Raw genomic sequence first — 105781 nt, 5'->3', positions numbered from 1 at the left:
ATATGAAACAAAATATCTCGGTGTTTTTCATTACTGGCGAACAGGAAAACCGTATGGTCAGATAATAAAGTCTGTAACGGGTGCTGTGGACCTAAATAAACCCCAGAGGCAATAATGTTGCCCAACACGTTTACATAGGATCAAAGAGTTACAATTGCGAACACGTTCAAATAGCCGCACTAAAGGTGTCCTGATAGGGAATAAACGTCAGGAGCTTTTAAAGGCAAAGAGAGGTTTGTATCACAAAGAATTTTAATTGCAGCTGTACTCATAAGCTAGAGTATGGTAGCCTAACAGGGTAGAACGGGGTTGAGTGCCAAGGCCGTCACTAGAGGAAGATGTAAGCCCTTTATTGTGGCAAGTTTCAGGCATTCTTTCTGAGTCCTTGGAATATTTACCCTTTGGACCAGGTCAAAGTTCATAGTTTTACCTGGTAGGGAGGTGCAAAGGGTGCACTAATTAACATGTTCCGTTCAGTTCAGTCACTCAGTCGTGTCCAACTCTTTGCAACCCCATGGACTGCAGCACACCAGGCTTCCCTGTTCATCACTAACTCCCAGAGCTTGCTCAAACCCATGTCCATCGAGTTGGTGATGCCATCCAACCATCTCATCCTTTGTTGACCCCTTCTCCTATCACCTTCAATCTTTCCCAGCATCAGGGTCTTTTCAAATGAATCAGCTCTTTGCATCAGGTGGCCAAAGTATTGGAGTCTCAACTTCAACATCAGTCCTTCCAATTAATATTCAGGACTGATCTCCCTTAGGATGGAATGGTTGGATCTCCTTGCAGTCCAAGGGACTCTCAAGAGTCTTCTCCAATACCACAGCTCAAAAGCACCAATTCTTCAAAGAAAGCGCTCAGCTTTCTTTATGGTCCAACTCTCTCATCCATACATGACTACTGGAAAAACCAGAGCTTTGACTAGATGGACCATTGTTGACAAAGTAATGTCTTTGCTTTTTAATATGCTGTTTAGGTTCGTCATAACTTTTCTTCCAAGGAGCAAGCATCTTCTAATTCCATGCTGCAGTCACCATCTGCCGTGATTTTGGAGCCCCCCAAAATAAAGTCTGTCACTATTTCCCCATCTATTTGCCATGGAGTGATGGGACCAGATGCCATGATCTTAGTTTTCTGAACATTGAGTTTTAAGCCAAATTTTTCACTCTCCTCTTTCACTTTCATCAAGAGGCTCTTTAATTCTTCACTTTCTGCCATAAGGGTGGTGTCATCTGCATATCTGAGGTTATTGATATTTCTCCCAGTAATCTTGATTCCAGCCTGTGCTTCATCCATTCCAGCATTTCTCATGGTGTACTCTGCATATAAGTTAAATAAGCAGGATGACAATATACAGCCTTGACATACTCCTTTCCGAATTTGGAACCACTCGGTTGTTCCATGTCCAGTTCTAACTCTTCTTGACCTGCATACAGGTTTTGCAGGAGGCATGTCAGATGGTCTAGTATTCCCATCTCTTTAAGAATTTTCCACAGTGTGTTGTGATCTACACAGTCAAAGGCTTTGGCATAGTCAAGAAACCAGACGTCAAGAATAAAGCAGTGGCCACAGGACTGGAAAAGGTCAGTTTTCATTCCAATCCCAAAGAAAAGCAATGCCAATGAATGCTCAAACTACTGCACAATTGCACTCACCTCACACGCTAGCAAAGTAATGCTCAAAGTTATCCAAGCCAGGCTTCAACTGTACATGAACCCTAAACTTCCAGATGTTCAAGCTGGATTTAGAAAAGGCAGAGGAACCAGAGATCAAATTGCCAACATCCGTTGGATCATTGAAAAAGCAAGAGAGTTTCAGAAAACCATCTACTTCTGCTTTATTGACTATGCCAAAGCCTTTGATTGTGTGGATCACAACAAACTGTGAAATTAATGTTAGTTAATTAGTTAACTAACCAGCTCCATGTTAGTGTTAGTCACTCGGTCGTGTGTGACTCTTTGCAACCCCATGGACTGTAGCCTGCCAGGCTCCTCTGTCCATGGGATTCTCCAGGCAAGAATACTGGAGTGGGTTGCCATGCGCTACTCCAGGGAGCTCCATGTTAATCTCTACCCAACCCCCCGTTTTTTTTGTTTGTTTGTTTTTGTTTTTGTTTTTTTGCTTAATTGCCCTGTATGCAGGATCCTAGCTCCCCAACCAAGGATCAAACCCTTGCCCTCTGTACTGGGAGCATGGAGTCTTAACCACTGGACAACCAAGGAAATCCTAGATAAAAGATATTCTTGATTGCTGTATTTGGTTGCATTGTTTCACATATTATACTTTAAATTCACTTACAAATGGTTGTCAAGTCAGAGACCTCTATCAACTAAATTTCATTAGGTTGAGAGGCCACAGAGCCCTACCCCTGGAAAGCAGCATAGACTTCATCCCTCAGGAAGCCTCAGTGATTCAAGATTGGGACTCTCTCCACCTTTCCCAGTGAGCAATAGATTTCAGTATCAGTATCAGTTCAGTCCCTCAGTCGTGTCTGACTCTTTGCGACCCCATGAGTAGCAGCACGCCAGGCCTCCCTGTCCATCACCAGCTCCCAGAGTCCACCCAAACCCATGTCCATCGAGTCAGTGATGCCATCCAACCATCTCATCCTCTGTCGTCCCCTTCTCCTCCTGCCCTCAATCTTTCCCAGCATCAGGGTCTTTTCAAATGAGTCAGCTCTTTGCATTAGGTAGCCAAAGTATTGGAGTTTCAGCTTCAGCATCAGTCCTTCCAATGAACACCCAGGACTTATCTCTTTTAGGGTGGACTGGTTGGATCTCCTTGCAGTCCAAGGGACTCTCAAGAGTCTTCTCCAACACCACAGTTCAAAAGCATCAATTCTTCGGCGCTCAGCTTTCCTCACAGTCCAACTCTCACATCCATACATGACCACTGGAAAAACCATAGCCTTGACTAGACGGACCTTTTTTGACAAAGTAATGTCTCTGCTTTTTAACATACTGTCTAGGTTGGTCATAACTCTCCTCCCAAGGAGTAAGCATCTTTTAATTTGATGGCTGCAGTCACCATCTGCAATGATTTTGGAGCCCAGAAAAATAAAGTCAGCCACTGTTTCCACTGTTTCCCTATATATTTGCCACGAAGTGATGGGACCAGATGCCATGATCTTAGTTTTCTGAACGTTGAGCTTTAAGCCAACTTTTTTTCACTTTCATCAAGAGGCTTTTTAGTTCCTCTTCACTTTCTGCCATAAGGGTGGTGTCATCTGCATATCTGAGGTTATTGATGTTTGTCCCGGCAATCTTGACTCCAGCTTGTGCTTCATCCAGCCCAGCGTTTCTCATGATGTATTCTGCATATAAGTTAAATAAGCAGGGTGACAATATACAGCCTTGATGTACTCCTTTTCCTATTTGTAACCAGTCTATTTTTCCATGTCTATTTCTAACTGTTGCTTTCAATCTCATATAAAACCTCAAGATCAACTGGCTGCCTCTGGCTCTCAAGCCATTGATGACCTTAAAGAACATGACTGGGTTGTGATGGAAGATTCTAAACCCCTAGTCTTATTTGGTAAGAACCTCTATGCCATGTGGACAACCCAAAGCTCTCTCCTTGGCTGCACCTTTTTCCTCATTCCTCGCTGATGTCAACTACAAACTGGCACTTGCCAAGAGCATTTGCCAGAGACGAGGAACAACAACAACAAAGGCATTTACCATCTGCCTTCCCTGGTGATTCAGATGGTAAAGAATCTGCCTGAAATGCAAGAGACCCAGGTTTAATCTCTGGGTGGGGAAGATCCCCCTGGAGAAGGAAATGGCAACCCACTCCAGTATTCTTGCCTGGAGAATTCCATGGACAGAGGAGCCTGATGGGCTACAGTTTCAGTTCAGTTCAGTTCAGTCACTCAGTTGTGTCCAACTCTTTGTAAACGAATGGACTGCAGCATGCCAGTCTTCCCTGTCCAGCATCAACTCCCAGTTCAGTTCAGTTCAGTTCATTTGCCCAGTCGGGTCCGACTCTTTGCGACCCCATGAATCACAGCATGCCAGGCCTCCCTGTCCATCACCAACTCCAGGAGTTCACCCAGACTCACGTCCATCGAGTTAGTGATGCCATCCAGCCATCTCATCCTCTGGCGTCCCATTCTTCTCCTGCCCCCAATCCCTCCCAGCATCAGAGTCTTTTCCAATCAGTCGACTCTTCGCATGAGGTGGCCAAAGTACTGGAGTTTCAGTTTCAGCATCATTCCCTTCAAAGAAATCCCAGGGCTGATCTCCTTCAGAATGGACTGGTTGGATCTCCTTGTAGTCCAAGGGACTCTCAAGAGTCTTCTCCAACACCACAGTTCAAAAGCATCAATTCTTCGGCACTCAGCCTTCTTCACAGTCCAACTCTCACATCCATACATGACCACTGGAAAAACCATAGCCTTGACTAGATGGACATTTGTTGGCAAAGTAATCAACTCCCAGAGCTTGCTCAAACTCATGTCTATCGAGTCGGTGATGCTATCCAACTGTAACAGGAGGGAAAGGGGCAGGCAGGGCACAAATTTTAAAAGAATGACATAGCCCAAGGACACAACATAAATATATCTGACTCTTTGCGACCCCATGGACTGTAGCCTATCAGGCTCCTCCTTCCATGAGATTTTCCAGGCAAGAGTGTTGGAGTAGATTGCCATTTCCTTCTCCAGGGGATCTTCCCCACCCAGGGATCAAACCCTGGTCTCCCACATTGCAGGCAGATGCTTTACCGGTCTGAGCCACCAGGGAGCCCTCAACATAAACCGATTAGAATCAAATGGGACCAAGATTTCAGACAAGATTAGACCTTGATCCTCAATCAGCAAGTGAAATGACACACCCAGAGGTGCCACGAGTGTTCCAAGGCACTGTCAAAAGACCAAGGAGTGAGTGGTGGCCCAAATCCTGGAAATCGCCACCCCTTCCGAAAAATAGTTGGAATAATCTTCCTACTCATTAACATGTGAAATTATCAAGCCTATAAAAACTAACCATGCCACATTTCAGGACCACACTTACCCTCTGCGATGGCCCACACTCTGTCTGTGGAGTGTGCTTCTCTCTGAATCTGAATAAATCCACTTCTTACCTATCACTTTGTCATCACTGAATTCTTTCTGTTATGAGACATCAAGAACCTGAGCTTCATTAGATCCTGAAACCAGCTACAGTGGGTTTTGGCTGGGTTTGAGTCCCAGCCACATGGGTTTGAATCTCAAGCAAGGTTTTGGCTGGGTTTGAGTCCTAGCCACATGGGTTCAAGTACCAAACTGGGTTTTGGCTGGGTTCAAGTCCCAATCTGAGGTAAACGAACTCACAATCATCTCATCCTCTGTTGGCCCCTTCTCCTGCCTTCAGTCTTTCCCAGTACTGGGGTCTTTTCCAGTGAGTCAGTTCTTCACATCAGTGGCCAAAGTATTGGTGTTTCAGCTTCAGCATCAGTGCTTCCAATGAATATTCAGAACTGAATTTCCTTTAGGATGGGCTGATTGAATCTCCTTGCTGTCCAAGGGACTCTCAAGAGTCTTCCCCACCACTACAGCTCAAAAGCATCAATTCTCCAGCACTTAGCCTTCTTTATGGTCCAACTCTTACATCCATACATGACTACTGGAAAAACCATGGCTTTGGCTATAACGGAGCTTTGTTGGCAAAGTAATGTCTCTGCTTTATAATATGCTGTCTAGTTTGAGCATAGCTTTTCTTCCAAGGAGCAAGCATCTTTTAATTTCATGGCTGCAGTCACTATCTGCAGTAATTTTGGAGACCAAGAAAATAAAGCCTCTCACTGTTTCCACTGTTTCCCCATCTATTTGCCATGAAGTGACAGGACCGGATTCCATGGTCTTAGCTTTTTGAATGTTGAGTTTTAAGCCAGCTTTTTCACCCTCCACTTAGTGAAAGCACAGGTGGAGCACAGGTTCTAGGCGCTTCCTTCAGTAACTGCAGCTTGAGGGCTCTAGAGCACAGGCTCAGTAGTTGTGGTACACTGGCTTGGTTGCCTTGCTCATGTGGAATTTTCTCAGATTAGGGATCGCACCCATGTCCCCTGCATTGACAAGTGGATTCTTAAATACTGGATCACCAGGGAAGTGGGGATAAGTTGCCCCCTTTGCACACATGCTCAGACTGTGATCATGCAGTCAATGTCCTAGTAGGAAACAGCATTTAGTAAGTTGCTCTTCTCTTCAGATGTCTCGTTGTTTTTTTTTTTTTTTAAATTGTATCTGTCCCAATCCATTTGAAACTAGTTTAGGTCGCCTGCCCATGCCCTCGGTGGCACTTTTGGCAGGGCTCATGCATAGTGCTCTGCTTTTGCTGCAGACACCTCAGAAGAGATACCTGGGTGTTTGGTTTTTTGGCATCTTACTGTTTATAACTTGTCCTAACTTCACATGTACACAGTTATTTTTAGTCCCCTATAGCTTCTTTGTGGGCTTCTCTGATGGCTCAGTGGGTAAGGAATCTGCTTGCAATTCAGGAGACAGCAGAAGACTCAGGTTGGAACCCTGGGTGGGGAAGATCTTCTGGAGAAATAAATGGTAACCCACTCCAGTATTCTATCTGGAGAATTCCATAGACAGAGGAGCCTGATGGGCCACAGTCCATGGGGTCACAAGAGTCAGACATGGCTGAAGCAACTGAGCTCTCACACACATGATATCCTGGGAGCCCGCTCAACTTAGTAGAAGGAAAGCCCAGAGACAAAGAGGGCCCCTAGACAACCACCGTTATTGTTGGATCCTGAGGGCTACAGGCAAATGCCATGAAGGGACTTCACTGGTGCACTGGAATGTCACTAGTCACAAGCGAGAACAAGAAGGGAAGCTAGTTCCGGGAGCCACGGCTTCATCACTCTGGTGTACCCTGAATGAGGGTGTACCCTGAGTGGCGTGCCTGAGCTCAGTCATCACTTGAGCGGGGTGCTCACAGACTGTGGGGATGGTGAAGCAGCAGAACACAAAGTTTTAAAAATTTACAGTAAGTACGTCCACTTGCTTAGAAACATGCAATGCCTCGTCTCCTTGGTTGGAGTCTCTGTAGGCCCTTTGCCCGCTTCAGTCTCCAGGCCTTTGGGCCATTGGCTCCCAGAAGGAGTGGATTCCTCTTCCCGGCAGAGAAGGCAATGGCACCCCACTCCAGTGCTCTTGCCTGGAAAATCCCATGGACAGAGCTGCAGTCCATGGGGTCGCTCAAAGTCGGACACGACTGAGCGACTTCCCTTTCACTTTTCACTTTCATGCTCTGGAGAAGGAAATGGCAACCCACTCCAGTGCTCTTGCCTGGAAAATCCCATGGACAGAGGAGCCTGGTGGGCTGCCGTCTATGGGGTCGCACAGAGTCGGACAGGACTGAAGCGATTTAGCAGCAGCCCCTTCACGGACGGAAGCAGGACTACATTACCCAGAAGGCTATGCTCTACGGGGGCTGGGAGGGACGCGAGGATAATATCACAGAAGGGGGCGTTGCCGGTCCGCCTTTTCTGGGGCAGGACTTCCTGCGTCGCCAGGGAGGCTGTCGGTTGTTGATGGGGAGGTTTTGTCTGTCTTTGGTGACTGTTTCCCGGGCTTTGGGGACGGAGCGGCGAGGACAGCAAGGCAGGCCCACGTACGCCTCTGTGCGACCTGGCGGAGGGTCAGCTAAGCCGTCTGGCCCCGCCGCTCGCCGGCGCGGTCGCGGGATCCTGCACTCCCCGCGGTGCCATGGCGGCGCTCTTGACCCCGGCGCCGGTGAGTGGACGACGCGCACCCGTTCGGACCTACCCACGTGGCCCGGGCGCACTGCGGTGCTGGACGGCGGTGTCCTGTGTCTCGTCGCCTTGTCCTCTGCAGGACACTGTCTCGGAGCCTCGGGAGAGGGTCGCTTGTGCTCCGTGTGGGAGCCCAGGGTAGGGCCTCCGTACGGTGGATCCTATTTCTGTCAGTCACTGGGACGCCGAGTAAAAGGGAGAGAGGTGCCTTCTAGAATTCCTCCCTCCAAGCCCACTCCAGTGGCGTGGAAGGACCCGCAGGGCGGAGCGCAGGCCGCACAGTCCCGAGACTTTTCTGCGTGATGAGGCCGCGCCCCTTCCCGAGTCTAGGACCTTGAGTAACTTTCGTTGCTGCCCTTGACTTTTTTTTTTTTTTTGGCTGAGTCGTGAGGCATGTGAGATCCTAGTTCCTCGAGCAGGGATCGAACTGGTGTCCCCTGAATAGGGGATTATTAACCACTGGCTCTCCAGGATAGTTCCTGTGCTTGGCTTTTACATTAAAGTTCCTCCACCTGGGATTAGGGAACTGGAAAAGGCACGTGGATGACATGTATTCCCAAGTGCCCAGCGTGGTCCAGGGAGCATCACTCTGGCTCTCTTTTCATGGAGGTGCCTCCTGAGCCCGTGTTGATGGCAGAGGCTCATCCCTGGGGGAATCTGATCCTTGGCTTCCCTGTCCTGTATCCTCTATAAAGATAAGGGCTTGGCTGGGGAAGAGGCAGCAGTAGCCTGCGGCAGTTTGGGGATTGCTGCTCTGCTAGGACAGAAAAGGTGTCAGGACCAGCTGGGAGCCCAAAAGGCCAAGGAATTTACCTTTAAGCTTCCCAGGTGGCTCTAGAACCTGCTTGCTAGTGCAGGAGATGTAAGGGATGTAGGTTCAATCCTCAGGTTGGGAAGATCCCTTAGAAGAGGGCATGGCAACCCACTCTAGTATTCTGGCCTAGAGAATCCCATGGACAGAAGAGCCTGGCAGGCTACAGTCCACAGGGTCTCACAGAGTCGCTCTAAGCCTGACACAGGACACACACACTTCAGAAGTGGCAGTTGGGTTTTGGTTGGTTTACAGCCAGAGTGAGTCCTTTCAAATGGTCAGGTATGATGGTGTACAGGAATGTGGGGTTCCTTTGGACATAAAAGCACACGAGGTCCTGGGTAACTGCATAGCCATTGCCCTGAGTGCCCTCTTCACAGTCCTGATCACTGTCAGGACTCGTCCTATTTGTTAATTTCCCATCCACTTGGTTCCCTTCTTTACTTTATTTCAGACTCACTCCCGTCGGCTGTCCTGAGAGAGGCTCTCCCTGGTGCCCAATCACAAGCAGGCGGTCACCTTCTCAACCTTCCGGCTCGGTTTCCTTGAGTTTGGAGCCCTTTGGTCCCTCTGACATTGTTGTTCATTTACTTAGTTGTTCATTTAACATCTTTTTCCAGCCCTAGAACTCGAGCGCCTGTAGTGCTCTCTGCCAAGACCTGGAATGGCCCAGGCGTATAAACGCTGCTCAGGAAATGGTGGAATGAACGAGCCTCCCACTCAGGTGCTCTCAGCACACCTACGATAAATACAGTCTCCTGCCCTGGCCCACACGGCTGTACTGGATCTGCCCTGTGGGCTCCTCCATGCTTCTCCCCCTTCCGTTCTTCCCTTGCTCACTGCACTCATTTCTGCCTGGTGTGCAGCTTTTGCCCTTGCGTTTCCCTTTGTCTGGGGCCCTGATCCCGGATCTCTCCCCTCTCCCTGTGCCTCGTGTCTCCTCTTAGGATAGTCCTTTCCTAGCCATTTTCCTTCTGGCTGAGGTACCCCTGGCTCCCACCTGCCCATCTTCTGATAACTCTCTGCTTTCTTTTGCTGGATGGATGTTCAGTTCCCAGTTCTGTTCCTTTTTTTTTTAACCATGCAACATGGCTTGTGGGATCTTAGTTCCGCAACCAACAATCGAACCCTGGGCTTTGGCAGTGAAAGCATGGAGTCCTAACCACTGGGCCACCAGAGCATTTCCCTACTTCTGTAACTTAAATCTGAGGTTATGGGTGACTTTCTAGGGCTCCCTGGACCTAGAGATCTGGCTGAGACAGGGAGGTGATGATAACCTTTCCCTCGAGGGCTGTGGGGGGATTAGTAAAGTCACAAAGGACGTGGAGCACTTCACTGTGCGGGTCCTCCCGCATCTGTTATTATCTCTTTAGTTCTCAGAATCACGGCACAGTGGGAATGAGCATAGTGTTGATGGTGACACTGATGCTTGGAGAAATGAAAAGATGTTGTGCCTACGGTCACACTGCCAGCGTCAGACTTCAGACTCTTCATTTGAACCCTGGATCTCTGGCCCAGAGCAAGGGATCTGCAGTCACTTGAATGTCAGCGTGTGAAGCCCTCCGCCTGGGCAGGCGCTCAGACAGGGTGAGGGCAGCTCCGGTGCTGTCGCTGCTGTGGCCATTGTTGGAGTTACGTCTCGAGCATTTTTCCCAGAGCACTTCCCTCTGCCCCCAGACCTCGTGGAACACCACTGTCTGTGTCCTCTCCCGTGGCCTCCTGCACCTGAGGCTTTCCTCTCAGCCACAACTGCTTTATGTCCCAAGGCTGCATCTGCTTCCCCCTGAACCCAGCACAGAACTTGGCCATCAGAGGCCTCATGATTCAGGCCTGGGTCTCTGCACCTTCACCAGCACCACGGTGACAGGCCTGATCCCACCCAAGTGCACATCACCAGTGCTGCTGTGTTTGACCCTCCAGGTGGTGGTGACCTTCAAGGATGTGGCCGTGACCTTTACCCGGGAGGAGTGGGGACAACTTGACCTGGGCCAGAGGACCCTGTTCCGGGAGGTGATGCTGGAGACCTGCGGGCTCCTGGTCTCCCTGGGTACGTGCTCAGCTCTTAGACCTGTAGGGACCCCAGGCTCCTCCTGGTTTCTGGCTGATCAGAAGGTCACAGGAGTCACCTTTCCTGCTCCCCACGGGCCCTGCAGTTTGCTGGCCCCTCCTCCTCCTGCCTGATCTGTGTATGTAGCAGGGATCAGAGGGATAGAAGCAGTGTCCCTCTGAACACCAGCCCTCATCCCAGTGCTCAGCACCCTCAGGCTCAGTCTGAGGTCCCTGTTCTTGACTCCTCTGCTGGGAAACTGATTGCCCCAACCTGGTGGGGTCACACGTCCCCACAGTTAGCAGGGCTGTTCTCTGAAGAGAAGGTGAGTCAGGCAGGCCCTCCGTAGCATTTGACATCACTGCCACCCGGGACTTGAGAACTATTGATGCCTCGATGTGACCCTGAGCAATTTTGTTTCTTTTGGTTTAAGGTTGGGCTTAGGCATCCTTGGGTGGTTCTGAAGCACAGGGTGACTTAGAGGAATCATCAAAGACGTTCCGGAAGGAGCTTCCCCTTCCCAGGGTTCTGTCCTGTGCCCCTGCGTGGGGCCGGCTTCCAGTGATGACGTTCAAGGGCACAGGTGTTGTGCAGACAGACAACCCCGCCCTCTACGGCAGTGGCAGCCCTGGAGTGGTGTGTGCGCCCTTGGTTCCAGGTCACAGATCAGCACTTTATTTACTTTGGGAGCAGCTACATTCGTGGTCTTCCTTTTCCTGTCACAGAGTCCCAGACAGGGTGGAGGTTTTCATTCTTCTCATCAAACACCTGTATCCTGTTTCTTGCTCCATCCACAGGGCATCCAATTCCCAAACCAGAGCTGATCCACCTGCTGGAGCATGGGCAGAAGCTGTGGACAGGAACCAGAGGCCTCCCGCATAGCACCAGCCCAGGTAGGAGCTGGTAGCTGCTGGCCAGTTTGGCTCATGGCAGCCTTCAGAACGTGCGGGGACCGGTGCCTCTGAGCTGCCACGTGAAGCCCTTCATGGGGTCTGGAGGTTTCTCTCACATTGAGGTTTAGTGTGCGTCAGCTGGCCAGCTCGGGACCACACCATTGTTTAGAGATCCAGACACCGCCTCCTCCTTATTTTTTTCTTCTTTAATTTTCTCTATTAAATTGAGTACAGTTGATTTCCAGTGTTGTGCTAGTTATGCTGTACAGCAAAGTGACTCAGTTACACACATCTGTATATTCTTTCTTTATATTCTTTTCCACTATGGTTTATCCCAGAACATCCGATATAGTTCGCGGTGTTACAGTAGGGCTTGTTGCTTATCCATCCTATATGTAATAGTTTGCATCTGCTGATCCCAAACTCCCAGTCTTCCCCCTCATCACTGCCCCACTTGGCCACAACAAGTCTGTTCTCCACGTCTGTGAATCTGTTTCTGTTTCATAGACAAGTTCTTTTGTGTCGTATAGTTAGATTTCACATATAAGTGATACCATACGGCATTTGTTTTTCTCTGTCTGACTTATTTCACTAAAGCATAGTATCAACACGGTTCCATCTGTGTTCCTGCAAATGGCATAATTTCATCCTTTTTACGGCTGAGTAATATTCCGCTGTATTTAAGCAGCACATCTTCATCCATTCAGCAGCCGATGGACATTTAGGTTGCTTCCGTGTCTTGGCTGTTGTGAATACTGCTGCTGTGAACACGGGGGTGTGTGTCTGACAGCCTGCGGCGAGCGATGTCACATTCACGACCTCCAAAGATTTAGCTTCAGGACCAGGGACCAGGCTTGATCACTCAAAAGCTTTTGTGTAGCAGAGTTTTATTAAAATGAAAAACTGATGGAGAAAGCTTCTGGCGTAGAGATATCAGAAGCGGGACAGTGAGTGCCCCTCTTGCCAGCCTTAGCAAGAGAGCTATATACTTTTTAATTGGTTATTACAGTGAATCAAAAGAATGTCTCATCTCATTCAAAATTGGTGGAGAAGTCAAAAGCTTTTCAGACAAGCAAAAGTTAGAATTCAGTGCCACCAAACCAGCTTTACAACAAATACTAAAGGGACTTATATAGTAAGAAATACAAGAGAAGAAAAAGATCTGCAAAAGAATGTCTCAAGGTTGTAAAGATCTTACTAGACCCGCTCCCACAATTTGCATTTTAAGATGACAGGATTCAGATCAGATCAGATCAGTCGCTCGGTTGTGTCCAACTCTTTGCGACCCCATGAATCGCAGCACGCCAGGCCTCCCTGTCCATCACCAAATCCCAGAGTTCACGGAGACTCACGTCCATTGAGTCAGTGATGCCATCCAGCCATCTCATCCTCTGTCGTCCCCTTCTCCTGCCCCCAATCCCTCCCAGCATCAGAGTCTTTTCCAATGAGTCAACTCTTCACATGAGGTGGCCAAACTACTGGAGTTTCAGCTTCAGCATAATTCCTTCCAAAGAAATCCCAGGGCTGATCTCCTTCAGAATGGACTGGTTGGATCTCCTTGCAGTCCAAGGGACTCTCAAGAGTCTTCTCCAACACCACACTTCAAAAGCATCAATTCTTTGGTGCTCAGCTTTCTTCACAGTCCAACTCTCACATCCATACATGACCACAGGAAAAACCATAGCCTTGACTAGACGAACCTTTGTTGGCAAAGTAATGTCTCTGCTTTTGAATATGCTATCTAGGTTGGTCATAACTTTCCTTCCAAGGACTAAGTGTCTTTTAATTTCATGGCTGCAGTCACCATCTGTAGTGATTTTGGAGCCCCAAAAAATAAAGTCTGACACTGTTTCCACTGTTTCCCCATCTATTTCCCATGAAGTGATGGGACCGGATACCATGATCTTCCTTTTCTGAACGTTGAGCTGTAAGCCAACTTTTTTACTCCCCACTTTCCCATTCATCAAGAGTCTTTTTAGTTCCTCTTCACTTTCTGCCATAAGAGTGGTGTCATCTGCATATCTGAGGTTATTGATATTTCTCCCAGCAATCTTGATTCCAGCTTGTGTTTCTTCCAGTCCACCATTTCTCATGATGTCCTCTGCATATAAGTTAAATAAGCAGGGTGACAATATACAGCCTTGACGTACTCCTTTTCCTATTTGGAACCAGTCTGTTGTTCCATGTCCAGTTCTAACTGTTGCTTCCTGAGCTGCATACAAATTTCTCAAGAGGCAGATCAGGTGGTCTGGTATTCCCATCTCTTTCAGAATTTTCCACAGTTTATTGTGATCCACACAGTCAAAGGCTTTGGCATAGTCAATAAAGCAGAAATAGATGTTTTTCTGGAACTCTCTTGCTTTTTCCATGATCCAGCGAATGTTGGCAATTTGGTCTCTGGTTCCTCTGCCTTTTCTAAAACCAGCTTGAACATCAGGAAGTTCACGGTTCACATATTGCTGAAGTCTGACTCAGAGAATTTTGAGCATTACTTTACTAGCGTGTGAGATGAGTGCATTATGCGGTAGTTTGAGCATTCTTTGGCATTGCCTTTCTTTGGGATTGGAATGAAAACGGACCTTTTGCAGTCCTGTGGCCACTGCTGAGTTTTCTAAATTTGCTGGCATATTGAGTACAGCACTTTCACAGCATCATCTTTCAGGATTTGAAGTAGCTCAACTGGAATTCCACCACCTCCACTAGCTTTGTTCGTAGTGATGCTCTCTAAGGCCCACTTGACTTCCCATTCCAGGATGTCTGGCTCTAGGTCAGTGATCACACCATCGTGTTTATCTGGGTCGTGAAGATCGTTTTTGTACAGTTCTTCTGTGTATTCTTGTCATCTCTTCTTAATATCTTCTGCTTCTGTTAGGATTAGACTAACAATAGACTAACAATAGAACTAATGACAGGATTAGAACTAACAATAGAAAGATCTTTAGTTCAGTTCAGTCACTCAGTCATCTCTGACTCTTTTCGACCCCATGAATCGCAGCACGCCAGGCCTCCCTGTCCATCACCAACTCCCGGAGTTCACTCACACTCATTTCCATCGAGTCAGTAATGTCATCCAGCCGTCTCATCCTCTGTTGTCCCCTTCTCCTCCTGCCCCCAATCCCTCCCAGCATCAGGGTCTTTTCCAATGAGTCAGCTCTTCACATGAGGTGGCCACAGTATTGGAGTTTCAGCTTTAGCATCATTTCTTCCAAAGAACACCCAGGGCTGATCTCCTTTAGAATGGACTGGTTGGATCTCCTTGCAGTCCAGGGGACTCTCAAGAGTCTTCTCCAACACCACAGTTCAAAAGCATCAATTCTTCGGTGCTCAGCTTTCTTCACAGCCCAACTCTCACATCCATACATGACCACTGGAAAAACCATAGCCTTGACTAGACGGACCTTTGTTGGCAAAGTAATGTCTCTGGTTTTGAATATGCTATCTAGGTTGGTCATAACTTTCCTTCCAAGGAGTAAGCATCTTTTAATTTCATGGCTGCAGTCAGCATCTGCAGTGATTTTGGAGCCCCAAAAAATAAAGTCTGACACTGTTTCCACTGTTTCCCCATCTATTTCCCATGAAGTGTTGGGACCAGATGCCAAGATCTTCACTTTCTGAATGTTGAGCTTTAAGCCAACTTTTTCACTCTCCTTTTTCCCTTTCATCAAGAGGCTTTTTAGTTCCTCTTCACTTTGTGCCATAATCCATAATATACATTTTAAGAGAACAGGATTAGTCAGAAGGTTTTCAAGAAGGAGAAACTCTCCTCAAGCAGAATACATTGTTGTTACACAATCCTTAGTACAGAGTTGAAGCTGAGTTGTTTAGTCGTGTTAAAGAAAAACGTTTTCTATGACTAAGACTAAGGAATGTGGAAAAGAAAAGCTTGTCCTTTTCTCCTCCTTGAGGACTCCACACCCCTGTCTCCTCCTCAGGTACCCCAGAGTTCTTATCAGCCTACCTAAAAATTGACTCTCTCATGTCTTTTCAAACTAGAGTTTTGTCTGGATATGTGCCCAGGAGGGGGATTTCACCTTCACTTTTTTTTTTTCAGCTTTACTTTTTAATGTACATATAAACTGAAGTATCCTTTACTGCACCTAAAATTTAGAATATTTCCAAGACTGTGGCAGGTTCTGGGTCCCCATCCTTGTCAGTAGCTGCTCCTATGGCGGTCCCCACTGTTGACACTGTCATTGTGGATAGATTTTCTTTTTTTTTTCTTTGGTGCATGGGCTGGGAATGTGGATAGATTTTCTTTGTTTCTTTCTGAGGATGGGAGTGGGTGCCTTGAACAGCAGTTTCGTTTCTCGAGGCTGGGTGTCACCAAGGTTGGTTTCTTCTGAGGCTTCTTTCTTTGGCATGTAGAACAAGATGGCTTGTCCTGGATGGTGGAGTTGCTGTTATCCTAACTGCCCCCTAAAGCAATGAGGATACTGACATTAGACTGCTTCACAGAATCAGAGCCAAAAGAGATATGTGTCCACTGAGATCTATTCTACTGATCTGGCTTCATATGATTGTGAGAGCTAAGAGATTTTGAAATCTGCAGGGCAGGCCAGAAAGCTGGGAGAGTAGATGCTTGCAGCCTTAAGTCTGGAGGCAGAATTCCTTCCCTCCTAGGGCATCTCAGTCTTTTCTCTCTCTCTCTTTTTAAAAGAATTTATGTGTTTTTAATTGGAGGATAATTGCTTTACAATGTTGTGTTGGCTTCCGCCATACATTAACATGTATCAGCCATTGGCACACATACCTCTCCTCCCTCTTGGCCTTCCCTCCTACCTCCCGCCCCTGTCTTTGCTCTTCAGTTCAGTTCAGTTCAGTTGCTCAGTCGTGTCCGACTCTTTGCGACCTCATGAATCGCCGCACGCCAGGCCTCCCTGTCCATCACCAACTGCCGGAGTTCACTCAGACTCACGTCCATCGAGTCAGTGATGCCATCCCGCCATCTCATCCTCTGTTGTCCCCTTCTCCTCCTGCCCCCAATCCCTCCCAGCATCAGAGTCTTTTCCAATGAGTCAACTCTTCGCATGAGGTGGCCAAAGTACTGGAGTTTCAGCTTCAGCATCATTCCCTCCAAAGAAATCCCAGGGCTGATCTCCTTCAGAATGGACTGGTTGGATCTCCTTGCAGTCCAAGGGACTCTCAAGAGTCTTCTCCAACACCATAGTTCAAAAGCATCAATTCTTCGGCACTCAGCCTTCTTCACAGTCCAACTCTCACATCCATACATGACCACTGGAAAACCATAGCCTTGACTAGACAGACCTTTGTTGGCAAAGTAATGTCTCTGCTTTTGAATATGCTATCTAGGTTGGTCATAACTTTCCTTCCAAGGAGTAAGCATCTTTTAATTTCATCGCTGCAATCACCATCTGCAGTGATTTTGGAGCCCCAAAAAATAAAGTCTGACACTGTTTCCACTGTTTCCCCATCTATTTCCCATGAAGTGATGGGACCGGATGCCATGATCTTCATTTTCTGAATGTTGAGCTTGAAGCCAACTCTTTCACTCTCTACTTTCACTTTCATCAAGAGGCTTTTGAGTTCCTCTTCACTTTCTGCCATAAGGGTGGTGTCATCTGCATATCTGAGGTTATTGATATTTCTTCTGGCAATCTTGATTCCAGCTTGTGTGTCTTCCAGTCCAGCGTTTCTCATGATGTACTCTGCATAGAAGTTAAATAAGCAGGGTGACAATATACAGCCTTGACATACTCCTTTTCCTATTTGGAACCAGTCTGTTGTTCCATGTCCAGTTCTAACTGTTGCTCCCTGACCTGCATACAGATTTCTGAAGAGGCAGGTCAGGGGGTCTGGTATTCCCATCTCTTTCAGAATTTTCCACAGTTGATTGTGATCCACACAGTCAAAGGCTTTGGCATAGTCAATAAAGCAGAAATAGATGTTTTTGTGGAACTCTCTTGCTTTTTCTGTGATCCAGCGGATGTTGGCAATTTGGTCTCTGGTTCCTCTGCCTTTTCTAAAACCAGCTTGAACATCAGGAAGTTCATGGTTCACGTATTGCTGAAGCCTGGCTTGGAGAATTTTGAGCATTACTCTACTAGCATGTGAGAGGAGTGCAATTGTAGTTTGAGCATTCTTTGGCATTGCCTGTCTTTCGGATTGGAAGGCTATGAATTAATGGACTTGGCCCAACATATGAAGGGGAACCTGCTTTTCTCACAGTCTGAGAATTTCACTGTCAGTAGTACCTACAAAGTACCTTCACAGCAGCATGCCAAATGGTATTTGGACAAAGAGCTCGGCACAACCATCAGGCCAACTTGATGTACAAAGTTAACCACCGAAAACACTCATACGGCGCCAAGAGCTGTGCCAAGAGCTTTGCAGGCATTTTCTCATTTAACCCTCACGACAGCTGGAGAAACAGTCTTCTCGTCTCTCAGGTGAGAAAATTGTAACTTAGAGAAGAGAGAAGGGACTTCCCTGGCGGGCCAGTGGCGAGAGCTGTGTGCTTCCACTGCAGGCGGCAAGGGTTTGATCCCTGGTCAGGGAACTAGCATCCCACGAACCACACCTGGACCCGAGGCTTCTGGCTCCAGAGCCCTCCCTGCTGACACCACATCACTGCCCCTGGCAGTGGGAAATTGTGTTTCCTACCGTTTGGCCTGGTGTGTCCCTCTGCCCCTTCTGGGATTTTCACTGTCCCTTCCTGTAACCGCCCCTGTAGTGTTGCCTTCATCAGGCTTCTCTTGCTGTTTTCTTTTTCTAACTCTTTTTTTCCTTTTGGCGACATGACAAAGGCTTGTGGGATCTCCAGAGATTGAACCCAGTGCTCAGCAGTGAGGACATGGAGCCGTAATCACTGGACCACCAGGGAATTCTTTCTCTCTTTTTTAGGCACTGTTTTCAGTGTTCTGTGTATCAACCACTTGTTTTAGTTCTTGTTAACTCGGTAAATCGTGTCTGACTCTTTGTGACCCCATGGACTGTAGCCCGCTGGGCTCCTCTGTCCGTGGGATTCTCCAGGCGAGAATACTGGAGTGGGTTTCCATTTCCTTCTCCAGGGGATCTTCCTGACCCAGGGATCGAACCCATTTCTCTTGCATTAGCAGATGGATTCTTTACCACTGAGCCACCAGGGAAGCATCAGCTACTTAGACAACACTTATTACCTCCCAGGTCATCTTCTCGGCACCTGTTTTTAAAAATCGGAGTAGAGTTGATTTACACCGGTCGTGGTAGTTTCAGATGTACAGCAAAGTGATTGAGTTATACACACATATATGTGCTTTTTCAGATTCTCTTCCTATATTGGGTATTGAAAGATATTGAGTATAATCCCTGTGTTATACAGGAGGTCCTTTGTTGTTTATCTATTTCATATATAGTAGTGCGTATCAAGTAATCCCAGACTCCTATATATCCTTCCCTCCTCACCCTTTCCCCTTTGGTAACCATAGTTTGTTTTCTGTCTGTGGGTCTGTTTCTGTTTTGTAAATAAGTTGAATTTGTATCTTTTGGGTTTTTTTTAGGTTCCACATATAAGTGATATGATATTTATCTTTCTGTGTCTGACTTACTTCACTTAGTATGATCATCTCTAGGTTCATCCATGTTGCTGTAAATGCTTTCATTCTTTTTTTATGGCTGAGTAACATTCCATTTTCTTATAATTCTTAAGCAGTTTCTAGGGGTGAGTCTACTCACACTTACTCTTCTATTTCAACCCAGTACCCATCCTTCTTTCTGGCAACTCCAGTGTCTGCATTAGGACCCAGCTTACAGGCTTCCCAGGTGGCACAGTGGTAAACACTCTGCCTGCCAGTATAGGAGACACAGGAGATGTAGGTTTGACCCCTGAGTCAGGAAGACCCCCTGGAGAAGGAAATGGCAACTCACTTCAGTATTCTTGCCTGGGAAATCCCATGGACAGAGGAGCTTGGTGGGCTACAGTCCATGGGGGTCATAAAGAGTCAGCCATGACCAAGCACGCACGCCCGCACGCACGCGCGCACACACACACACACACACACACACCACGTCTCAGGGAAGATGGGCTATTTCTTCCCAGCGTCGCAAGGTGGCATATTTCTGCACTCTCACAGAACCAAGGCGTCAATCCTCGGGGCACATGCTCTCCAGACAGTGTTATTGAAACTGTCCTCCCTCCCTTGCTCCAGGTCCTCTGTCTCGCAGCCCAGCTTGCCCTTGGCCCACCCCTTTTGTGCTGTCAGGTACAAGGATTGTAAAAGGTGATTGGAAATCTAGGTTATGTTGGCGTAAAGCTACAGCGGGTGTCAGGGGTGCTGCTCTCATCCTCGTTTGTCCACTGAAGTGTTGCTTTAGTTCCTTCCCTGTTGCAGCACTAAAATCCGCCTTCATGTATCGGCTTCTTTCCAGGTGACAGACCAAAATGTCAGCCCAGAGACTCAAGCAGTTCTCAGCCAGTTTTATCTGAGGAAGCCTTGCTCCAGGGAAGCCTGACTCTGGGATCTTCCTGGGACTCCAGGTTGGGGCGAGCCGGGGCTCCACAAGGGCTCTTGGAAACGCGGAGAGTTCCAGAGACGCCAGAGATGGATGCTGGCAAGGAGGCGCATCCGGGGAAGGTGAGCCTTGAGGATGACGGTTTAGGGGCAGGTGATGGTCTGCACTTAGGGGCGTTCCAGAAGAGCGTCTCTCGGGGGGATGTTCTCCATGAACGTGACCCACAGCGACCTGGAAAAGGCCCCCCCAGCCATCACCTCTACAAGTGCAAGCAGTGCGGGAAGGCTTTCAACAGGAAATGGTACCTCGTGCGCCACCAGCGGATTCACACGGGCATGAAGCCCTATGAGTGCAATGCGTGTGGGAAAGCCTTCAGCCAGAGCTCCACGCTGATCCGCCACTACCTCATCCACACCGGGGAGAAGCCATTCCAGTGCGGCGAGTGCGGCAAGGCCTTCAAGCGCAGGTCCTACCTCCGGCAGCACCAGCCGGCGCACACCGGGGAGAAGCCCTACACGTGCAGCCAGTGCCGCAAGGCCTTCACCCACCGCTCCACCTTCATCCGCCACCATCGGACCCACTCCGGCGAAAAACCCTTCGAGTGCAAGGACTGTGAGAAGGCGTTCAGCAGCCGAGCGCACCTCATCCAGCACTACGTCATCCACACTGGGCAGAAGCCCTACGAGTGCGCGGAGTGCGCCAAGGCCTTCCGCTGCAGCTCGGAGCTGCAGCAGCACCAGCGCGTCCACACCGGCGAGAAGCCCTACACCTGCGCCCAGTGCGGCAAGGCCTTCCACCGGAGCACCTACCTCCTGCAGCACTCGGTCATCCATACGCCGGAGACGCCCTTCAAGTGCGCCCAGTGCGGCAAGGCCTTCAAGCGCAGGTCACACCTCCTGCAGCACCGGAGGGTCCACACTTGAGAAGGCGGCCTTCACCCGCCGCTCGCCCGTGGTCTCTAAGGACGAGGTCCAGGCTGGAGGGAAAAGTTCTTCCCAGCAGAGAACGCTGGAGAAGGCTTTTTTGGACCCCTCTTCAAACCCACAGGCGGTCACATGGGAGAGACGCCTGTGAACGCAGTAAATATCCGGAGCCTTCAGCCCCCGTCATGGGAGGATTCAGGCTGTAGAGAAACTCAGTGAGAAGCCTGGGCACCCGTGGGCCCCCCTCTGTCACCTTCAGAGCACACACCAGGAAGAGACAGCCTGCAGCTAACCTGAGCCAAAGAGAAGGGTCTCCTTCCACCTGAGGTGGTGTAGTGAAGAGGAACCACGCGATCATTGCCTTGAGAAAACCTTCTGTGTCAGGTCATCCACCACTCGTGACGCTAGAGCCACGTCAGAACCTCACAGAGCTCGGGCTTTTCCTGTGACGAAGCCTAGAGGGGACAAACTCGGGGGCGTTTTCAGGTACAGCAACCTCCAGCCCCAGGGCTCCCTTGGGTTTGCACTTAAGAGGCAATCTCAGCATTATGTTGAAAAGGAAAACAACAAGGCACCTCCCATGTGGGCCAGGGGTTGCGATTCTGTGCTCTCACTGCTCAGGGCCTGGATTCAATCCCTGGTCAGGGAACTAACATTCTGCAAGCCCCACAGTGTGGCCAAAAAGAAAAATAGCAAGGAGGTGGAGGGGATGAAAAGGAAGACTATAAACATGAAAAGTGGAAGTGTTCGTCACTTAGTCATGTCAGACTCTTTGTGACCTCATGGGCTTCTCTGTCCATAGAATTCTCCAGACAAGAATACTAGAGTAGGTGGCCATTCCCTTCTCCAAGGGACCTTCCTGACCCAGGGATTGAACCCAGATCTCCTGCATTGCAGGCAGATTCTTTCCCATCTGAGCCACCAGGGAATCACAAACAACGAAAGTGCCTTTGCAAGTTCTTTCAGACTTTCCTGCCAAGGCTGCTGCTGTTTTTGGTTAGTTCTGTTTTTGAGGGGCAGTACTTGGGAGAGAAAAAGGTTGCAGCCCTTTATTTTTATATGTTCACTGCTGTCCCCAGCCATTAGGCACTTAATTATTTGTGAGAAATACGAAGGCTTGAGTCATGAGCTACTTGAACTAGTAAGAAATTGGAATACTAAAAATATCATTCAGTTCAGTTCAGTCGCTCAGTCGTGTCCGACTCTTTGCGACCTCATGAATCGCAGCACGCCAGGCCTCCCTGTCCATCACCAATTCCTGGAGTTCACTCAGACTCACATCCATTGAGTCGGTGATGCCATCCAGCCATCTCATCCTCTGTCGTCCCCTTCTCCTCCTGCCCCCAATCCCTCCCAGCATCAGTCTTTTCCAAGGAGTCAACTCGTTGCATGAGGTGGCCAAAGTACTGGAGTTTCAGCTTTAGCATCATTCCTTCCGAAGAACACCCAGGACCGATCTTCAGAATGGACTGGTTGGATCTCCTTGCAGTCCAAGGGACTCTCAAGAGTCTTCTCCAACACCACAGTTCAAAAGCATCAATTCTTCAATGCTCAGCTTTCTTCACAGCCCAACTCTCACATCCATACATGACTACTGGAAAAACCATAGCCTTGAGTAGATGGACCTTTGTTGGCAAAGTAATGTCTCTGGTTTTGAATATGCTATCTAGGTTGGTCATAACTTTTCTTCCAAGGAGTAAGTGTCTTTTAATTTCATGGCTGCAATCACCATCCGCAGTGATTTTGGAGCCCCAAAAAATAAAGTCTGACACTGTTTCCACTGTTTCCCCATCTATTTGCCATGAAGTGATGGAATCAGATGCCATGATCTTCATTTTCTGAATGTTGAGCTTTAAGCCAACTTTTTCACTCTCTTTCACTTTCATCAAGAGTCTTTTTAGTTCCTCTTCACTTTCTGCCATAAGGGTGGTGTCATCTGCATATCTGAGGTTATTGATATTTCTCCCGGCAATCTTGATTCCAGCTTGTGCTTCTTCCAGTCCAGCGTTTCTCATGATGTACTCTGCATAGAAGTGAAATAAGCAGGGTGACAATATACAGCCTTGACGTACTCCTTTTCCTATTTGGAACCAGTCTGTTGTTCCATGTCCAGTCCTAACTGTTGCTTCCTGACCTGCATATAGGTTTCTCAAGAGGCAGGTCAGGTGGTCTGGTATTCCCATCTCTTTCAGAATTTTCCACAGTTTATTGTGATCCACACAGTCAAAGGCTTTGGCATAGTCAATAAAGCAGAGGTAGATGTTTTTCTGGAACTCTCTTGCTTTTTCTGTGATCCAGCGGATGTTGGCAATTTGGTCTCTGGTTCCTCTGCCTTTTCTAAAACCAGCTTGAATAACTGGAAGTTCACGGTTCACATGTTGCTGAAGCCTGGCTTGGAGAATTTTGAGCATTACTTTACTAGCATGTGAGATGAGTGCATTATGCGGTAGTTTGAGCATTCTTTGGCATTGCCTTTCTTTGGGATTGGAATGAAAACGGACCTTTTCCAGTCCTGTGGCCACTGCTGAGTTTTCTAAATTTGCTGGCATATTGAATGCAGCACTTTCACAGCATCATCTTTCAGGATTTGAAGTAGCTCAACTGGAATTCCATCACCTCCACTAGCTTTTTTCGTAGTGATGCTTTCTAAGGCCCACTTGACTTCCCATTCCAGGATGTCTGGCTCTAGGTCAGTGATCACATCATCGTGATTATCTTGGTTGTGACGATCTTGTTTGTACAGTTCTTCTGTGTATTCTTGCCACCTCTTCTTAATATCTTCTGCTTCTGTTAGGTGCATACCATTTCTGTCCTTTATCGAGCCCATCTTTGCATGAAATGTTCCCTTGGTATCTCTAATTTTCTTGAAGAGATCTCTAGTCTTTCCCATTCTGTTGTTTTCCTCTATTTCTTTGCATTGATCGCTGAGGAAGGCTTTCTTTTCTCTTCTTGCTATTCTTTGGAACTCTGCATTCAGATGCTTATATCTTTCCTTTTCTCCTTTGCTTTTCGCTTCTCTTCTTTTCACAGCTGTTTGTAAGGCCTCCCCAGACAGCCATTTTGCTTTTTTGCATTTCTTTTCCATGGGGATGGTCCTAATCCCTGTCTCCTGTACAATGTCACAAACCTTAGTCCATAGTTCATCAGGCACTCTATCTATCAGATCTAGTCCCTTAAATCTATTTCTCATTTCCACTGTATAATCATAAGGGATTTGATTTAGGTCATACCTAAATGGTCTAGTGGTTTTCCCTACTTTCTTCAATTTAAGTCTGAATTTGGCAATAAGGAATTCATGATCTGAGCCACAGTCAGCTCCTGGTCTTGTTTTTGCTGACTGTATAGAGCTTCTCCATCTTTGGCTGCAAAGAATATAATCAATCTGATTTCGGTGTTGACCATCTGGTCATGTCAGTGTTTATAATGTATATTTAAGGAGAAAATGGTCCGCATAAGGATCACCACATTAAATCTGCACCCAAAAGGCTTTTGAATTTTTTTTTCTAATAAATATACTTGTTTGTCTGGTTCTAAATGCCCAATACTCTCACTCTTCTTATGTTTTTAAGTTTAAAAATAAGTACATTTATTAACATGCACACATTTTGCAAAAATAGCAACAGCTAGTGTATTTAGGGAAATTCACTCCAAAATTCATCAAACCTCAGTGAAAAGAAGTTGCATGCAAATCAGTTACTCAAGGCTGTTAGTAGACTGCATTTTCAGTCTTCACCAGGGTCTTTTTAAAGATATTTAGCAATGTGGAAAATAAATTGATCCACATCACTTAGGGGCTTTATTTTTATTGGAATATAGTTGATTTTCAATGTTGTGTTTCAGATGTACAGAAAAGTGATTTAATTATTCATATACATACATTCATTCTTTTTCAGATTATTTTTCCTTGCAGGTTATTACAAAATATTGAGTATAGCTCCTTGTAGTATACAGTAGGTTGTTCTTGGCTATCTATTTTATATATAGTAGTTTGTGTATCTTAATCCTAATCACACAATTTATCTTCCCTCCCCCAACTCTCACTCTTTAAAAAAAAAAAAAAATTGTATTTATTTATTTATTTTTAATTGGCGGATGATTGCTTTACAATATTGTGTCTGTTTCTACCATACATCGGCATGAACTAGCCGTAGGTATACATGTGTCCCCTCCCTCTTGAACCTCTCTCCCGCTTCCTACTGCGTCGCTCTTTCTTGATTCCATTCTCAGGTGGGTTTTTTTTAATCATTCTTTTTTCACTTAGATGCCTAAATCACTGTTCTGGGCACTTGAAAGGCATCATTGAACCAAAAAAGTTGGAAAAAAAAAATCTTGCCCTGCAGAGGTAACATAAACAGCATGATAAACTGTAAAAAACTGGATGGTCATAAGTATTACTGAAGGAAAAAACTGGAGCAGGGTAAGTTGAACCATACACACCAAGCTATGAGGGGATAAGGACAGGTCATAAGTGTATCAAACAAAGTTGGGACATCTTCAGGAAGGTGGCTGTTATACAAAGACTTGGAAGAGAAGGCACAGGCTCTGTGGGTATCAGGAGAAATTTTCTCCACATAGAGGGAATGTCCAGTTCAAGGGTTTTATGGCTGGAATATATCCTGGAATGTTTGAGGCATATCAGGGAGGTCATGCAGCTGAATCAGTGATGAAGAGGGAATAACAGGAGATTATTTCAGAGAGGTTTGGGGTTCTGTTTGCAGGCAAACACTGCATAACACTATGAGGGTCTTGGCTTTGACTCTAAATGAAGTGGGGAGACATTGCAGGATTCGAAACAGAAATGGCTTCATCTGCAATGTCTTTGAAGGGCCACACTGCCTGATGTATTGAATGTGGTTTGTCGGTGTGTTTGTTTTCTTTATTGTCTCTTGACAGCAAGGTGATCGTCCTGTACAGGTGTGACCTTCTGAGGTGAGTACTAGTGTTTTCCTCTTTCTGCTGTTTCAGGCTCTCTAATCCTGGGGAGAGGACCAGACATTTCCAAGTCCCCTCTCTGCAGCTTTCTACGGAAAGAGTGAAAGAGTTAGTCTCTCAGTCATGTCTGACTCTCTGCGACCCCATGGACTGTAGTCCACCAGGCTCCTCTGTCCATGGGATTCTCCAGGCAAGAACACTGGAGTGGGTAGCCATTCCCTTCTCCAGGGGAATCTTCCTGATCCAGGGATCAAATCCGGGTCTCCTGCACTGCAGGCAGATTCTATACCATCTGAGCCATTCAGTAAAATAAAACACATCTGAGTTAAGATGACTGTAAAGGGGAAGGAGTCTCCTTGTCCAGTCTTGTTTGTGTGAAGTTTTTTTGTTGTTGTTTGTTTGTTTTTTAATAGAAGTGCCAGGGATGTTAGGTGAGTCCAGATGTAAACATGTAGGTATGTTTATGTGGGTTTCACAGTTGGAACCATGAACTCACTTCTTTGCTCTGGCATTGGATGTGAGTGCTTAAAATTTGTCCTGAAGGGTTTTTTTAATCAGTACTAACTTAAAAATTGAGCCATACAAGGACTACCTTGGCAGTCCAGTGGTTAAGGTTCCACACTTCTACTGCAGGAGGCACAGACAATTTCCAATATCAGTAGACTTCACATTAGGACTAAGATGGATGGTAACATTCTAGCACATATTTCAAGGTGAGAGAAGACAGTTTATGTCTTCCTTTCTAATGCAAATATATATATATATACATATATATTTTTTTCTCATATAGAATTAAGTAGTTCCCATGGAGTACTGCTGAAAGACAGAGAAGATACCAATTATATTTCTTTAGTCCCTGATCTTAAGAGAAATATAACATCATGTATATGGTATATGTTATAGAATTTTTTTATAGATTAGATGTTTAAGGAAATCCAGTCTATATTTTGCTTTTAAAAAATGGGTGAATTAGCATCAAGTTATACTTTATGCATCTTTTGAATTGATTATATGATTTTTTTTTAAATTTTTCATATAGCTTCAAACTTAGAAAAGTTGCAAGAATAGCAAAAGACATTCTTGCATAAATTTTACCCAGGTTCAACAAGTATCTGTTTGGCACCTTTTTCTTGATCATTGTCTCCACATACACACTATTGTGTATTTCTGAGCAATTTGCGTTTAATTTGGAAGTATTTTGCCTCTGTACAAGTGAATACTTCACTGTATGTTATACCTAAGAGCACATTTTATGTTAGAGTAGTATCATAATCAGGAAGTTCAATATTGGTAAAATACTAATTAAAAAAAAAAATTGGGGCCATGTTAAATGGCTTGTAGGATCCTAGTTACCCAACCAGGGCTCAGACCTGTGCCCCCTGCAGTGGAGTCACACAGTCCTAACCACTGGACCACCAGGGACTTCCAATACTATTATCTAATCCATAGTCCATATTCAAATGTTATCATTCATCCCAATATTGTCCCTTAGCATTTTTCCTGGTCTGTGACCAAATTCAAAATTGCATGTTACATTTAGTTATCATTACCCTCTGCATTCCTTTAATGAAACAGTTTATCAGTGTTTCACTGAGTTCCTTAGACTTGATTATCTGGACAAATATAGGTCATTTATTTTGTAAAATTTCCTTTTATTTTTCTGATGTTCCCTAATGATTGTATTTCATCTCTGTATTATTTAACAGAGAAACCACAGGAGTGATATGTTATATTTCACAGTACTTCTTATCAGGAGGCATGTGATGTCCATGCCTCTCAATGTTTATATTCATTTTAGGCACTTATTTAAGTTTGTGTTCTTGACTTTAGAATTACTATTTTCCTTTCCAATAAATATTCAGAAGGTATTTTGAAACTTTGTAAATACACTGATCCATACAATATTTCATCCCTTAGTTTTAGCCACCGCTGATGACTTTCAGATTCCATCAGTTTTCTTATTTATTTATTTGACGGCACTGGGTCCTAGTTGTGACATGCAGCATATGGAATCGAGTTCCTTGACCAGGGGTTGAACCCAGGCACCCTGCACTGGGAGCACAGAGTATTAGCCACTGGATCACCAGAGAAGTCTTCCTTCAATTTTCCATAGTCGTTGGCATTCTACTTTGAAATTCAGCTTCCCAAGTGAGTTGCCCGTTAATCTGTATTACTATCAGTGGATTTTTAAATATTTAAGTCATTATTAAGCAGGTTAAAGTCTAGCACTGTCATTTGGTTTGAAACTTAAAATTTCCCAGAGTTAAGTCCATGGGGTTTCCTTCATGCTGGCTGGTTTGTCTCATTTTCATGTCAATATCATATTTTGTGCACTTAGCTGTGGTACAAAAGATATTAACAGTTTTATCCTGCAAGTTGCCTTTCTCCACAAGGAATCTATTTATATAGATTTATATGGTCTGATGGTGATTGCAGCCATGAAATTAAAAGACGCTTACTCCTTGAAAGGAAAGTTATGACCAACCTAGATAGCATATTCAAAAGCAGAGATATTACTTTGCAATAAACGTCCGTCTAGTCAAGGCTATGGTTTTTCCAGTGGTCATGTATAGGTGTGAGAGTTGGACTGTGAAGAAAGCTGAGCGCTGAAGAATTGATGCTTTTGAACTGTGGTGTTGGAGAAGACTCTTGAGAGTCCCTTGGCCTGCAAGGAGATCCAACCAGTCCATCCTAAAGGAGATCAGTCCTGGGTGTCCTTTGGAAGGACTGATGCTAAAGCAGAAACTCCAGTACTTTGGCCACCTGATGTGAAGAGTTGACTCATTAGAAAAGACCCTGATGCTGGGAGGGATTGGGGGCAGGAGGAGAAGGGGACAACAGAGGATGAGTGGCTGGATGGCATCACTAACTCAATGCACATGAGTTTGGGTGAACTCCGGGAGTTGGTGATGGACAGGGAGGCTTGGAGTGCTGCAATTCATGGGGTGGCAAAGAGTCGGACACGACTGAGTGACTGAACTGAACTGATATGGTCTGAATTTTCAAACTTAAGTTTTACATTCCATTCTTGAAACTCTTCCTTCTTTTTTGATGCTTTTGACAGGTATAGCAAGGCTACTTAGAAATACCTGACGTGTTTTCTGATTGGTACACGGGTTTATGCGGTGCATATATCAATGGAAGTTTGCACAAAGGAACAAAGGTTTAAAGTAACAGTAGTGAGAGTGAACGTCGGCTTTCCTTGGTTTGGGGAAATGATGAAAAGTGAAAGTGAAAGTTGCTCAGTCGTGTCTGACTCTTTGTGACCCCATGGACTATACAGTCCCTGAAATTCTCCAGGCCAGAATACTGGAATGGGTAGCTATTCCCTTCTCCAGGGGATCTTCCCGACCCAGGAATCGAACTGGGGTCTCCTGCATTGCAGGCAGATTCTTTACCACCTGAGCTATGTAGTACTAAATGCTTTTTGCAAAATAATTTTAATAGATAACCTAACGAAGGTTTATGATATTTATTAATTTCTGTAATGTTACCGACATTAGATAATATCAGACTTACTTAGGTCTCATCAATCTGATTGGTTGCCTTTTCCTTTTCCTAATGAAAAATAAAATACTTTTTTTTTAATGTTCATGTGTTTTGTAATTCTGATCTCAAGTGGCATACGAGAATTTTGTCTTTGAAGATTTTCAGTCTTTTCCTCGTTAATTTGTAGTACTTGTTGAATTTACTTATTTATATATTAAAAAATTTATAGATAGCTCAGTATCTTAAGTGTTTTCTTGTTTCAGTTTTTATGTGGTTTTTTTTCAAGCCTGCTATTTTCATATAGTTTGTGTATATACTGTGAAAACATTTATATTTGCTTTGAAAACTGTAAGGCATGACAACTCAGTAATGTTCGGAAATGTGAAATAAAGTGGACTCATTTATGTCAAAGGGCTTTTAACCTGGATTTAGGGTGTTTTTTTTTTTTTTTTTAATTCTACCAGTTTATTGCTACCAACCCAATCTCCTTCCACCCTCATGCATGCGTTCTCAGTCATGTAACCCCATGAACTGCAGTCCGCCAGGCTCCTCTGTACTGGAGTGGGTTGCCATTTCCTTCTCCATAGGAGGCTTTTAAGTGTGGGTCTCCTGTACCTCCCCATCTTGTGAAACCATGAACTTTTGATCTGGACCAACCTGCAAATATTCCAAGGACTCTGCAAGAACGTCTGCAACTTATCCCACAGGTTACCTCCCTCTAGGGACAGCCATAGCACTCAAGCCTTTTCTTCCAAGACTAGCTTTTGCCTCCAACTCCAATTAAAATCCTTTGTAATGTGAACCTCTTTTTGTCTTTAAAAGCTCCTTTTACTCCCTAGACAACATCTTTTTTTTATTGCTATTGATACTTTAATGTGCCTGCATGCTCAATCCCCTCCACTCTTTGGGAACAGCGGGCCAAGCTCCTTTCTCCCTGGGATTTCCCAGACGAGAACACTGGAGTGGGTGGCCATTTCCTCCTCCAGGGAATCTTCCTGACCCAGGGATCGAACGCGAGTCTCTTGAATCTCCTACACTGGCGGGCAGATTCTCACTGCCCCACCTGGGAGCCCTGATACTTTAATGTGCACCGAGTTGCAGTTCTTTGATCACAAGTGAATGTGCTGTGGTTGATGATTACCTCGGGTTTATTTAGGCAGACAGTATCCACTGTAGAGTTCTGTTATCTAGTTTCATGTATTTTTTAGACAATAATACAGAATTGCCTTTTTTATCCCCAAATCTTATTTCCTTACTTGCAAATGCTTCCAAGATTTTCATAAAAAACAAACAACGACTCTGGCTACTCAGTCTTTAGACAACTGGAATGCATTTTTTCTAATCTTGTATCATATTTTATGTTGAGAAATGAGAGTTAGATCAGAATTTTTAAAAGATTATACATACAGGCTTTGCTGGGTCTATTTTGATGTGTTTTTAAGAGGTTCTTCCGGCGGATTTGACCCAATTAGTGCCCTGCAGGGAGGGGGAGGGTCTGGTCCACACAGCAATCCCTGGACGCAGGGGAACTACATTGTCCAGAAGTCTGTGCGTGGCCTGGTACTCAACTGGGGCTTTTCCGGGAATGTGAAATAGGAGGAGGCGGGACTTCGGGCGTCTTTCTGATGGTCGTTTGACCGTTTTTGCTGCTGTCTGCAGGATCCAGGGCTCTAAATCACTGGGTGGAGCCGAGCCTAAAGAAACTGGCAAGATCCCGAGGGTCGCCGTCCACATTGCACAGGAGTGAACGGGTTGCGGAACCACTTTCAGGATTTTCAGCCCAGGTTTTCCCTGCTGCACCGAATGGGTCCTATGGCAACCGACGCGCGGCAGGACCCGGCCCAGGTGACTGTTCGTCCCCGGATCCTCAAGCCCCCGTGAGGGTCACCTGCTCAGGGCACCGCGCTTCAGTCCCCTGAGTGCAGAACTTTAGGCGTGCGTGTGTGGCGGTCCCATTTCTGACACGCTGTGTGATGAAATGTGGCGTGCTAAAGGCCTTGGGCCCGGCACGTGCCGATCCTTGGAGGCGCACACGAACCAGAGCATTAGGGAAACTTGGGGTTGGAGTCCTCTCTGCAGGGACAGGACATTAAGGAGACGTCAACCATCTGGGTCAGCTGGGCCAACAGTCCGCATTCTGGGAACCATGGAGGGCTGTGAACAAGTCGGGAAGATGTTCGAGTTTTAAAGTATTTCAGAGGAGGACTGACTGGGGAGGAGGTGATGAGGTGGAGACTGGGAAACCTGGGAGAGGCTTCTGCGTTAGACTCCAGAGAGTCGAGTGGTTTCCGGACGACACTAGTGACTTTGGAAGTTGCCGGCCTGAAACAATTTGACTGCCCCCATTTCTTTTGTAAAGATGTCTCCCCGCTCAGGAGCATCAGGGATTTGCAGTTGGGGTATGCCGCTATTACAGCAGGCAGGTCACTAGGTATGAGCGGAGAAATGGGGGCAGGGGCGCCTGCGTCTTGTAAATAGCAGGGATCCAAAAGCAGAGGAAAGCAGGAACTTCCAGCCTGATAGGAAATCACAGATCTTGGGTGGTAAGTGTCTGGGTAGCAGACAAAGAAAGGAGGAGAAAGCTGGGAATCTCCTGTGTCCAAAGGTAACTTTGCTCATGATGCCCTCAATACAGTAAGATTAGCCGGACAGATGAAGAAGTACCCATCAGGCACGGACGTCGTAACACTTCTGATCGAAGCTAAGCAAGGACAAAAATCCCTTCTCCCCTTGGAAACGGTGCTGGATTAAAATCCAGGAATCTGACCCCCGGACTTCTCCTTCCTCGCGAGCATTCCACCTCTTCATTTCTATCCCCCTCATAACTGCCTTGCCTGAGAAACCGGGACGCCAGGTTTTCACCTGTCTCTCCTCTCCCGCTGAGAGCATAACCTTGCTTAAATAGACTCTCACTTTACTTTCTTAACCTCTCTATTTGTCTCTAAATTCTTTCTCTGTGAAGAAAGAATTTTAAATTCAAGGGCAATACAACCGTCCTGAGCTAACACTTTATGTAGATTAAAGAAGGAAGTTAGATGGGCTGTAGCCACCAATGAGTCCATGGCTTTTCACTGTCTGAGTCCTTGCCTGGAAAGAAGAGACTCTTCTTTTGAATACCATTACTGTCTCAGGTCAGTAAGGGCTCCCACCTCCAGTGGGCCAACCCTAATTGAGGTTTCTGTTAATTAATTTTTTTCAAACTTTTTATTTTGTATTGAGATATAAACAATTAACAATGTGTGTTTATTAATTTTTAATAAGTGAAATAATAAAAGGAATATGAATGATATTAATTAAAATATAGGCATTAATTATATTATTAATAAGGAACAACAGACTAGTTCCAAATAGGAAAAGGAGTACATCAAGGCTGTATATTGTCACCCTGCTTATTTCACTTATATGCAGAGTACATCATGAGAAACGCTGGGCTGGAAGAAGCACAAGTGGAATCAAGATTGCCGGGAGAAATATCAATAACCTCAGATATGCAGGTGACACCACCCTTATGGCAGAAAGTGAAGAGGAACTAAAAAGCCTCTTGATGAAAGTGAAAGTGGAGAGTGAAAAAGTCGGCTTAAAGCTCAACATTCAGAAAATGAAGATCATGGCATCTGGTCCCATCACTTCATGGCAAATAGATGGGGAAACAGTGTCAGATTTTATTTTTGGGGGCTCCAAAATCACTGCAAGTGGTGATTGCAGCCATGAAATTAAAAGACACTTACTCCTTGGAAGGAAATTTATGACCAACCTAGATAGTGTATTGAAAAGCAGAGACATTACTTTGCCAACAAAGGTCCTTCTAGTCAAGGCTATGATTTTTCCAGTGGTCATGTATGGCTGTGAGAGTTGGACTGTGAAGAAAGCTGAGCACCGAAGAATTGATGCTTTTGAACTGTGGTGTTGGAGAAGACTCTTGAAAGTCCCTTGGACTGCAATGAGATCCAACCAGTCCATCCTAAAGGAGATCAGTCCTGGGTGTTCATTGGAAGGACTGATGCTGAAGCTGAAACTCCAATACTTTGGCCACCTCATGCAAAGAGTTGACTCATTGGAAAAGACCCTGATGCTGGGAGAGATTGGGGGCAGGAGGAGAAGAGGATGACAGAGGATGAGATGGCTGGATGACATCACTGACTCGATGGACGTGAGTCTCAGTGAACTCTGGGAGTTGGTGATGGACAGGGAGGCCTGGTGTGCTGCGATTCATGGGATCGCAAAGAGTCAGACACGACTGAGTGACTGAACTGAACTAAACTGAAGGAATATAAATAATTGTATTATAAAACCTTAAAGATAATTGGCAGGATTTCCTGGTGCAGTAAATGTGGCTCTGAGTAAAGGACAGTAAAGGTTTTCTTTTGGCTGAGCATCTGTAAGACCTGAGACCACACTGATGTGAGAAGTCAGTTTTAGGGAGATAGTAAAAGTTGAATTAGGGATGTGCTGTTTCTTAGATTCGGAAGTTGAGGTAACATAGGGGTTGCTGAAATTTATAGTTTAGAATTGAGGGAGGAGGTCACTGGCTGAAGGATGTCCATGTAGTGATAGCCTAAGTGCTGGACTCCAGCCATGTCTGGATCTCAAATTTAGGAGGGAAAGTCTTGTCACTTTTCAATGAAAGGGAACCTGAGATGAAAGAGAGAGCTAGGGCTGGAGAGCAGAGAGTGGGACTTTCTGAGGTTGCCAGATGGGAGGGTCCTGTGTCTCCAGAGCTTTCTGGGGGAAGCAGGGTATAAGCAGTAAGGAACCTTGACTGGGGTGGAGATGGAGAAGGAGCCGGGCGGTTGTGTGCACTGACTGCTGTGAACACTTAGACAACTTCTGTTCCTTGTGGTGCCAGAACAATTGGGCCATACTGACCAGTGAGTCAAGCTCAGATTCAGTCAAAGCACAGATGCCTCAGGTCTTTCAGGAAACCACATGGTTAAAAATGTATAGATTTAACAAGTTAATCTTGTGTAAGCAAATAATAACTGCTGAAAATGACAATCTCTGTCTGTGTATAATCTTACATATATATTTAACATAGTTTTTGTCTTGGGCTCTTCACATAGATCTCTGAACCCCGTGGAATTTCCTAGGAGTTTAGGACTTTTTTTGTTATTCACAAGTAGCCCCCTTTTCACTCAGGAGTTTTTATGATGAGATGACTTAGGGTGGGTCTCCTAGGTAGCCTTAGCATGGTATCGGTCACCAGAAAAACCAAGCAATTAGTGTAAACCCCCATCCCCAGCCTAGGGCCTCCCAAGGATCAGAAGGAAACTAGATTAGGTATAAAAACTGCTGAAGAATGAAATGAGGTTTCCTTCAGATTGGTGAACACATTGAAATGGTGGAGGTCCTAGGATGGTGGCATGTACTGAAAGGACCTGGAAACCCCCTGCTTCCCTTCACCCACCCCCACCCCGCCTTCCCCACCTAGCCTTCTCTTCCATTGGGCTGTTTCTAAGTTGTATGCATTACAGTGAACCAGAAGAAAGGAAAGTGATTTCTTTACTTTCGTGGGTCATTTTATCAAATTATCAAAACTGAGGAGGGGTTCATGGGAATCCTTGAATTTGTAGGCAAGTGGAACAGAAGTACTGGTAGCCTGGGAACCACAGGTCAGAACTGGCCTCTGTAAAAGGGGATAGTCCAGTGAGACTGAGCCCTTAAACCTTTAAATTTTGTCCCTAACCTCTGGATGCCAGAATACGATTAATGTAGGGCACCCAGTTGGTATCATGAATCTGATCATTGGTGGTAGAAAAGATATCATATATTTGGTGTCAGATAGGAAATTATATGGAGAAGGCAATGGCAACCCACTCCAGTACTCTTGCCTGGAAAATCCCATGGAAGGAGGAGCCTGATAGGCTTCAGTCCATGGGGTTGCGAAGAGTCAGACACGACTGAGCGACTTCACTTTCACTTTTCACTTTCATGCATTGGAGAAGGAAATGGCAACCCACTCCAGTGTTCTTGCCTGGAGAATCCCAGGGACAGGGGAGCCTGATGGGCTGCCGTCTCTGGGGTCGCACAGAGTCGGACACAACCGAAGTAAATTAGCAGCAGCAGGAAATCATAGAAGGAATCACATAAACTTCAAGGTGTTGATTAAATGTCAGATTTATATAATGACTTAAAAGACATGTAAGAAGTATCAAATTTTCAAAAACATTTGTGAATGTGTTAATCCTGTGTTCTGTTATAGCTCAGTGATAGCCCAGACATACAGTAATAATGCATCTGATGCCTACAGTAACATCATGAGATAGGCACCATAAATGTTGCCATTTTACACATGAAGACACGGAAACTGAAGGAAGTTGAATCTTTGTCGAAGGCTATCTGAGTTGTCGGGTTATTGCTCTGAAGCCTGAGGGTGTAGGGTCAGAGCCTGAAGTGACTCATGTCCAGGAAAGGGAAGGGAGGACACAGCTCCGCCTTTCCATCCTCACCAAGATACCCTTGATCTCAGATCCTCCCTCTTTTCACAGGTTCCCACAGTGGCAGCAATGTTTATGATCCCTGGACAGGTAAGTGGAAGAAGCCCCAGTACCTCCCCAGACGTCATCCCACCGCTGGTCCTGACACACAGATACAGGAGACTCAGTTGGCCTGGGGTTGTTGGGCCTTAGTTCTGGCTCTGGGTCACCTCAGGCACAGGACCCTCTTTAGACTGGCCAATTCTGGTCTCTGGTTCCCAGGCTACCAGTACTTCTGTCCCACTTGCCTACAAATTCAGGGATTCCCATGAACCCCCTCCTCAGTTTTGATTGTTGTACTGAGGTGGTCTCCTGTGTCCAGTGGAGAAGGTGAGGTGGTGAGATGTTCCTGGGACAGGAGCCAGCCTGTCCGTGTGCCTGGAGGTGAGACCAAGTGGGGCGTGTCCAGCAAACTGCAGGACCCAGGACGTGGGTGGATAAAGACAGCAGAGCCTTTCCTGGGTGGCAGCCTGAGGAGCTGAATGATTTTCTGCTGTGCAGGGTGAGAGACAGTCGTCTGACATGACACCATGATGTTTGCCTTTAGGTGAGAGTAGGGACACTGTGTCTGAGACGGGAAGTGAGAAGTAGGAGTGATGGGACTTCCTTGGTGGCCTAGCGGCTAAAACTCTGCGCTCCCAATGTAGGGGGCCCAGGGTTCGATCCCTGGTCAGGGAACTAGATCCCACATGCCACAAGTAAGAGCTGGTGCAGCCAACAAAAAGTAGGAGTGATGAGCAGGAGGATTGTCCAGAATTACGTATCCTCGTGCTGAGTGTGAGATGTGGCAGGGGTGTCTCACGGGAGGTGTCAGGTGTACAACTAGACACACATCTGGAGATCAGGTGGGGGCGGGGTCCAGGTGTGAAGATACTCCTGAGCAGGTGGACAGCAGGTGGACCATGTCAGATTCCAGGCCCTGAGGTCACAGTGTTGGTGCCATGAAGCTTGGGGTGGGTGGGGAGGGTGTTTTGGTTACAGAGGCCGCTGTGAACTCGTGTCCCCCTCCTGACAGGGCCATGTGACCTTTGAGGATGTGGCGGTGTCCTTCTCCCAGGAGGAGTGGGGGCTCCTCGGCGAGGCTCAGAGACTCCTGTACTATGACGTCATGCTGGAGAACCTGTCCCTGATAGCCTCCCTGGGTAAGAACTGCATCTGCACACACCGCTGTGCTGGGCTCGGCCCTGCTCTCTGCTTGGCTCACTCCAGCCTTCCTAACCTAGGTCATGGACACTGCTTCCTTCCCTGGTTTCCTGGCATTTGAGCTGTGTCCCCCACTCATAGGTGTTCAGTCTGTGTCACACGCCCTGAAGCCTTTCACAGAAGGGTTTGCTCTTGGAGGCTTGTTGCCTGCTTGTCCACTTCTTTGCTTTGCCAGTACTTGGTGTATTGACCTGGGTGGAAGATCTGTGTCACAGGGTTCTAACCTTTTTTTGTGCAGCACCTGCCTCAGTGATAACAGACACTTACGTGGTCAGCATTTGTGGTCAACACTAGGTTATTTTTTCAAGACTCTCCTCAAGGTTCTCCTAATAAAAGTTTTTTTCCTGAAGTCTGTCACTTTCCTGAAGTTGGGTTACTCTGGGCTGGTGTCTTTGACTGCCCAGTTTGATCTGGTAGGTTCATCAGGCCTTTGATCTGGTAGGTTCCACCTTCACCCATCCTGAGCTGAGGGGCAGAGGCAGCCCTGGGTGCCTGACGAGGTAGACATCTGTCTGGTCATAGGAAGAGGGTTAACAGGATCTAGGGCCTGGTGAGCAGGAGCTGTAGGAAGGCACGATGTCACTGATGAGTTCTAACCCTGCAGGAACAGGTCTTTCCGCCATGCCTGGGTTAGTCTTTAGCTTATCCTGGCTGCACCGCGTTTCTATCTTCCCCATTTTGATACTTCCCCCTTCTGTCTGTTTCTCTGAGTTCATACCCCTGTCCTTTTCTACCCCAGTGTCACCTGCGTCTCTCCTTTCCCTCCCTCCCTGAAATCTTCTCCAATAGCAGTCTGATCTTTTTCGCTAGTTTTTGTGTTTGTTCACTGGTTTTTGCCACACTGCTGGCATGTGGGGTCTTAGTTCCCCAACCAGGGGTGGAACCCCCTCCCACTCCAGCATTGGATGGTGGATTCTTTACCACCAGATCACTTGGGAAGTCCCAGTAGTTGATTCTTTTTTAATTTTAATTGGAAGATATTACTTTACAATATTGTGATGCCTCCGCCATACATCAACATGAATTGGCAATAGGCATGCGTATGTCCCCTCCTTCTTGAACCCCTCCTCCCACCTTCCTCCCCACCCCATCCCTCCAGGTTGTCACAGAGCACCGGCTTTGGTCATACAGCAAATTTCCATTGGCTCTCTATTTAACATATGGTAATGTATGTTTCAATGCTATTCTCTCAAGTCATCCCACTTTCTCCTTCTTCCACTGTTTCCAAATGTCTGCTGTTTCTGTCTCTGTCTGTTTTGCTACCCTGCACTGTTTACAATAGCTAGCATGTGGGACAACCTAGATGTCCATTGGCAGATGAATGGATAAGGAAGTTGTGGTACATACATACAATGGAATACTACTCACCTGTAAAAGGAACATACTTGAATTAGTTCTAATGAGGTGGATGAACCTGGAACCTATTACACAGAGTGAAGTAAGTCAGAAAGAGAAAAACAAATATATTAATGTGTGTATATATATGTGTGTATGTATATATATATATTTGAAATCTAGAAAGACAGTACCAGTAGTCCATTCTTAGTGTATCTTGGGAGGTGCACATTCTTATATAGTCCTCAAACACTGAGTAGTCAGGTGTGAATGCATTTTCCTGAAGTGGGACACATTCTACCTAGTACACTTGTCACCACCCCAAAATCCTGCTGAGCACCACTAGCAGAAGAGTGGGTAGTTCCTCTTAGCACAGCACCATATCCCGGCATCCTGTCTTTTTCCCTCTTCTCTGATCACAGAGGCCTAGTATTCGCAGTAGCCCCTTCTGCCACATGTCTGCCTCCCTTTTTTGAATCGTTTGCCGTGGACTTACTCTCTGGTGTCATACAGAAATCTGCAAATGGGTTTCTGTCCGACAAAAGTCTCCACACTATCAGTACTTTTTGTCTTCCTTTCAGGTTGTTGGCAGGGAGGAAAAGCTGAGAAGGCCATTTCCAAACAGTGTGTCTCTGTAGAGCAGGTGACACAGGACAGAAGCCCACAGCCAGACCCTTCTATCTTGAAGACTCTCGCCTCCAGTGTGTGTGCCCTGGTAGAGAGAGACGTTCTCTACCTGGCTGACACTGTGCTCAGGCGCAGAGAGATTGAGAAGACTTTCCTCGGCAGCCTGGGCTTTCTCCAGCACCATTCTTCCCACGATGGAGAGCATCCATGCAGAAGCAGGCAGAGGAGAGAGGCCCCCCCGCTCTGGGCAGGGCCATTACAGGTGCAGCAAATGTGGCAAAGCCTTCAGGAAGAAGTACAAATTCACGGAGCAGTGGAGAGTTCACACTGGAGAAAAACCGTATTTGTGCAGTGACTGCGGGAAGTTCTTTAGACAGAGCTGCAGTCTTATTCACCATCGGAAAGTTCACACAGGAGAAAGGCCGTATGAGTGCTGTGACTGTGGGAAGGTCTTTGTCCACAAATATAAACTTTTTGAACACCAGAGAACCCACACTGGAAAAAGACCCTATGAGTGTAATGAATGTGGGAAAGCCTTTGCCCGCAAGGATTCACTTGTCCAGCATCAAAAAATCCACACTGGAGAGAATCCTTGTAAGTGCAGTGAGTGTGGGAAGTGCTTCCTGTACAGAAATAACCTTCTTGCTCACCAAAGGATCCATCCTGGAGAAAAGCCTTATGGGTGTAGCAAATGTGGTCTTTCATCTTCAAAATAAGGCTGCTTTATCACCAGCGAGTCCACACTGGAGAAAAACCTTTCATGTGCAGTGAATGTGGGAAAACCTATGTCTACAAAGGAAGTCTTGTTGTGCATAAGAGAATTCATACTTTGGAGAAGGCATATGGGTGTAACAAATGTGGGAAACTGTTTACAACCAGCTTTGCCCTCAACAGACATGAGAATATTCACACTGCACGAAGGCATTACCAGTGCACCGAATGTGGGAAAGCTCTCAATGGCAAAGTTAAACTCGATGAGCACCAGAGAACCCACACTGGAGAAAGACCCTCTAAGTGTAACAAATGTGAGAAAGCCTTCATGCGCAAGGCTACACTTGTTCAGCACCAAAAAGCCCAGCCTGGAGTAAAGCCTTTTAAATGCAGTGAATGTGGGAGGCCCTTCACTTACAAAACAAGTCTTGTTGTCCACCAGAGAACTCACACTAGATGAAAGCCTCATAAGCATGGCTCTTTGTAGGCAGCTCCAAGTTCATAAAAAACAGGAAAGTTCACACTTGGGAAGTGCCCTTCTGAATTTAGACTTGCCTTCATTCGAGTTAACATCTGGTAACACAGCTCCTGTGTTACGAGTAGGTGGGTGTGCAACTTTTGTAGAGTCACTCAACCTTTTCTAAAGTGGTTAAATCTTTACAGTCTCACTGGAAGCACTAAAATCCGAGTTTCTGTTCTTTCCATTCTTGCCAACACTTGGTGTGTTTGGGCTTTCTCATTTCTGTGATATCATAGCTGTATCCAATGATTTGAAGTAGCATTTTCCTAATGACATGATGCTGAGTCATTTTCCATGTGTTAATTTCCACGCATATATCATTGAAATTGCTGTTCATATGATTTACCCTCCTAACTACTGACTTAATCTTTCTTCATGGATTATTGATTAAGGTACTCTGCTGGAAATATTTACCAGTATTCCACCACACTTGGTCGTCTCAGTTCAGTCACATTTCCAGAGAAAGAGTTTTGTTTTGGTTTGTTTGTTTATTTGTTTATTTATTTTTGGCCATGCTGCTGGGCATGAGGGATCTTAGTTCCCCAACCAAGGATCAAACCTGTGCCTCCAGCAGTGGGAGTACAGAGTGCTAACCACTGTACCACCTGAGAATTCCCAAGATGCTTTAATTTTAGTGTAGTTTAATTTGTCCATTTATTCTTTTACTGATTATTCTTTTTGTATTGTAAATAAGAAATGTTTCCCAAATTTAAAGACAGAATTTTTCCTGTATTTCCTTCTGTAACTTTTAAATTTAGATATCTTAATATTAATGAGCCATACTCAGTTGATTTGGAAAGTTATTTTTTTTAATATGGATACCCAATTGCTGCAGTGATATTGATTTAAATAGTATAGCTTATTTCTTGAATTGCTTTAGTATCTTCATGGAAGGTCAGTCATGTATGTATATGTCTATTTCTGCACTTTCTCTTCAGTTGCATTTATCCACTTTATTTATGCCAATACTTTCATGTGTTGAATAATTTATTTTTAACAATCATATGTCTTGATCTCAAGGTTGTATACTCCTTGGACTTTCTTCATCCAAGTTATTATGGCCATTCTTGGTCCTTTGCCGTTCTGTACGGAGTTTGTTTGGCCGCTCAGCGTATGGGATCTTAGTTCTCTGAGGAGGAATTGAACCTGTGCCCTTGGCAGTGCAAGTGCAGAGTTGTAACCACTGCATCGCCAGGGAATTCCCCCATATAAAGTTTAGAATCCACTTTTCAATTTGTTAACAAAAATTCCCACTAGAATTTTGATTGGAATTGCATTTAATCTTCAGTATGGTGAAAGTGAAAGAGGAAAGTGAAAAAGTTGGCTTAAAGCTCAACATTCAGAAAACGAAGATCATAGCCTCTGGTCCCATCACTTCATGGGAAATAGATGGGGAAACAGTGGAAACAGTGTCAGATTTTATTTTTGGGGTTTCCAAAATCACTGTAGATGTGAAGTTAAAAGACACTTGCTCCTTGGAAGGAAAGTTATGATCAACCTAGATAGCATATTCAAAAGCAGAGACATTACTTTGCCAACAAAGGTCCGTCTAGTCAAGGCTATGGTTTTTCCAGTGGTCATGTATGGGTGTGAGAGTTGGACTGTGAAGAAAGCTGAGCACCGAAGAATTGATGCTTTTGAAGTGTGGTGTTGGAGAAGACTCTTGAGAGTCCCTTGGATTGCAAGGAGATCCAACCAGTCCATCCTAAAGGAGATCAGTCCTGGGTGTTCTTTGGAAGGACTGATGCTGAAGCTGAAACTCCAATACTTTGGCCACCTCATGTGAAGAGTTGACTCATTGGAAAAGACTTTGATGCTGGGAGGGATTGGGAGCAGGAGGAAAAGGGGACGACAGAGGATGAGATGGCTGGATGGCATCAGCAACTCAATGGACGTGAGTCTGGGTGAACTCTAGGAGTTGGTGATGGACAGGGAGGCCTGGTGTGCTGCAATTCATGGGGTCGCAAAGAGTCGGACACGACTGAGTGACTGAACTGAACTGATGGTGGTGCAGTGGTAAAGAATCTGCCTGCCAATGCAGGGGACCTAAGAGACTTGGGTTCCATCCCTGGGTTGCGAATATCCCCTGGAGAAGGAAATTGCAACTCTCTCCACTATTCTTGCCTGGGAAATCCCATGGACAGAAGAGCATTTTGTGCTACAGTCCATGGGGTCACAAAGAGTCAAACAACTGAGCACACACACACATAGAAGAAAGACTGTGCCCCAATCTATAAACATAATATACCTTTTTATTCAGATCTTTAATTTTGTTAGCTGTGTTTTTTAGTTTTCCCTTTGTAGATCTTAAATGTTTCCAGGTATTTTCTACATGTGATGATATTGAATGGAAAAATCTTCAATTTGTGGATTGTTCATATCTATTACACTTAGATATCAAAGTAAGGATAGAAGTGATCCTTCTTGTTTTTGTGTGTGTGTGTGTGTGTGTGTGTGTGTGTGTTTTCCCCCCTTGGTTTTTCTCTTTTTTTTTTGGACAGCTTGTGAAATCTCAGTTCCCAACCACGGATTGAACCCAGGCCACAGCAGTGAAAGTGCTAACCACTAGGCCACCAGGGACCTCCCTAGTAGTGATCTTTCTTAATCTTACAAATAAATAATATCTACATAAAGCTATTAGAAAGACTACCTTTGAACCATTGTTAGAATATCCCCATTAGAATAAAAGGAGGACAGTGGGTTCTAGTGTCATCCTGGAGTTCCAGTTTCATTCAGTAAGGCAAAATGACTGCAGCAATTGGAAAGGATGAAATAAATCACCTAAAATACGCCCTCAGTTTCCATCTTCACTAGAAGTCCAAATATGGACACTCGGTTTAGTGCCTCAACCCATCATAAACTCCTAATTTTTTCATCATCCATTTTTTGCCCTTCTTAACTTCCTTAGGACCCATCACCATCCATTATACTATGCAACTTAATGTCGTAGATGAGCTGCTTATTATATTTTCTAACAAATACAGAGTAAGTTCCAGTAGGAAAATATGTGTTTACATCCATATTCCTAGGTACATGTCTGAAACACCAACACATATCAATGTCTTGAAATAGATAAGATGAAAACACACAGTTCATGTTCATTTGCACAACTGTGGATATACTTGCTAACTCTTACCCCACTTTTTCCTCTATGTTTCTAGAAACTTGTCCATTTCTTCTAGGTTGTTGAATTTATTGGCTTATGACTGTTCATAGTATTTTCTTAGGATTTTTTGTTTGTTTTTCTATAGTATCAGTTGTTCCTTCTCTTTGATTTTTTATTTTGTTTATCTGGGTTGTCTCTCTTTTCTTTTTGGTGAGCCTGACTAGAGGTTTTTGATTTTGTTTATCCTTTCAAAAAATTATCTCCTGGTCTTATGAACCTTGTCTTTGGAAAAAAAAAAACACCTGTTTTATTTATTTCTTTCACATTTATAATTTTCTTCCTTCTGCTGACTTTGGGTTTTGCTCCCCCCCCCCGCTAATTTTAGGTGGTTGGTTCAGTTGATCTTTTGAGATTTTGTTTGTTTCTGGAGGAAGGCCTATATCACTATGAACTTCCCTCTTAGAACTGCTTTTGCTGCATCCAGTAGATTTTTATAAGGCTGTGTTTTCGTTTTCATTTTTCTTGAGGTATTTTCTGATTCCCTGCCTGATTTCATCATTGACCCATAGGTTTTTTAGTAGCATTTTGCTTAGTCTCCATGTAATTGTTTTTTTTTTTTTTTTCCTCATTTTTATTTCTGTGATTGATTTTCTGAGTTTATACTATCATGCTCAGAAAAGATGCTTTAAATTTCTGTCCTCTCAAATTTATCAAGGCTTGTTTTGTGAGATTGTGTGTAGTCTATACTAGAGAATGTTCCATGCACACTTGAAAAGAATATATATTCTGGTTCTTTAAAAAAAACCCAGGAAAAGAAAGTCCAGGATTGGACTGCTTCACAGAGGAGTTTTACTAAACATATAAAGAAGAGCTAATGTGACTTCTCAAACTGTTCCAAAAAGAGGAAACACACTAAAGAGGATGAAACACACTTAAATTTATTCTACAATGTCATTCATTATTGCCCTGATACCAAAACCAAAGACACTATAAAAAAGAAAAAGAAAATTAAAAGTGGGGACAGGGGACAAATTTTGATCCTGAGTGTTGCTTGAGGTTGATATCTTAATGCATGGTTTGACTGCATGACTTGTGGTTTTGTCCTGTCTTTGAAAAACAACTCAGTATTTTGTTAGAAACAGGGTAGGACCAGATTTAGTCTGAATCTGTAGTTATACATTGCAGGCAGTTTTCCTGGCCTTTGCTTATATTCTTATGGAAGAGAAACCTAATATCACTGACATGATTCACATGACTGATATCTTAGGTTTGACCAAATATATTCTGCCTAAGGTTGGGTTTTGTAGAAGCAGAACCTGACCAGAGTTCAATGACATATGATTTATCTAGGGGAAATTAATATGAGAAGTTTAATGACTGAGTACAAGGAAAGGGAAAGAGCTGGCAAGGGTGCAGCCTGATATGAAATCTCTTATCTGAAATCTACCTTTCGGAGATCAGGAATGTGAATGGTAGGTACCACATGTTTATTCCACCTTAAGGAAAAGGAGCATCTTTTTGTAGCTCCAGACAATCCTTTAATATTTCCCAGATATCCTGCTGTTTATTTTTTCTAAAACGTTAAACTTACCTGTAGCTGCACAAATCCAGGTATGTGACGTTTTACTTGGTATTATTTCTGTACATTAATTTCTTCTCTTGGGGAGTCTGGATTGCATAGCTCTGGTTATTCTTTAAAAATCAGCCCATCAAAGAGTAAAACATCTCACTTGTTTTGCCAAAAAAGAGTCAGGGCTTCCCTGGAGGCTCTGGAGTGGTAAAAATCCACCTGCCAAAAAAAAAGAATCTGCCTGCCAGTGAAGGAGACATGGGTTTGACCCCTAACCTGGGAATACTCCACAAGCCATGGAGCAACTAAGCCCACACACCACAACCGCTGGGCCTGTGCTCCCCAACAAGAGAAGCCACTGCAGTGAGAAGCCTGCACACCTCAGCTAGAGAGCAGCCCTGCTCACCAAAACTGGAGGAAAGCCCACACAGCAGTGAAGACCCAGCATAGCCAAAAATAAGTAAATAAATAAAGTCATTTTAAAAAAGCAGAGTATCAGAGCCCTATATTCAAATGCCTACAGTTTGCCTCACTTGGGTGTTTGATAGATTCTAAGATAAAATATGTTCAAAAGCGAATTTTAAATATTTCCTTCTAACCTCCTCCATCTACACCACCACCACCCTTCCCATCTCAATGACTGATAAATCTACCCTTCCAGCTTAGATAGAAACCTTGAGTCATCTTTTTTTATTGTAGTGTGAGGCTGACTAGGAGATGGAGAAGCCATGTTTTGATCTGATGACATGAAGCTGTGTAAGCACAACCACGTGCAAATCTTCAGTAATAAAGACACTATATAATGAAAACGTGGCATCTTAGAGTGAATTTTCATTGAATAAAGACGAATGTACAGAATGAAGTGATTGTGCATAATCTTGCTACCAGACTGAAACTGGTGGGGAATCACCTTTCACAATCTCAGAGATAATTTCAAATCATTTGGCAGATAGTATTGCCATTACACTAGACTGAAATTCAAAACAAAACAAAACAAAAAACATTACGTTTATCTGAGTTCAGGAGGCCACTCTGTACACATTTCTACCACTGCAGGAAATGTCTTGCAGAAAATGAAATTTGGTAAATCTCCTTTTCAAATAGATCCCAGGTGTCACACCACTAAAAGAAATAAACATGCCTTGTAATGTGCAGTGAGAAATACTATATTGATATAACAGGTGGGCTGGATAGGAATACAGTCAGTGAGTATAGAGGCAGGGAAAATGTGTTTTCTGAGGGAGAGAGAGACAGCATCTTGGCCACATGATTCAAGGCTGCCTAATATCTCCGTCTTCCTGTCTTTGGAGTCTTTTCACTGTGTTCCATCACAGGTGTTGGAGTTCACAGAATGACCCTCAGGCTTCTGGCTCCCTGTGACTGAAGAGCAGCAAGATAATGTTTATCAGGTCCAATCTTCGAGTGGATGCACCTTTTTTTCCCCCTGCTGCACCACACGTGGGATCTTAGTCCCTTGGTCAGGGACACAGCCGAGCCCTCTGCACTGGGAGCACGGTGGCTCAGGATTTTGGACCACCAGGGAAATCCCTGAATTTGCTTTCACCCTGCTTATCATGGTCCAGCGTGTCCCTCTGAGATTTTAGCCTCCTGGCACATGAAATAACACGTTTAAGAATATTCCTTAGCTGCGGAAGATACTACACGGAAACGGGGTGGTGGCCATTTAAGAAGACGCCAAGAGCCGCTTCCTCCCCTGCCACCCCTCTCCTCCCCGCCCGCCGCCGCCCGGAGCCCGAGGATGTCCTTTTCCAGAGCCCTTTCCGCGGGTACTTAGAATCCTCGACAGAAATTCCCAGAATCGCGCCCTTCGCGGTACCAGGCTGGGTTGCGTGGCCGTATTACCCAGGCGGCTCTGCGGCAAGAGGCGGTTGCTCTGGACCAATGACTGTGCACGACCGGGACCCCGCGCTGCACGAGACTTCCGGCGGCGCCCGCGTCGGGGCCTCGTTGCCTCCGCCTGAGTTGTGCTTGGCTTCGCAGGCGCGTCGGAGCCTGTCAGCGTACGCGAGGCTGGAGCAGAGCGAGCGGGGAAGAGCCTTCCTCCCCGCGCTGCCCAGTAGAGTCGAGGGTGGGCGTGGTGGGGAGTTGCGGCGGAGCACAGTTAAGCCCTCGGAGCCCTCCGTGATTCCCCACCTTGCGTGGCCGGGGGACCCTGCGCAGGGCACCATGGCGGCCCTGGCGGCAGAGACCTACCTGGCACCGGTGAGTGGATGGCCCCTTCGGCCCTTTGAACGCCCCGCCACGTCGTCCCAGCGCCTCCATAGAGAGGAAGCTGTTGTCCAGGGTCTCTTCGCTTCCCCTAACCCTGGGGCTTGTGGAGGCTGGTCAGTCAGTCCCAGCCGAGTGTCCTAAATCCAGGCCGGGGTTGATATGGATGGGTTCCCAGTGCACTTGATCTGTGCAGGGGTGTCCCAAGCCCATGAACCACTAGATGAAAATGCTGGAGGTGAGGCTGAGCGGCGTTAAGTTGTGACTCGCATAGCCTGTTGGAAACCGTGGAGAAAGATCTGGAATGGCAGACTGAAGAAAGGGTCCACTTCTTAGGTTGGCGGGCACCATGGAGGATTTGGAGGCAAGGAGGGAAGGAAGCTGATCCAGATTTTAATAAGTTTCCTCTACATGTTGAGTGGAGTCGCCAGCGAAGGACAGGGCTCCCTGTAACCCCCACACGTACGTGGAACCCTCTGTGCCATCCTCCATGTGTGTTGCAGGTGTGCAGAACGAACTTTAGAGCCCGCATCCTGGGTTCAGCTCCAGGGTCTGTCCCTGCCCACTAATGGGGAAGGTTGCTAGGTCCTGACTCCACAGTTTCCTGTGCTGTGAAATGGGGTTAATCCCAGCATAGTCTTTCTGCGTTCTGGTGAGAGATGAGTAGGGCAGGATGTGAAAACCACTGAATGCAGCACAGTGCACCCAGAGACGCTCAGGAAATGCTAGTTATGGCTCTTCCGTTACTCTTATTTCTAGGGTCGAAGGAGGTCTTTTTCCCTAGGCTTGTCCTAACGGCAGTGCTAGAGAAATGGGCTGTCTCAGACCGTCTCTGTCTCTGGACCACCTGAATGGAGCGCTTTGAGGAAAGCACTCAAGCAACAGGATGGAGACTTCAGTGTGTGTTGTGTCTGTGCCCCTCCCAGGGCTGTGACCTTGAGCAGGTCTCATCGCTGCCCTTGTCTCCCATCCCTTGGGGTTAATGAGGATATTAACATTTCCTTCTCCTGGCTTATGGTGATCAGAGAGGGTATTGCCCAGGATCCAGCCAGGTAGCATCGCTCCAGACAATTCAGGAGCAGAGCCCCTTGTCCTAGAATGATCTTAGGGACACCCCACCCCACCCCCGCCGGGGAATCAGGTCTTGGGGTTCCCCTGGTCTCAGGCTGTGTCCAGGTGAGGCCTGCAGGAATAAGGAGAGCCTGGGGACAGATGCACAGCATGTGCAGCATTTTTAGAGTCAGGATGCTCAGTCATGGCAGACCTCGTTCGCTCCTGTGTCCCCATGGACTGCAGGCCGCCAGGCACCTCTGTCCATGGCATTCTCCAGGCAAAAATCCTGGGATGGGGTGCCATTTCCCACCCCAGGGGATCTTCTCGACCCAGGGTTTGAGCTCGCGTCTTGCGTCTCCTGAGTTGGCAGGCAGGTTCTTTACCACTAGCGCCACCTCACTGCTCCTCTGCTAGGAGGATCCTGGGGTGGGCTGGGAGCCAGGAAGGTCACTGGATTCATCTTGGCAATTGCCATCTGCTTATGCAAAACTAGCTTGCCATTTTCAGCAGCAAATTCATCCTTCTGTTAAAGACATTTCCTTTTATGTGAAAAGTGAGGTGATTAAAGATAGGGTGGTGGTGCCTTGTGGGAGCCTTTGAATGTCAACACGCAGCAGGTCCCAGGATTCTCTCCAGCGTGTGACACTGTTTGCTCTTGTCACGGCCCCAGTCACCGCCAGTAATTGTCTTATGTATTTGCTATTTGTTTGTGTGGCCCTTCCTCAGAGAGGGCTTCTCACATTTGCTCTCAACCTATGTGCTTCCCTGATCCCTGATAGCTCAGTTGGTAAAGAATCTGCCTGCGATGCAGGAGACCCCGGCTGGATTCCTGGGTTAGGAAGATCCCCTAGAGAAGGGACAGGCTACCCACTCCAGTATTCTTGGGCTTCCATTGTGACTCAGCTGGTAGAGAATCTGCCCACAATGCGGGAGACCTGGGTTCGATCTCTGGGTTGGGAAGATCCCCTGGAGAAGGGAAAGGCTGCCCACTCCAGTATTCTGGCCTGGAGAATCCCATGGACTGTGTAGTCCAAGGGGTTGCAAAGAGTCGGACATGACTGAGCGACTTTCACTTTCACTTTCTCTAATCTTCCCACTGTTTTCTTTTTTTTTTAATAATTTTATTTATTTATTTTTGGCTGTTCTGGGTCTTTGTTGCTGCACAGGCTTTTTCTGCTTGCGGTGAGCCGGAGCTACTCTTTTTTGTGGTGTGCAGGCTTCTTATTGCAAAGGCTTCTGTTGTTACAGAGCCCAGACTCCAGGCGCTGAGACCTCTGTAGTTTAAGCACATGAGCTCAGTAGTTGCAGCTCCTGGGCTCTAGAGCACAGACTGAGTGTGACGCCTGGGCCTAGTTGTTCTGAGGCATGTGGGATCCTCTTGGACCAGGGATCAAACGGGTGTCTCCCGCATTGGTAGGTGGATTTTTTACCACTGAACCATGAGGGAAGCCGCCCCTCTGCCCCCCACTCCGTTTTCTCATCATCAGAATCCTTAGAGCCAGCCGATGTTGTCTTGCTCAGTTATTCAGTTGCTTATTGAGAATCTGTGAATCCCTGTTTGCTGCTTTATCCCTGGGCCTGGAACAGGGCTGGCCCTATATGTAATGAGCTCACTAGCTGCTTGTGAGCTGGTGGGCACTCATGACCCTTGGAATCAGTTCAGACCCCAGCATGGCCCCCTGCAGTTGTCCCTCTGACACCCTCCGTGTGGAGTGTGTGTCCCCTTCCCCTCCATCCTTCCCCAGCTCACTGCCCTCCAGCTGCACCATCCTCCACTCGCCAGACTCTTACCGACTTCCCAGCCTTTGCCCTCGCAGTCCTCCCCGCTCAGGATGGCCTCCAGTTCATCCCTGTGCATTGCTCAGATCTTTGCTCAAATACCACCTCTTCTTTGAAGCAGTCCTGATCTTTCTAGTTCCAGCTAAAGTACTACCTGCACCCATTTGCTTGGGATCTAGCTTTTTTGTGCAGAGCTGGGTGCTGGTTGAGATTTTCCAGGGCCTTAGAGGGGCAAAGAAGAGAAATAATCATTAAAAACAATGGTCATAGCGGGCTTTCATGGGGCCCTTGGTTTGCTCTGAGGGACTTTTGTTACCTTTCATCTTCTTCGATCCCCACCTCTTCAAAGTTAGGTTCTGTTATTTTCCTGAATTCTTTATAGACGAGAAACTTGAGGCTCAGAAGTGTTACCTGCACCAGGTTACGCAGCTCTCAAGTTAGTTGAAACTCACACCTTGTCCGTCCGCCACCAGAAGCTGTGCTCCCAAGTACGGCAGGCTGGAAAGGCCTGAGGTGAACACCTGAAGTAAGCAGGCTCTGATCCCACCCAACACCCCAAAGCGCATGATGCTACTCTGTTTGACTTGCCAGGCACCAGTGATCCTCAAGGATGTGGTTGTGACCTTCACCCGGCAGGAGTGGAAATTACTGGACCTGACTCAGAGGACCCTGTACCAGGAGGTGGTGCTGGAGACCTCCAGGCTCCTGGTCTCACTGGGTAAATTTCTCTTCACCTCCGTGGTGGCAGGGGTGGGAGTTCTGCAGCCTCCTTCTGGGTTCCATCCTCTCGAGGCCTGGGTGGTGGAGCCACCTGCACCCTCCCCCCCCAACCAATCTTCCTCGCCATGTTCTGGGCTTGCTTCCTCCCACTTGCTCTCCCTTTGTCTCCAACATGGATGGTTGAGCAAGAAGCCTGGTCCTCCTGGCGGGAGGAAGTGGGGCTCCTGGGAGCAGGGTGTCCTGAGGACCTGTCCCCAGGACCTGGGAGAATCCACAGGCAGATTCGCACCCTGGCTCTGGGTCTCACCCTGACTTCTCTCTGTGAGTCTGCTCGGGTCACTGTCTTTTCACAACAGCTTTGGGTAGGAGTGGGCACCTCAGTGCTTCTCTCTGAGACCCTCAGATTTCTTATCTCTACTCTTTTCAGCGTGTCTATGTCATGCCCTTTCTGTGAAGGTGTTTTTATGACAGAAAGTGACCTCTTGCCCCAGCACTCAGCAGGGGCTCAGCCTGAGGCCCCTGTAAAAGATTCCCATGATAGGGATCTGAGACCTGATTTGAACTGGCCTGTGGTGAGAATCCGGCATCACCTGGTGAGACACGTGGACTTAGATTAATCAGAGAACGTCTATGGGAAGAGTGGGTGTCTTTTCCAGGGGTCCCGTGGCTGCATGTGAGCAGGTTTTGGATTCTATAGGAGGGAGGCTGTTGTGTAGACATTGCCCGAGGCTGGTGTTTGTGCCTTGGTTTCAGGACCCGGGGCAGCACTTTTTGTCATGCGTGGGAGTGCCGTTATTCTGAGACCTTCCACCCTAAAAACCACACTCGAGAGAGTCTTCACAGTCTTTACAAAACACCTTTGTTCTGTATCTCCACAACCAGGGTATCCCGTTTCCAAAACAGAACTAACCTGCCTGTTGCATCCTGGACGAGAGCTACGGATGGTGAAGGGAGCACTTTCCCCAAGCACTTCCTCAGGTGGATTGCCAAGATCCAGGCAGCGGTGCTCACTGCAGACTGGGAGGGACTGTTGTCTCTGAAATTCTGGGGAAGCTTCTTATTGAGACCTCTCTGGGGATGCAAGTTACACCCAGAAGTTGAAAAGGCCAGAACCAGCTTTGAACAATCATTAGATCCCTTGTGCAGCCATGCCCAGGTCCTGTTCATTATATGCAAACAATCTAGTTCTTATCCCTTATATACCCCACATCATTCCTGACTCCATCCCCTTCCTGAATGACACCCCAGTCCACCTGTCTCATCTTCTCTTGTCTGCATGAACTGCACACCCCATGATCGCTGCACTTCCACTCTGTCTCCTACACCAACTCTCCCAGCCACTCATCTCACCTCAAACCCTCACCACTCTCCACCTGCTGACCTCAGCCTATGAGAAAATTCATGTTGGAAATAAAGACTGCTTGCTTCTCTTTCCCTTCACTCAATCCTTTCAGACTCATCTGCATCTGATTGCCACTTGAAGCCTTTCTTCTCACCTCCCTCTGTCCCTCCCATGACAAATTCCTGAATTAGAAACATCTCCCACCTTCTTGGGCATTCTTATCATCTCTTATCCACCCACCCCCCCCCCCGCCCCCACTCCCTGAGCTCTAGAATGGCCTCGATCAGTGTGACTATCTGTACAACCAGCTTCTCAGAGGCTGTTTGTAGAAGAAAGGCCTACATTACACTTCCATTCACCCCCCTTATTCTTTTTGTTTTTTTAAACTGAAGTTTAATTTACACATATCAGTGTTCATGACTCTTAAGGCCTTAGCTTGATGAATTTTGACACATGAATAAATCCAAATAACTACCATCAGGTCAAGATCCTGACCTTAGGAGGCTCCTGCAGGCCTTCTTAGTCCATACAACCTCTTACAAACATAACCACCAGTACAACAAGGAATTTTTACTATTCATGAGTGGGTAAAACAGAACTTCATAGTGTGTTTTCCACTTATCTCCTTATTGATCATCAGGATGTCTGTGAGATTCATTCAGTTCAGTTCAGTTGCTTAGTCTCTTTGGAACCCCATGGACTGCAGCACGCCAGGCCTCCCTGTCCATCACCAATGCCCAGAGTTTACTCAAACTCATGTCCATCGAGTTGATGATGCCATCCAAGCATCTCATCGTCTGTCGTCCCCTTCTCCTCCCACCTTCAATCTTTCCCAGCATCAGGGTCTTTTCAGATGAGTCAATTCTTCACATCAGATGACCAAAGTATTAGAGTTTCAGCTTCAGCATCAGTCCTTCCAATGAATATTCAGGACTGATTTCCTTTAGGATGAACTGGTTGGATCTCCTTGCAGTCCAAGGGACTCTCAAGAGTTTTCTCCAGCACCACAATTCAAAGGCATAAATTCTTTGGCGCTAAGCTTTCTTTATAGTCCAACTCTCACATGCATACATGACCACAGGAAAAACCATAGCCTTGACTAGACGGACCTTTGTTGGCAAAGTAACATCTCTGCTTTTTAATATGCTATCTAGGTTGGTCATAACTTTTCTTCCAAGGAGCAAGCATCTTTTAATTTCATGGCTGCAGTCACTGTCTGCAGTGGTTTTGGAGCCCAAAAAATAAAGTCTGACACTGTTTCCACTGTTTCCCCATCTATCTGCCATGAAGTGATGGGATCAGATGCCATGATCTTCGTTTTCTGAATGTTGAGCTTTAAGCCAACTTTTTCACTCTCCTCTTTCACTTTTATCAAGAGGCTCTTTAATTCTTTTTCACTTTCTGCCATAAGGGTGGTGTCATCTGCATATCTGAGGTTATTGATATTTCTCCTAGCAACCTTTATTCCATCTTGTGCTTCTTCCAGCCCAGCGTTTCTCATGATGTCCTCTGCACATAAGTTAAATAAGCAGGGTGACAATATACAGCCTCTACCTACTCCTTTCCCAACTTGGAACCAGTCTGTTGTTCCATGTCCAGTTCTAACTGTTGCTTCCTGACCTGCATACAGATTTCTCAAGAGGCCAGTCAGATGGCCTGGTATTCCCATCCCTTTAAGAATTTTCCAGAGTTTGTTGTAATCCACACAGTCAAAGGCTTTGGCATAGTCAATAAAGCAGAAATAGATGTTTTTTCTGGAACTCTCTTGCTTTTTTGATGATCCAGTAGATGTTGGCAATTTGATCTCTGGTTCCTCTGCCTTTTCTAAATCCAGCGTGAACATCTGGAAGTTCACAGTTCACGTACTGTTGAAGCCTGGCTTGGAGAATTTTGAGCATTACTTTACTAACGTGAGATGAGTGCAATTGTGCAGTAGTTTGAGCATTCTTTGGCATTGCCTTTCTTTGGGACTGGAATGAAAACTGACCTTTTCCAGTCCTGTGGCCACTGCTGAGTTTTCCAAAGTTTGCTTGCATATTGAATGCAGCACTTTCACAGCATCATTGTTCAGGTTTTGAAATAGCTCAACTGGAATTTCATCACCTCCACTAGCTTTGTTCAAAGTGATGCTTCCTAAAGCCCACTTGACTTCAAGTTTCAAGATGTCTGGCTCTAGGTGAGTGATCATACCATCGTGATTATCTGGGTCATGAAGATCTTTTTTGTATAGTTCTTCTGTGTATTCTTGCCACCTCTTCTTAACATCTTCTGTTTCTGTTAGGTCCATACCATTTCTGTCCTTTATTGTGCCCATCTTCCCTGGTGGCTCAGACGGTAAAAGCGTCTGCCTGCAATGTGGGAGACCTGGGTTCAATCCCTGGGTCGGGAAAATCCCCTGGAGAAGGAAATGGCAACCCACTCCAGTATTCTTGCCTGGAGAATCCCATGGATGGAAGAGCCTGATGGGTTACAGCCCATGGGGTCGCAGAGTCGGACACGACTGAGCGACTTCACTTTTTCTTTCTTTGCATGAAATGTTCCCTCAGTATCTCTAATTTTCTTGAAGAGATCTCTAGTCTTTCCCTTTCTATTGTTTTCATCTATTTCTTTGCACTGATCACTGAGGAAGGCTTTCTTATCTCTCCTTGCTCTTCTTTGGAACTCTGCATTCAAATGGGTATATTTTTCCTTTTCTCCTTTGCCTTTAGCTTCTCTTCTTTTCACAGCTATTTGTAAGCCCTCCTCAGACAGCCATTTTGCTTTTTTGCATTTCTTTTTCTTGGGGATGATCTTGATCCCTGTCTCCTGTACAATGTCACAAACCTCCGTCCGTAGTTCATCATGCATTCTATCTCTCAGATCTAATCTCTTGAATCTATTTGTCACTTCCACTGTGTAATCATAAGGGATTTGATTTAGGTTAAGTCAAATTCATGTGGTTGCAGTTGCTTGGAGTGTGATGCTTTCATACTGTATAATATCTCATTGTAGTAATATGTTAAAGTTTATGTTATTTCTTCTCCTGTTGATGAACATCAGTAGTCATTCAGTCGCTCAGTCATGTCTGACCCTTTGCAACCCCATGGACTGCAGCACACCAGGCTCCTCTGTCCTTCAATGTCTCCTGGAGTTTGTTCAGATTCATGTCTGTTGAATCGGTGGTGCTATCTAACCATCTCATCCTCTGCCGCCCCATTCTCCCATTGCCTTCAATCTTTCCCAATAGCAGGGTCTTTTTCAATGAGTTGGCTCTTCGCATCAGGTGACCAAAGCATTTTTTTTTAACATTATAAACATAACCACTATGAGCAGTTATGTTGGGTGTATACCCAGAATTGGGTTGACTCAGACATGGGATAGGTGTGTATTTAACTTGAAGAAAAAGCACCCAACGATTTCCAGTGTGGTTGACCTTCTGGCACTCCCACCAGCCACATGTGAGTTCCCACTGCTCCCCACTCTGTCAGTGCTTGGTGTTCTCTCATTACTCTCTGTGGCACTTTAGAGGAGGTTCTCAGGACCATATACCTCCAGCCAAACCACAGGAGGGTAGCAGGGCTTAACATTTCCATCTTCCTCTTCCTGCTTGCTTGGTGATTTTGTTTCTTCTGTGTTGGCATTACTAATAGGCCTCATTTGTATATTGGATTCCCTTCAGATGACAAAGCGAAAACCAAGACCACAGAGACTGCTGCTTCTCAGCAAGCCTTGTTCAAGGGACACCTACTTCAGAGGTCACTGACTCAGGAAGTCTGCTGTGCTTCTCCGTTGGGGCAAGCTCGGGAACTGGAAGGAGTGTCAGAAAAGCAGGGAGGGCATTTGAAGACAGGAACAGTCCTTCGCAAGGAAACCCTCCCTGGAAACAGGATCCCTGAATGTGGTGATCTGGGGAGAGGCGATAGTTTGGGCTCAAAAGATTTACAAGATCAAGTCTCCTCAGGAGATGCTCCTCATGCGTGTGAGTCGTGTGTTTCAAGGGCAGACCCACTGTTTCACGGAGGGAAGACTTCCTACAAATGCAAGGAATGTGGGAAAGGGTTTGTCAAGAATCGCTTCCTTCTTCGACATCAGCGGATTCACACTAGAGTAAAACTCTATAAATGCAGAAAATGTAGGAAGACGTTTCTCAAGAAAGCAGACCTCACTCTACACTACAGCTTTCACACTAGGGAGAAACTCTATGAGTGCGGTGAGTGTGGGAGAGCCTTCAGCCGCAAGTCTCACCTCACGGAGCACCAGCGGATTCACACTGGAGAAAAGCCTTTCATGTGCGCTGAGTGTGGCAAAGCCTTCAGCCGCAGGTCACACCTCACAGAGCACCAGCGGAGTCACACTGGAGAGAAGCCATATGTGTGCAGTGAGTGTGGAAAGGCCTTCGCCCACCACTCTGACTTCATTCGGCATAATAGAACCCACACTGGGGAGAAACCCTTTGAGTGCAAAGAGTGTGGGAAAGCCTTTAGTGAAAGCTCTTCTGTAACTCGCCACATGAGGTGTCACTCTAGGGAGAAGCCCTATGAGTGCAGTGAGTGTGGAAAAACCTACAGCTACAGCTCAACCCTCACCACCCATCAAAAGATTCATAGTGGAGTGAAATCCTACACATGTATGAGATGTGGCAAAGCCTTTTACAAGAAGACTGGGCTCAGTCAGCATCAGAGAACTCATATCGGGAAGAGTTCTTTAAAGTAACTATTGTGGTGAATAGTTTGGCCAGAAGAAAAATGTTCTTTGGCATCTGAGACTATGTACCCAAGTAACCCCCTATGTCCCCTCATGTGCTCAGTTTTGCTGTGATTGTGTGTTGCCTTTAGCTGTAGCTGTAGCTGTAGCTAACCCCATCTTTCATCCCTGTTGCTGCACACAGTGTCCTGGGTTATGGAGATGGGTGACTGGGACATGAGTCTTGTGACTCGTGTCTAGAATGGGAAACAGACATGATAACACACAGGTGAGGTATGCCAGTGTTGTTGCTGTGATAGTAACATGCCTGCAATCCCCATCCAGCATAATGAAGAACAAGGTCAAAACTGGCATGGAGGCCAGATGTGATCAGAAGGAGTCATCCAGTGGCTGCGAGCTTGGACTCTGGACAGTTGGGATGCCAACATTCCTGAGCTGTGCCTATCACCATCTGGATGACCTTAGTCATGTCACTTCCGCACAAGTCTGTCTGCATGTCTGTGAAAGTAGAAAGATGTCTGTTAAACTGTAATGCGTGGGAAGAGGAACAGAAAGTATACAGGGGTGATATGCAGAGTGTGAGGTATGGCAGAGCCTCAGCCATGTTTGAAGATGGAGAAGAGCACTTGCAAATGGAACAGCATGTGCCAAGATCCTGAGGTAGGCCAGAGCCGGGACTGTCAGAGGAAACAGGTGGTGGGCAGTGAGATGGAGGGGCAGGGCATCATGAGAAATGTGGATTGTATTGCAACTGCTCTGGGAGCTGAGGAAGGGACTCACAGCACAGTGGGATGGTGTCATTTGTCTCTAAGCCTCCCTTTGGCTGCTGTGTGGAGCACGGACTGAGGAGGATAAAGAACTGATGTTGGAGAGAGGGAGGAGGCCACTACAGTCCAGGAGGACGTTGACAGTGGACTGGCCCAGGATGGTGGCTTTGGAGATGACCTGGGACACGTGAGGAGGCAGAGTTGATGGGACATGTGCATAGTTTGGATGTTGGGGTGAGTCTCCGGGAATGACTTTACCCCTTCAGTCCTGACAGAGCCCTCTGCATCCATAGGAAACGTGACCCATGGCTTGACAGTGTGTTCCAGTTTCTTAGTCACAAGTTTCACAGTTCGCAGTTTCACAAGTGTGGTGAGTGAGGCTGAAGGTCCTTTTCTGGGATACACAAAAGTCAGAAAGACTTGTAGTTCATCCTGGTAGTTTGGGCAGTTGAGTTTTCCATGACCTTATTTCTCTGACCCAGGAAGGGTCCTGGCCCTGCTCAGGTTACATGACTTTGGGCGGGAGGGTGCGTCGAGCAGTGATGAGATTTCCGTCACCTGGGCCACCGTTCTCAGCTGTGCTACTTAGTGGTGCCCGTGACCCAGACCAGCTCAGGGAACTTTGGGTTCTTGGTCTCCTCCCTTGTGAACTTGGAGTTGAATTAGCCGTTGGAACCTTCATTATTTATGAAACAAGTGTGTTGGCCAACATGCCTCCCCAGGTTGTTGTGAGGTTAAAGGACAGTGTTGTAAAGAGACTGCCATTCGGCTGGGTATGTGGATGCGCTTCAAAGTTGGCTGTTGTTACTCACAAGTTCCCTCTCCACGCCATTCTCTTCCTTCCTCACCAGGAGATGTGCTGCTGGTAATTTCCTGATAGCTTTTCAGCAGGTTTTAGTTCTTAAGAAGCTTGATCATGGGCTCTAGTGACATTCAGCATCAGGTCTTGGTTCTCCATCAGCCAAATTTCTGTTTCTCTGAATAGAAATTCAAAACCTGCCTTTAAAAATCTCTTGTGAAGGGAATTTTGAGCTGCCCAAAAGTGCTGACTGCTTATTTAATTTACCCCATATTTATTTAATGTTATAGTTGATATGCATAATTTCAGTTTAAATATGCACTCTTATTTTTTGGATTTTTTTGCATCACTTGTTCTTTTTCTCCCCTCCTCCCCTTAAATTTTCTATTAATTACTTATAGGTTTTCTTTATTCTAGTTGGAAAGCATATTCTCTAATTGTGTTTGTTATTGTTTAAGATTTATAAGCACTTATTAAAAACAGTAGAGCACAGAATTATAAGTACTTTTTCTTCTTTGCTACTAAGACACTTAACAGTGTATCTGATTCTTAGTCTATGTGTTGAGACCTTGTATGTTAATTTCATCATTCTAACTCCACAAGGAAACATCATTCATGTTTAACACAAATTATGAGCAGTTGCATCCATCTATGCAGGCATTTACCCTCTTGGATCTTCATTGTTTCTATCATTGCAGGTCTTCCATCTGAGATCAGTTTCCAAATCCTTAAATATAAACTTTAGGATTTCATTTTTGTGTATTAATTTTCTATTCAATTTCCCATATGGAGTTCAAAACAGTCATACTCTTCTTTTTTTGGCTATGTTCTGTGGCGCCTGGGATCTTAGTTCCCTGACCAGCATTCAAACCCGTGCTCCCTGCATTGGGAGCGAGGACTCAAGCACTGGAGCACCAGGGAAGCGCCTACTCATACTTCTTCTTAAAAGGCAACTTTGCTGTGTGTATAGAAATCTACACTGGCAGCCTTGTTCTTCAGCAGGTCCTTCAGTGGGTCCTGCCACCGACTCCAGAACTATAATAATACTGGGAATGCGTGCCAACCTACTTTGTTTATTGCCTTGTTGTCTTAGTTTAGGTTAAGAACAGAGGAATGGGGTTTGAGGTTTTCAACCCAAAAGTAATAAATAGTGCTGAATATGTAGGGGGGATAATGAAATCCATTATCCCAGTGACTGAACTGATGAATTATACTAGAAACTGGGTAGATGGTCTCCTATCCAACTGTTTCTTTATCAACACACAGCTTATCTTCCATGGACCGTGTCAATGAGTTTCGGACAATGGCATACGGGCAGAAGCGATTGTGAAATTGTGTCTTCACGGCATCATCTCATGTTTGCTTCTCTGTTGGGATGTCCTTGTGGGTGTGTGATTGCTGTTCTGACACGCCCCAGGATTTAGTGCTGTCTTGGGAGCTGCAGGTTCAGGCTATCCATGGACTGACCATGTACAGGCAGTTTTAGCAAATTCCTTGGTGATGCTGATGTTACCAGCGTGGGAACCACTGAGTAAAATCATTTAATGTTAGTTCACAAAGACAGTGTAAGCAACTTATCTTTCTAGTACCATTTTTGGGTTGGTTTGTTTGTTTTTAGTTTTTTGCTCTGTTGGATACTCGTCAGCCATGAACCAACCGTTCACTCTCAGAAACAGACATTGACAGAATATCAAATTATCAGCTGCTCCCCTACCTCATACACTAGACATTGTGTGTGCCTGCTCAGTCATGTCCAACTTTTTGCAACTCCGTGGACTGTAACCTACCAAGCTCCTCTGATCATGGGATTTTCCAAATGAGAATGGAGTGGGTTGCCATTTCCTCCTCCAGGGGATCCTCCCAACCCAAGGATCAAACCTGTATCTCCTGCACTGCAAGTGGATTCTTCACTGCTGTGCCATAGTGTAGTACCTACATTTAAATCCCCAACTGGGAATGGAACCCGGGTCCTAAGCAATGAAAGCACCAAGTCTTAAACACAAGACCACCGAGGAGTACCCTTCCCCATGATTTTTAGTAGCATATTTTTCCTGAGGGTGTGACAGACTTAAGAAGCTTGCCAAGGGCTTCACAAACAGGGGTCTCCGATTCAATATCTCTTGTGGATGGCTTTGCCCAACATGGCCACAGAAATCTAGAGTGGTCATCTTTGGAATCACACAGCATTGTTTTCCAGGGTCTCGCAGGGTTGTTTGGCCTTCGCTGTGGAGAATGGGAAGGGTGGGATGCAAGACAGAAACTACATTACCCAACGGGCTGTGCTTGTGCGTGGGTGGCGGGACACTCGTCCAATGACGACCCAGGACAGAGCTGGACGCTCCCGCGGAGGTGGAGGCCGGACTTCCGATGACGTGACGGAGGCTGATGGGGGTCAGTGCCTCTCCTTGGTGGAGACCCGAGTCCAGACCGGGGGCTGTTTCCCGGGTAGCTATTAGGGATCAAATAAGGAAGGAAGGGAACGAGAATTGGACCCTACTCTGCGCCTTTGTGCAAGCCCCCCGCCTGGCTGTGCGTTCTTCGGGCTCTGCCCCAGCCCTCCTTCCTTCTGGCCCACTTGTCCTTCTGTGGCTTTTACACGTGGGGAGCCGAGGCTCCTAGTGCGGGTCAGCCAAGGTCACGCCTGGCCAGGGCCGGATGACTAGGGAATCCACTAAGCTTGAAGGACCCGCCGGGCTCCCTGCTCAGTTCACGGGGTCCGCTGGCGACGGTCAGCTGGGCCGGACGCAGGTGAGTGGGTGGCCTTTAGGCCGCCAGCCCCTGGAACCGTGGTCCTATTAGCCTCGGGATATGACACAGAGGATGCTGTTGTCCTAGGACTTTCCCCCTTCCGCTCTCTCTGCCCTGGAATTTGGGGTACCCAGAGATGAGTCATTCTTGGCCCATGGCTCTTAATTGAGTAGGGGATTGTGTGAAACACGTCCATTTTGGGAACCCGGTAGGATGAGGTAAGGGTTTCAAGAACTAGCATGTGCGTATGCTTCGATGTGGCACTGGACTGGGGATGTTCTTGAAACCCTAAGTGTACTTTATGTTTTGGGGGACCTGAGACCAGGTAGGCAGAAATCAGCCACGGAATGGCAAATGAGGAGCTGGGCCTTGTGAGGGCTGTGGGAGCCAGAGAAAGTTAGAGCTGAGAGAGGTGCCCTAACTCAGCTCTTAATAGTGATGCCTAAAGCTCAGCTTTTCTGTTCACCTGTGTGAATTGAATCGCAGAGAAAGAGTTTTGGATGAAGTAGAAGGAGGACACAGCATGTTCCCTCTAAACAGTGTGTCCCTACTTGGAGAAGATAGTTGAAAGTTTTGTAGTAATTGTTCAAAGAGGGCGTGATCAGCATCAAACATTCTTCTGAATGGTTGGTGGTGAGGTAAGTAGGAGTTTGCATCATCAACCTTCAGGTCCAGCTGGTCTGGGGTCTACATGCTTGTGGGCAGCATACCTTCTTAATCATTAATTTCTCCCACCTGGAGGGGGTTTCAGTATCTACAAAATACCTCAAAGATATTGTTATATGTATCCCATGGTGGGGAAACTGGACCTTCCCCCAAGGCTGCTCTTGATTGTTTCTCCCTGGTCTCACATCCCCTCCCTTCCCTAATTAACAACTGCTTGGAATTGTTACCTGCCCCTTGGAGCTCAGGTAAGGTCATGGAGGCTGAATGAAGGCTATTTCCTGTAACCAAAGAAATGAGGGACACCGAAAGGCTCTGCGCCCAGGAGCCCCACAGGGCCCTGCTTTTATCAACAGGCTTCTCTGGTCACTGAGCAGCCTGGGGGTGAGGGCTGATTGTTTCCCTAGTGTTCAGTCAGGCGTATTTTCCTCTGGTCAAATCCAGTGGTGCATATTTTATTATTTTTACTTTCTTTTGGATTTAATTTGCTGCATATTTTTTCACCTTTATTAATTAGGACTGTGGTTGTGGTGGTGGTTTAATCGCTAAGTCGTGTCCGACTCTTTGTGACCCCATGGACTGTAGCCCACTAGGCTCGTCTGTCCATGGGATTTCCCAGGCAAGAATACTGGAGTGGGTTGCCATACCCTTCTCCAGGGGATCTTTCCGAACCAGAAACCGAACCCAGGTCTCCTTCATTGCAGGCAGTCTCTTTACTGACTGAGCCACCAGGAAATAGTTCTGTAATTATTTTGTGTGCTTGTTACATTTTTGTATCAGTTAGGCTCATCTCGTAAAATGAGTTGAGAAGCATTCGTTCCTCGTATTTTCTGAAAAGACATGTTATTGTGGTATTATTTACTCTTTAAATGTTTTATAGAATTTGCCAGTGAAACTATTTGGGTCCTTAATATTTCTCAGTGGTGTATGATGATTTTTTTTAATAGTTTTTGAACATATTTTTATTCAGTTTACTTCTAAATACATAGTTTGATGCTATTATAAAAGATATCTTTTTTTTCCAATTTCCAAACAGTCATTACTAGTATCAGAAACAAGTCATTTTTGTATATTGGCCTTTGATCCTGTGACCTCACTGAACTCAATCATTCTCAATCATTTGATCTAGTAGCTTTTTAGTGAATGAGTTGTAATTTTCAACATAATCATGTCTTACTTGAATAGAAGTTTTGGTTCTACCTTTACAATCTTTTTTTTTTTTTTTTTTTTGGTATTTTTTATTTCACTCTGCCGGTTCTTAGTTGGCAGCATGTGAACTATTAGTTGTGGCATGTCGGATCTAGTTCTCTGACCAGGGATTGAACCCTGGCCCCCTGCTTTGGGAGCAGAGTCTTAGCCACTGGACCACAAAGGAACTCCCTAACTTTACAATCTTTAGGCCTTTTTTTTTTTTTTCCCCTTCATGTTACAAACACAGATCTTTAGTACCAATACAATGTTAAGTAGAAGTGATGAGCATAGACGCATTTGCATTACTCCCAATATCAGGGCAAAAGCATTAGGCTTTCAACATCAAATGTGTTAGCTGTGTTGTGTTTTTTTTTTTTTTCATAGATGGACTACATCAGGAAGTTCCCATCTAATCCTAATTTGCTGAGAATTTTTATCATTTACTGGTTTTGAATTCTGTGAAATGCTTCCACTACGTGTTTGAGATCATTGTTTTTTAGTTTATTAAGATAGATAACAGGTTCAATTGTTAAATCATCTTTGCATTCTTGATAAACAGCACCAGGTTATGATTTACGTGTTTACATATGTATATGGCTGGATTCAGTTTGCTATGCTTATGTGGGTGCTAGTCCCTCTTTTTTCTTTTTATTTTATATTGAAGTATTCGTTGATTATTGAAGTTTGGCTTCCCAGGTGGTGCCAATGGTAAAGAAGCTGCCCGCCAATGCAGGAGACATAAGAGAAATGGGTTCTATCTCTGAGTCGAGAGGATCCCCTGAAGGAGGCAATGGCAACCACTCCAGTATCTTTGCCTGGAGAATCTCATGGACAGAGAAGCCTAGACAGCTACAGTCCATGGGATAGCACTGAGTCGGACACGACTGGAGCCACTTAGCACACACATTAGCTGATTAACAGTTGTAACATTCACTTAAGTATTAATACTTGGGAAGTGATTGAATCTTCTTTTAGAAGAATTTCTATACAATTACTATTGTTTCATCTTTAAGAAAACAAACAACCACAAATGTGTTCCACTGGAGAAGGGAATGGCAAGCCACTTCAGTATTCTTGCCTTGAGAACCCCATGAACAGTATGAAAAGGCAAAAAGATAGGACACTGAAAGATGAACTCCCCAGGTCGGTAGGTGCCAATTATGCTACTGGAGATCAATGGAGAAATAACTCCAGAAAGAATGAAGAGATGGAGCCAAAGCAAAAACAACACCCAGTTGTGGATGTGGCTGGTGATAGAAGCAAAGTCCGCTGCTGTAAAGAGCAATATTGCATAGGAACCTGGAATGTTAGTTCCATGAATCAAGGCAAATTGGAAGTGGTCAAACAGGTGATGGCAAGAGTGAACGTCAACGTTTTAGGAATCAGCAAACTAAAATGGACTAGAATGGGTGAATTTAACTCAGCTGACGATTATATATGCTACTGTGGGCAAGAATCCCTTAGAAGAAATGGAGTGGCCGTCATAGTCAACAAGAGTCTGAAATGCAGTATTTGGATGCAATCTAAAAAACGACAGAATGATCTCTGTTTTTGTTTCCAAGGCAAACCATTCAATATCACAGTAATCCAAGTCTATGCCCCAACCAGTAATGTTGAAGAAGCTGAAGTTGAACGGTTCTATGAAGACCTACAAGAGCTTCTAGAACTAACACCCCAAAAAAGATGTCCTTTCATTATAGGGGACTGGAATGCAAAAGTAGGGAGTAACAGGCAAATTTGGCCTTGGAGTACAGAATGAAGCAGGGCAAAAGCTAATAGAGTTTTGCCAAGAGAATGCACTGGTCATAGCAAACACCCTCTTCCAGTAACACAAGAGAAGACTCTATACATGGACATCACCAGATGGTCAATAGCGAAATCAGATTGATTATATTCTTTGCAGCCAAAGATGGAGAAAATCTATACAATCAGCAAAAACAAGACAGGAAGCTGACTGTGGCTCAGATCAGGAACTCCTTATTGCCAAATTCAGACTTAAATTGAAGAAAGTAGGGAAAACCACGAGGCCATTCAGGTATGATCTAAATCAAATCCCTTAGGATTATACAGTGGAACGGACAAATAGATTCAAGGGATTAGATCTGATAGACAACTGCCTGAAGAGCTATGGACAGAAGTTCGTGACATTGTACAACAGACAGGAATCAAGAACATCCCCAAGAAAAAGAAATGCAAAAAAGCAAAATTATTGTCTGAGTATGCCTTACAAATAGCTGTGAAAAGAAGAGAAGTGAAAAGGAAAGGAGAAAAGGAAAGATATACCCATGTGAATGAAGAGTTCCAGAGAATAGCAAGGAGAGATAAAGCCTTCTTCAGTGCTGAGTGTAAAGAAATAGAGGAAAACAATAGAATGGGAATGACTAGCGATCTCTTCAAGAATATTAGAGATACCAGGGGAACATTTCATGCAAAGATGGGCTCAATAAAGGACAGAAATTGTATGGACAGAACATATTAACAGAAGCAGAAGATATTAAGAAAGAGGTGGCAACAATACATAGAAGAACTATTCAAAAAAGATCTTCATGACCCAGATAATCACGATGGTGTGATCACTCACCTAGAGTCAGATATCCTGGAATGTGAAGTCAAGTGGGCCTTAGGAAGCATCACTATGAACAAAGCTAGTGGAGGTGATGGAATTCCAGTTGAGCTACTTCAAATCCTAAAAGATGATGCTGTGAAAGTGCTGCACTCAATATGCCAGCAAATTTGGAAAACTCAGCAGTGGCCACAGGACTGGAAAAGGTCAGTTTTCATTCCAGTCCCAAAGAAAGGCAATGCCAAAGAATGCTCAAACTACTGCACAATTGCACTCATCTCACACGCTAGTAAAGTAATGCTCAAAATTCTCCAAGCCAGGCTTCAACAGTATGTGAACTGTGAACTTCCAGATGTTCAAGCTGGATTTAGAAAAAGCAGAGGAACTAGAGATCAAATCGCCAACATCTGTTGGATCATAGAAAAAGCAAGAGAGTTCCAGAATTCTTTATTGATTATGCCAAAGCTTTTAACTGTGTGAACCACAATAAACTCTGGGAAATTCTTAAAGAGATGGGATTACCAGACCACCTGACCTGCTTCTTGAGAAATCTGTATGTGGTCAGGAAGCAACAGTTAGAACTGGACATGGAACAACAGACTGGTTCCAAACAGGAAAAGGACTATGTCAAGGCTGTATATTGTCACCCTGCTTATTTAACTTATATGCAGAGTACATCATGAGAAACACTGGGCTGGATGAAGCACAAGCTAGAATCAAGATTGCTGGGAGAAATATCAATAACCTCAGGTATGCAGATGACACCACCCTTATGGCAGAAAGCGAAGAAGAACTAAAGAGCCTCTTGATGAAAGAGGAGAGTGAAAAAGTTGGCTTAAAACTCAACATTCAGAAAACTAAGATCATGGCGTCTGGTCCCAGCACTTCATGGCAAATAGATGGGGAAACAGTGGAAACAAACTTTATTTTGGGGGGCTCCAAAATCACTGCAGATGGTGATTGCAGGCATGAAATTAAAAGACGCTTGGTCTTTGAAGTGAAAGGTTGTTGCTGAACGAAAAGACACCGGGATTCTTGGCCTCTGTGGGAGAAGAATTCAGTCCGGGGCTAGAGACGAGGCTTGATCACTCAGAGCTTTTGTGTAATAAAGTTTTATTAAAGTATAAAGGAGACAGAGAAAGCTTCTGACATAGGCATCAGAAGGGGGCAGAAAAAGTGCCCCCCTCTAGTCTTCAGCTGGATGTTATATAGTCACTAGCAGTCTGTTAATGAAAGAAAGGAATATCTTAAAACTCAGAATGGCACCAGGCCCCTCACCCATAAGATGCATTTTGGGATAATCTTGGCACCAGATGATTCATCCCAGGCCATAAAATGATTGACTTGAATCTTGTAGAAGGGCAGAATACCATACAAATAGTTTTGTTTACATAGATTGCTGCTGCTACTGCTGCTAAGTCGCTTCAGTCGTGTCCGACTCTGCGACCCAATGGACGGCAGCCCACCAGGCTTCCCCGTCCCTGGGATTCTCCAGGCAAGAACACTGGAGTGGGTTGCCATTTCCTTCTCCAATGCATGAAAGTGAAAAGTGAAAGTGAAGTCGCTCAGTCGTTTCCGACTCTAGCGACCCCATGGACTGCAGCCTACCAGGCTCCTCCGTCCATGGGATTTTCTAGGCAAAAGTACTGGGGTGGGTTGCCATTGCCTTCTCCGTTACATAGATTAGGGGAACAATATCTGAGTACAACATACTGGTTTGTCAAGTAGGTTCTGAGCCATCAGGTGCAACCATTTGAAGACAGAGTCTGGGGTAAATGCACAGTACATTAACATAGCTTAAGACAAACATTTCCATAAGAAAAATGCATTGGTTAACTTGAGGTTTGAGAATAGTTAACTTCAGGTGAAACCAGGTGTCATTATGGCAACACAGTATTTTAAGAGAAACCTCCTTTTAAATTTGTATAGAGAAGGAAAAAAATATCGCTAGTTTGTTTCCTCCTGCCGCTTTGTTTCCTCCTGCCGCTTAAGAGAGAGATAAAAATGTCTGAGACTTGCAGCCTATTTCCTCCATTTGGAGACACCTGGCCTTCCTGCCTGTTACCCTCTCAGAAGGAAAGTTATGACCAACCTGGTAGCTCAGATGTTAAAGCGTCTGCCTGCAATGCGGGAGACCTGGGTTCGATCCCTGGGTCGGGAAGATTCCCCTGGAGAAGGAAATGGTAACCCACTCCAGTATTCTTGCCTGGAGAATCCTATGGATGGAGGAGCCTGGTGGGCTACAGTCCACGGGGTTGCAAAGAGTCGGACAGGACTGAGCAACTTCACTTTCACTTTCAGACAGCATATTAAAGAGCAGAGACATTACTCTGCCAACAAAGGTCCGCCTAGTTAAAGCTATGGTTTTTCCAATAGTTATGAATGGATGTGAGAGTTGGACTATAAAGAAAGCTGAGCGCTGAAGAATTGATGCTTTTGAACTGTGGTGTTGGAGAAGACTTTTGAGAGTCCCTTGGACTGCAAGGAGATCCAACCAGTCCATCCTATAGGAGATCAGTCCTGAATATTCACTGGAAGCACTAATGCTGAAGCTGAAACTCCAATACTTTGGCCACCTGATGTGAAGAATTGACTCATTGGAAAAGACACTGATGCTGGGAAAGATTGAGGGCAGGAGGAGAAGGGGACGACAGAGGATGAGATGGCCGGATGGCATCACCGACTCGATGGACATGAGGTTGAGTAAACTCCAGGAGCTGGTGATGGACAGGGAGGCCTGGCATGCTGCAGTCCATGGGGTCACAAAGAGTCGAACACGACTGAGTGACTGAATTGAACTTAACTGAACCACAAATAACTGAAATTGTCTAACAACTCAAATGAGCAGGAAACAGAATTTCCTTTAAACACTCCAGGAAAAAAAAAACAAAACAAAACACAACCTTGGTAACAACTTGAGTGTAGCCCAGTCGGACCCATCCGTGTCTTACTGGATATACGATCTACAGAACCATAATATAATGAATTGGTGTTGTTTAAGCCATTGGTTTGTGGTTATCTGTCAGTACAGCAATAGAAAGCTACTGCATCATTATTCTTTGACTATTTCTTTAGTTTTTTTTTTTTGGCTGTACTGCCCATGTAGGAGTCCTAGTTCCCCAAGCAAGGATCAAACCCTGTCCCATGCATTGGAGTGCAGAATCTTCGCCACTGTGAAGGAGTCTTTTGGGCCTAGAAAAGAAGACAACAGTCTCAAAGGCCCTTACTGAGTCATCTGACTTTGGAGAAAACAAAACTGAACTTTAGGTCCCGCCCTGATGCTCCAGGCCGGTTGCATCTATCTGGGACTTCTGGGACTTATCACCCCCTGTCCAGAAACCTTCCACCCGCTACACCTGCCCAGAACTTATCACCCCCTGCCCAACTACAAATGCCATCTCAACTAAAGCATACCCAAAACATCCCGCCTGATTAACGTTTCCCTTATCGCTTCCACAAACCTCCCTATAAATATGGAGCCTCCCTGATCCCTGTCAGCGTTCATCCTGGTCGTTAGGCTGATTGTTATCCCTCCTTGCCTGAATAAAGGTAACCTACTGCTGTTGAGGTCGTCTTTCCTTTTTCTGCCTCGGCCCGAACTATACCTTACACACTGGACCACAAGGGGAGTCCCAAGTACTTCTTTACTTTCTAAGGCAAGGATATTTCCTTGGCTTATGTTAAACTTTTCCAGCTCTAACCTAGAAGTGGCCTCTTATCTAAGGAGTTCTGATTCTTTTTACTGAAATACTGTATTCATAAGCCAATAACTGGACATTAAAGATGTTCACAGCTGCTGGAATATGTCTGCATTCTAGGCTGTCACTGAATAGATAGGGGTATGTTCATACGTAAACATTTCTACATACACTGAACTTCTTTGTCTGTGTTTAAATTAACAAAGATTTCACAAGATTTAGATATTTAAAAGGGCTCTTAGGGTTCCAATAGCATACCCAGGTAAGGTTTTTTTTTTACAGGCAATGATAAAGTACCATAAGAGAAAAAGAGCACAATACGAAAAGTACAACCAATAAAAGACAAATGGATAAGTTGTATTTCATGAAAGTTAAGAAATTCTACTCTAGGGAAGATACTGTTAAGGAAACCAAAGCCAGAGACTTAGAGGAAAGATTGATTAAGTGTATATCAAATGAGTCATTTGCATCCAGAATATATTAAGAAATTGCAAGACAGTTCTTTTAATAGTAGGCAAAAAACTTTGATCAGATAATTCACTAAAGAAAACATATGATGGCAAATACACAGGGAGAAATACTGAACACCAAGTCATCAGGGAAGTGCAAATTTAAATCACAATGAAATACTACTAGACATTCCCTAGAACGGCTAAAAATATATGGCCAATATTTTACATACAAAACTCAGCAAAGATACGAAGAAACTGGAAAACACACTCCAGGAAATGTGAAATGGCATAACTATTTAGAATACAAGGTGGCAAATTCCTAAAAAGTTAAATATTTGCATCAGCTTCCAGCATGACAGTGTGAGGAGCTTTGCAGGCCTGCTTCCCAGGGAAATGGGTGAAAATTATAAAAACATCATTTAAAGCCTCTGGAAATGATCTGAAGGATATACAGCAAATGAAGAAACATTTATTTAAGAAAATCTAATACTCAGGTAGAAAAGCAAGGGTCAGTCACAGTTGAACCTTGCAAGACTTTTCTCCACTGTGAACTTTCTGGTGCTGTATAAGGTTGAAACGCTGGCTAAATGATTTCCCACAACTGCTGCACTCATAAGGCATTTCTCCAGTGTGAATCCTCCGATGCTTAACAAGGCTGGAGCTGTGGCGGAAAAATTTCCCACATTCCCTGCACCCATAAGGTCTTGCTCCAGTGTGAACTCTCTGGTGTTTAACAAGGCTAGAATTCTCACTAAAGAATCTTCCACATTCATTGCACTTAAAAGGCTTTTCTCCAGTGTGAACTTTTCGGTGTTGCACAAGGCTGGAGCTTTGGCTAAAAAATTTCCCACATTCGCTGCATTCATAAGGCCTTTCTCCAGTGTGAACTCTCCAGTGATTAATAAGGCTTGACTTGTGGCTATAGAATTTCCCACATTCGCTGCACTTATAAGGTCTTTCTCCAGTGTGAACTCTCTGATGCTTCATGAGGCTTGAGTTAAAGCTAAAGAACTTCCCACATTCGCTGCACTCATAAGGCCTTACTCCAGTGTGGATTCTGTGATGCTGAACAAGTGTGGAATTGTGCCTGAAGGCTTTTCCACATTCACTGCATTTAAAAGGCTTTTCTCCAGTGTGGACTCTCCGGTGTTGAATGAGGTCAGCATTGCGGCTAAAGGATTTTCCACATTCACTACACCCGTAAGGCCTTTCACCAGTGTGAACTATTTGGTGTATAAAAAGGTTGGATTTATGGCTGAATAATTTCCCACATTCACTGCATTCATAAGGCTTTTCTCCCGTGTGTAGTCTCTGGTGCTGAACAAGTAAGTATTTCTGACCAAAGGCTTTCCCACACTCACTACACCTGTAATGCCTTTTCCCAGGGGGAACGCCCTCCCCACTTTTGGTGCTCCTACATGGCTCCCCTCCACTAGGAGCCGCCTGAGGCTTGGGAAGACCAGAGCTTCCTGGGGAGACCTTCCCGTTCCCCTCATGCTCTTCTCTGGTTGAAGGTTTCTCTCCAGAGTTCGGGTCCTGGTGCTGGTGAAGGTTTGCTCTGTCGGCTTCTACACAACCACTCTGCTCGGAAGGGGCCTCGTCAGCCTCTGCTCCGCACCAACAACCTGCAGGTGCAGAAACACCGATGAAGTGTCTGTGGAGTGTGTGGACTTTGGCGGGACAGGGCAGCACCCTCGCACACGTCTGACACGGGCAGTAAGGGGTTCCTGGGGCCCTTCTCAGGTGTCGCCTTTGTCGCAACTTGCCTTCAGCGGCAAAACCCAAATCTTCCAGTGACCTTTAGCATCGCCACAGCTTAGGCGGCAAGTGTCACCCATTACAGTGAGCATTGCTAAGGCTGTTGAGATACCACAGCATCAACTGTACTGTGACCTGTGACGCGCCCTATTTCCAGTTGTGTCAGTTTCCCAACACACGGGCTGGAGCTCCCTGCCCAGGTGCACTGGTGTAAGGAGGCTGGTCCTCGCACAAGCAGCCCTTGTCCTCCCCTGAGTGTGACCTAGTTATGTCCAAACGCACCCATAATATCCCATCGTGCCTTTTCTAGTACTCTCCCTGTTGGGAAGCCCGGTACAAAATAGCCGGTTGGAGGAAGTCCTTGGGAAAATGGCGAAGGGCCAGAAATACCCCGGCTTGATGTGCCCGGGCAGAAAAACATCTCCTGCCTTTGGTTATGCCCGGCGCCAAGATTTAATGATAAATATTCAGGATGTTGCTTGAGAAAACGGGTTATGGGATATCTCATGGGTCACTTATAGCACGCTGTCCTTGAAATATTTTTACTGATTAGGTGTTAACCCCGTACGCGCTCTGCTGGCTGTATACTCTAAGCTCTTTGTTCCTACTTCTATAAAAATGCTTGACTGCAGAAATAAACTTGTCAGGCCTTGCAAGAGACTGTCCGAGTGTCCTTCTTTCAGGTTCGTCACTTCCAAGTCCTGGGGAGAAAATCCCCAACATTCCCCACCAACAAAGGCACCTGCTGACAGGTCCTCATCCTCTGCTTCCCCCTGCTTGTTGGAGCCCACTCTCTCCAGTGTGACCCCCGCTTCCCCCCTCGGCAGGTAGGGACTACCTCTTCAGACCTGTGAGCACAATCAACTTTGTTTTTTTCCCTTAGGCTCTCCTGTGTTTCCTCTCATGGCCACAGCTGACTGGCCATGTCATAAAACAGTAGAAAATGAGGCCACTGTCATCGAGCACTGCAGAGTGGAAGAGAGGGTAGGTGACAGCCCTGGCAGCTGAGAAGTGGTCAGCTGAGGGAAAAAAGATGGAAATCAGCCTTGGCCCCTTGTCTGACACCAAAACATCAGGGCCTCCTGGGGAGACTCCTGGTGCGAACTCATCCCTGGGTTCACCCCCACGCTCCGCCACCTCCCTCCAAGTACCTGCTGGTGTGGCTGTGGTTGAGACTCCCCCGGTAGGCACGCAGGGCTCCCCCCGCTGCTCCAGCTGAGTCATGGCATGGGTCCTGGACGGTGTGAGTCCTACAGAAGGAACAAGGCAGGAGGGTCAAAGTGACCCACTCCTCAGCAGCCCACAGGAACTAAGGCTGAGTGTAACCAACAAGAAGGTGGGGAAAAGATGCTGCAGAAACATCCCGGTCAAGCAGTGGCCAGGTCAGCGCCTCAATTCCTGACACAGGCAGATCCCACATCAGCCAAAAGAGGAGGGCCCAAGTTGGGTGTTGGACTGCCGTGGATCTCTTTGGCATCACCAGGCCAGGGAGAGGCCAGTAGCATAGGACCCATCTGATCGCAACACTTGGGATCCCCAAACCCATTCCTGCACAACCATGGAGCAGCTTGGGGACAGAAGTGGGTGGTGCACCGGGGCTTGGCTGTTATACCTACTCTAGGACACAAGAAAGGATGCAGTACCCACAGACCAGCTTTGGGAGGGATGGACCTGCCCTTGGAGAGGGGAGGAGCTGTAGGGGGCAAGGACCTTACCGAGAGACGCCATCAGTGAGAAGGTCTCCAGCATCACCCCACAGTACAGGAGCCTCTGGGCCTCATCAAGGAGCCCCCACTCCTCCCAGGAGAAGTAGACAGCCACGTCCTCAAAGGTCACTTGGCCCTGCCATGATGGGGATGGTTCAGCTTACATGCAGCTTTCTTTCCTGGGACTCTAACCCTCCTCCCGCGCTCCCCACCTCAGTGGAAATACCAGGCCCTGGTGCTGCTGATGTCTGCCCTCCTGGCCACCCCAGCAATCACCATGTTCTGCTCTCAGCAACAACAGGTGGGGGACAGGTGTCGCCTGAGCTCTGGTGCTGACCTACAGAGCCTCACCCTTCTGCAAGACAATTCACCCAGGATCCTTCAGACTGGGGTTCCCAAGAACAACCAAAATTGAGTCCCCTTCTCCTTTCACCCCAGTACAAGGGCCTGGGGCCATCAGCTGGCACTCTCTCCCAACATGCATATTGTTCTTCACACCGCACGTCCCTCATGGCCCTGACCCTACTTGGCCCTTACCCTGGCTTCATCCTCAGCACCTTGAAACCTGGAGTAGATCCCAGGTACACTCAGCCCTCTTCCACTCTGTGTTACAAAGCAGTCCCCTGACCAGTCTCAGCACCTCTGACACTTGTTCAAAGCCCAGGTCCACTTGTCGCACATCATGCCCACCAACAGTCCCAGGGGACCCCGTGTGCCTTTGTGCTGACCTCCAGGCCCTCACAGCCATAAGAACAAGAGCCTGGGGAACGCACAGCTGGATGAATCAGCAGTAGCACCAGCTTTGCTCTCATCTCCCTGCCTGGTCTCCACCTACATCTCAGGTCCACTCCCCATGGAAATCCAGCCTCCAGCCAGATCCTCCTCACCCCTCCAACGCCTCCCCACCATGACCATTACACTCCCCTCATGTGTTTCTATGAAACCCAGCACCCCATCCAGCAAGAGACCCAGTCCTCAGCCCCACACTCCTCTCCCTTGTTACCTAATGCACTGCCACAGGACGTGAAGGTGCCCCCTGCCAAATCTGATCACAGCTCCATCCTGGCCCACGCACCATCCACACTGTGGGTGAGTCCAATCTGAACCCTTCACCTGAACTCCAGGCTGTGTGTCCAGGTGCCCAGGGGAGGAATCTGCTCGAGGATTTCTGGGTTCAACAGCCAGAATCTAACTCTTGCCACCAACTTGGACGTGGTGGCACTTCCCTCCTTCTAGCTACTGAGGTCAAACATCTCAGAATCACCTGACTCTTCCTCTTTTCTCTCCCAACCTTCCACATCAGATAGCCTGCTCAGACCTACACGGAAGAACAAACACACACTCCCAACACGTTGCCCACCTCCACTGCCACTACTCTGGCCCATCTACCACCACACTCACCTGGGCTATTGTAGTAGCCTCCTCCCTGGGCTCCCTACACTCGACTGACTGCTTATTAAGCCTGGCTCAGATTTGTTCCTTTTTCTGCTCTAAACCTCCTGTGGCTCCCACCACCCTCTGAATTGAGGCACACCTCTGCAGACCACCATTCCAGGTCTAACTTCTGCTTCTTGCTGTTTCCACCACAAATGGGGGGGACCTAAGTTTGCTAGGCATTCCCAGCTCAACGTCGTCTCTAATATGTTCCAACAATCACTGTGAATGGACTCTCTTCTAGGCTTCATGCCACTGGCTGCCAGAAATGGGAACCAAACCATATGATTCCTGGTCTGCACTCAGGGACCTGATCTTGGATGACCACCTTCCAGGGATCTTAGATGGCAGGGTGAGGAGCGTAGCAGGTAAAACGAGTCCCAGGATGCTACGATCCTGGAGCCCAGGCAAGTGGGAGGTGAAAAGGGTAAGGATCTAGGACACCTATCACTTACCTCTTCATGGTCTGGAAGCCACTCCGCAGCCACAGCAACCTATGGAAAAGCCAGGCCATGAGAAGCAGGCAATAATATTGGGCCCCAACGGCTCAACCAAGGTACCTCAGTCCTCGGTGATGCATGCCTCTTAACAGCTGTGTAATCTTGGACAAATACTCAACCTCCCTGTGAAGTGTTGTGATCCGTCAAATGTGGATAATAATGGTGTCCACCCAAGAGGGCTATTGTTTGCTCATTTCTATCAAGTTCTAACTATCGACTCTCACTGTCCTCATAAGTGATGCTTCTGTCAGCATTTCCTGGTTGGTATTAAAAATGTACTTTTTCAACATGCCTTTATTGAAGATGTTTGATTTAATCAAATGCTTAGCAGGATATTGATATTTCAACTAATTATTATATGTTAGCTTGTTAAAGCTGCGTTGTCTTAACTGCCTATGTGTTATGTATATACATACATACGTACATATGTATTTTCACCAGTTAGTGTTAAATGAGTATTTCATAAACTCACAAGATAAGAAACTGGGGGATTAGGCTTGAGAAAACTGAGTAGCTACTAGTCCAATTGGCAACTGGCTGCCTGGTATACACCCTCCTGGAGGGAAGCCTGCTAGAGGCCTTGCCACTGGAGCAGTGACTCATGCCTTCTGTCCTAAAAGCTGGGGCAACTTAGGCATCAAAGGAGATGCCCTATTAGCCTACCTGAGTGTTCTTTTTCTCCACGAGGGGAAAAGAGGGCCTGCTGAGCCTGAAGTGGCAAATCTACACCGCTGACCATCTCAGTCTCCAGCCCAGACCTGGGTCCGCTAACTATTCCTCCACACCAGCCAGAAACACTTTGGAGCACAGGAATTCACACCTGTGGCCCACCCTCCAGGCTCATCTGAAATAAAAACCTTAACATTCTTCCTTCTAAATATAAGCCCCAGTCCATGCCACGGACCAGGCCACCCCCCACCATCCCTTGGATATCTCCAGCCCAGATCCCTCCCTGGAACTCCGGAACCCCTCAGGTGAGCAAGTTGCCCATGCGACACCTCCACTCTGGGAAACCTCAGGGTTATCACGTCCAAAATCCAACTCCCAATCTTTTCCCTGAAACCTGCTCCCTGCAAACCAAAAAACAGGTTCGTCCTTCCTTTCCTACATTTTCACAGCCACAGCCGGTGCAGCAGGAAATCCTGTCTGTCCCGCTTTTAAAGCCTGTGAGAGACCTGATCATTTCTCCCCTCTCTGGCCACGAGCGACTACAGTCCAGAGCCCACCAGCACTCCATGGTATTTACTTCGTCACAGGTCTTCCAGTCTCCGCTCACACTCTCATCACCCCTACCCCTGTCTCTTTTTCCCTGCGAAGACTTTGGACAATTTTGACACACAGATTGAGCCTCTCCTCTTCACAAGCCTCCCTGGCCACTGGCGGCCGCACAGTGAAGGCCCAGCTGCTGCGGCTGCCTTGTCCCATGTGACTCATCCTCTCATGCGGTTGCGTGCAGACTCCAGACAAATCTCAAGTTTGAGACTCTCAGTTCAGTTCAAGGCTTTGATCGTGCCGGTCCCGAGGCCTGTAACCCTTTCCGAAGCCCCATCATACTGGCTGACAGAAATACGGCCTCTCACCCACGATCTCCTTACTGACCTGGACCCAGGGGCCTGAGCAGGGGACGATCAAGAGGACCTTTATCATCTAGTGGGGCGACGGCGGTGAGAGACCGGAGGACGAACATTTACCTCAGGCGGGACTTTCAGAGCGGCCGCTGCCATCGGACTCTGTGGGCGGAGCAGGGCCAGGAGCTGTGGACCAGGTCGGGCCCCACGCATCCCTGTCCCGGAATCGGAATCAGGTGATTCCCGGGCGCCGCTGCTGAACGTCAGACCCGCATTAGTGCTGAGAAGAGAACGTTAGCCTCCTCTCGCGCCTTCCCGCTCCCGTCACCCCAGTCCAACACCAGCTTCCCAGAGCCTCTCATCAAGCACACAGACCCAAGAGACCCCCGAAAACGACCGCCCCGACTAGAAGGCGGAAGTCCCGCCCCGCGGATTCCAACGGGGAAATATCTGCGCTGTCGGCTGAGCACCATCCCCGCAGGAAGCAGCGCCTGCTGGGTAATGTAGTTCACTTGCCGCCAAACCTGCAGGAAGTGGACCGGTAATAGGGCGGGACTGGGCGCAGCCGTTTGCTCGGGCCAGTTACCGCATAGCCCTTACCTCATAACCGTTACCGCGAGACAGCTGTGGGGACCGTTAGTTCCAGACCTAGGTAAGGCGGTTAGAGGTCCTGCTGGGCCAACCGGCCAGGTGCTGGTCCTCTGGTGGAGAGTGTGGCAGAGGGTGGCTTTCTCCCGGGGACGCTCCAGGACTCATGGCCTTGTGGCTGCAGGTGAGCTGAGGGGCACTGTTAGGGGGAGGCAGGGGCCGTGTCCTGCGGAGCTCCAGAGCCCTTGCCACCGTGGGCCACTGGTCTTGAGTGGTACCTAGGTCCTGAGGCAACGGGGAACCTCTCTGCCATCCCTGCCTTCGTGACCTGGTGTCAGCAGCAGTGTGCATGGGTTGCAGTCCGCAGGACCCTGGGACGCAGGTACACTCCACTCCCGTTGGGGCATCTGAGGAGCCTGAGGGCTAGCTGGGTCCTGGGCACCTGGCTCCCTCAATGATGATAGCTGTGCTGAGTCTGGGGACCTGACCTTGAGTGGACTGCCTGCTAAAACCTGCCTCTTTTGCCCAGCCTGGGCACTGGCAGGAGGACCCAGGTTGGGCGCAGGATGAATGTTCCCTGACAGGATTATGGGCCCAAGCAGGAACTCTCTGCTCATCAGCCAGGACCTAGACCTTGGAGGGTGAAAGTTGTGCCCTGGGCTCTTGCCCTTTCTTGTCATAACAGAGAATAACATTCATTTGATGTACGTTTATAGAAACATCATTTGATCATGACTTGATATCAAGAACGAGTGATCTGAAACCAAAATTTTGCAACAACTGTCAGGTTGGTTTATTTCTCTTCCTCAATTCTTGTCTCATCACAACAAAATTTGGAGCAATGGACCGAAAGGTGTAGGACAAGTTACAGCCTGGTTCAGGCTCAGAGAGATTTTTTTATTAGTTTCACACTCCCAAAGGAGTCCTCCTCATCCTTCCAGTCAAGCCCTCTTGGCTTTCCCCTTTTATACTTCCAGTCTTCTCCTTTTTAGGCATCAGTGAACTAAAATGGACTGGAATGGACAAACTTAATTCAGATGACCATTATATCTACTGCTGTGGGAAAGAAGCCCTTAAAAGAAATGGAGTAGCCCTTATAGTCAACAAAAGAGTTTGAAATGCAGCACTTGGGTGCAATCTCAAAAATGAAAGAATGATCTTGGTTCATTTTCAAGGCAAACCATTCAGTATCACAGAATCCAAGTCTATGCCCCAACCACTAATGCCGAAGAAGCTGAAGTTGAATGGTTCTATAAAGGCCTATGACACCTAGCTGCTTCTGCTAAGTTACTTCAGTCGTGGCCGACTCTGTGTGCCCCCATAGACGGCAGCCACCAGGCTCCCCCATCCCTGGGATTCTCCAGGCAAGAACACTGGAGTGGGTTGCCATTTCCTTCTAGAACTAACACACAAAAAAATGTCCTTTTCATCATAGGGGACTGGAATGCAAAAATAGGAAGTCAAGAGGTACCTGGAGTAACAGGCAAATTTGGCCTTGGAGTACAAAATGAAACAGGGCAAAGGCTAACAGCTTTCCCAAGAGAACACATTGGTCATAGCAAACACCCTCTTCCAACAACACAAGAGATGACTCTACACATGGACATCACCAGATGGTCAATACCAAAATCAGATTGATTATATTCTTTGCAGCCATAGATGGAGAAGCTCTATACAGTCAGCAAAGACAAGACTGGAAGCTGACTGTGGCTCAGATCAAGAATTCCTTATTGCCAAATTGAGACTTAAATTGAAGAAAGTATGGAAAACCACTAGGCCATTCAAGTATGACCTAAGTCAAATCCCTTACCATTATACAGTGGAAGTGACAAATATATTCAAGGAATTAGATCTGATAGAGTGCCTGAAGAACTATGGACGGGGGTTTGTAACATTGTACAGGAGGCAGTGATCAAAACCATCCCCAAGAAAAATAAATGAAAAAAGGCAAAATGATTGCCTGAGGAGGACTTACATACAGCTGAGAAAAGAAGATAAGCTAAAGGTAAAGGAGAAAAGGAAAAATACACCCATTTCAGTGCAGAGTTCCAAAGAATAGCAAGGAGAGATAAGAAAGACTTCGTTAAGTGAATAATGCAAAGAAATAGAGGAAAACAATAGAATGGGAAGACTAGAGAACTCTTCAAGAAAATTAGAGATACCAAGGCAACATTTTCATGCAAAGAAGGGCACAACAAAGGACATAAACAGTATGGACCTAACAGAAGTAGAAGACATTAAGGAGAGGTGGCAAGAATACACAGAACTATACCCAAAAAAAAAAAAAAAAAAAAGTCTTAATGACCCAGATAACCGTGATGGTGTGATCAATCACCTAGACCCAGACATCCTGGAATGCAAAGTCAAGTAGGCCTTAGGAAGCATCACTACAAACAAAGCTAGTGGAGGTGAAGGAATTCCAGTTCAGTTCAGTTCAGTCACTCAGTCATGTACAACTCTTTGCGACCCCATGGACTGCAGCACGCCAGGCCCCCCTGTCCATCACCAAATCCCAGAGTTTATTCAAACTCTCATCCTTTGAGTCGGTGATGCCATCCAACCATCTCATCCTCTGTCGTCCCCTTATCCTCCTGCCCTCAATCTTTCCCAGCATCAGGGTCTTTTCAAAGTTGAACTATTTCAAATCTTAAAAAATGATGCTGTGAAAGTGCTACACTCAATATGCCAGCACATTTGGAAAACTCAGCAGTGGCCACAGGACTTAAAAGAGGTCAGTTTTTAATCCAATCCCAAAGAAGGGCAATGCCAAAGAATGTTCAAACTACCACAAAATTGCACTTATTTCACATGCTAGCAAAGTAATGCTCAAAATTCTCCAAGCTAGACTTCAACAGTGTGTGAAGTGAGAACTCCCAGATGTTCAAGCTGGATTTAGTAAAGGCAGAGGAATGAGAGATCAAATTGCCAACATCCGTTGGATCATAGAAAAAGCAAGAGAATTCCAGAAAAACATGTACTTCTGCTTCACTGACTATGCTAAAGCCTTTGACCGTGTGGATCACAACAGACTGTGGAAAATTCTTAAAAGATGGGAATACCAGACCATCTTACCTGCCTCCTGAGAAACCTGTATGAAGGTGAAGAACCAATAGAACCAGACAAGGAACATCAGACTGGTTCCAAATTGGGAAAGGAGTACATCAAGGCTGTATATTGTTTCCCACCCCTGCCACCCTTGCCCCCATTTATTTAATTTATATAAAGAGTACAAGATGTGAAATGCCAGGCTGGATGAAGCACAAGCTGGAATCAAGGTTGACAGGAGAAATATCAATAACCTCAGATATGTAAATGACACCACTCTATAGCAGAAAGCAAAGAGGAACTAAAGAGCCTCTTGATGAAAGTGAAAGAAGAAAGTGAAAAAGCTGGCTTGAAACTCAACATTCAAAAAATTAAGATCATGGCATCTGGTCCCATCACTTCATGGCAAATAGATGAGTTGATAACGGAAGGACTGATGTTGAAGCTGAAACTCCAGTACTTTCGCCACCTGATGCAAAGAGCTGACTCATTTGAAAAGACCCTGATGCTGAGAAAGATTGAAGGCAAGAGGAGAAGGGGACAACAGAGGATGAGATGGTTGGATGGCATCACCAACTCAATGAACATGAGTTTGGGTGAACCCCAGGAGTTGGTGATGGACAGGGAGGCCTGGCGTGCTGCGGTTCATGGGGTCGCAGAGCCAGACACGACTGAGCAACTGACTGAACTGAACTGAACAATGGAAACAGTGACAGACTTTATTTTTCGGGGGCTCCAGAATCACTGCAGTTGATGACTGCAGCCATGAAATTAAACGACACTTGCTCCTTGGAAGAAAGGCTGAGAACAACAGCAACTCCTCCTTTTGGTTATGTCCTGTGCAATGTGGGGCTTGTACCCACCACAAATCAATGAAAGGGAATACAAATGGACATACACTCAAGGCTGATTGACAATTATAAATTATATACAAGCAGGCTAAGTTGTTTATATCTCCCCATAGTTCCACCTATGATAATTAGATGTAGAATATTCACAAACCCTGTATCAGCTCCTAACTGCCTAACTGGCCAAGGTTAGAGAGAGCTCCTGTGGTCATTTTGTATCCACCGTGTGCCTAGGGTACATGTGTAGCAGTTGAAAAGTCTCTGCAGTTATTTTGTAGCATATATGTGAGCTCTCCTGGGTGTGTCTGGGATGGAGTTTAGAGATCAGCTTGCATCCCTTTCAGCCAGGCCTCCCCTCATCCCCGCTCATGTCTTTCTACCCAATACAACTAACCACACCCCTCCCTCACTTTTCAGTTTTCCTTAAAACTTTTAGGAGTCCGGGGTTTGGGGTATGAGGAATCCATCTCCTTACCTGTCTCTGCAGTGAACCTTTCACTGCTCCAAACTCCTACGTTTTGGTACAATTTGGCCTCACTGTTAGTGGGTCACACAGACTTGCACTGAGTAACGGAGCTGCAGAGATGACGGTGGAGTAGTAGTGAGGGGCTCTGCCAGACGGTCATCCAGAGAGCATCCTTATTGTAGATGGGCTTGCATTTCAATGTCCCTGCGCAGCTGGTGCTCCAGTCTTTCATTCTCTTGAAGCACTTAAAGAGGATCTTGAGAACCACAAGAAAGTGGTTTCCTTAGAGTGAACCAATTATATGTTACCAAGTTTCCTTTGCCAGTGCGATGCCCAATATCAAAAACTTGGTGATGAAGCAAAGACTGAATGTAGGCGATGACATAGTCAAAGATCCCAAAAAACAAAAGCAAACCAAAAACCATACCAGCACATGCACTACTCAATATGGCCTTGGCACCTAGCAAAGGAATTTTATCATCAAAGGAGTACTAGCTTTGGCATCCCAGGAAGGGGAGATGTTTTTATCTTTATCTCAAAAATGGACAGTCTTTACTTCTGGTCAGTGTGTTTTTTTCTTTAAAACTAATGCAGATGTGCAGTGCATATTTGATAAGCCACACACAGGCAGTTTTGGTTAACCTAAAGTTCAAGTTAAATTATTGTATAAGCCAAAATGACTTTCCCATACCTTCAGTCAGTTCGGTCCAGTTGCTCAGTTGTGTCTCTTTGCAATCCCATGAATTGCAGCACACCAGGCCTCCCAAAGAAAGGCAGTGCCAAAGAATGCTCAAACTACCGCACAATTGCACTAATCTCACACACTAGTAAAGTAGTGCTCAAAATTCTCCAAGCCAGGCTTCAGCAATATGTGAACCGTGAAATTCCAGTTGCTCAAGCTGGTTTTAGAAAAGGACCAAATTGCCAACATCCGCTGGATCATAGAAAAAGCAAGAGAGTTCCAGAAAAACATCTATTTCTCCTTTATTGACTATACCAAAGCCTTTGCCTGTTTGGATCACAAAAAACTGTGGAAAATTCTGAAAGATGGGAATACCAGACCACCTGATCTGCCTCTTGAGAAATTTGTATGCAGGTCAGGAGGCAACAGTTAGAACTGGACGTGGAACAACAGACTGGTTCCAAATAGGAAAAGGAGTACATCAAGGCTGTATATTGTCACCCTGCTTATTTAACTTATATGCAGAGGACATCATGAGAAACGCTGGACTGGAAGAAACACAAGCTGGAATCAAGATTGCCAGGAGAAATATCAATAACCTCAGATATGCAGATGACACCACCCTTATGGCAGAAAGTGAAGAGAACTAAAAAACCTCTTGATGAAGGTGAAAGAGAGTGAAAAAGGTGGCTTAAAACTCAACATTCAGAAAACGAAGATCATGGCATCTGGTCCCATCACTTCATGGGAAGTAGATGGGGAAACAGTGGAAACAGTGTCAGACTTTATTTTGGGGGGCTCCAAAATCACCATAGATGGTGACTGCAGCCATGAAATTAAAAGACACCTACTCCTTGGAAGAAAAGTTATGACCAACCTAGATAGCATATTCAAAAGCAGAGACATTACTTTGCCAACAAAGGTCCGTTTGGTCAAGGCTATGGTTTTTCCAGTGGTCATGTATGGATGTGAGAGTTGGACTGTGAAGAAAGCTGAACGCTGAAGAATTGATGCTTTTGAACTGTGGTGTTGGAGAAGACTCTTGAGAGTCCCTTGGACTGCAAGGAGATCCAACCAGTCCATTCTGAAGGAGATCAGCCCTGGGCTTTCTTTGGAAGGAATGATGCTAAAGCTGAAACTCCAATACTTTGGCCACCTCACTCAAAGAGTTGACTCATTGGAAAAGACTCTGATGCTAGGAGGGATTGAGGGTAGGAGGAGAAGGGGACGACAGAGGATGAGATGGCTGGATGACATCACTGACTCGATGGACTTGAGTCTGAGTGAACTCCGGGAGTTTGTGATGTACAGGGAGGCCTGGCGTGCTCCGATTCATGGGGTTATGAAGAGTCGGACACGACTGAGTGACTGAACTGAACTGAACTGAGGCCTCCCTGTCCATCACCAACTCCCGGAGTTCACTCAAACTCATGTCCATCTAGTCAGTGATGCCATCCAGCCATCTCATCCTCTGTCATCCCCTTATCCTCCTGCCCTCAATCCCTCCCAGCATCAGTCTTTTCCAATGAGTCAACTCTGCACATCAGGTGGCCAAAGTACTGGAGTTTCAGCTTTAGCATAAGTCCTTCCAAAGAAATCCCAGGGTTGATCTCCTTCAGAATGTCCTGGTTGGATCTCCTTGCAGTCCAAGGGACTCTCAAGAGTCTTCTCCAGCACGACAGTTCAAAGCATCAGTTTTTTGGCTCTCAGCTTTCTTCACAGTCCAACTCTCACATCCATACATGACCACAGGAAAAACCATAGCCTTGACTAGACAGACCTTTGTTGGCAAAGTAATGTCTCTGCTTTTGAATATGCTATCTAGATTGGTCATAATTTTCCTCCCAAGGAGTAAGCATCTTTTAATTTCATGGCTGCAGTCACCATCTATGGTGATTTTGGAGCCCAAAAAATAAAGGCTGACACTGTTTCCACTGTTTCCCCATCTATTTCCCATGAAGTGATGGGACCAGATGCCATGATCTTCGTTTTCTGAATGTTGAGCTTTAAGCCAACTTTTTCACTCTGCCCTTTCACTCTCATCAAGAGGCTTTTCAGTTCCTCTTCACTTTCTACCATAAGGGTGGTGTCATCTGCATATCTGAGGTTATTGATATTTGTCCCGGCAATCTTGATTCCAGCGTGTGCTTCTTCCAGCCCAGCATTTCATATGATGTACTCTGCATATAAGTTAAACAAGCAGGGTGACAATATACAGCCTTGACGTACTCCTTATTTGGAACCAGTCTGTTGTTCCACGTCCAGTTCTAACTGTTGCTTCCTGACCTGCATATAGGTTTCTCAAGAAGGTCAGGTGGTCTGGTATTCCCATCTCTTTCAGAATTTTCCACAGTTTATTGTGATCCACACAGTCAAAGGCTTTGGCATAGTCAATAAAGCAGAAATAGATGTTTTTCTGGAACTCTTGCTTTTTCCATGATCCAAAACTCAGCCTAATCCTCAAACTTACAGAAACCTTTTCTAGGCGGCGTTAGGTAGGTAGCTCCACTTGTGACCTGCAGGTGGCGCCAATGCCCCCACTTCATCGTTGGTGCTGTGGTAACTACATTACCCAGGAGCCTCGGCAGCTCTGGGCCAATGAGGCCCCACGGAAGGGGAATTTCCGTTCATAGGGACGATGCCTGGGTGGGACTTCCTGTTCCCGTTTTGGGCGGACATATTGTTTGCTTTCGGATTAGTCCACCAGATCCGTATCCAGAAGGCTACGTCACACACTGGGTGACGCGATGGGGAAAACGTGAGAGGCGTTGTTGCCCTAAACAGAGGCGGACCTGAGGATTGGTAGTGGCACTGATCGGGTGACCCGGCCGCCGGAGCCCAGGACCTAGCACCTGTCGCTCTGCAGCCACTCGCCTTCCCCAGTCCGCAGGTGCCGATGGCGGCCGCGGTGCTGACGGACCCGGCGCAGGTGGGTGCTGCGCCCCCGGGTCCTCCCTCGACCTCCGTCTCTGAATCCTGAAGCCTCGAATGAGGGAAGCCTCAGAGCCCCGCAGCTCTGGGCCCTGTGTCCCGACCGTAGGGGCGCTCTTGGGCGGACTTTTCTGACAGCCCGCGTGATGGGATGACAGAACGTTACAGAAGTTGGGGCCGGAATGTGCAGAGCATTTGGGAAACCTCGAGTCTGAGTCTTTGGTGTCTGAAAAGATCAGAGGGTCTGAGCCGCTGTGCCTTCGTTCTGAAGGTGATGGGAGCACGGAAGGTTCTAAACAGAGACCGTATCTGATGGTTTATGTAGACTGTCCAGGTGTGAAGAAACTTGACGTGAGAGAGAGGACAGTGGAGCATAGAAATGTTGAGAGATGGTCCAAGGCCACGCAGTTGTTAGATGGCCTAGTGGACTGGGGCACACAGGGTAGACTCAGCTCCAGGTCCTTATGGCCGAGCAGCAGCAGGAGAGAGGCCCGAGGCTCTCTTGGGGCTAGATCGTGGTTGCTTCTCTCTCAGTTTCCCTGTATCTACAGGTTCCCCAATCTCAGAAGTAATTGTGGGATTTATACAGTGAGACAAGGATGTCCAGTCTCTCATCAATTCCACCTTCACCTTCACCTTCACCCATCAGGGCCCCAGGATTGTGGTTTCATAGAACGCGTTACCTTGCACTCTCGCAGCTCTTGAGTCTGAGGACTCCTGAGAAACACCAACCTCAGAGTTCTCAGTCCAGTCCAGGGGTTATAATGCAGGACACTGACTCCTGGTGACCATTGAAATAAGGCGTGGCAGTTTGTTCCAGGCACAGGAACCAGCATACCTGATGGTGAGATTGAATTCGGAATTAAAAAAAAAAAAAACTACAGATCATCACCAAGTCTGGTAGCAGGAGTCAGGCCTGAAATGGCCAACTGAGCAGCCAGGCCTCTGTTCTGAGGGTGGTGTAGCCATGGCAGATGTGGAGCAGAGGAGCGAGGTGATCTGATCTGGGTTCTCACAGCTTCCCTGTAGACGCCATGTTTGATCCCTGGGCTGGGAAGATCCCTTAGAGAAGGAAATGGCAATCCACTCCAGTGTTCTTGCCTGGGAAATCCCATGGACAGAGTAGCCTGGCGGGCTACCATCCATGCGGTCGCAAAGAGTTGGGCACAGCTTAGTGACTAAACAGCAACAAAGACGATTCTGAATTCCAAGTGGAGAACAGGCTATGTGGTGAGGGTTGAGGGAATTAGGATAGAGGTGAGGAGAAGGACGGGAGAAGGCTGCTTCTGTATTCCAGGCGAGTTAGAATAAATGGTTGGGCCAGAGGGGTCGCTGTGTAGACGGGAGAAGTGATTGGGTCAGATTTTCTGTGTAAGAAAGAGACAGCCCCAAGGTGTTAGGCCATATCAGTCAGAAGGGTAGAAGCGCCATCAGCTGACGTGGGCAAGTTAGTGGTAGAAGGAACTCTGCATATGGGTATCAGTAGTTTATTTGTGGCCACGTGGAGAGTCTGAGATGTGCCAGAGAACCCTTGAGATATCCAATGAGCTGCTGGACACGGGGCTGAAGTTATATGGAGGGGTTCAGGAGAGAGACATCCAAAAAGTAGAAGATGGCATGTACACAGGTTTACAAGGGGGAAACTCCAGCACCACAACAGTACCATCCTGCCGCGTCTGGCACAGAGGGTGAGAAAGACCTGATACAGTGAGCATGTGAGGAAAAAACAGACACATATAATTTGGCAACCGGGGAGTCAGGGGACCCTCCTGCGCTCCATGACAGGAAGACAAAATGGCTCCTTTCAGCCCGCCCTTTTATTGGCAGAAGTCACATGAGATCATTAGGGAATAGCTATACTGGGGAGTTTGATCAGCGCACCGTAAAGAGGGAGTAAAGTTATGGTTCTGCTGTTGATTAGGAATATCTTGTTTTGTTTCCATGGGGACGGACTCAGGGGCAGGCAGTGAAGCGCAGCAGAGAGCACGTCCCACCCGAAGAATGTCCGTTTGGCATACTTACTAGAACAGTCAAGAGAGTGCAGTTTGCCGCACCCTGGAGTCATGAGGCAAGGTGCTCGTCTCTGCTCCAGGCTGCAACACCCTCCTGCAGTCTCCCGGGAATGGTTTCCTGGTAACGGTTACTCAGTAACAGGTGCCTGCAAATGGCTGTACGCCAGCTCCGCACCTAACCTGTTGATTTCCTCAAGGTTTGGCGGCATGTGAACTACGTTACCCAGCAGGCTCTGCTCTCTGGGGGCCAGTTAATGAGCTAGGAAGATGATGGTGGAAGCCAATAACTGGGTAAGCGGCCAGAGTTGTGATCAGATCAGATCAGATCAGTCGCTCAGTCGTGCCCGACTCTTTGCGACCCCATGAATCGCAGCACGCCAGGCCTCCCTGTCCATCACCAACTCCCGGAGTTCACTGAGACTCAACGTCCATCGAGTCAGCGATGCCATCCAGCCATCCCATCCTCTGTTGTCCCCTTCTCCTCCTGCTCCCAATCCCTCCCAGCATCAGAGTTCTTTCCAATGAGTCAACTCTTCGCCTGAGGTGGCCAAAGTACTGGAGTTTCAGCTTTAGCATCATTCCTTCCAAAGAAATCCCAGGGCTGATCTCCTTCAGAATGGACGGGTTGGATCTCCTTGCAGTCCAAGGGACTCTCAAGAGTCTTCTCCAACACCACAGTTCAAAAGCGTCAATTCTTCAGTGCTCAGCCTTCTTCACAGTCCAACTCTCACATCCATACATGACCACAGGAAAAACCATAGCCTTGACTATACGGACCTTTGTTGGCAAAGTAGAGTGATCTAGAAGAGCAATGTGCATGTGGAAAAGGAGTGTGAATTGATGGCACTTGGGCCCTGATTTGAGGGGCTTAAGGAATAAAGATGAGCCTAACTTTGGTTGTCTGGTAATCATGATTTTAGCAACTTTCAAAGAACTGCCTGGAAGGAGGTGGGTGGGGGTCTCGTACGCCATACCAGCCCCAGAGTTTAGACAGGCCTTTCTGCCCCACCTGCCTGTTGTTGCTGTGGGTGGACACAGTGACCAACGGGACCCTGAGGAGAGAGCAGACGTATATGGCACCTGGTGCTGGTGTTTGCTCTGAGCTGAGGAGCTGGGTGGGAAGGAATGGTCAGGGGAGTTCTGTGGCGGCAGATGGGATCCTTGGGAAGGAGACTGCTCACAGACTGCTCTCCCCATTGTGGCAGGGGAATGTGACCTTTGAGGACGTGTTCGTGTCCTTCTCCCAGGAGGAGTGGGGGCTGCTTGATGAGGCTCAGAGGCTCCTGTACCGCGAAGTGATGCTGGAGAACTTTGCACTGATGGCCTCACTGGGTAAGGCCCTCTTGTCCCCTGCAGTGCCTGGACTAGGCTCTCCCCCTTCCCTGTTTCCTGAATCAGAACCATAGGCAGTACCACCACCGCCCTGGTTCCCTGGAGTAGGTACCATGGGTGCCAGGTGTGAACTGTGGGCTCTAGCACTTCTGGTTTCTGAGTGCTCCCACGACCTGCTGCCCTGAAGGCTTGCATGGAGGAATGCAGGCGTGAAGTGTCCAGTTGTCACCCAGTGGATCATGTCTGGTTTGTCCTCTCCCTGACTGGGTGCCTCTGTCCAGATTCATGGCACTCCTGTGCCCCAGATTGTGTCCCCTTCCTCTAGCTGACATTTCTCATAGCCTACCTGTATCAGGAATCCCAAGGACCCAGTACAATCACTACTTGTTGGGACCACTAGGCTATTCCTGCAAGACAATACTTCAGAGATATTTTCATATTTAGGTTTCTTTTCTGAAGGGTGGGTCACCCACACCTGGCCATTTACCTGTCCTGTCTTTTCCTTAGGATATGCATCTTCCATGTCCCATGGGGTTTCCCCACAGGAGCTGGGCAGGGAGCCCTGGGTCTCTGACTGGGCCAACACAATTCCAGCCCTGACCAGAGAGGCTCAGAGTGCAGGTAGCCCTGGTGAGTGGGAGCTGGGGAAAGTGTGATGTCAGGCTGGGTTCTGGTCACTCTCCAGCCTCTCAGTGCCCACAGTGGTTTAAGTGCCAAGGCCACTGCCCACACCTCATTCCTGTCTTTACTGCCCTGTTTACCCACTTACCTTTTATGCTGTGACCTTTGGCCTTTGGCAGTTCATCACCTCTGCCCACATCTCAGCTGTTCCTCTCCACTGCTTCCTCTGTACTGCTCTCCAACACTGGCTTATATGCTGTGTGTGTCATGAGAGGTGCACATCCTTCAGATAATTCTTAAGTACCAGCTATTCTATTCATTTGTAGCTGTTTAGTAAACACACTCTTCTGCATGTCTCCCCAGCCGCCAAGGCCTTCCTACAGTGCATTTGTGGATAATTTCATTGGGGACCCTGGCTCTTTCTGGGCTGTTCATCAGATCATCAGATCATCAGATCAGTCCTCTCCCCATCAAAGCCACTTCCAACCTGTGACCTTTAGATGCCAAAGACTGTGGAGCAGCCCTTTACTCAACTTGCACCCTGACCTTTTGTCCTGATGGCAGACCTCAGTCTTAGTTTTGATAAACGCACATTTGTAATAACTGCCCCTTCCCACCAGTGTCACTGTGTACTTTACCAGCATTTGTCTGCTTTCAGGTTGTTGGCATGGAATGGAGGACGATGAGATCCGTTTTGAGCAGAGCATTTCTATAAAAAGAGTGTCTAAGGGCATGATTCCTAAGACGATTCCGTCTTCCCAGAAGGCTCACCCCTGTGAGACATGTGGCCCGATCTTGAGAGATGTTCTGCACATGGCTGAGCACCAGGAAACACGTCCTGGGCAGAAACCATACTTGTGTGTAGCATGTGGGAAACAGCTGTGGTTCAGTGCAAACTTCCCCCTCCACAATCAGCACAGTGGAGAGAAACCCCACAGGAGGGACGTGCACAGGGCCCTTCTTGTGAGCAGCTGCCCTGTCCAGTCGTCAGAGACACCTTTTACCACCGGGGAGGGTTGTGAGGACTTCCCAACCAGCTCAAGCATGTTTCAGCAGCATTACCCTCTTAGCAAGTGGAAGCCACAGAGTGACACCCACTGTGCAGAGGTCTTTCACAGTGGACAGAAGCATTATGAGTGCAGCGAATGTGGGAAGGCCTTCAGCCGCAAAGACTCACTTGTTCAGCACCAGAGAGTCCACACTGGAGAGAGGCCTTACAAGTGCAGCGAATGTGGGAAAACCTTTAGCCGCAAACCCATACTTGCACAGCACCAGAGGATCCACACTGGAGAAATGCCTTATGAGTGTGGCATATGTGGGAAAGTTTTTAATCATAGCTCTAATCTCATTGTACACCAGAGAGTCCACACTGGAGCACGGCCTTACAAGTGCAGCGAATGTGGGAAAGCCTACAGTCACAAATCCACGCTTGTTCAGCACGAGAGTATCCACACCGGAGAAAGACCTTATGAGTGCAGCGAATGTGGGAAATACTTTGGCCACAAATACAGACTCATTAAGCACTGGAGTGTTCATACCGGGGCACGGCCTTATGAGTGCATTGCATGTGGGAAGTTTTTCAGCCAAAGCTCCGATCTTATTGCCCACCAGAGAGTTCACAATGGTGAGAAGCCGTATGTGTGCAGTGAGTGTGGAAAAGCCTTTAGCCACAAACATGTGCTTATGCAGCACCTTAGAATCCACACTGGAGAAAGGCCGTATAAATGCAGTGAGTGTGGGAAAGCCTTCAGGCAAAGGGCTTCCCTCATCAGACATTGGAAGGTTCATGCTGGAGAAAGGCCTTAGGAGAGCAGGCAATACTCTGTCTTATTCAACATAGTGAGTGACACCAGAGAGAGGCTCCGAGAGGAGCCTTCGTGAATAGCTATAAGCTAGAAGATGAGCCTCGTGTTTGAACTCCCACCCTGAGGAGATTCTTCTGTGTACCAGCTCTGTGGGAAGCGTTCTGGGGCAGTATTGTACTTCATAACATGCCTTGGCCACTGTGAAAGGTCTCTGCATGCTTGCCAAAAGCGTGTCACTGCCAGTGTCTGAAAGAAGCCATACATCTGTGCAACAGCAGGGCCCCACATTGTGCATATGTCACCCCAGATGCTTTGGTGGGCAAAATCTCTGCTCTTCCTGTCTTCCCTAGAGGGCACCATCGGTAGCCTGACCCTATTGATGATCCTCACTCCTTCCTGCTCCCTACTGGTGGAAGCATGGGTGTGACCCATTTTCGGTCAGAAGAATGCAACTTAGTTCTGCTGGTTGCCTGCAGAGATGTCCATGTTTCAGACTGTTGGTCTCTTGTGAGCCTCGTGATGAGTTTGACCAGCCCCCAAGTCACCTGACCTGGAAATTGTCTGCCTCATATTGTTCTGGTTTTGCAACACATGCCTTAGTTTCTAAGCTATCTTTTCTCCTGGGAATTTTGTTCACTCTGTGGGTTGAGTTGAGAACAGAATTGGGCTTGCCAGCCTGAAAGAATGAACAGCTTGTGTGAGAAGGCCGACTGTTGAGTCTCAGTGGTATTTGCAGAAGGATAAAGAAAGAACAGCTCTTATTCTAGTTTCAGCCTAATTTACATCACTGCTCAAGACCTCCTGGGAAGGAGTACCAGGCTTTGCAGGCCTAATTGTGTGTCCTGTATGTTGAGATGATTTGTGTGACAAAGGTCTTCTTGAGCAGGTTGTCAACCTCTGATGTATGTGGGAACAGCATGAATTGGGTCCCTTGTTCCTAGGGAATGTTTCAGAACTTGATTCCCTGGGACCTGCCTGCATCCCTGACATTATTTAGGAGGGTAATATTTGGTAGGCAGATGTCACTGTCACCTACAAGGACAAGTTCAGTTCAGTTCAGCCGCTCAGTCATGTCCGACTCTGCAACCCCATGAATTGCAGCACGCCAGGCCTCCCTGTCCATCACCAACTCTCAGAGTTCACTCAGACTCAAGTCCATCGAATCAGTGATGCCATCCAGCCATCTCATCCTCTGTCGTCCCCTTCTCCTGCCCCCAATCCCTCCCAGCATCAGAGTCTTTTCCAATGAGTCAACTCTTCGCATGAGGTGGCCAAAGTACTGGAGTTTCAGCCTTAGCATCATTCCTTCCAAAGAACACCCAGGGCTGATCTCCTTCAGAATGGACTGGTTGGATCTCCTTGCAGTCCAAGGGACTCTCAAGAGTCTTCTCCAACACCACAGTTCAAAAGCATCAATTCTTTAGTGCTCAGCTTTCTACACAGGCCAACTCTCACATCCATACATGACCAGTGGAAAAACCATAGCCTTGACTAGACGGACCTTTGTTGGCAAAGTAATGTCTCTGCTTTTCAATATGCTATCTAGGTTGGTCATAACTTTTCTTCCAAGAAGTAACCGTCTTTTAATTTCATGGCTGCAGTCACCATCTGCAGTGATTTTGGAGCCCCAAAAAATAAAGTCTGACACTGTTTCCACTGTTTCCCCATCTATTTGCCATGAAGTGATGGGACCAGATGCCATGATCTTCATTTTCTGAATGTTGAGCTTTAAGCCAACTTTTTCACTCTCCACTTTCACTTTCATCAAGGGGCTTTTCAGTTCCTCTTCACTTTCTGCCATAAGGGTGGTGACATCTGCATATCTGAGGTTATTGATATTTCTCCCAGCAATCCTGATTCCTGCGTGTGCTTCTTCCAGCCCAGCCTTTCTCATGATGTACTCTGCATATAAGTTAAATAAGCAGGGTGACAATATCCAGCCTTGACATATTCCTTTTCCTATTTGGAACCAGTCTGTTGTTCCATGTCCAGTTCTAACTTTTGCTTCCTGACCTGCATATAGGTTTCTCAAGAGGCAGGTCAGGTGGTCTGGTATTCCCACCTCTTTCAGAATTTTCCACAGTTTATTGTGATCCACACAGTCAAAGACTTTGGCATAGTCAATAAAGCAGAAATAGATGTTTTTCTGGAACTCTCTTGCTTTTTCTATGATCCAGCGGATGTTGGCAATTTGATCTCTGCTTCCTCTGCCTTTTCTAAAACCAGCTTGAGCATCTGGAAGTTCACAGTTCACGTGTTGCTGAAGCCTGGCTTGGATAATTTTGAGCATTACTTTACTAGCGTGTGAGATGAGTGCAATTGTGCGGTAGTTTGAGCATTCTTTGGCATTGCCTTTCTTTGGGATTGGAATGAAAACTGACCTTTTGCAGTCCTGTGGCCACTGCTGAGTTTCCAAATTTGCTGGCATATTGAGTGCAGCACTTTCACAGCATCATCTTTCGGGATTTGAAGTAGCTCAACTGGAATTCCATCACCTCCACTAGCTTTGTTCGTAGTGATGCTTTCTAAGGCCCACTTGACTTCCCATTCCAGGATGTCTGGCTCTAGGTCAGTGATCACACCATCATGATTATCTTGGTCGTGAAGATCTTTTTTGTACAGTTCTTCTGTGTATTCTTGCCACCTCTTCTTAATATCTTGTGCTTCTGTTAGGTCCTTACCATTTCTGTCCTTTATCGAGCCCATCTTTGCATGAAATGCTCCCTTGGTATCTCTAATTTTCTTGAAGAGATCTCTAGTCTTTCCCATTCTGTTGTTTTCTTTCTATTTCTTTGCATTGATCGCTGAGGAAGGCTTTCTTATCTCTTCTTGCTATTCTTTGGAAGTCTGCATTCAGATGCTTATATCTTTCCTTTTCTCCTTTGCTTTTCGCTTCTCTTCTTTTCACAGCTATTTGTAAGGCCTTCCCAGACAGCCATTTTTTGCCTTTTTGCATTTCTTTTGTATGGGGATGGTCTTGATCCCTTTCTCCTGTACAATGTCACGAACCTCTCTCCATAGTTCATCAGGCACTCTTATCAGATCTAGCCCCTCAAATCTATTTCTCACTTCCACTGTATAATCATAAGGGATTTGATTTAGATCATACCTGAATGGTCTAGTGGTTTTCCCTACCTTCTTCAATTTCAGTCTGAATTTGGCAATAAGGAGCTCATGAGTATAGAATAACTTAAAATGTACTTTTATGGTTCTAGCTTTTTAAACTCTGCATAATTATTTTGTGATTTATCAGTGTTCTGTGTATCAGTTCATTCTTTTTCATCCATACTTTTACTTACAGTATTCCACTTTAGAGAAGTAGTTCCAAAGCAAGTGACCCAGGAGAGAACTCACAAGGACAAAGCTATACTTTCTGTTATGACCTTAACCTGGAGGTGATGTCACCGCTTCTGACTTACTCTATGGATAATACAGACTAATGCTGGTACATGGTGCAAGGGGACTCACTTTACAACAGTAAGATGCAACGTGGGAGGTATTTGGGGGAGCATTTCTTGGATACTGGTGACCACAGTCATGGTTTTTCTTTTTTTACCTTTGTGTATAGCCTTTTAAGGAAGAAGGCAATGGCACCCCACTCCAGTACTGTTGCCTGGAAAATCCCATGGACGGAGGAGCCTGGTGGGCTGCAGTCCATGGGGTCGCAAAGAGTCAGACACGACTGAGCGACTTCACTTTCACTTTCCAGTTTCATGCATTGGAGGAGGAAATGGCAACCCACTCCAGTGTTCTGGCCCGGAGAATCCCACAGACGGAAAAGCCTGGTAGGCTGCAGTCCATGGGGTCGCACAGAGTTGGACATGACTGAAGCGACTTAGCAAAGCCTTTTAATGAGGAATTATATTGACTGATTTAAAAAGTTAAACCAACCTTGCATTTCTGAGGTAAATCCCATTTGATCATGATGCACTACTCTTTTTATGCATGGTTCAATTTTATACACTGGTTTTCTTGTTGAAGATTTTTGTATCTATGCTCATGAGAGCTGTTAGTCTCTCTCTCTCTCTTTTTTTTTTTTTTTTGGCTCTGATATTTTTAATGCTTGGGTTTGGTTGCTATCAGCGTAATGTTGGGTTTACAGAATAAGTTGGTTAAGTATCCCCTGCTCTTTAATTTTCTGGACAAGTTTGTGAAGAATTGACAGTGTTTCTTTCTTGTTTGATAGAATTCACCAGTGAAGTATGTAGGCCGGGAGTCTATTTTGTGGAAAAGTTTCTAACTGTAAAATTCCATAGTGAACCTGTACTATGCTTAGTCACTCAGTCGTGTCCGACTCTCCCTCTGGAGACCACCAGGTTCCTCTGTCCACGGGATTTTCCAGGCACGAATACTGGAGTGGGTTGCCATTTCCTGCTCCAGAGGATCTTCCCAACCCAGGGACTGAACTTGCCTCTCTTAGTAGTGTAGTGAAGTGGCTCAGTCATGTCCGACTCTTTGCGACCCCATGGACTGTAGCCTACCAGGCCCTCCGCCATGGGATTTTCCAGGCAAGAGTACTGGAGTGGGTTGCCGTTTTCTTCTCCAGGGGATCTTGCCTCTCTTGCGTCTCCTGAATTGGCAGGCAGATTGCTTACCACTAACGCCACTTGGGAAACCATAGTGGACCTAGGTTTATAGAATTTACCCCCTCCCCCCGCCACACACACACACCTATACATACAGTGAGCTTTGGTAGTTTGTATCTCTCGTGGAGTTTTTTAAGTAGTCAAAATTTTCAAGCTATTCTCTTATTTTAGTACCTGTAGAATCTGTAGTGGTGCCTCCTCTCTTATTCTTATACTGATAATGTCTGTATTTTTTTTCTTTACCAGCAATTTATCTGCTTTATTGATATTCTTCGAGCACTTGACTTCACTGATTTTTCTGTTTTGTTTTCCCTTATTTTGACTTTACTGTTACCTTTTGCTTTTATCATCTTTCATTTCTCTTCTGCTACATTTTAGCATAGAAGCTGAGTTCCTTCATTTGAAACCTTTGGGTTTTTTGCTAGTATAGTTGCTGAATACTAAGAACCACCCTGTAACAACTACTTTAATTACCTCCCACAAAACTTAATATGTTGTATTTTCATTTAAGTTATTTTAAACCTTTTCCAGTTTCGTTTTAAATTTCTTCTGACACATGGTTCTTTTAGAAGTATGTTATTTGGGCTTTTCTTTTTGGTAATTGATTTCTAATTTAATTCATTATAGTCAAAGTATACATATTATGACTTGAATTATTTTCATTTATAGGTATTTGATTTATGGCCCAGAATATGGGTTATCCTGCATTTCACGTTAACTTGAAATGAATGTATATTGTTTTCTTGTTTGGTGGAGAGTTTCTACAAATGTCATCTCAAGTTAATGTAATTAATAATGTCTAAGTTTTCTGTGTCCTTACTCATGGGATGGGCACTGCTCTGTCAATTATTTGAATGGGGTTGTTGACATCTCTGACTCTAAAAGTGGATTTTCCTATTTTTCTGTTTAGTTCTATCATGTTTTCCTTTGTGCTATTTATTTTTATTCTATTTTTATTTTTCTATTTGCTTTGTGCCTTTTTATTAGGTGAATAAACGTTTCCTACTGTTATGTCCACTTAATGAGCAGACCCCTTTAGCATTAATAAAAGGCCTTCTTGGGACTTCCCTGGTGGTCCAGTGGTTAAGACTCTGTGGAAGTACCGTGCGCTAGCCGATTGTGCCGCTGGGGCATTAGACTCTGTACTCCCAATGCATGGGGCCTGGGTTCAGTCCCTGGTCAGGGAATAGATCCCCCATGCCACAACCAAGGCCTGGGGTCCTCTTTATCTATAGTGATATTCTTTGCCCTAAAATCCACCTTGTCACACACTTAACATTGTGTAGTTTTGATTCAATACTCATTTTGCCTTTTTGAGTGAGTGAAGGTCGCTTAGTCACGCCCGACTTTTTGCGACCCCATGGACTATACAGTCCATGGAATTCTCCAGGCCAGAATACTGGAGTGGGTAGCCATTCCCTTCTCCAGGGATCTTCCCAACCCAGGGATCAAACCCAGGTCTCCCGCATTGCAGGCAGATTCTTTACTAGTTGAGCCACAAGGGAAGCCCTTTGCCTTTTTGTGTACTGAAAATACCTGCTTTTCAGTAGATATTCTTTATATATTTTTAAGGTTTTTTTTTAATGTGGACTGTTTTTTTAAAGTCTTTATTAATTTGTTACAATATTGTTTCTGTTGTATGTTTTGTTTTGTTTTTTCTTTGACCATGAGGCATGTGGGATCTTAGCTCCCTGACCGGGGTTCAAACCTGCACCCCCTTCATTGGAAGGCGAAGTCTCAACCACTGGACCGCCAGAGAAGTCCCAGAGATATTCCCGATATTTTACATGCTTAAGTTCCTTAGAAAGAGTATGATCTTTGGGGATCTTGATTCCAAACATTTTTAGGTGGAATTATTGCAGCAATCATTTTAAGGCTATTTTCTCACCCTCTGCTGAGACACAAGTCATTCTGTATTTTCTACCGTATGCTTCCTAAGGTTTCTGATTTAAACTGATTGGAACAGGTGCTATTCTGTTCTCTACATTATCCTTGGAAATTGTTTCATTGAATCCTTTTGGGTGTTTCTTTACTCAACCTCTGGTCCTTCCCTACCTATATATACAGATTTGTACTGAGCTGAACACTTGAAGATGACCCTCTGTAGGTCTGTCTTTTGTCCTGTGCTCTGTTGAACTCCAGACACCTTAGCAGGCCCAGGTTGTAAGTTCTTTCTCATATCAGGATGATTTTGGGGGTCTCCCTGGTCTCAGCACTTTTGTATTAGAGCCTGGGAACTTCCTTTCATGGAAACCTGAGATGGCCATGGGGCTTGTATCATTTATTTGCTCTCTCTGATAGGTTACTGGTATTTTTTCCAGTATATTAAGAATCAATTTCATGTACTTTATTTTTTTTTTCAAGAAAATGTATGAATCGTCCTAAAGCAGATACTTTGAATAAATTAGTAGAATTGATAAAACCTCCAATTACATCAGGAAAAAGAAAAAAAAAGAAATCATGTGTTTATAAATATAAGCAAGGAAAGAAGGTATAGCACTAGATATCTTTGAGACATAATGGATAATGTGTGATTGTTTTCTATTTTGACTGTGCCATGTGGCATGTGGGATCTTAGTTCCCTAAGAGCAAAACCAGGTAATGAAATATATCAGGGTGTGAGTGTAGATGCAAAAAAAAAAAAAAAAAAAAAATCCTTAACAAAATTTTAGAGAATTAAATGTATGTATTTATATATGGCATATTTTGAATTGTTAAGCCAGTTTTACACTCCTGATAATGATTACAACCTAGTGAGATTGATCATGAATATAAGGTTGGTTTAGGGGCTTCCCGGGTGACTCAGCGGTTAAGAATCTGCCTGCAATGTAGGAAACACGGGTTCAATCCCTAGGTCGTGAAGATCCCCTGGAGGAGGGCATGGCAACCCCCTCCAGTATTCTTGCCCAGAGAATCCCATGGACAGAGGAGCCTGGCAGGCTGCAGTCCAAGGGTTGCAAAGAGTCAGACATGACTGAAGCAACTTAGCACGCACGCACACAACATTGGTTTAACAATTGAACATATATTAATTTAATCCGTATTAACTAGAAGGTATGGTATAATGAATATATCTGGTCTTTGTCCCAGGTTCCTGTCACAGAGCTTGAGAAATCATGAAATTCCTGGTATGATAGGAGTCTTTCTGGTGCTAATGGAGTGACTCTTGATAAGCCCCTAGAAAGTTTGAGGATGCACACTGGTTACCAGAAAGACCAAGTGTATGATTAAAAGTTTGAAACTGAGCCAGACAGACCTGTGGGGAGAGAAGAGGATCTAGATGTTTTGTTCCGGCATGTGACCATGATCTAGTCAGTTGTGTCTGTGTAATCAAATTCTGATCCAAACACTGGATGGACAAGACTGGATGGGGCTTCTGGTTGGTGAACATATTGATGTGCAGGAGAGTGGTATGTCTGTACTCCCCAGAGACAGGTCATGGAAACTTCACACCTGGGACCTGCCCATACCTTTCCCTTGCATTCATTCCATTGGCTGTTCCTGAGCTGTATTCTTGATAACAAAACTGGAATCATAGGTATAGCACTCTTAGTAAGTCCTCTGAGCCATTCTAGCCAATTCTTGAACCTGAGGGGATCATGAGAACTCCTGGAATTATAGCCAGCTGGCCAGAAGTGCAGTTGGGCCCTGTGACTTGAAACTCCTTTCTGAAGTGAGGAGGACTTTCTTGTGGAGGACTGAACCCTTAAAGATGTGGAGACCGACACAAACTCTGGGTAGTTAGCATCAGAAAATTGATGTCAGAACCAATATATGGTAGCGTTAGAGACCGAAAGCTGACATTACATTTAATGGGGAAAGTTTGGGTGTTTTCCCCCAATACCAGGAATAAGGAGGAATGTCCACTCTCACAGCTTCTATGTAATGTTGCACTGAGAGTCTGTTCTGGTGACACAGGAAAATTAAAGAGAATAAATGATGCGCAAATTGTAAAGGAAGACCCAAAGTAGCCATTATTCACAGATGACATGATTATTTATTTAGAAAACCCTTTACTATATATTAAAAAAAAATAAGATCTAATTGATTAGTCAAGGTTACAGGATAAAAAGTCAATATACAATAAATGTTTGGAAGTTGAAAAACTATACTGCTTATTGTAGCATCAATATATGAAATATATAGGAATTTACGAAAGAAAATACATTCAACAACTACAAAGCAAATTCACAAAACTTCACTGAGACATAACCATGTTTCTGGACCTAAGGACTTAATATTTTAATTTATTCTCCTGTAATTGTGCTGTTGGTTCACACAGCTATCAAATGCCCAGTGACTTTGGTAGAAATTGACAAAATGATTCTAAAATTCATATGAAAATTCAAAAAACCTAAAATATTCAAATTTTGGAAAGAACACAAATTTTAAAGGTTTTAGTCTGATTTTAAGAATCAATTATAGAATTGTTAGAGAGCTTTACTAACAAAAGTATAATATTGATGAAAGGCTAGACAATAAAAATATATAGAGGACAGAAACAGACCCACACCTGTACTGTCTATTTTCAATAAAATTGCCAACAATGTTTTCAACAAAATGCTCTAAGATAACATCCATATGAAAAATAAAGTGACAGAAACCATCAACATCTCATCATTGAGTAATTAATCTGAAGTTCATAACCTTGAATGCCTGAAACACAAACATTACATCTCATAGGAGATATGGATGAGGAGCACTCTTTGAACATGGGTTAAACAAAGACTTTTTTACCAGACATAAAAACCAAAACCGAAAAAAATAATAAATTGAGACCAGATCAGATCAGTTGCTCAGTCGTGTCCGACTCTTTGTGATTCCATGAATCGCAGCACGCCAGGCCTCCCTGTCCATCACCAACTCCCGGAGTTCACTGAGACTCACGTCCATCGAGTCCGTGATACCATCCAGCCATCTCATCCTCTGTCGTCCCCTTCTCCTCGTGCCCCCAATCCCTCCCAGCATCAGAGTCTTTTCCAATGAGTCAACTCCTCGCATGAGGTGGCCAGAGTACTGGAGTTTCAGCTTTAGCATCATTCCTTCCAAAGAAAGCCCAGGGCTGATCTCCTTCAGAACGGACGGGTTGGATCTCCTTGCAGTCCAAGGGACTCTCAAGAGTCTTCTCCAACACCACACTTCAAAAGCATCCATTCTTCGGCGCTCAGCCTTCTTCACAGTCCAACTCTCACATCCATACATGACCACAGGAAAAACCATAGCCTTGACTAGACGAACCTTTGTTGACAAAGTAATGTCTCTGTTTTTGAATATGCTATCTAGGTTGGTCATAACTTTCTTTTCAAGGAGTAAGCGTCCTTTAATTTCATGGCTGCAGTCACCATCTGCAGTGATTTTGGAGCCCAGAAAAATAAAGTCTGACACTGTTTCCACTGTTTCCTCATCTATTTCCCATGAAGTGATGGGACCGGATGCCATGATCTTCGTTGTCTGAATGTTGAGCTTTAGGCCAACTTTTTCGCTCTCCACTTTCACTTTCATCAAGAGGCTTTTTAGTTCCTCTCCACTTTCTGCCATAAGGGTGGTGACATCTGCATATCTGAGGTTATTGATATTTCTCCTGGCTTACTCAAAATTAAAATATTTGCTATTAAAAAGACCCATTTGTGAAAGTTTCAGGAATGCCCTGGCAGTCCACTGGGTAAGACTCAGTGTTTTCATTGGGGTGGCCTGGGTTCAATCCCTGATTGGGGAACTAAAATCCTACAAGCCATACGGTGGGGACAGAAAAAGGAAAGAAGAAAGTTTAAAGTATAAACTAAACTTCATCTGATTAATAACTGGTGTCCAGAATTTTAAAATAACCTTTACAAGAATAAGGAAAACCGATTTTTTAAAAATAAAATTTTTGAATACATGTTTCACTAAAGAAGATAACATGAATATGGGACTTTCCTGGCGGTCCAGTGGTTCAGTGCAGTCGATCAGTCGTGTCCAACTCTTTGCAACCCCATGGACTGCAGCCCACCAGTGTTCCCTGTCCATCAGCAACTCCCGGAGCCTACTCAAACTAATGTCCATGGAGTCAGTGATGCCATCCAACCATCTCTTCCTCTGTCACCCCCTTCTCTCGCCTTCAATCTTTCCCAGCATCAGGGTATTTTCCACTGAGTCGGTTCTTTACATCACGTGACGAAAGTATTGGAGTTTCAGCTTCAGCATCAATCCTTCCAATGAATATTCAGGACTGATTTCCTTTAGGATTGACTGGTGTGATCTCCTTGCTGTCCAAGGAACTCTCAAGAGTCTTCTCCAACACCAGAGTGCAAAAGCCTCAATTCTTCAGCACTCAGCTCTCTTTATGGTCCACTCCAGTGGTTCAGTTCAGTTCAGTTCAGTCGCTGAGTCGTGTCCGACTCTTTGCGACCCCATGAATCACAGCACGCCAGGCCTCCCTGTCCATCACCAACTCCCGGAGTTCACTCAGACTCACGTCCATCGAGTAAGTGATGCCATCCAGCCATCTCATCCTCTGTCGTCCCCTTCTCCTCCTGCCCTTAATCCCTCCCAGCAATTCTTCGCATGAGGTGGCCAAAGTACTGGAGTTTCAGCTTTAGCATCATTCCTTCCAAAGAAAGCCCAGGGCTGATCTCCTTCAGAATGGACTGGTTGGATCTCCTTGCAGTCCAAGGGACTCTCAAGAGTCTTCTCCAATACCACAGTTCAAAAGCATCAATTCTTCGGCGCTCAGCCTTCTTCACAGTCCAACTCTCACATGCAGACATGACCACAGGAAAAACTATAGCCTTGAGTAGACGGATCTTTGTTGGCAAAGTAATGTCTCTGCTTTTGAATATGCTATCTAGGTTGGTCATAACTAAGGAGTAAGCGTCCTTTAATTTCATGGCTACAGTCACCATCTGCAGTGATTTTGGAGCCCAGAAAAATAAAGTCTGACACTGTTTCCACTGTTTCCCCATCTATTTCCCATGAAGTGATGGGACCGGATGCCATGATCTTCGTTTTCTGAATATTGAGCTTTAGGCCAACTTTTTCGCTCTCCACTTTCACTTTCATCAAGAGGCTTTTTAGTTCCTCTTCACTTTCTGCCATAAGGGTGGTGTCATCTGCATATCTGAGGTTATTGATATTTCTCCCGGCAATCTTGATTCCAGCTTGTGTTTCTTCCAGTCCAGCATTTATCATGATGTACTCTGCATAGAAGTTAAATAAGCAGGGTGATAATATACAGCCTTTACGTACTCCTTTTCCTGTTTGGAACCAGTCTGTTGTTCCATGTCCAGTTCTAATTGTTGCTTCCTGACCTGCATACGGATTTTTCAAGAGGCAGGTCAGGTGGTCTGGTATTCCCATCTCTTTCAGAATTTTCCACAGTGTATTGTGATCCACATAGTCAAAGGCTTTGGCATAGTCAATAAAGCAGAAATAGATGTTTTTCTGGCACTCTCTTGCTTTTTCCATGATCCAGCGGATGTTGGCAATTTTATCTCTGGTTCCTCTGCCTTTTCTAAAACCAGCTTGAACATCAGGAAGTTCACGGTTCACATATTGCGGAAGCCTGGGTTGGAAAATTTTGAACATTACTTTACTAGCATGTGAGATGAGTGCAATTGTGCGGTAGTTTGAGCATTCTTTGGCATTGTCTTTCTTTGGGATTGGAATGAAAACTGACCTTTTCCAGTCCTGTGGCCACTGCTGAGTTTTCCAAATTTGCTGGCATATTGAGTGCAGTACTTTCACAGCATCATCTTTCAGGATTTGAAATAGCTCAACTGGAATTCCATCACCTCCACTAGCTTTTTTTGTAGTGATGCTTTCTAAGGCCCACTTGACTTCCCATTCCAGGATGTCTGGCTCTAGGTCAGTGATCACACCATCGTGATTATCTTGGTCGTGAAGATCTTTTTTGTACAGTTCTTCTGTGTATTCTTGCCACCTCTTCTTGATATCTTCTGATGAACTATGGAATGAGGTTGGTGACATTGTACAGGAGACAGGGATCAAGACCATCCCCATGGAAAAGAAATGCAAAAAAGCAAAATGGCTGTCTGGGGAGGCCTTACAAATAGCTGTGAAGAGAAGAGAAGTGAAAAGCAAAGGAGAAAAGGAAAGATATAAACATCTGAATGCAGAGTTCCAAAGAATAGCAAGAAGAGATAAGAAAGCCTTCCTCAGCGATCAATGCAAAGAAATAGAGGAAAACAACAGAATGGGAAAGACTAGAGATCTCTTCAAGAAAATTAGAGATACCAAGGGAACATTTCATGCAAAGATGGGCTCGATAAAGGACAGAAATGGTATGGACCTAACAGAAGCAGAAGATAACAAGAAGAGGTGGCAAGAATACACAGAAGAACTGTACAAAAAGGATCTTCATGACCCAGATAGAGCAATATTGCATAGGAACCTGGAATGTCAGGTCCATGAATCAAGGCAAATTGGAAATGGTCAAACAAGAGATGGCAAGAGTGAATGTCGACATTCTAGGAATCAGCGAACTGAAATGGACTGGAATGGGTGAATTTAACTCAGATGACCATTATATCTACTACTGCAGGCAGGAATCCCTTAGAAGAAATGGAGTAGCCATCATGGTCAACAAAAGAGTCTGAAATGCAGTACTTGGATGCAATCTCAAAAACGACAGAATGATCTCTGTTCATTTCCAAGCCAAACCATTCAATATCACAGTAATCCAAGTCTATGCCCCAGTCAGTAACGCTGAAGAAGCTGAAGTTGGGCGGTTCTATGAAGACCTACAAGACCTTTTAGAAGTAACACCCAAAAGAGATGTCCTTTGCATTATAGGGGACTGGAATGCAAAAGTAGGAAGTCAAGAAACACCTGGAGTAACAGGCAAATTTGGCCTTGGAATACGGAATGAAGCAGGGCAAAGGCTAATAGAGTGTTGCCAAGAAAATGCACTGGTCATAGCAATCACGCTCTTCCAACAACACAAAAGAAGACTCTACACATGGACATCACCAGATGGTCAACACCAAAATCAGATTGATTATATTCTTTGCAGCCAAAGATGGAGAAGCTCTATACAGTCAGCAAAAACAAGACCAGGAGCGGACTGTGGCTCAGATCATGAATTCCTTATTACCAAATTCAGACTTAAATTGAAGAAAGTAGAGAAAACCACTAGACCATTCAGGTATGACCTAAATCAAATCCCTTATGATTATACAGTGGAAGTGAGAAATAGATTTAAGGGCCTAGATCTCATAGATAGAGTGCCTGATGAACTACGGAATGAGTCCAGTGGTTAAGATTCCCCAATTCCAATGAAGGGGGTAAGGGTTCAACTTCTGGTTTGGGAACTAAGATCCCAAATGCTGCACAATGCAACAACAACAAAAAGTATTAAGCATGTGAAAACATGATCAATATCATTCATCACTAAGAAAAGTGCAAATTATACACAAGACACCAAAGCATAGTTCAGAGCAGTGGAACTCACATTACTGGGGGAATGCAAAATGTTAAAACCCACTTTAAAAAACTCGTAATTTCTATAAAATGACAGATGCACTTACCATGTGATACAGCCATGTAATCTGTAGGTATATTGCCAAGAGGAATTTAAAAAGCTGTGTCCACAGAAATGCTTGTACTTTACTGTTCACAGCAACAGCAGCTTTTTTGATTAGAGCCAATAGCTAGGGGGAAAAAAGATTCTGCAAATGCACATGCATAAATGACCTGGTAATAGCCCTAGTTTGCTAGGCCTGTCATCATAAAATACCACAACCTGGCCTAAACAATACATATCCTCTCATAGTTCTGGAGGCCAGAAGTCCAAGATCAAGATGCTGTTAGGTGCCTCTGCGGCCTCCTTGGTTTGCAGATAGCCGCTGTCTTGTATCCTTCCTCCGGAGTCCTCTGCAGGGGATGGGCTCAGCTGCAGTGCAGGAGGCCAGTGGGGCAGGCAGGAACTCCTTTGACTGTTTTCCTTTATTTCTGCATTTTTGCACTTCTCTGATTAATCTTATTCTTTGGCTAAGGTTTTTGCACAGACAAAATGCAGGTAGAAGACATGGGGCCAGTGGAGGAAGGACCATAGGACCCTGTTCTGTTTCACAATCCTTGAGTGTAGACCATTGTATTGTGTTCAGGGCTCATTTTCCCAGGAAGTTTCTCCCTCTGGAGAGTTTATCTATGGTCTCACATGTGGTCCATCTTTTTTTCTTTTTTTTTTAATGGATGGGATGAGACTGCTTTTTATTTTTATTTTTTGGCTGTGCCAGGTCTTTGTTGCTGCGTGGGCTTTTCTCTGGTTGTGGCAAGCAGGGGCTACACTCTAGTTGTGGTGTGTGGGCTTCTCACTGCGGTGGCTTCTCCTATTGCAGAGTATGGGCTATAGAACAAGCGGGCTTCAGTGGTTACAGCA

At 45.9% G+C, this 105781-nt stretch overlaps 5 protein-coding genes across 18 annotated transcripts; 4 read left to right on the top strand and 1 right to left on the bottom strand.

Annotated features, from left to right (window-relative positions):
* The first annotated feature begins 7600 nt into the window (after positions 1–7600).
* Positions 7601–29710, top strand: ZNF550 (zinc finger protein 550). Of its 11 annotated transcripts, XR_009491238.1 has the most exons (5): positions 7733–10604; positions 11402–11497; positions 19862–25285; positions 25762–25797; positions 27718–29710. XR_009491238.1 is itself a non-coding variant. In XM_059877273.1 (4 exons), exons 1-4 carry the CDS (start codon positions 7700–7702, stop codon positions 20866–20868), a joined length of 1257 nt encoding a protein of 418 aa, XP_059733256.1. In that variant the 5' UTR covers positions 7601–7699; the 3' UTR covers positions 20869–29710. The 11 variants fall into 11 exon arrangements, 5 of the variants coding, with proteins under 5 accessions (XP_059733256.1, XP_059733253.1, XP_059733254.1 ...); XM_059877273.1 differs by adding an exon at positions 7601–7726 and having other exon boundaries at positions 10478–10604; positions 19862–29710; XM_059877270.1 differs by adding an exon at positions 7637–7726 and having other exon boundaries at positions 9178–10604; positions 19862–29710.
* Positions 29711–35679: 5969 nt separating this feature from the next.
* LOC101906235 (zinc finger protein 549) lies at positions 35680–42426 on the top strand. Its single transcript, XM_024979439.2, has 3 exons — positions 35680–35813; positions 36778–36904; positions 38882–42426. Exons 1-3 carry the CDS (start codon positions 35793–35795, stop codon positions 39280–39282), a joined length of 549 nt encoding a protein of 182 aa, XP_024835207.1. The 5' UTR covers positions 35680–35792; the 3' UTR covers positions 39283–42426.
* Positions 42427–46235: 3809 nt separating this feature from the next.
* Positions 46236–59516, top strand: LOC100335593 (zinc finger protein 550-like). The gene is made up of 4 exons (XM_015458482.3): positions 46236–47057; positions 50487–50613; positions 51498–51593; positions 55616–59516. The coding sequence occupies exons 1-4, from the start codon at positions 46737–46739 to the stop codon at positions 56647–56649; spliced, it is 1578 nt and encodes a 525-aa protein (XP_015313968.2). The 5' UTR covers positions 46236–46736; the 3' UTR covers positions 56650–59516.
* A 10029-nt stretch (positions 59517–69545) lies between these two features.
* On the bottom strand, positions 69546–76905 carry ZNF419 (zinc finger protein 419). 2 transcript variants are annotated; one of them, XM_024978118.2, is made up of 5 exons: positions 76519–76905; positions 74875–74913; positions 72995–73121; positions 72431–72529; positions 69546–71146 (listed from the first exon to the last, which is right to left on the bottom strand). In XM_024978118.2, exons 1-5 carry the CDS (start codon positions 76564–76566, stop codon positions 70035–70037), a joined length of 1425 nt encoding a protein of 474 aa, XP_024833886.1. In that variant the 5' UTR covers positions 76567–76905; the 3' UTR covers positions 69546–70034.
* A 154-nt stretch (positions 76906–77059) lies between these two features.
* On the top strand, positions 77060–100013 carry ZNF772 (zinc finger protein 772). 3 transcript variants are annotated; one of them, XM_005219813.5, is made up of 5 exons: positions 77060–77139; positions 78511–85045; positions 88265–88391; positions 88899–89021; positions 89671–100013. In XM_005219813.5, the coding sequence occupies exons 2-5, from the start codon at positions 85013–85015 to the stop codon at positions 90816–90818; spliced, it is 1431 nt and encodes a 476-aa protein (XP_005219870.1). In that variant the 5' UTR covers positions 77060–77139; positions 78511–85012; the 3' UTR covers positions 90819–100013. The 3 variants fall into 3 exon arrangements, with proteins under 3 accessions (XP_005219870.1, XP_059733645.1, XP_015313951.1); XM_059877662.1 differs by lacking the exon at positions 78511–85045 and having other exon boundaries at positions 77074–77259; XM_015458465.3 differs by lacking the exon at positions 88899–89021 and having other exon boundaries at positions 77074–85045.
* Positions 100014–105781: the final 5768 nt, after the last annotated feature.

The sequence above is a fragment of the Bos taurus genome, chromosome 18 (genome assembly GCF_002263795.3).
Source record: "Bos taurus isolate L1 Dominette 01449 registration number 42190680 breed Hereford chromosome 18, ARS-UCD2.0, whole genome shotgun sequence".
Classification (NCBI taxonomy): domain Eukaryota; kingdom Metazoa; phylum Chordata; class Mammalia; order Artiodactyla; family Bovidae; genus Bos; species Bos taurus.
Note: the sequence above shows the minus strand (reverse complement) of the source record. Positions and strands in the feature narration are given on the sequence as shown.

Coding starts and splice junctions, on each gene's coding strand:
- LOC101906235 (XM_024979439.2), top strand. CDS start 35,793: ATGTTTATGATCCCTGGACAG. Junction 35,814..36,777: donor TGTTTATGATCCCTGGACAG/GTAAGTGGAAGA, acceptor CCCTCCTGACAG/GGCCATGTGACCTTTGAGGA. Junction 36,905..38,881: donor GTCCCTGATAGCCTCCCTGG/GTAAGAACTGCA, acceptor TCTTCCTTTCAG/GTTGTTGGCAGGGAGGAAAA.
- ZNF772 (XM_005219813.5), top strand. CDS start 85,013: ATGGCGGCCGCGGTGCTGACGGACCCGGCGCAG. Junction 85,046..88,264: donor TGCTGACGGACCCGGCGCAG/GTGGGTGCTGCG, acceptor CCATTGTGGCAG/GGGAATGTGACCTTTGAGGA. Junction 88,392..88,898: donor TGCACTGATGGCCTCACTGG/GTAAGGCCCTCT, acceptor TCTTTTCCTTAG/GATATGCATCTTCCATGTCC.
- ZNF550 (XM_059877270.1), top strand. CDS start 10,100: ATGTCAGCGTGTGAAGCCCTCCGCCTGGGCAGGCGCTCAGACAGGGTG. Junction 10,605..11,401: donor CGGGCTCCTGGTCTCCCTGG/GTACGTGCTCAG, acceptor CTCCATCCACAG/GGCATCCAATTCCCAAACCA. Junction 11,498..19,861: donor CCCGCATAGCACCAGCCCAG/GTAGGAGCTGGT, acceptor GCTTCTTTCCAG/GTGACAGACCAAAATGTCAG.
- LOC100335593 (XM_015458482.3), top strand. CDS start 46,737: ATGACTGTGCACGACCGGGACCCCGCGCTGCACGAGACTTCCGGCGGC. Junction 47,058..50,486: donor CAGAGACCTACCTGGCACCG/GTGAGTGGATGG, acceptor TTGACTTGCCAG/GCACCAGTGATCCTCAAGGA. Junction 51,594..55,615: donor TTCCCCAAGCACTTCCTCAG/GTGGATTGCCAA, acceptor GATTCCCTTCAG/ATGACAAAGCGAAAACCAAG.
- ZNF419 (XM_024978118.2), bottom strand. CDS start 76,566: ATGATAAAGGTCCTCTTGATCGTCCCCTGCTCAGGCCCCTGGGTCCAG. Junction 73,122..74,874: donor GGCTTCCAGACCATGAAGAG/GTAAGTGATAGG, acceptor CCATCATGGCAG/GGCCAAGTGACCTTTGAGGA. Junction 72,530..72,994: donor CTCACTGATGGCGTCTCTCG/GTAAGGTCCTTG, acceptor TTCCTTCTGTAG/GACTCACACCGTCCAGGACC.